This window comes from Opisthocomus hoazin, chromosome 4 (genome assembly GCF_030867145.1).
Source record: "Opisthocomus hoazin isolate bOpiHoa1 chromosome 4, bOpiHoa1.hap1, whole genome shotgun sequence".
NCBI lineage: Eukaryota > Metazoa > Chordata > Aves > Opisthocomiformes > Opisthocomidae > Opisthocomus > Opisthocomus hoazin.
In genome coordinates, this window is record NC_134417.1 from 51,699,113 (window position 1) to 51,822,192 (window position 123,080).

Here is a 123,080-nt window from a genome sequence, read left to right on the forward strand (position 1 = left end):
AGCACACAGCTGCCTCGCGCCTTCAGAGACAGCGCAAGGAAACAATTGCACTCGCTGCCGATTCGCAAGTCGGCGCTTTTCAGCTTCGCTAGCGTTGCCAAGTAATGAGCACTCCTGGTAGCTGCGTGGAGGGGAGTTTACTACTCGCTTATTCAAAGAACATGCGAGATCACACAATTTGTTTCTACACATCCCGGCCCCCGGGAGGACGGAATTAGTTCCCAGCGGGCTGAATTACTCGCCAGGCCCTCACCTTCTACCGAAGAATAAATGATTAATCTAGGCGGCTTACACAAAAGTGAGATCCAGCCTCATAAAAGCTTACAGTCAACTGTCCGCAACAGCACCTGACCCAGGCTGAAACAGGCCGGCACCGTACAGCCCCGTTTCTCTGCAGTTTAACTGAGGCACTCATTTAGCCTTGCCTAGAAACCAGACAGCTCTTTTAATTGCATCTAAAATACGCCTGTTCAGGCTGAGAAATAAGCAGTTCTGCAAGCAGCACCAAGTACATGGTTTGAAAACGAATTATTAGATTCCTCCATGTCTTAATAAATTTCACCAGTGAAAATCCGGATGCTTCCCCTTCCCCCCTTCAGCACCCGTGCTTCAGGCAGGCTCTGGCTGCGTACGGAGGGCTGAACTCCAGTAACAGCCTCCCACCAGCACCCCTGTCTTGGGGACTGATCTTCACCAAACTCGTACAGAACACTGACCTGCAATCTCTGTTGAATTTGCACAACAGGTTCAGAAATCATCAGGTGGGAAAGGCAGAGATCACAGAACCTGTCTCCAAGCCCGGTTTCCCAATCTACAACCCCAAACAACAAACTTTTTCCTCAGTGTTTTCGCCTTTTTTAAATACAGATTTTAATAACGTGCCTTTCCTTGTCGCATAAATACTGAGCTGCAATTTCCCCTCCTTCCAACCTGAAACACTGCTGAACAGAGCGGAAGACCCTTCCAGTGTGAGCAGATGCTACAGCGACCTGGCTTCCTGAAGACTTGGGATGAGTCGCTCGCACCCAGAGCTCCCACTGAAGACAGCACCATCTGTTTCAAATCCCTTCGTTGGTCTGATGAATACCATGTCCTTACACCCACAGTCAGCGGTGCTTTCAGCAGACTTTGGAGGGTGTAGTATTTCCCCCCTATTTTAAAGGGCCATGAGGGGACACCTCAGGCAAGCCTCACTGAAGCTTGAACAAGTTCTAGCACAGGATCGTCAGACTCTCGTCTGCTCCTAGGAACTTCGACCACAGGAGCAGCTTTCAAGAATCCTCTCCTTCCCAATGCTAGTTCCTCCCTCACAGGAAAGGTTAAAAAAACCCCCACCCAAACTCCCTTCTTTAGAGGAGCAGACAGCACTTTTTAGCATAGCTACAAAAGAAGCCCTTTTGCATTTTTTTCTTGTGCTGTTCGTCCTGGCTTTAAAAACATGATGCCAGAAAGTCTCTCTTCAGACTACTGTCCTCCTCCAAGAACTTAAAGAGCAAAGGAAGTTAATTTCTCAGTCGTAGGGCAAATCTGGGACATTTTGGTGCCAGCATTAGTTGTTGTTTTTTTGTTTAAAAAACCTTTCCGCATCCCTAACTGAAGGTCCAGGAAGACACTGCTACTTCTTCAATCCCTTTTCCTATCGCTACCCAAAGGATGCGGTACAAGATCTGTGGCAGCTCCTTTACCACAAGCTGCAGTTCTTTACTCTGCATTTACACGAGTTGACTTCATGCTGAAAGGTCACACTGTAATTTCACAAAATGTAGCCTAAAATACATTCATCTATGATTAGAACTGTCATCCAAACGCTGTTACTCCTACCACCTAACCAGGCAGCGTAAATCAGAATGCAGCGCTCTCACACCAGAGAAATGTTCTCTGCTCTGGTATCAAAAGGCAGATCTAAGGAACACTGTCTCCACTGTGAAATGTGACATGAACAGCCTGGAATCTTGCACAAATTAAGTACCATCTATTTTACTGTCCATATTTTATTATTCAACCTAAACCACTGTGTAGTCCTCTGTGAAGTGTCCCTATCTAAAATGCACTTAAACAGAGCAAGCCTCACCTTTCTGTTCTGTGCTCGGTGGACTCAGCATACGTTTGAGTATACACAGGCTCGAGCTGGTTTACCACTGAAGACATAGAAAAAAACCAGAACTTGGAAAATAAAATTGTCATTAAAATTTAATCACCTATAAAAAAACCCTAGCACTTTCAGTTTACATCTCATTGCACAAGATCAAAGCTGGCCTCCGGCCTAAGCACAGGACACAGAGACCTTGACCCACAGGCAGCAAAGAAGCAGGCTCAGACCAATGGAAAAAAGAACACGGACTAGGCATCAGGCTTTCCAGTCACACTTCAGGTGTCTTTTCAAAAGTCTTATCAGAAGTGAAACACATCACAGAATTCTATGCTCGGGGCCTATAATCTTCACAAATACCAAATTACATTTTCAAAAGCCTTTCAAAGCATGGAAACAACTGAACTCCTGGAGAACTCTACACTTCTCCACATCAACCAAGAAGCAGCAGAAGCACTTGTTAAATTCAACAACCCGCATCAGCTTTATTAGATCGTTACATTTACAAGGATCAGCGGTAACGGTGCAGCTGCAGGGTGTTGCGTCTTCTCCAGGCAGCACGGCGTGAGCCACCAATGGTGTGGTGGAACTTGTGGCCCTTCCCAAGCCCACGACTCTTCCGCCCAGCTGACGTCAGCCCACGCATCTCTCTGTGCTTGTGGACAGGCTTGGTGATCCACTGGGTATCAGGGTTGCGCCTGATGGTCTTATGGAAGGGATCAATCAGGATCACCTCGAAAAACTTGTAAGTGGAATCTTCACCCACCCAATACGAGTTCAAGACTCTCAGCGCCCCACAGTGACGGCCAGCACGTTCCTAAAGGAAAAAAAAATAAATGCAAAAAGCTGTAAAATTATGGATGCAGGGCACTCTTCATGTACAGAAATACGAGTAACTCAAACCTAAAATTTTGTAGGTGCTAGAAATTTCAATTTCCCCCGAGAGACCCTCTCTTCCTAAAAGAACTGCTCCCCTTCCAGCTGCAAAGATGCAAGGTAACAGGTGAAAGGAATGCTGTATTCAAAAAAGAAAAAAAAAAGGCTGCTTGGATTCCTACACGCAATGGGTTTTAAAGAATGAAAGAATGTAAGGAGGAAGGTGCTTGGTGACAAAAGAAATAACCCTTTTGTACACAGAAGCACCCAGTAAGTAAACACACAGAGTTAAAACCAACTTTAACCTGAAGATGAAGAGCACAAGCTGCACTTGGGGCCACAGAACAATCGTTTGTCGGAAGTTATGAAAGACTGACCAATTTGCACATCCAAAGCTACAGGGGAGAAAGACATTTCTGCAGAGAACAAGCCCGTGTGGACAGAAGAAAAGAAACAGCTGATGTAACAAGTCTTTGTTCCACTGCTGGTATATTAGTGCTTGCTATTCCCATCCTCAACTTGTGGTTGGAGAGAAGCAGTCTTGGTTTAGAAAACCAAACAAAGCAGAAAACATCAATTATGCAAACCCATCTGCCTCTCCTGTCAAGAATGCTCCTTATTTAAAACACTAAAAGTGTGTTTAATCCTAGCGCTTTATCATCACCATGGGAAAGTACGAACCGATGGAACCAGCCCATCTTCTGTCCTGATGTGACCTCAAGCTGTTACTACAGTCTTCCACTGAACAGCTCCTCACTATTTTCTGCATATGTAATATAATTCTTTCAAGTCCTCATTTTACTCTAGCACATCAGAGCAACACATACATTAAACATTAAAACACCAACCACCCTCAACCTGCTTCTATGTGGGGATGGTAGCTACAAACAAGGTTTTATATTTCTATCTGAAAAATCTAAGTCTTCCAGGAAAGAGTGTGTCGGGTTCAGAAAATTTCAAACCAAAAATGAGGGCTAATAACCTCTTCCATGAGCTGTCACCACAAGTGAGCATGTGATTAGCCATCAGATATCTGGGAATAGCATATGTGAAGAGCATGCCATCAGCACTGAAAACAAAAAATGGCATTTTTAATTTAAACTCATCATCTGTGTTTCTTTTAAATTAGCATGTCCTATTTACATTTTTTTTCCCTTTTTTATAAAAACCACCATATTCAACTTGCTCAAGTCACTTAGGAGTTATTTTTGAAGTCCTGGGAGCAGAAAAGTCTTATGCTTCGAGACGGAAAGGCAAGGAGTAGTCTCTACTCCTCCACAATGTCTCTTCTTTGAGAGTGCAGACTCGTATTAACTCTAACCCACTGCAAGATTTTTCCTAAAGGCGAGAACTACATCTCTTCAACGCTGCTACTGTGGCATTACGAAACTTAAAGATCTCAAAATGGGAGCTTTCATTTGACGAGTATTTCAGCAAGTAACCACATCTCACCTAAAAACAAATTAGCCACCAGTCTTTGTGGTTTCAAGATACCAAAGTTTTTTATAAAGAACCAGAAAGCCTACGGCACGCTGTTTTCAGCTCCTGTGACACAGCCAAGCACGCTGTGCAGCACTCCCACGGCACCAACAGGTGCTACAGCCTTTAAGCCAGGAACTCCTCTGTACTTTGTGGAAGGACTGTTACCTAAAGCCAGTAATGCGTACAACACGGCAGGGAATACAGAGATGGGATTTAGAGATGAGTGAAGTCAGACGCCTTAGCATATTTGAACTTTTATTTCTCATGCCTAATCCTTTCTTTTACCAGGGTCCATACTAGTCATATGTCTATTTTTCATTACAAATATTGGGGATACTTCAAAAATAAGCACACACTATGAACTTCAATAACCACTGAAGCAGTACTTTCCCCAGACCCCACCTGTAAAGTCTGAATAGATTTTCCACTTGCCTCAATACAGCTTTGCAAGACATTCCAGTTCTTTCCTGCCACCAGTATTCAAGATCTTTTACCCAACACATTAGCAAAACAGTTGTTTGAGGGGCTTTTGTCTCCAAATATTTTCAAAGACTAAGTAAGACCTTCCCACTGTCAAGCTTCTGAGCAATAACCAAAATAGTCACCTCTGCTACAGACTGAAGACTCCGGGCAAACTTCAGCTGGTTAACACCATGATGCACAGGTTTACCATAGGTTGCACCTTTCGAGACTGGGCGTTTACGACCACCACGGCGAACACGGACACGGTAGATAACGTAACCTAAAAGAAATGGTGACTTAGGAACTAGAACAATTCTGTAGCGTAGCAAGTGCAAACCACAGCAAGGCAATTTTGATGCCTATATAGCATCCACAACCCCAAAAGCTTCATGTAAAAATTAGGTCACTATACCAGCCTTCACCAAAACCTACAACTGGAGGTGGCTAGCACAAGATGTTTTTGTTATTTCCAGAGCTTATGGCACCTTTCCACTAGGCAGTTCCAAATACCCTAGGAACAGGTACAGCTGGTTGTAACACAAAAGACTCCCACTCTGAAACACCCAACAAGACAAACAGCCAAAAACTGAAGACCTCTGTTCTGATAGCAGCAATCATGAAGCACAAACCATCCACAGACCCTGCTGAAATCTGATCACTGAAAATGAGGAAACTAAACCAAATTTCACAAACGGTAACAGAAACATAGACTCTTAGTTTTATATTTTCATAGCAAACAAACCTATTGTTTCAAGGATTTGCTCCAGTTACTGATGGATGGCCACTTTCCCCAGGTTTCTTTCACTGGTCAGTAACTGTTTTCTAATGGCAGTACAAACTCTGTCATCTTGGCTTACTAAAGCACGTACAGCAGCAATACAGTCGAAGTACTGCATGATAAAATCTGGGCAGAGAAGAGACAGCCCCCAAACCTAGGACGCTAAAAGGATTCGTCAACTGCACCGTAGTAACACAGCCCAAGAATTAAAGCCAAAGCCCACTTGATGTGCATCTGCCAAAATGGCCACAGAAGGCGTGGATTCAAAATTACATGAAGCACGGGTTTGGGCTGTGAGCATCATTACCCATGTAACACATTTATAATAATCAGTTCACATCATACAGAACACTTCAGTACCTCAGCGACTGTTTAAGTTTCAAATTTTATTATTCTACTACCACGTAAGGAAGAAAGGAAGCTGACATAAGACCTGGTCACTCCATCAGGAAGCAGGTGGACTCCAGCTCTGTGTTTCATTACCTTGCTTGGCCTTATACCCCAGCCTGCGAGCTTTGTCTGGTCTGGTGGGCCGGGGAGCTCGGTGCAAGGCAGACAGCTGGCGATACTGCCAACAGCGGACACGGAGGAGGAATCGCATCACGTCCGATTGCTTCTTCCTCCATAGCTCCTGGATGTACTTGTAGGCACCCATGTCTGTCTACCTGCTGAATCGAGAGATCAATGAAAAAAGTGCAGCAAATCCAATTCCAAATTTGAACAGCCTCCAACAGAAGCAGTGCATGAAACCATACATGTAACCCCGCTGGCACACAGGATGTGCTCAGGCTTCTTCACCCCACTGGCACATCTGGTAACACGGCTGACACCTGGCAGCCTCCAACAGGACATGCAGTAGAGACCACCCTCAGCAATTTTATTCCTATTCATGTGTTCTGAAGTTTCAAACTCCTCAGCTGAGAATTTTTCAGGTGTGTATGTCAGACACCACCAAAATCGACAGTTAACATCTGAACCAATTTGTAAATATTGATCTATAAAGAGGTACATGACTGCAAGTGATGTGGTCTTTATTTTTAATGTGGCTTAACTACCCCTGAAAACCTCAGAGCTCTCACACACCTGCAGCACTTAGCAGATGTAAGTGAACTCCATCAACACCCTCCCCCACCCAAATCGCCATCAGGTAAACGCTTTTCATTTTATTTGCACAAAAAAGCCCTGGTTACGTGTGATTTTCCGCGCCCCGCTCCGCCCAGCCACGGCACAGTTTTGGTCACCCCCAGCTACCCTCTCTTTACGACTCCACGATGTCACAGAACCCCCCAGCCCGACTGCAAACCCAGAGCCGAACCAGGACCTGCGGCCTGCAACCAACCCGCACCCGCAACACTGTGGTGCGCGGCGTCCCGCCCGGACCAGGCCAGCCTCGGGCCGGCCGAGGGTCCCTCTCCCCTCCCCGCCCCGCAGCCCGAGCGCCCAGCCCGCCCCGACGAGGCGCAGCCCGCAGGGCCTCCGCCGGCCTCTCCCAGGCCCCGCGGGCCGCAGAGCCCCCGCGCCGCGGGAGCGAGCCCGGCGCACCCCGGCGGGCTGGCGGCGGGCGGGGCGGCAGCGGAGCGAGCGGATGGCCGCCTCAGGCCTGGGATGGAACCGGATTGCGGGAAAGGCCCAGTTTGGCCAAGCCCTCACCTGATGGCGCCCAGCACCGGAAAGGAAAGGCCCTACTTCCCACAACCCCTTGCGGCGGCATCACTTTTCCGGCGGCTGCCGCGGCGCCTCATGGGTAATGTAGTCCCGTGGAGGGGGGAAAGGAAGAGCCGAGCCGCCTTCCTTGCCCCGCCCCGGCCCGGCCCGGTCCCCGCGCCCGCCAATGGGCTGCAGGGGGCGGGGCTCGGCCCGCCAGGCCGGCGCTGCTCAATGGGGCGCTGCGGGGAGCTCGGGCCAGGTGCGCGCTCGCGCTGGGGCGGGGGGCGGCCCCGAGGGGTGCGCGCGGGGCCGGGGGCGCACCCCCGTGGAGCTGGGGGGGGGCTGGCCTGGAGGCAGGGGCTCGGCGAACCGGTGCGTCCTCTGCAGCACCCCCACGGGAGCGTAGCGAGGGGCTGGGGCGGGCGCGGCTTTGACCTCCGAAAGTCCGCAAAATCCTGAAAAGAACACGAAAAAAATCCTAAAACGTAGTAATAATAATTTTTAAATTAAAAATTAATTTAATTTTTAAAAATCGTAAAATTAAAGCATGCCCCCCTGCCTCCCCACGGGGCGGCCCCTCTGTTTCTCGGTGCGTGCTCTGCAGGGCACCCCAGCTTGCGACGCGTCGCCCCGCCAGCTGCGCCCTGGCGGCTGGGGGCCTCCTGCGAAAACTGACCCTCGCCCGCCCAGAACGATTCAAAACGGGCCAAAAAAAGCTGCTTTTGCCTTTGCTGTCCTGCGCTTCTGCCTCCAGTGCTCCTATTTTCTAGCTCCTGATCTGTGAAACCTTCCGGGCGTGAAGCGCGAGGGGAGGACGCGCTGTCCCGTCGCGTTTCCAGAAGCCGCCGTGACACCACCAGACACCATCGGGCCCGCAGCAGAGCTCACGACGCCCTGATCGCACGTGCACGCACGCCGACACGCACAGCCCCTGCCCCGGAGCGAGCGTCGGCACTGATGGCAGCAGCCTGAATCCTTAAAACACGGCGTGGGAGGAAACTCTGGTCCTAAAAATACCCGTTGCTGGCGAGCACTGGGGAGGGAGCCGTGCCTCCGAGCCAGCCGCAGCTTCGCGTTCTGCCTCTTCGCCTTTCAGGGGGCTTCGCCTGTGCCCGCTGCTGAGCTCTGCCGCCGCGCCGGGCTGACGGACTCCCGCGTCCTCACGGGGCTCACCGGCTGACCCTGCTCGCCCGGGAGAGATGGGCAAGGGCTACAAGGTAGTGGTTTGTGGAATGGCCTCGGTGGGAAAGACGGCGATTTTGGAGCAGCTTCTCTATGGAAAGCATACTGTTGGTGAGATGTTTTTACTTTTTTCTGGGGGGAGGGGGATTGTTTCCTTTTCCAGAAGCTCGTCCTGTGTGGGCCCCCAAAAAGCGGTAACCGAGGAGCGCAACCTGCACTGAGGTGAAAGGGCTACAAAGGCTACGAGGATGATGAGAGGACTGGAGCATCTCTCCTGCGAGGAAAGGCTGAGGGAGGCTTGTTCAGCCTGAAGAAGAGAAGGCTGAGAGGGGACCTTATAAATGCCTACAAATATCTCAAGGGTGGGTGTCAGGAGGATGGGGCCAGACTCTTTTCAGTGGTGCTCAGCGACAGGACAAGGGGCAACGGGCACAAACTGAAGCACAGGAAGTTCCGTCTGAACATGAGGAAGAACTTCTTCCCTCTGAGGGTGACGGAGCACTGGAACAGGCTGCCCAGGGAGGTTGTGGAGTCTCCTTCTCTGGAGATATTCAAGACCCGCCTGGACAAGGTCCTGTGCAGCCTGCTGTAGGTGACCCTGCTTTGGCAGGAGGGTTGGACTAGATGACCCACAGAGGTCCCTTCCAACCCTGAACATTCTGTAATTCTGCGAAGGAGGAAACGCGTGTGGTTTTGTTGCATCTCTGGGCAGTTCTTGGAATTTGTAGTCCCTTACTTACTGATTTTTAAAAGAGGCTTGGAAAAGAACTCTTTCCACGATGTTCCCAGTGACAAAATACGTAATTAACAAGAAACAAACACAGAAAGCAGGTGATGTGCTTGCTGCCTATTTACATAAGAAATATCTCATTCCCTGAAAGATGCTGTAGATGCCTGAAAAATAATTAGGTGTCGTGTTGAGCGGAGAGACTGTTCAGACTTTTGTTCCATCTTCTTAAAACTTTATTTTGCTTGGGTTTGGCTAATATTTAATCAAAGCACTGGAAGAAAAACCAGTCCTGCTTTAGATCCCGTTTTCTGTGCTGAACTTCAGGGGCTGAGGTTCCTGGCTCTCAGAGAAAACGACTTGAGACAGGAGCATGGGATGTCCGAGACTTGCAGTGCACAAAAGAGAGGGAACGAAGGCAAAGCTGGCTGCTTTCCCTCTCTTTCCACATGACCTGGCTTTGAGAGGAAGGGCAACGATCTTTAGGCTGATGAAGTATTCCTGCCTCACCCTGAAACAAGGGGTGACCCCAGGGGTCAACCTCAGGGCTTCGACAGAGGATGTCTGGTCCATTTGCGTCTCTTCTTTGGGCCGATAAATTAAATGTTGGGCTAAGTTGCTGGGTAAACACTAAGATCCCTAGAAAGGTGCTTTGCAGGCACTGTGCCTTTAAAATGTGTGGATGGGAGGAATCTGCTGGCAAAGCGTGATACAGAGCTGCATGCTAATACCCTTGTTTAAAAGGAGGATTTCCTCTAATGCTGCGGCAACATCTGCTTCCAGCATCCTACCGAGACCCACGCACGCAGCCCCGGGTAGCTTTCAGCGTGAAGGCTGCAAACCCCGCAGGCTGCAGGTTTCTCCCTTTGCGAGCGACCTGCCTCTCCTCTGCGCCGGGCTGGGCGGTTGTCGGAGGCACCGGAGCGGCGCGAGCGAGGCCACGTTGCATAAACCGTGCTGGCTTGCGCTCCTGCCAGCCCCCGGGCAGGAAGGATGTTCGGGTGTCGTGGATCGGAGGAGCTATTTACGGAGCCAGCCACGTACAGGATTATACAACGTCATGGGTAGCCGGAGGGAGGCCTCGTGCCCGGCGTTTCGCTGCGGGTGTCCCTCTGTCGCTCCCGAGCGCTCCGCTCCAGCTCAGCCGTCGCACGACGCGGACTGCTCCCCCTCCTCTCTCAGAAAGAGCAGTTTTCCTTTCCTGCAGCTCGGCTCTTACTTTTCGGAGTTCACAGTGAGGGGAGGGAGCAGCCGATAGCGGAGAGGGAGTGAAAGGGGAGAAGGAAGAAGGCAGCCTCCCATTTCTTAGGATTTTGGTCAAATCTTATTCCCAAGACATTCGGAGAAAGAGGGCAAGCAGCAGAGTCAACATCAGAGTAAGGAGAGGGCTCGTACGGGGCTGCTGCAGCCCCACGGGACGAGCGGCTGTGGCCCAGCACCTTCGGTACAGCGGTGTGTGCCATCAGGCGCGTGCTGGGGACGGACTGGTACGCTGGTGTTCCTGGCAGCGCCGCCGAGCAGTCACCGTCCTCCCCGTGCCTTCCTCAGCCCACGGGCAGTGCTGGCGGGGCGCGCCTGAAGCATGGGCTGGCGAAAATGGTGCTCAGAAGACCTTTAGCAACTGCTCCAGCCCGTGTGGATTTGGCCCTCGAACTGTGGAGGCAGGACGCCGCTGTGAGGGTCTCGCTGGGCAAGGGCAGAGTTTGAGGACTGGCAGGTCTTTGACTGCTCCGTAGCTGAGCTGCTTTCAACTGCACAGACCTTTTGCTGGTGTTGCCGTCGCCGGGGTGGCCCCTCTGCACTTAAAACTTGATTACTGAATCTTGATCCTCGTTTCCTAAAGCTTGCGAGCTCCAGAGAGCTGACACGTACAGCTTGGCTGCTGGCCCTCCTGGCAGCAGGCGAAAAGGACCAGTATGTGCGCTGAAAGCCCATCTGTTCAGTGCCAACCAGCACAGCAACGGGGGCACGGGCTGTTTCAAAACCTGCACTTCCCAGCTGATGCCAGGAGCAGCTCTGCGGCTGGCCCGAGGTCCGGGGAGCCGTGGGGAGCAGTGCCCAGCCAGCACATGGAGCCCCTCCGTTCCCGACAGCACCCGCGTCCTCCTCCCAGCAACGAGGGGCCTGCTCGAACTTGGTTCAGAGCAGAGCTCTGGTGCCGTCCCCCGAGGCGTCCCAGCCGCTGGCGTGGGGGTCTCCTCCTGGCTGTCAATCAGCCGTGAGTCTATCTCGGTGCTCACGTGCCTGCTGTTGACTTTCCTGTAACAAGGAGTAGCGGCAGAGCTGCTATCAGGGGAGGGATTAGTGTCCTTGGAGGTTTCACGCCGCTGTGTAAAGCCCTTGGCTTTGAGCCCACGCTCCCGGCTGCGTGCTTGGTGACGGTGCTGCAAACCCAGTTGCGCTGTGCTTCTTTTCCTAGAAAAACGCGCACCTTCAGCTCTCCCTGTCTTGTCATGGACGAAGTCCCTGAGTGCTGCCGTTGCTTCCATGCTCAGCAGTTAGCACTCTGGCGCAGGCACTACAATTGCTTGAGGTCAAAGAGGAGAAAGCACCCGGGACGGAGGAATACCCCCAGAGAGGAGTATCTGTATCCCTGGAGCATGTCAGAGCTGCGTAAAGCGACGCACGTGTTACACGGCAGCCTCTCTGGTGAAACTGATACAAGGAATCAGACAAAACCCGAAGGGGGATGTTTGAAACGGGTGCAGGTCTGAGTCACGCAGGGACTATATTGTCGTAGGTTGGGCCAAACAGTTGTTAAGGCTTGCACATATGTGTGTGGTCACCTGGTACCTGGGATCATCGCTCTTTTTGTGGCTTCAGTGTTGTGCTTGTCCAAATCCTCCGCCTTCTCTTGTACTCCTAAGAAAAAAGGGCCAGTCTTTTCTCCACAGTCGTGAAATGGGTCCTTGACTGGCAGCAGAAATTTGTCCTGCTAAATACCTGTGGGACCTGGCACTGCTCGGCCTGAGCTCTCTCCAGAGGGCTAACAGGAGAGCCACTGGCTTACCTTCGGCACGGGACACGTCTGTAGAGAGGGTAGGTGTTTTTCCGTAAACAGGGTTCCCATTCAGTGGTGGTGCAGACAGGAGTCTTCCTTCTGCCTTTGAAATATCTCTGGCCCCTCAGCCTGTGGTAAAGCTTATCAGCTCTACAGGAAGAGATGAGAACTCTTGCCGCAGAAAATATGATTTTCCTTATCTCTGCCTCCTGGCTGTGTAAATAGCTGGTATGGCCAGGTTGTTCATAAGCCACTACTTCAAATCATCTTACTACCTGGGAACGAAAACACCCCGTGTTACTGTGGTAGAACCCGTAACAAGAGAATTTGCCTTGCTTGGTCTCAGCTGGAGGGATTTGGGGTTTTGGCTTTTACAGCTCCAAAGACGTGGAGGCTAATGAACCAAATTATGCATTCTTTCATCCTTGTTTGTTAAATCAAAACTACCTCCTGACAGAGCTGCAGTCAGCTTTGCATTTTAGAAATAGGTGAAAGCGGAGCTGAATGTGTGCGACCGAGGGTCACTATGGTGGCTACTGGTTGGTGAGACCAGTACTTAACTAGCAGCTAAATCTAAGTAGACCAGCTCCTGCTGAGGCCTGTCCAGCTCATCTCCGAGTCAGGGATCCTCTGATACGCTGTCATTTGAGATCGAAGTAAGCAAAGCCTGTTGTCCTGCGGTTTGCAAACACAAGGAATAGCAGGCTTTAGGAGCTCTTGGCTAAATTCCTGCTAAAGAGGGAAGGAGAGATTACATAGATCTTCAAAAGTAGTCAAGAAGACAGAAAATATGCACTGCATTCATGTTTGAGAGTCACTTGGGGACTTCTGAAATTCCATCTGTCTTGAAATTTTGCTTTATTTTGGTATTTGCAATAGCTCTGCCTTGTCTAGCCTGAGAGTGCAGTACTCGTTAGTATATTGAGCCTTTTCTTTTCCTCATTGAGAAACCACCAGGGGTTGAAACACCACCAAATTTATGGCTGAGGCTTCCCCTTGCAGTTCCTCTGTGGCAGCAGCAGTGGGTAACATAGGCGAAGACCTTTCTGCCTCTCCCAAGACTTGCACCAGCTAGGTAGGCACTAGAGAACAGCGTCAGTCTCCTATCTGTTCCTCCTGTCCCTCCCTAACCCTTTTTCATCTTTAGTTTCCAAAGAAACCACGAGATTGTTCACTGTCTTGTTAGTTCCCCGTTCCCCCCAATAGCTTCTGAACCTGAAAGCTGGTTCCATCTACCCATTCACCTGTGTCACAGCAGTAGATATCTCAAGAAAGTTGCTGCCAATTTAGAAAAACTGGTAGCAGGAGAGAGAGAAAAGGCCCACAATGATGCTCTCCTCTGAGGAAAACCTACTGGAGCCGGCAGCAGCCTGCAGGGCAGTAACTCCCCGGCACGAGCTGCCCTTGGCCACCGAGGTAGCGAGGGTGGGAGGATGCCTGGGGATGCCAGAGAAGCAAAGGAGAACGGGGGGTCCTTGTGATGGGGAGGGTGGGATGATGCCAGATGCCTTCCTAGGACACCGGGCTCTCCTGGCTAGTTCTGCCGCTCCTACAACTTGCCCGGCCTGTGTTTGAATGGAGACTGGGAAAGTGCGTGAGTGGGACGGCACCGACAAGAAGTGTAAATGTCCTCATCAGCAAGACGTGGCTAGCACGCAGCCTGGCCCTTAGACACAGGGCCTAGAATAAGGTGGCACAGGTATGTCTAAAAATCGTCTGTGCTTGCTCAGGAATCTGCTTGCATATAGTCCCTCCCGCAATGTACGCAGGTGAAATTTAATCTCTGGAGTCTGATACTGATGCATAAATTCCAGCTCCCTCCAAAGTGCTCCCCCCCCCCAACATGAAAATTTGTTGCTCTGTTCTGCTGACTGTAGTCCCAGGTCTTAATTTTTCCTCTTAGTTTTCAAGTCGGATGTTAAAAGACATAATTCCCAGGGCTACTTTTAATGCCGTTAGGAAGAGACTGTCACGGGAGACTGTGGATATATTAAAGACTGTTGAATTACAGTGCAGCATTTAGATGGTAAAAACCTGTACAACATTATTCATTGCTTTCTAAAAAGAAAACTTAGGTACTTATGGTTCATTCCTTCTTGCCAAAGTAGTACTGGTGCTAGATATTTCCTTGATCTGTCTGTACAATGCAATGAAGCAGAGCAAGAAAAAAAAAATACAGTGCTGTGTCCAGAAAGGGCTCTCTTACCTACTTCAGTCTTTAAAAATGCCCTGGTAACACATTCCCCAACCGCACGGAATGCATTTGTGCTTCCTCTTTTTCTTAACCTTTGTTTTGTCCTTCTGCTCTTAGTTTTGCTTCTGCACGTGAGTGTGGCTATATTTGGAGGCGAGATAAATTAATTTGTTGCAAACCTAATAAGAGTTTGATCTATGAAGGCTGCACGGAGAGGGGCAAAAAGAACAGCCTGTGCCACTTTCCTGCACAGGAATGCTGCACACATCACGGGAAACCATCAGTGTGGGTGGAATGCTTTAGCTTGTTTGTCAACGTGAAGCATTTTGAATGGTGTCATTGAATATAGCAAAGTCCTTATTTTCACAGGCCAGCTAATCCCTCGTGTTTTCTTAAACAGTGCACTAATATGGTCCCTTTTTGGCAGACAAAGAGAATAACTTGGTGCTCATTCCTGTAGCCCTGCAGTGGCAAACAATTCACGTTATATAGCAGTACAGCGGAGGCAAAACCGTGGACTGCAGGGGGTTTATATGAATACTTAAAATCGACTCTGAAAGTGGCCCAGCTACACTATGCGTAGTTTGTTGGGACCCGTAACCTTATGCATCTGCATCTGGGGCACCACGAAGCTAAGGTGATCTATCTATGTGTTTTCAAGTTTGGCTTGGAAAAAAACCATTTTAATTAGTTCAAAGTAAGCTGCCTTGAATTACCTCAAATTTACCATGGGGAGAGGAAGGAAGGAAGGAGAGCCAGTGTGCAGATAGTTACCACGGAGCAGGCGATACGTGTATGAAAGTTTGTTACCTTGTGCATGCTCTTACCTTGCAGTAAACGAGCTTGCTCCCATTAGCAAATCTGAGTCATTTTAAATCCCTAAGGGATGGGAAAAGCTCATTGTGTATTTGAGTACATATAGCACGCAACTTTGCTTGCATGCAAACATCCCCTTCCCTTTCTGGCTTGATTTCACTTGCTGGTTAGTTGTACCACCAAAACACATTTATTTCCAGAATCATTCCTTTGGCTCCTGCTTCTGCCGTATGATGCAGCTCAGCATGAAGCGAAGAAGTAGGCTCAAGATGTTAGTACTTGACTATCTGGTGTTCCTTGGCAGTTCTTCCAAAAGGGTATGTTCGGGCAGGCCCGTTTGCAGCATGTTTGGCACAGAACTGGTCACACTGTGTGGCTGGAGTTTGGGAATCCTGGGGGAAGAGCCGTAGATCTTAGCCTACCCTGAATGTGCATGTTGTATACATTAATTTTATAGGCGTAATCATGTGCTCATATTTTAGATGGTTGTATTTACGCAGTGTCACTATTGTAAGTAGCTGGTGCGTCGATCTCTGAATACAGCCCTTCATGGGGATGTCAGGCAAGGTCGAGTCCAGGTCACGTCACCCTGGAAAACATGCACTGAAAGCTTTCGTGGGGTAAAATTCTGCTGTGCTGCAAATAATTCTTATAGTGGTGCTGTACATACACCAGCTGAACTTTTTTTGCATGTTTTAACACAGGCTTAGAAGAGGGTGCCACGATGGAAGATGTGTATTTGGCGTCGGTGGAGACCGACCGAGGCGTGAAGGAACAATTACGGCTTTATGACACCCGGGGTCTGCAGGAGGGCGTAGAATTGCCAAAACACTATTTCTCTGTCGCCGACGGCTTCGTTCTCGTGTACGCCGTGACCAGCCTCGAAGCTTTCCAAAGAGTTGAGCTGCTCAAAAAGGAGATTGACGTCTTTAGAGACAAAAAGGAGGTAAACGCACGGTGCCATAACTGCTTGGCTTACTGGTGTGTCAGTGGCGAGAAGTTGAGGTTGCAAAGCACAGAGTGTTCCTGTAAAACTTGCACACAAAGGAAAACAAGTACACCCACAGCCTTGGGCAATCCAGCAAAAGGAAGCTTTCTGGTGCTGGGGAAGCCTAATTCACATGCCATGCAGGTCACACAAAAGAATGCATTTTTTTGGTCTCCTTACTTCCTCGACTACAGCTAAAACTCAATTAGCTGAATGCACCAGCCAGTACACTTATGTCTAATAAAACACATGGTCTACTGCAGTACAGTTCACATGTTTTTTTAGATATTGTACACGGGAAGTCAAGTGCATAGAAAAATATAACGAAGGGCATTATCTGTGTTTGTTTTGTATTCATGTACTTGATGGCTTACAAACTAGGGTAACTGACAATGGGTCTCCCAGACATTAGTCAATTGGCAAAGCGGCTTTAATGTATTTTAACAACCATATTGAATCAATTCAATTGTGTGAAATGACTGCTCTATTTTCCCTTAGAAAGCAGCTAGTGTTTTCAGCTGACAGTGTTCCAGCTTAGCTAAACAAATACAACTTGCATGTGGCATTAGCATTATGGCTTTTCTTACAGTATCTTTATATTCTCAAGTAGTTTTCCCTGTTAAATGTCTTTAGCCTACAGCTTTCCAAGTGTCTGTTTTATGCTGTTAAAAAAAAAATAAAAAGCACATGAAGAATTAATTGGATAATGGTAGGGAGAGACTTTCCAAAAATGTAACTTGTTTAGTACCGACAGCACGTGGGGTGGTGGAGAAAGGCAGGCTCCAAGTTTGACAGCGGCCAAATGTGCAGTCAGAGGAGAGGCATGTTAGCTGGTAGGGCTGGTATGAGCTGCAGACTGTCACGTGTGTCAGGGGTACAGGTGTCAATCATAACTCCCCTGCAGGGCGAGGGAAGGCGGACGAGCAGGAAATTTTTCCCAGGCGCTGTGTGTTTTGTGAGGGCCCTGATTTGCTGTAACGTGGAGAGGGAGTCACAGCCCCACCAGGATCTATGACCCTCTCTCTGTTACCTGCCAGAACTTTTCTCTCTCCTTGCATGCTGGTATTTTAGAAAACAGCCAATTTGCTTATCCTCTGGGAGAGTTTGCAGTTGCAACCTTGACTGAGGACAACATAGTCAAAAGAGAGGTGCCCGCAATAAGCTGGATAAATTTAGTTTTATTCCTGTGATTTGTAGTTCGTATAGAATATGCTTTGAAGCAGGTAGAGGGTAAGATCAGGAGTCCTACCTTAAGACAGCATCAGGAGGCTTAAAGTTTGGGCTCTGCTAGAATGCATCCTGAACTGCATTAGGGATGTATCTCCAAACAGGGTGCTTCTGAGCTGGCAGGACTTCACCTTGCTGAGTGGCGCAGTCCCCTTTTTTGTGGCAGCTGACAGGAAGCACTGATGGCTGATTCCTTGCCTCTGCTGGCTGTGGGGCTCGCCGGCACGCACCTTCAAGCCTGGCCAAATTTTATACTAAATAGAGGTTGTGTTCTCTCACACTGGCAGAGCGTAACCGCAGGTAAAAATCAGTTGGAGCATGCAGTAAACACATATGAAGACTATAGCTTCTTTCAAAGCCTTCACAGAGGGGAAAAAAAAAAACCATTTTTTTTGAAATGCCATAGATGGGCTGCTGTAGAAAGGAGATGAAGCCTCAGACCTCACAGGAACAGGACAAATATCTCTAGCTGGAAAGAAACAGAAGATGTCCTGCAGCTGGGCTGATGAATGGGAAAGGGCAAGCAGGTGTGGCCACAGCAGAAGTCCCAAATCATCAGCAAGAGAGGACTTTATGACTTGATCTTTATCAAACCAGTGGTGTAGAGATGACACCAGAGTTTGACTAAGGACCTTGAACTGTAAATAAAGGCATGGTTTCCCCTAAGAGCTGATGCTGGTAAAACATTTTTAGAAAATGGTTAACTTAAAATAAGCAGGAGCAGTAACTTTAAGCAGCCAGCACTATCTTCAGCACTTCTTAGCACTGAAGCACCCGGCAGGCCACTGAGCTCAGCTCCACTGTACCGGCCCAGGGATACAGAAGTCACTGGACCGATCCTTACAGCTAAGGGTCCGACTTGGTGCAGCCGTGCTGCTCTGGCTGGCTGCCCGGCTGCTCCTGAAAGTGCTCTGGAGAGGATGGTGCTGGTGCTTACCTGGCCCTTCCAGCGACAGGAGACTGTCCGCTTCGGTCCCTGGAGTGGCTTACTGTGCATGTGGGAGTGGGCGGCCAGCTGGGCAGGGAGAGGGGCTTCAGCAGCTCAGCCTGCCCGGCAGCCACCCCTGCGGCAGCGCTGGCCTCACTGACATTGCTGGCTGCGGCCTGGGGAAAAACGAGCTGGCAAAGCCCGCAGCTGTGGGGTCCCGGCTTTCTCTGCTGCCATGCGTTTCTTCATCTCTCCAGCATCCGCTGCTCTGACCTGCTCAGCTGCCACGCTCTCAGCGTTTGTGCAGGGCCGCTCAATTGCCAAGTCAATGGAGAACAGGGCCGTTCAACTCTGGCTCTCTTGGCTATTGTTTCCCATTAAGCAGTCGGGGTGGGGGGGCAGAAGGGGAAGTCCTGCATTTCCTGTGATTAAAACCGGCTCCCAGCCCACAAGCAGATGAAGCTAATTCAAATCCCAGACCCTCATCTTCCAAACTACACGCTGCTTACTTGTGCCAGTGCTAAGTTAAAGAACACGTCTGAACTGTGTGGCTGCTTGCCTGCTGTTGAAAAGCATTGTGAGTGGTGGGTGCTTTCTGTATAAAGCTCACACTTTCGTTTTGTTTGTAGGTAACAGTTATTGTCTTGGGAAACAAAACTGACCTCCTGGACCAAAGGCAAGTGGAAGCAGAAGCAGCACAGCAATGGGCAAGGGCTGAGAAAGTGAGGCTGTGGGAAGTGACTGTGACAGATCGCAAAACACTGCTTGAGCCCTTCACCTTCTTAGCTAGCAAACTCTCCCAGTCCCAGAACAAATCAACATTTCCCTTGCCTGGAAGGAAGAGCAAAGGGAATAACTGTGATAACTAAGCTCCCTTAGCATTGGCTGCTGCTGCCAGGTCATGGCCTAAGCCCTTTCTGTGCCATTTGCTTCTCACAGTTTCACCCAAAGCAATAATCTCATTCAGCAATAAAATAAGCAAGCTTATGGCTAAGACGTCTCCTTCCTTCTCACGGACTTGGCATGAAAAAGTCACTGGTGGTAAAAGCCTTAAAAAGCACTTCATGAGAGGAGTTATCTTGCAACAAGGGTTATGGAGGAGGGAGGGACAGGTGGGCGCCTCTCTAGCAGGGGCTTTGACTGTGCCTGGATACAGACGTGTTGAGAGAGAAATCAACAAATGAAGCAACCCCCCTGCAGAACTATAGCCTCTAGCCACAAATAGCAATAGCATGGAGAAAGGATATCTTTGAAATAGCAACAGTCCTTTGACCTTGACCTTAACACAGGACCACAGGGCTTTTTGATGCTGCAGGAGGCTGAGGTCAGTGTGCTGTTGCAGAAGAAGGGTTTGGGACAGGAGGAACAACTACCAGCAGATTTAGCCGCTGAAGTTCTGTTAGCGTCTGGAAGAAAAAAACAAAAAGAGAAAAAAACCAAAATCTTGTGGGAGATACTAGATCAGATCTACCCTGACATGAAGCTTGTCCGTGAAGTCTGGCAAGTAGTGCTTTCAGCTCAGGAATTTATTTGTACAAACCAGAAAAAGCTCTCCTAGCACTCATTAATTTAACTGTGACCTGAAGGACAACATAGCTGTACGTGGTTTTGTTCCAGCATGTCCAGTACAAATCAGTCACATTCACATAGGTGATAATTTTGCTGCGAATTTGCGCAGAGCGGTTTTGTACGCAAGAGGTGCTGCCTGGGCTCTGCTCAGTGCGTTGCGTAACACTCGTACCCAGCCGTTCCGCCAAGCCGCCGTCACCCACCCTCAGTACGAAGCCAGGGGCCAGACAGCCACCGGTACAAAGAGCTTCGTGAGAGGGGGCTGCGGAGTGCAGGAGGCTGCCTTTGGGAACATCCGCATGGCAAATGCCCAGAAATGCCTGTACAAATTGGCCTTGGTCTTAATACGCCACACATTGCCCAGCAGCAGGAGCGCGACTGTATGTGCTGTTTTTGACTCTCCAGACCGGTAAACCTGTGCTGCAGGAACCGGCTGCCCTAGGTCAGCCTGTCAGTAAACTGAACAGAACTGGATACAGAGGGACAGAATGAGCAACCTTTCCCAGAGAGAGTGGTCAGCTTTTGGCCTGTAACCACCTGTTAGCGATAACTGATGCTAGCTTTTCTTTATATTTGATGACAAGAGCGGGGAGAGGGAATGAACTGAAGTACCCAGTTCCCTCATCTTCCACTGCATTAATGTTGTTTTGAACAAATATTGAGAATTTCACTGTGACTCAGCAAAACCACGAGCAATATTTGCACTGTCATATCATAACCGCTAAATAGTAAGTGTGCTTAATGATCGCGATTAAGCTGTGGGCTTATAGCCTTGCTCTTCCTGAACACTGACAAATAAAGTCTGTCAGCATTACTAATGTCAGAGCAGCGGTACGATCCACTAAAAAGCAGGTATTCCTACCTTTATAATGAAGGTGGACGAAACTGTTTATGTGCTTTGCTCAATATAGTTTGGATTGCTGTGACCAAGGAGTAAGATAAGAGAGCAATTATGAATGAGCAAGCTCTTGTAATGCCCTGCTAGAAACATACAATTGTTTCCATTGCAACACTGCAGCTGAGTAAGCACTATAGCACGACCTCCCCCAACCTGCCTAGTAATAGTCATCGTCCCCAGCGATGCTGCAGAGCAACACTCCCTCCTCACTCACTTCCTACCGAATGCACGTGTACTCAAGGCTTCTCCCTACCCGGCATCTCCCAGCGTGCTTGGGAAGTGGGGGTGACCAGAGCAACAGCAGTTCACCTTGCTGCAACCTCTCACCACGGAATTGATTATGTTCCTCCTCTTCAGCTCTGCAGAACCCTTCTTCTAGAAGGGGATGGATTCAGCTTTGGATCAATCAAAATATGTGAAGACCTCTGCTAACCACACATCGTCACTGAAGCGGATCCTTGAGCCAAGGGAGCACAGGTTGACAAGTCAGAGTTAACTTGAAATGTGCGGAGATGGAAGGAACAGAGATAGACTCATAGAATAGTTTGGGTTGGAAGGGACTTTTAAAGGTCATCTAGCCCAACCCCCCTGCAGTGAGCAGGGACATTTTAACCAGACCAGGTTGCTCAGAGCCCCATCCAACCCGGCCGTGAATGTTTCCAGGAAAGGGGCATCTACCACCTCTCTGGGCAACCTGTGTCAGTGTTTCACCACCCTCATGGCAAAAAATTGCTCCTTATATCTAGTCTAAATCTACCCTCTTTTAGTTTAAAACCAATACCCCTTGTCATATCGCAATAGGCCCTGCTAAAAAGTCTGTCACCGTCTTTCTCGTAAGCTCCCTTTCAGTACTGAAAGGCCGCAGTAAGGTCTCCCCGAAGCCTTCTCTTCTCCAGGCTGACAGGTTCCTGTCCAGCTCTGCACCCTGCAGAGTTGATGGCAATTCCACTGCCAAGACTGATGTCACCTGCAAGCTGCCAGAGCCATGTTGTGCAAGATCAGCTTGCTCACTCACTCCTCTGGACGCTCAGGACTTGACAATGTTTTAAGGCAAGAGGAAAGGGATTTTCTGAATCACTAAGGCCATTTTTTCCAAACAGGTTATGTAAAGGCAAACTTGTTATCTTTAATTTGGTTAAACTCATTTCTAGCATCATTTTGGGCATTGACATAAAAAAAACCACCACCCGCTGTTTTCTTTCATAAGCTTATTCTGATGCTTTTTAAGCACTCAAACCAATTGCTTTTTCTGAACACCACAGTATTTCATTGAGAAGTGATGGAAAATGTGGCGTCTCCTCTGTGAACAATCGACACACAGTGGCTGGTACCGAGTCAAAATGAAACTCGCTGTAGTACTTATTAACCCTACATAAAACTGTAAAGTACAGAGTGTCATATAGTAGACAAAGGGCAGAACGTGTATTTTGTTCTTAGTGTTCCACTGACTCAAAACCTGCCCTAGGTCACGGGGGTCACTTACTTACTACAAAGCTAAGGGAGTCCCTTCACAAGATAATGGAGAAAAACTATTATAAAAAGGAAAAACAAATTAGTAAATTGAACCATCTTTCTCTGTTCTTCTTACGCATCTATCCTGCTGAATGAACACTGTGCAGATCAGTCACCCCAAACCAGCTCCCCCCTCCCCGCCAGCTACAACAGTTAATTGGGCATGTCCTGGCAGCATGAAGCAAGGAGCCGACAGAAGCCTACCGAGATTAAGCCATTCACCTCCTCGCTCAGTAGAGGGAAGGAGGAAACGATTACCAGGGATGCTCCTGGTGTGATGCGGCTGCATACCAACAGTCTTCCTAGGCTGAGCCAAACGGCTGGGGGAGCTCATACACCAAAGCACGCGCTGTGTCCAGAGAAGGCAGCTCAGCCACTACCCACAGCCACCCAGCAAAGGAAGGGGACCTCTAATTAACACATCACTTTGGACCAAGTTAGATTTGATCTATATGTAGATAGGAAGAGAAGCACAGAAATAAAACATACGCAGACCTTATTTTGAAGTACCAAAACAAATCTGAGAGCGCAGATGACCACACAGCGCTCAGAAGAATGTCGCAAGGTGAAGTACTTGCCGTGTGAAAATGAATCTCTACTTCTGGCCTTTACCTCAAGGGAGTGGTCAAAAATGCCATCTCCACAACTAACTACCCTGTTGCTACACACCCCAACGTAAACACCGTGTCTCCAGGAGATAATCTTTGTAGGTAGTTAAAGGATCTACAGGTTGTCTCCTTTACTCTCCTTTAAGGTAGCTTACCAGGACACGATTCCTTCTCCCCTTCCAAGTGGGAATAGGCCCCTCCGTCAGAAAACCATGAAGATATTCTCTTCTTCCTGTTCCCTCCTGCCTGTTTCCCGTCCAGATCTCTTGCACTTTTCCAGTTGTACTTTCAAATAGTGTGCCTGTTCTGAAAAGACAATGCTGTGAAAACTTAAGCTAAAAAGCAGCTAGCACGGACTCTGCGGCAGGTTGCCTCCTCACGGGCCATGCCGGCCTGCGTAACACTTGCATGGTAAACGCTTCAAAGAGTCTTACGCTGTCGTTCATAGTACGCTTGTCTGGAAGCGTCTTCCCAAAGCAGCAGCAGTCAGCGCACTCACCTGCACAGCTCCCTTGTCCTTATCCAGACTGTAACCCTCAGAGCGTACTGGGAGACACTGTTCTGGCAAAACAACAAAGCAAGGCACTAAGCAGAAATCTTCTCTTCTCTTTTTTAAACATCTTTTTATTAGCACAGTAACAAATGCAGACTTAAGTAGCCCACAACATACAACCAATCCACTGAGTGACTCCTATTCCACGCCTTACAGTTAAACAGCTTAAGGTATTTCACTACAGGTTGCCGTAAGTCCTGATTAAACCCTTTATGCTTTTCACAAAGATAGATTGGCTTATAAAATAATACATTAACTACTTCTCATTTCATATATGAGGCCATATATCCACCTCTTCGTATCACAGATCATGAGATGACAATCTTTAAAAAGGATTTGTTAAATACCAATGTGCCCTCCATAGGGGAAAACAATCCCGACATCTTTTTACAAAAACAACTCCAAACAAAACGAAACAACTCCAAGAAACCCAACCCAGAACAAAATAATCCTCCCAAACCAAAACAAAAAGCAAAAACAGTGTGTAGAGTCTTGAAAGGACTTTTACATAAATGTCAACATATATACCTGTACAAAATTAAGCTGTTTTAATCTTTTACATATTGCAAGCAAACTGAAAACCAAAGAAGTCTAAGAAGTTTACATTCTTCCCGGTACTATATGTGAGCTAATATTGCTGAACTAATTACAGTCTTAAAATATGCTATTCCCAATCCTAGCTGTCTACTGTAGCAAGATACCTTAAGTTACAACAACAAAATCTTAGGAAATAAAAGACTGAATAAAATCTGTTATAGAAATACCCTACTCTTTACCAGCACCCTCCCTCCCCCCACCCCTCCAAAATCATAAGCAGCTCTTTCCATCACAGACGAATAATGTAAGAGTTGGACAAAAATCCAATTTATGTAGCGTATCTTTTGGTCCATTGTCTGGCCATTCTGTCATGCTCTGCTCTGTTAGTCATATACTGAGTGGCAATGCTTCCAACCAGGGGGTCAGCTGAAAAGAAAAGAAAGCAAACCACTCGTTTCAGCCAAGTTATTGAACAAAAACGTAAAAATAAAGCTGAAGTGTGAATGTAATATGAGGGAATCACACAGCTAAGGTACACTGCAACAATCTAAGCATACTGAATCGATGGTCTGTATCTTCATCGATCTGTGTGTATGTATGGTGACGTACTAATCTATTACTTAATAAAGAGTGAAATGCCAATTAAAGTTTTAAGGAGTTTAAAAGGCAACAATCCAACAGTCATGTTTTGCGTTATTGAGGACTTTCACCAGTTCAAGAGTTTCAGGTTTATTTTACCCCTTCTAAAAGTGCCTGGGACATACTCATTGCTAAGTGTACTTGTATCAACATAAATCTGCCTTCTAGGTAAGATCAGATCTCAATGAGAGGTTTTATTTTTCCAGAAAGGTTTATTTTTATTATATATAATACCGTGTAAACTCTGGTGTTTCTCTCACCTTTAGACACATCTAGAAACACAACCTGTAAAACTGACTTTGGAAACCAAGACATATTCCTCTTAACTGGTGTGGACAACGAACGGGTGGCTTGGAGAAGCAGCGAGGACTACTCGTGGCACAGCTGGTCACGGGTTTTAAAGGGATGGCGGAAAGGAAAAGGCTAACCCCTCGTGTTCAGAACTGCGCTTGCGGCTCTCGCAGCTCCGTTACTGCGTTACTGCAGCCCTACGGAGCGATGCAGAGCGTCCAGCCCTCGGCCAGCACCCGAGCGGGTGTGGAAGGGGCAGGAGGAGGGCCTGAGGGGCGGCGAAGGGCAGGGTCTGCCGCCTCCGACACCCCGGCCCCGCCGGCTGCCCTGCGGAGGGAAGCGCCGGAGGCCACAGCCCGCGGGGCGAGCAGGGCCGGGGCCGCGCAGGGGACTTACCCGGGTTGCAGTCTGTGAGGAGGGAGCAGATGGAGAGGAGGACTTTAGAAATGGTTAACGCCGGGCTCCAGTTGTCTTTTAGAATGTCCAGGCAGATGACGCCTTGGCTGTTGATGTTGCAGTGGTAGATTCTCGTCCGAAACGTTACCTGCGGGAAACGGCTGTCAGGCGGCCGAAAGCACGGCGGGCGACGGGAGCCCACCCGCGCCGGCGGGGAGCAGGCCACGACGGCCGGCCCGGCCAGCGGCCCGGGCCCCGGGCGACCGGCCGAGACGGGCCCGCTCCGCTCCGCTCCCCGGGCCGCTGCCGCCCTCTGGCGGCCCTTGGCGGGAGCGCGCCCGGGCCGGGCACCGGGCTGGTGGGGGGCGTCCCGGCATGGCGGCTCCCCGCACTCCCAGGCGCCGAGGAGCCGCCGGCCGGGTCAGACTCGGGCGGTGCGGAGGAGGCCCACGAACTTTACCGTCTGCTCACCGGCGGCGGGGGCATTCGCAAAGCGCGCTCGGAAGGCGCTCGCTGCGACGGGGCCTGGCTGCGGCCGCCTCTCCCGCTCCGACCAGCCCGCGCGCAGAGCTCGCCAGCCAACTCGCGTTTTCCCTGCCGTCTTTCTGCCCCGAAAAATCTTGCCTGCGACCCTCGCTCCCGCAGGCCGGGGGAGCAGGCACGGGGCGACGCAGCGACGGGGACCCCCGCGCCCGGCGTCCGCGCAGCGACCCCCAGGACGCTCCCGACGCACGGAGCGCGCGGGCCGCCGTCGGGCTCGGAGGGCCGTGACTTGTCGCGCGGGGGGACTTTCTGCTTTGCTCCTCATAAGCTGCCTGGATTTTAGATTAGAACGGGAAGCAAACGAACAAAGCAACACCCGAATCCCCACGCTTTTGCAGAGTGCGGGTGGGAACGGCAAAACGTCTGCAAGGGAGGGGAGACGCGTCCCCCTCCCACGGCTCCTGCAGCCAGCCGCAACTCCAAAACCACGGACCCCGGCTGCTTTCCACCTAGGGAGCCCTAGAGGCAGAGCAGGTAAGAAACCAACCCGACCTTCGTTTCCCAGCCCATCCGACCCTCGGAGGACCAGCGGCGATGACGCCCTCCAGCCGTGTGGAAGGCCCCGTACCTCAGCCCGAGCAGAGGGTGGACCTGACTCGGCGGGACCTGCCCCAGCCCCTCCAGTTTAGGGTGAAAAAGGAGTTTGTGGCATTCACAGCTGCCTCAGGTTCCCGAGGAGCCCTCTGCTTGCCCAGCCCCACTGCTTGCTCAGGATTTCTCCATTTGACCTGCAGCTTTGGTCTCCTTCCAAAAAGGCTTCCAAATGTAGGTGAGGTAATAATTTTAACAGATTAAACACTTCCAGCAGGGGAAGAGTGGAGTATTTTCAGGTTGATACAATAAGGACCAAATTAACAGAGAGGTCAAGAGTTCTAATTTGTAAAGACAGAAAGTTGTTAATCCTGATTCTGAGCACAAAAGCTAAATATTCTGTAGGCAGTCTCTCAGTCCAGTTGGCTGATAACTGATAACAAAGCGTGACTCCTGTTTGCTTTTAAGAACGAGACTTCTTTATTATTATTCGTGAAGGAAGGGAAAGAGAGAAAGAAAGAAGGCTCCAATATATTTTCAGAACAGCCTGGTTCCTTCAGGAGTGTTAAGATATAATCCTTATATCCGGGTTATATCCGTGGCACCAAAAGCATTTTTCCCCAGTTAGAGGAGCTCTACCTAACCAAAGCACTGTGGGAAAAATCTAAATTTGTTTTCACTTAAGGAGCAAGTCAGAACTGGGATGGTGTTAGACACGTGTAGTCCAGCTGTTTGCCATTTACAGTTTTTGCTGATGGTACAAAAGCCAGCCGTGCAGGGAACCTAAATGAAACTGGGAAAGGAGGAGGAACTGGATGACCACTTACCAACAAACAAAAATATTTAAAGTAACTGTTCATTACACCTTAAAGGGGAGGGGGGGGGGGGGGAAATTACATGAAGCTATCAGATTCAGACCAAAACCAAGATAAACTGAGTTATTTAGAAGGTAGTACAATGTATTCAGGGTCAAGAGAACAGCATGTGGAACGGCAGAAAAATATAGTGTAACTGAACAATTCTTTGGAAATGTCCCACCTGAGATTACATTAATGCAGTAACTACACAGAGTTAAGCACAGCTTTTGAAAAGACATAAAAGAAGCTAATCTCAACCTTACCCTGAAGTGATAGCAGAGGTTAATTTACACAAGCAGCAAAATGGGAGTGGGGGGGAAGGAAGTGGTTAGAGGTTATTAATACAAATGATCAAAGCACACACCAGGTCAACAAAAGCTACAGTTTTCACCTCAATAAATGAAATCTAACCCAACTATAATGCAACCCTGGGGAAAATGTCCATTGTAATAGTACAGAAGAACAGCAATGATCTTGAGGACTAAGTCCTGAACTCTTAAATTCTAACCATACTTGTTTACTGGATTTTCCTGAATCCAGGCCCACCCAGCACGTGCCTGACTCAATTGCTATCTGAAACAAAGGCAAACCAGAATGCCACACAAAATGAGGAAACATAAAAGCAGAGAACAGATCAACGCTAACTTCTTCAAAGCGTTGCCTGGAATGCTCAATAAACGCAAAAGAACTCCACAGGAGAGAGAGTGTCTGTCCCTGTATCACTTTTCTCTCGCTGAGGTTCTTTGTACTGTGCAATGCATTTCCAAGTCAAATTTTAAGGCCTGTAATTTCTCCAGTCTCAAGTGCAGTAGTGCAGCCCCTCTTCATGTTCTTCCAGGAATCCATCAACATCACTTCCAGCACAACCCGCTGGCTCTCCTCTAGCAACATCCTCCTCCCAAAACTTTGCTCCAACGTACTGAATCAAACCCTCGGCTGGAGCTAGACCTGGTCCTCAAAGGCTGCACCCGCATGTCCTTCATCACACGCCTCTAGGATGCTCGTCAACCACACAGCGTTTGTCAACAGCGGCTGTGCCTCACCACCTTCTCTCATGCATATTCCCAAGGGAAGCCTGCCAGGACGACCAGTTTCACTTCACTTTATTTAAGCAGTTAAATCCTTTAATGACATTTAATTTTCAAGTTATGAAATGTGTTCTACTATAGGCACTTCACCGCGGGACAGCCCACAGCAGGGACTCCTAAGAATTACCAAAGACTCAAAGAGGCAGTGGAGGTTTTCTTCCACCGGTCTTGCAAAGCTTACCAAGAAAGATTCAAGGGAAACTAGTCCTTTCACTCCAGACAGCTTAATCTTTTCAGAGGTCAAGGGTTTTGAAATGACCGTCAAACACTCTACTGCTCTACTAGTGCTAATCATCAAAATGATACACTGGGTTTTGTGTCAACTAGCTGTTTATTTATTTCTTGACCTAAAAGACAAATACAGGAATTAAATACTAATTACATTAGTCCTACCACTTCCATACTTCCTACTCACAAACCATATTTATCAGTCACTGCAAGCAATTGGGCAATCTGAAATCAACAAATTAGTGGGAATAAAGCAGGAGCAATACAATAATTATGTTTTCCACATTATCATTGATTAACACTCATGTAGGTGTTCACACAGGAGCTGCTATAAGCATCTTCGGTTTAAATGAAGAACCTTTCCTTTGCTGAGAACCAGAAGTACCCAAGCAGCACAAGTACGTTCTATTAGAGCTCTGCTACGCTTCCTCCTATATCCCATCTCCATGTGACCGAAGCTATATGTATTTTAATTCCACACATACATGTGATTTGTAAACCAACTTGGACTCTGCTATATGAAAGAGACTCCATTTAAATGCAACACTGCTACAATACAAAGGGAATCTCCACTAAACTAGTCTTATAAGGCCTCACTAAGCAGTGCCTGTTTTTTCTTAATCCCACCCTTCTTTTAATCTGGGTGAGGGTTTAGATCCAAAAATAAATGCAAAGAGAACCCTGTCAGAGGCGCAGAGCAGAAAGCAGGGCTGAGCTGGAATGACAAAGCTGTATCTCTGGTTCTGCATCAGGCACCTTGGCATGTGGGGCTGTCTCAGTACCACTGGTAGTTATAACATGGTCTTGTGAGGCATCAGCCTGGATAAGCCTGGGACAACAAATGCTTCTGACTTGTAGCATAGAAAGCAAAGATGTAGCAAAGCACACACGGGAAGGTAGAAGCTCCCTCTTTAAATGCTTACCGGGCTCATGATATAAGATACTGCATACAGTTGAGTGGACAATAAATTATCCAATGCAAACTAATTAAGCCAAAATAATTAAAAACTGTTCTGAACTGAATTAAACTCTAAGACAGGACACAAGAGAACCACCTGTGCTGCCAGAGAACCTCCAAAGAAGGATGGACAGGCGCCAGCAGGAAATCACCAGAGATGTCCCAGGGCAGACCATGCTGCTCATGAATCGGAGCCTTAGCTTAGGGGTAGAATTTCAGGTCCTGTTAATACTGCCAGAAACCCTGAAGTCATGCTAGCAAGAACAGTCAAACAGTTTCCTTAATTTGGGAAGCTTGCATTAATTTGTCTGGTGTGACTAATTAGCATTGTCTCTGCTGAAATGGACTGATGGCCTTAACTATGGCAAGTTCTTTCCACTGCAGACTCGACCACAGTCTGAAGATGGGGCAGTCACTGGCCGTTATCTCACCAATGCAACGACTTTTCAGTAGAAAGCTAAACATGCACATAAATGCTTTCAGATACAAGGCAAACATTAAGTGTGTACACAACCACCTCTTGTAACCCAACACACTTCCTCTGGCCAAGTACGTGAACCACAAGGTAACATTTACTTGCACCAGTATTTGCCTTGCAGCATTGGAACACAGCAACACTGGAATATGAGAGCTACACAAATATAACACACCTACAGAGAAAGTTTGTTACTGTGCAAGTAGGTGAACAACAGCAGTAGCCAACAGAACTGAAATACTACTTTGTGGCCAAAACACACATAACTGTTACACTTGTGGCAACTGAGTGGTTTGAGAAACAAGTATTTGTATCCTTTCTCCTCTCCCCAAGTTTATTTACTTTTCAGTTTCTCAGTCCTGTCCCAATGCTTGCACTAATTGCTTAGGACCTCTTAGAAGCAGGGAAAAAGAAAACAAGCTCTAGAACAGTGATCAAGAGGACTGGAAAAGCTGTTAACACGAGCTAATAGAAACCAGTGTAATGGATGAAATGAGCTTAAGCTTGTTCTTAAAGAGAGTGGCTTTCAGACGAGCTGCATTCCATTAATTCGCTACTTTACAGTCTCGTGTCAGCTACAGGTCTCTTACCTTTGGAGGCTTGAAAGGATATTCTGGTGTAAATGTGATGTCAAGGAAGAAAACACCTCCCTCATAGACTGAACCTGGAGGTCCCAGAATGGTTGATCTCCATTCGTAGATGTTATCACCTTTGGGGCCAGCGCTAAGAGATAAAAAAAAAAAAAATCAAACAGTTTAGGAATATTGCCACAGTTCAGATACATTTGACCTTTTACATTCTTCAAAGTACAATATGGAAGAAAGTTTTTAGTGTCGCACTTCATACACCACTTGAAGTAAAGACAGGGATAAAAAGTAGATGGAATGCTTCCAAAATCTCAGAAATCTTACTGGGACTTATCGGTGTTCCAGACTATTTAGCAAAGCTGAGGAACTAGAGGTGTGGTATGGTTTTCAGCTTCTCTCTCCTGACATTTGTAAGAGCAGCATTGCCCAGAACTACTTCTAAACATGCTACACAATCTCAATATAACACAAAAGTGAAGTTTCAAAGAACTGTTTCCTACTGTATTTCAAAAATGGATGCTCCAGCTCAGCCTTAACAGAACTGCACCACAAAGACCATACTAAATAAAATAAGGACTTATGTTGATTTTATTTATCTTGTGTGTTCTTTAAAATTAAAACATATTCCTGTAATATTGCTAAACCAAGGTTCATTGCACAATTGAATGAAGCCAAATACATGGTGATACTCCTAAAAGTCAAACTTTTCTACACCAGTTTCTGAAATGAGGCCACATGAACACATACCATTGATATTATTTGTATTGTAGAACTGCTTTTGTTAGGGGAATTAAAATCCCTGTGTCAAATTAAAACACTGCTTTCTCAAATCACCTTTGTCTAATTCTAGATTCTCCCCAACCTGCCAGCAGCTCGCAAGAGCAGTACAGACTAGAGGTGTTGCAGAACACACACGCCTGCTTGTTGAAAATTAGTTTTACTAAGATCCTCAGACACTTGTATTCTGTAGCGTGCCATATGTCACCGAGTATTTATAAGCACAGCTCAACCTATAAAGCCATTAACAGTTCAGCACTCCATTGCTATCTTTCCTTCTGTGCTGCTACAGTAGTATTTTATCTGTAAGATGCCAGAGCTGAAAACTTCCTTTGCATACAGGGAGGTGCTGACACAGATTTTCCCATCATAGATGTGCTATGACTTTGGAAATCTCTTTTACCCTTGTTCGGTAAGGGGCAGGATTTTAACATCCCTAATATAATGAAACACAGCCTTGCTCTTCTTTCCTCATTCTTTTAACAAGGCTAATATAAGACAGAAGGATAACAACAACAACAAAAAGGCTCTTCTCATATTATAATAATTATGGAGCAGTATTACTAGAGAGGGAAGGCAATCCAATAAATTCAATATATACATGACAATATGCATTTGATTAATGTGAAGGGAACCAGAGTAATTGCTAGGTGTTAGTAACAGTGTTACAAATGGAAACACAATTACAAAACCATAATTTCCCAGTGTAACAACAGGGATCAGACACATGCTTTTTTCCCCTGCACTTTGCAGTACTGGTGAACATGTTCTTCACAGCAGGTGAATCAGGGGAGAGAGAGGGAGTTAATTCTGTTATCAGACCTAAAATTTTATTTTCAGATTAAAGTAAAAGTTCACAATATGTTGGTGCTAAACAGTTGAACAATAGCAAAGCTACAACTAAAAGCATGCTTCCAAGGGAAGGAAAGCAGGTAAGAGAGCAGTAAAGGCAGACAGGTTCTCTGCAAAGCAAGGCACCAGCCACGAGGGAAAGATTTCTCTCCTCAGAACACAAAACCCCGCGCAGCTCAAGATTGGTACTAAATTAAAGTAAAAGCCGTTCCATCCTGAAGACTCCTGGCATCCCGCTCCACCTTAATGACTTGTCCCTGTCCTGTGCAGGTCTATATATCTGGGCACTCAGTACTCTCCAGCTACCACTTGTGTATTAGGCTGGAAGAGCGTTGTATTTCGATGGGAAGCTCTACCTCTTGAAAGACACCAGCTTAACCGTGCAAACTTACTGAAGACGACTCTCTGGGGCACCCTCAGCCACCACTCCAAGGAATCACCGCTTTATGTAGGTATTAGCAACCTACTGACACACAGCCATTACTGCAAGTTGCTCCGGTGATCATCCTCCCCTCCCTCCCCTAAAGATGGAGCTACTGAACCGAACAGGCACTTGAGCTTTGTTAGCGCCGATTTACTGTTGGAATTTATATCACGAGAACTGCCCGCTGGGAGCACTTCAGCACTCCAAAAATGTGATGTGCGATTAGCACTGAACACAGCCCTCTGAACCAACGAGAAATATCTCAACATTTTGCATTTTATTTCCAGCTTCAGCCCAAAGGACTGCCAATAAAAAAATCCCACAGACTCACAAAATAATATATTATTATTTGTAATAGCCTTAGAAATCTCTTGTATCCTATTAGGTTTCCAATTAGAGCTATCACTGCATACAAGTAATATACTGCTAGACCTCCGTATAAAAAGAGCGTAACATCTTTGTAAAACATCAGTAAGCTTTAACAGTGATGTACTAAGCTTACCCTTTAAGCGTTTCATAATTCAATTAACAGAGTGAAATAGCTGAAGACGTCCAATTCTTACATATTAACATTGATTTCTTATAAAGGAAAGACTGAAAGAGGAAGATGCAAGTCAGTTTCCGATTGCTGATTCAATACTACTTGCATTTAAATTAGCATTAGGTAATATCAAGCAGCTTAAGAAGACCTAGTGCTTAATAGAAAACTGACGATACTGGACCACAGCATAAGTGTGGCGGCATTAACTTTTGGTCGAGATATAAAAACTGCCAAAGGTTAAAGATTACATTCTTTGCTTAAAATTCTTGCAATTATCTGCTTCAAAAAGAAATTCACTGATGCATAGATACAGGGCTCAAAGGCACAGCTGCCACCTTGCCTGATGTGTGTCACCGCTGCTCAAATTAAGTGTCCAGATCTACTAATGCAACATTTTGAAGCTGTCCAACATATGAACACGGGGAAGACAATTTTAACCAATTAAATAGAAATTGTTTCCACTGGAAGACAAGAGTATGAGAGCAACAACTTTCTGTATTGAACTCAATAGCCTATAACCTCTTCAATTCCAAAGAAAGAAATCAGACAATGACCAGTAACACCAAGCGAAAGATGACATCTGAAAGAGAACTGAAAAAAATACCGTATCAGGCAGCATGTGTTACACAGCAGGGAAACTGATATCTCTTTCCCTGGAAAAACAGCGATATACTCAGTGAAGATGCGCTGCACCCACTGTAACAGCTGTTTCTGATCATCCCAAGTTGCTGCCAGCTTATCCTCTGGGCAGACGTTACGACAACAACGCCCAGTGCCAGGGTAGCTTTTGTTCAGAGACACTCTCCCTTCCCAAGTCTAGAAGCGGCACTCTGAATCCTGCTGGTAAAGGCCGGGCAGAGAGAAAGTCTCGGCAGAGATGAGACCAAGCTCAAAGCTCTGCCCACGCCCCGTCCCAACCAGCCTGGTGTCACTTTGGGAAAACCTCATCTTGCTCTGCCTCTCTTTGCTGGCAGGCGTCATGTTGCTTCTCGATATAAAAACCAAACAGGCAAATTAGAAACGCCTGCAGCAGAGGCTGGGGAGCAGAATGGTGCCTAGGTAAAGCAGCTGCATGGTCAGATGCCTTGCAGGACTGGGCAACTGAGAACACAGGACTGCCTCAGAGATGAGGTGTTCATGGAGAAGACATGCATGCACCTTTTCATGTATTGAAAAGGCTGAAACGACAGATACTCTGCAAGAACAGCCAGCCTGTGGCTTTTTCATGTTAAACCAGCCAGACACAACCTCCACCTCAGGCATACATTACGTGATATCACTCTGATATTTTTGGTGCACAAACTCAGCTCAGCTTCGAGGAAAGGCATGATATTTTGGTGTTCACCATACACAGCTAATGTATGAAAATCCCTGGGAACACACCGTTGGTACTTTCCAGGAGAATGACTCATAAAGCGTCCACTGTTTCTGTCAACTTGCCCCCACATTTGGAAACTACCTACTCCTATCTAGGAGTGGACCAAATGATGACATAAGCTTTTCCTCTAGTGAAAATATAGCCTGGTGAATACTTTAGCTCCTCTTCTTTGAGATAAATAACACACACAATAGCAGATCACTGTAGTGACGAATGAATCAAAATCTGTTGATGCTACGGACACTAGGTTAACACCCTGACATACCAAAGCTGCGCATATTCCTTTTAAAAGCCAACTAATTTAGCAGAGTAGTTTAAAAATGCCTGAGATTGCCATCCGTCAAGGTGATGAGAAGAAGGGCAATTTCACCGTGTGCTGAAGTAAGTAACAGCTAATGAAAAACTACAATAAGTTTCAGCTAAAACCGCAAGTAACAAAACCATGAACTGATACTCCAACTACTCCGCATCCCCAGATGCTCTTTTTGAGGCTATTTTGCCCTGAACAGGAAGAGTCTGATGCAAGAAGCTAAGCTGTTTTGAAGTTGCACACTTGTGGAAAATAAATATAATTTCCAAAACCACTGCAGACATGACCTTTTCTAAGGGACATAGCTCAAATCAGAAAGCAAACATCATACTAACGGCACATGGGAATTCCAAGGTGGCAGAGAATCTAATGATCTCCGGTGTAAAGCTGTGCCGTTACAAACTGATAGCAACATCAATTTTTTTGTTGTCGTTTTATTTTGTAGTACGAAACAGTGAATGACTGAACATGGAATTGCATCTTGGTCATATACACATCACCTTACTAGGCAACTTCAGCAAATACTTAGTTGACTGTTAGGAGGTCCCTTTTTTCCTTTAATTTTTTCACTTCTTTTTTCTTTTCATTTTCTTTGCTCTCTCTCTTTTTTTTTTTTTTTTTTTTTTTAAAAGATGCATGCCCAACATGCATTAGAAATGTTGACTGCCAGGGAGGCAGCACATCATACTCACATGAAGTTCTGGTGCACCTTGATTTTCCCTCCTAATTTGCCCCACTCCTGACCTGAGGGTAAATACACTTTCTTTTCTTTTCTGACAGCCCACACCGAGCTTGCTCACCTACATTGTTCAGCTGAATCTGGTGCAGAGATTGCAAAAGTACCCCAGAAATCCCAGATCACTGGGGGAGGCAGGTGCAGGGTCTACAAAGAAGCAGGACAGCTCAGCTAGCTCAGCCGTTGAAAAACACACGCGTATAAAATCCCTCATTCAAAGAAATCTTGCTCTACAGATCTTTAAGCAAGCTGTGTTAAAAATGAGAGTGTCAAAGAACAGAGTTAAAACCAACCAGACAAAAAACAGCTAATCCTTTGGCTACAATGTCACTTCAAAAACTTCATATTAATGCATAGCTCTAATTTTAGAAATAAATTGTCACATTCTGCACATGCTTTAGCTACCAAAATGTAATATTCTTATTACTATGGCACGGAGTCACCCCATTCACAGACAGGCCCCTACTATGGTAAGCATGCTACAATGCAATCCAAAGACTGGTGTACACAACTCACAGAGGTTTTTCAGTTGTAAAGTAAGCATGAAACCGTTACACAGTTACTAGGCAGAAATTCAACCAGACAAGACAGAAGTAGTCAAAAGGATACCCTGAGCCATCCATTTAATTGCCATTTTTCAGTCAAGTAGTTCAGAAGTGGGATATAATTTTTTTGCTTCCCTTTTTTAATCAAAGAGTAGAAATGAAAGGAAAACAAAGAAAAAAAAAAATCACAACAGAACAAAACCCCTCCTGAGCAACCATGGAAAGTTAAAGGTAACATACTGAATTATCATGTAACTATGTGAATCAGTGATATTTTTTGCCCATTGGCATTATACACAGCCAAGCTTCTCCTCTGTGTTAACATTAGCTAAAAACGATGGATTGACCATAGGTGAAATGCCTACAAGCTCAACGAGAGACAGAGGGAAAAGACAGCAAGAGAAAAAGTCGCAGCTGGCTTTAATTAAAACGTAAGCAGAGAGCAAAGGAGGGAAAGAAGAGGTAAGTGAGCAAATATGGAACATGTGATCATTGCTACAGCAATACAAACCATAAAATTGTGATAACAAAACTTAATTCTCCTTCTAATGCACATTCAGGGGCATGGTTTTCAAGTACAAAGCAGTAAATATTATTTTGCTTGTAACTCACTGAAGGTACTGTATTTTCTGTGTTAAATTTACAATGGCAGTCACAATATTATTGCAGAAGGGTAAGTACCTTACAAATCCCACCACATTTGTAACAGAGAAGATCATGCATAGAATTTCTGTTTTAGCATCTGGGAAAGCTTTTCCCTTAAGTACCAGACTATTGTAAAATTGTGGATGGGGGTTTGAAAATTTGCACAAAGCTTAAACTGGAGGATAAACGGTGCAGAGAATTACATTCTTATGAGGTTAAAAAAGGAACTAAACTAACTAGCTCTGATAATGGAGCAGATAAGGTGTTATGCAGGGATTTATGAGACTTCAAGGAAAACTGTTTCAGGGGGATTTCTTTGTGGGAAGAAGAAAAAAAAAGACAAGGTTTTCCAGTTTATATAAAAAATACTTGGCAATAGGATCACACAACAACTAAGAGCCTTATTGTTGCCAAGATCTCACTCTTCTCAGTTACAACAGGAAGAGAAATGCCCAGGAGTACTTGCAAATTTAGCACCTTCACCTGAAATATTTCAGTCTCTGCAAAATATTACGGTGGAGTTACTACTAAACTACTTGGTGAAAACGTCAGCCCTCTTGAATAATCTCACTGCAGGGTTTGATTTTTAAACGAGGCTTCAAAGATTTAAAATAAAATCTCAGTTAACAGGGGGGTCAGAAGGAGACTTGCGATATCCTCGGGAGTGTGCTGCAGCTCTATTTAGTTTAACAATAATCACTTCAATTTAGGAGCAAGTCCTCATAAAAAGGTTCAAGAGAAATTAATACATTTAGCATTGGTTCCAAAACTGAAAATAAATCCAGCCTGCTCAGCTGTCGAGGGCTTCCGTTTTCCTTTGCAGTGGCTTCTTCCTAGCCTTCTCCATATCAAAGCACTGGAAATTTGTCCCACTACAGGCAGGAACATTTTCAATGTCCAACAGGACTGCAGAGGCAGACTTTCTGCAAGTCTGTGGGTTTAGTATGTACAGTATACAAATACAGAAAATGCCAAACTAAGTAGTCAGTGAAATTATTTTCATTGTATGCAAACCTGTTTTCCTTTTCTCCTCTTAGTTACAGTTTGACACCATGACCAAAAATAAAATAAATTATACTGGCTTATATTTGACCTTGCATCTCCCATTAAATAATACACTGCAGAAGAAATAATAAAACACATGGGGAAAGAGTAGAAGAGCATCTGACTTGCCTAACAATTAGCAATGGCTTATTTAAAATGACAAGAAGATGTGATGGTAGAAACTGTGCTCTGCCAACTTAACCTTGTGTTATTTTCACATCAGATTCCTTCCTGCCATTTGTCAACTGGATTATTAGCTGCCAACACGGGGATAGAAATTCCTTCACATCATCAGACCTCATTTCCAAATTTAGTATTTATGGCACAGATGAGTAATTTAAATTTGGTAAGTAAAACTAGGTAGTTTCACAAAAGCAGCATTTTTGCAACTACACCATTTGCTTGGGGCCTCCTCACATTCCAACAGGTTTTTGGAAGCTAGTGTAGAAATACAACTAGTAAACCTACTTGTTTCTGTAATTTTAATGCTTTCCTAAGGCAAACATACTCTCAGAGTGGTTGCCTAGCATCAAATTGACAGTCCTGTATTTACAGACAATAAAAGACAATCAATACTATTAATAAATACGAAAGTTCTTGTGTCACTAATCTCAAATGCGGCGTATACCTCAAGAGAAAACAAAAGCTCTGCTTCCTCCTGGCACTTATTGGGACATAGCAGGCTCTTCATGCAAGCAAAAGATACTACCCCCTCCGACAACAAAACAGTTTCATAATGCCCCTTTCCCTGCCACATGCAGCCCTAACTGTGCTACATTAAATGATCAGGGGGCTCTCCCCTAAATACCATGCTTTATCCATTAGGGAAAATAGAAACCCACCACAATTAATTTGCCACTCCAGAATCAAGCTGGGACTTACATCTGTGTTTCTGTCCTCCATACCCATCTCTTGTCCTCTCCATATCAGTGTGGGAATATGAAAGATAGTCTCCACAAACACATAAAAAAGCACAGCACATCATAAATATTTAGGCGCCCTGTAGTGCATCAAGTAAAGCTGCCAAGTTTGGCCCCACGCGATCTGGAGGCTTCTGTCTCTTCAAAAGTTGCTTGCCCTGTTTGGGGGGTGGCGATGGTGGAAAAAGGATCCCACCTGTTTTGTAAGTTCATCTATCCAGCATTGAGATAACACAGTGGACTGGTTATCTTGGACTTTATCATCAGTTTGCCCCATTGATTTCATTTTAACTAGTAATTCTGCAGATCAAGAAATACATATGCTAAATAACTTAGGTCGAAAGGGCAAAGGCAGCTGCAAACCAGCTTGGGAAAACTGGCCCCAGAAAGTCGAAGATGATGTGTGACACTTGGCGAGAAGCCCCTGCTACGCTGAAAACTGAAGGCAGACAAGACTCTCATAACTTCCTCAAACTATTGAGCACATGGTTCTTGTGGCTTCAACCAACTGTCTCCTCAAGCTACCTTTCTTACTTCCATGGGGAGGAAAAGGCTTATTCTGAAGAGGACAGACAATGCATTGCCAGACCAGAGATACGCTACCATCTCTCTTGCAGCGAACTACAGGAACTCTGTTTAAAGTCTGTACCCAGAACAGATGATGCAGTATTTTAAGACTGCTCGTTTATATGCAACTTCAAGTTTTCCAAGAGAACATAACCTAAGGAAAAAAATCTGCTTATATATCACATGCTCCGAAACTGATCCGCCTGTTCTACCACCTACCAGCCGACTCACCCTAAAAGCAACTAAAACAACTCCGTCAGCCAATCAGCACCAACAGCGCCTCTCTCCCACTAGATCAAGGATAGGTAGAGTCAACATTATGTAACTACAGCACCAGGTCATCCTATTATCTTGGCTTTGCATCATTCTGTTGCTTCCCATCAGCATACCAATGCTGATACCGATAACATTATGCTGCTAATCAAAATCTATTAAGTTTTGAAGGACGTATCTTAATGATTCATGAAATCTAGAAAGAAAATGTCTAATCTGGCTGTCTTCCCCTTCTCCTTTACCTACGTTAAACTCCTTACATTAACGTCCTTTCCTTGCCATCCACTAAACAAATCAAGATCACTGCATTTGGATGAACCCGTTTCACTGCAGGTGATAACAGTAAAATTGAACAAACCACCCAGCACCAAAACAAAATTTGGTTACTCAAAACACCAAAAAAATGTTATCAGTCATGCTGCACTATCCAGAATATCACTTTACCGATTTTCACAATTCTAAACTATCAAAGTTGCCTACCAGAAAAGTCATTTGAAAATGCTGCCTTTGAGTTTTGAAACTTTAACATGCACAGACTAGAAATTTTATCTGAGATCTGAGCTGCGAGTTTACTATTTTTTAAGTAAAACAAGATTACCTACACTTTAATATAGCACAGCTGCTAGCCAACTATATAGCAGTCACTAAAATTGTTTCTATACCACTGCAAGTTGTTCTCATTAATAACAATTGCAAACACAAGCCAGTCACAATAGCTAATGTGGGTGTCAAGAGGATGGGGCCAGACTCTCTTCAGTGGTGCCCAGCGACAGGACAAGGGGCAATGGGCACAAACTGAGGCACAGGAAGTTCCGTCTGAACATGAGGAAGAACTTCTTCCCTCTGAGGGTGACGGAGCACTGGCACAGGCTGCCCAGGGAGGTTGTGGAGTCTCCTTCTCTGGACACATTCAAGACCCGCCTGGACAAGGTCCTGTGCAGCCTGCTGTAGGTGACCCTGCTTCGGAAGGAGGGTTGGACTAGATGACCCACAGAGGTCCCTTCCAACCCCTGCCATTCTGTGACTCTAATCAACATTTATTGTAGCAACTACATATGTAAATATTAGTCTGAAGCTGACATAAGGGCAAAATCTTGAAAAAAAAAAAAACCAAACCCAAACCAAAACCACAAAGCAAAGCAAAACCAACAACAATCTTTCAAGGGATTTAAAAACACAAATCGGCTTTTGACTTCTTGACACCTTTTTCACATGCATAAGGATAACCTGAACAGGAATGTGTGGTGGCCTTCTGAAGTTTTGGGTTTGTTTTATTTTAATTTGTTTTTAGAGTATTAGGAACATTAAATTTAATCCACATTAGGAGCCGCAAGAGTACTAAGCAGTGCTCTTAAATAATGTATACAGTTTTGAGGCCAACTTGCATGCCTTAACTTGAAAAGGCAGATATAGTCCTTCACAAATTATCTTTTTTCTCCAGAACCCTATTTGGCAATTGACCTTAAGTAACTTCCCCTCAAAGTGAAAAAAAAAAACCAAAACAAAACCTCACGTTGTTGACTGTCAAACTTCCCGATGCCTTCACTTCATGACATTTCTCTCTGAAAGTCTCTCCTGCATGTAAAGAAGCCTTAAAGACAACCAAGTGCCAGGCAATAAGAGTTTCAACTTACGGCATCGCATCACTTCTACCTTTTATAAAAAGCACGCCACTTTCACACACATAAAAGCCAGCACGGGTGTCTGCTCCTCCCTGATTTCCACCCAAGAGAGAAGACTTAGCAGCAATTTAATAAGCTGGAAAGACAACCACCATGGGTGGCAGTTAAGTCCTGCTGACAGAGGTCTGCAGCAGGTGGGTAAAAGGGAACTGCCAGGGAGCACAAGGAGTCCAGGCGTCCTCCTCAACATCACTCCTGGTCCCACACGGCTTGGAACCTTTGCTCCTTCAGCTGATCATTGACATTCTCAGATTAAACTAAGTTTCAGCCTTTTGCTGTCATGAAAAAAAAAAAATCATGCTAAGTTTACACTGTAATTAGCTGGAAACACTGATGTTAAATAATACTTCAGGTATGTTCCCATGATCTGAAGGCTTTTCTAGTCATTAAAAAAAAATATGTATTTTCCCCATAAGCTTCTTGTGCAACCGATGAAGTTCGCAGAGAAGGATCTTTTATAGCATTTAGTAAAAATTTGCATTTCTTTATTGGATGGTGTTAACAATTTAGTTTCTAGCAATGCTCGCATGAGATTTTCTATTACATTTCATAGAGACAAAAGGAGGAAAACACACCTCACAGACACATGCAATGTTTCAGAGACAGCAGTCTACATTTTCTAACCTTTTAACTTGAGTGGTGTTAAAAGTGACACCTTAAAGCAAGAGTGACAAGATTAGGAGAAAGTTCCTGGGTATGTTTTGAGAGCTGTGCATCAGTTTTGTTATGCTGTAACCATTTCTGTACAGACACCAACAGAAATTAACCGGCATGCCTACAAAACTTTAAAACTGACACAGATGTACCCTTTGCACCTAACTTTACACTATTATTTTCTGAAGAAAAACTGAATACGTTACTTACAATTAGGCACAAATATGAACCCAGCATAACAGCATACAGTAGTATGGCAAAACACCCAGAAGAACTGACAGCCTTAATACCTATGCTTGACCATCATGTTACACACACAGCAACATAAGAAGAGAAATAAATCTATCACTAGCTACAAATCACAGGGGTTTAGGGTATGAAAGTAGGGAGAAGCACTGCAAGAACAAAGAAAAATTATTTGTTCTCAGTCACTACAGCTTTATTCACTTTGATTTTCTCACTAAAAGGCATTTCAAATATTCCTCCTAGTGAAATAAAAATGTTCAAACAGCAATACGTTCACAATGTAAATATATTTACACTATTTACATTATGCTGGAATATTCCTCGGCCAGTCTAGGTAATCCCATCTGAACCGTCAGGATAAAATAATGAAGAGCTATTTATTCATTTAAGTTTCTATGCCAAGTTCTCAATACAGAATATCAGTAAATTAAACCCCTAGTGTGCTTCATAAATCAGTAAGAACAGATGAATTCCAAAGGCAGCTGACACTCCCATCATTAACACAAACGTTTAATAATTTTTTATTTTATATTGGGCTCTTAATAAAATGTAATTAAAAGTCATGATGAGACAACGCTTTTTCCAATTAAGGGAAACTGAAAATCGTTCTCTTCTGCTGAGCTTGTGCCTGTTACAGAAGAGTAAAACAGATCACACATAAAAAATCATCCCAATGGTAGTATCATTCACACAGTAGCAAACTAACCAATACTAAAATGATTTTTTAATTCACTCTGTACAAACATAAGTAAAACTACATGTCACACTTGTAACTTTCAAGCCATGAGTTAATGATACCACCCACGTGAAATTTGCTTATACAAAGTCATCCTTAAGTTTAAGTACTGGAGTAAGACACCAAAGCACGTATGCACTCCTTTTCAGCTTTACAACTCAATTCTCCGAGATGGGTATTAATTTGACAAAAACAATACAGGAAATACTTTTGGAAATTACTCTTAACAGTGCTTTTGTCACATATATATGTGTGGGTGTATTTCATAAGGCACAAAACCTTTTATAACATGACTTAGAAGGATTGCTTTCTAAACACAGTTTTCCCCTACAAAACAATGTTAAAACAAAGCTCAGTCCACGCATTATCATAACAGAATTAGTATTACTGCAAAGCCTTTGATCACAGGTCAAATGCGAATTTTGTCACAGAACTTTGTTCCTCTGCTAGCTTATCAAAAGAAATACAGGAAATCACCAGGCTGGATCAGTTCTGAAGTCCACCTGTTCCAATGTCTTGGCTCTGACTGGTTTACCAGTGTCAAGTGGGGCAGAGATGAGCATCAGAAGGCTCCTGTCAGGTCTTCTGCTTTCCCTTACCTTAGTAAGATCCTCAGCAGCAACTGATTGAGCCTCAAAAACAGGTATCTGTTTCCCTTCTGAAATCAGTATTGTGAATAAGCTGCAGTAATTCTGTCTGGTTTTGCCCTCCATAGAAGTCTGAGTCTTTTTGAAGCTTGCTAAATTCCTGACTTCAGCAATGTAATACAGCACGGAATCCCTATGCCTAATTTCATTCTGTAAAAATTAAATAGATTTCTCTATCTTTTAATTTCATTCCATACGCCTTTGTTCTTGTATTAGAAGACAGAGGAAAATAAGCTTCCTGTCTATTTTCACTAGAGAATACAAATAAGGAAAATAAATAGTCTATTTTCTAAAGGAAACAATCCTTGTCCCCTCACATGAGAAATCCTCCAGTTTCTTTTTCAATAATTTTCACCTCCGCTCTCCAAAATTCACATGCTCCTCCAATACTCTTTTTGAGATAGAGTGGACAGCATTACAACAACAGTTGATGGACAAGACATTACTTCGTATATATCTATGTTAAGCCTTTTTGTCATTCACCTGCCAGAAAACCCTACTGCCCTTCCTTTTTCAAAATGGGAAGATTTCTCTCCATAGGCATGCCCTTAATGAGCACTAGGCCAGTAAAGAATAAGTTTCTTCCCTACTGTCAAAGCAAGAATTTTGCAGCAGACCATGTGTTGTTAAAAGATCTGTCTTAGCAAACACATTTATCAAGTGCCTTTCTAGAAGCCAGTACTTCTGTACCAGTTTGGGGCAGTTGAAGTCAATGACAAAACTCCCGTCAAATTCAGCAGAACAAATTCAAATGCAATGCAGGGCAGAGAAATCTCTTTTGGGAATCTGGAAAAAACCAGCAGTTACTGCAAAAGCCAGATTGCTGCAAAGCCCTTTGATTGGGGGTTTGCTTCATCACACTTAGCCCAGTCAGTAATTATGGCATTCCTCATTCTCACACTTACTGTCAGCAATGAATGCTTTTGAAAGCATCCTTGCTGCTTCTGCATCCTGTAAAAAGACAAAATATTGTATTCTTTATGGAAGAATAAACTCTAACAGCTTGTTATCAACCAGTGATGCTGCTGAGCATCTTAGAAACAGGCAACAAGCTTTGCTTCTGTCATTAATCTGACTGTAGTTTTTAGATAATTACAGAAGAGCAGAACCTTACAAAGGAACACACACAGCTCTGCAGAGGGCTGAACTCCTCTGCAGGAGACATTTTCAGGTTCTTTCCTTTAAAGCCACATGATTTATTCAAGTTGCCTTTCCTAAACTCCCAATAAGAGAACCTGAAGACGACGAATATTTTGGCGAATGCCCAAGGATTTCTAATTGTTTCTCTTGTGCTTTTGCTCAACTACTTTTTTATTTTCTTTCTTATACTACAGATGTGGGTTTGTTGGTTTTTGTTCATTTGCTTGCTTTTTTTTTTAAAAAATAAGCTTTATCATATCAAGGTATTTCTCCTCATCAGCCTCAGTGTGTAGGAACTGTGTGGTTTAAAGCCCTGCCGAGATTTGCAGGCATAAATGTCAACTACAATAGTCAAACCTTTTAACATATTTATTACTTCACTCCTGATATTTTTCCACTCTGTGGAATTAATTCCATAACTTGAAGTGCCACTTATTAAAAAGCCAAGACATGGTAAAGAGCCTGCTACCATCATCACTTCCTTTACAGAAATATAGTGATTTCACTCATCACAGCATACTCAAGTTTAATCAACGTTGTGGCTCTTGCTCTGTGTAGGTATTAATCATTCATAAGCCCTTGGATTCTGTTGCTCACTTTGTAGGTCATTTCTGTAGGCATTCCCGTGCAACCTGATCAGACACGATGCATAATGGTCATTCCTGGGATAAGCTGACATAGAAAGCGATGTGGAAAAGGGGTATAGAAAGGGACAAAGAAAATATGTGAGGGGGATATCCAGTCCCAAAGAGATATACGACAGTAGCGTTTGTGCACAAGTGGACGGAAGGAGGGAGAAAAAGACTTGCATATGTACAAGCTGGGATTGGACAAAAGGATTTCCACGCAGCGCTCAGAATTCAAGTAAATTTTAGTGCACAGGTAAGTTTAATTTGAAGGAACACAAAAAAGCATAATCTTCTGATACAACATCTCAAGATAAACTTGCTTAAGCCTAGAATCATAGGTTTAATTTTGCTCCAGAATCACCATAATTAATAAGACTAACCTTGAACATTCATGATAGCCACATCCCTGCCCAATTCTGTTTCAACTCCTGTTATGTTCTTGGCCTCAATAATTTCCTGTGACAGTAACTCCCATAGCCTAATTATATGTGTGAAAGAAACATATAATGCCTTCCTTTTATTACTCTTATATTTGCCACCTTTGATTTCAATAGAACATATCTCTTTGTTCTTCTGTTATGAGAAAAAGAAAGCAGATGTTTCCAATTTATTTCTTTCTGCACTAGCATTCAGTGCATCATGAAGCTAACAGTTAAATAAATGACTGAAGTATTTCATCCTGTCTGTGTTCTTCCAGACAGAGCAAACTTGCCTGCCTACTAGAAGAATCAGAGAAAGATGAACAAGTAAAGGAAGTAAGGAAATTCAAGCTTAATGAACTCTGACCAAGAGGCTTATGAGAGAACACGAGAAAACAAATGCTACAAGAGTTTAAAAATGGTCCCCTATTCAATGCAGGTATGCCTATACACGAAGAACAAAAAAACTCAACAACAAACAAACCACAAACTCTAACCAAATGAAACACAGCACGGGTGGCTGAAGATGCTAGCGAGGGAGAGGGACAATAAAAAAAGCAAAAGAAGAGAACCTATCATGTAATGTCACCCGAACCTCTGATATCACACATATGCAGCACGCTATTTTAAGCCTCACTGTAGCAGCAGTTGCAGCCAACAGTTCCAACTTACTTTGTGAGCATAAGCAAGTTCCCAGGTGCCATCATCAGGGTCATGGATGAATGGCTTGAAAGTGATTGATGCCACAGTTTTGCAATGACATTTCTGGGCACTTGCAGAAAGGGTGTACCTTTTTATTTGTGTATAACTGCCATTACCTGGGTGAAAGCAGCACCAAACATAAGCATGACTTCAACCAGAACATCTCATAAAATAGGGATCTCTAGGTAAAGGCATTACATTTACAAAAGCAGTGGAAGTAGATTTCAGAGGGACTTCACTGGATTACAGACTGACGACATTGGTGTTTTAATTTCATCAGAAACCTTGCTTGATTTAGTTATTGCAGGACAGAAAAAGACAATTCAGAGAAACCAAAGAGCTTTTGTATTACCTCGGCTACAGGACTGATCCCTAAATACAAAGGTTACCTGCCCTCAGATCGAATACCAGCCTGCACTGTGGCCTACCAAGCACAATTCCAACTTCCCTCACCTCCCAGTGACTGAGCCACTGCTGCAGTTAGCGGCATCGAAACCAGTATCAAGTCATCCAAAGAAAACCACAGAATGCAGGAAAAAATCAACTTCTGAAGATTCTGTATGAAATCTTAGCCACCTGTCAAGTATGCATAGAGCATGCTTGAAAGATATTTGTGTGGTTTCGGCTGAACGTCTCTCCCAGGCTAGGTACTGAAAATCATGACAAGACAGTAATTCAGAAGGACAAATATAAAACCAACAGATCTGAGAAGTCCAAGACCACAGTCCTTTAGTTATGCTACTTAAATGAGGACTGCAGCCTTCTCATTTTGAATAATTCAGCACTCTCATGTTTAAGGAAAACGAGACTGTACTGGAGGAAAAATAAGCTTACATCGCAATGCTTCATCTTGCAGTGTCATGGGACTATTGATCTTTACATCAGCATCATTAATATACATTAGTTATGTGTGAAAAGGCATCAGCTATACGTGACCAGCTTTCAGGATTTTAAAACAAATTTCTGGAGCAGAGAAACGCTTGTTGACTATACACATTATCTGGATCAGGTTTGTTTTTTTAAATATATATTTTCAACAATGTAACAGTTTATGAGACAAATAAAGTGTTCCTAGTTAAGTTACTCATCTTTCCACATCAAAGCTCTGCAAAGGCTGGTGGAAAGCCACCAGTCCGCTGTGATTAGCCACGGGCGCAAGAACGCAATTAGTTCTTCCTTACTGACAGAAGCATTTGATAGCAAAAGGAAACCCAGGTGGGTGAAGTACAAAATGAGGTGTCCTAATTGAGCGTGATGACATTCAGATCAAGTTTTCTAAAAATGTCATACATCTAAGGTACAGTTATACCTAGTTCCGATCATATGCTCACTATTTCATATATAAAATCTGAGTATATATGCATGTGTGTGTAAACACGCAAATGCATACACACACACAAAATCTGTGCACCTCCATAGGTGCACTAACTCTGTCCAGTGGCAGTTAAAATGAACAGCTAGTGCTACCGCAGTAACACTGCAGAAGTGCAGAAAGACCACCTAAGATTGATAAAACAGAATTAGCCCACTCCAGCCCCTTTGCTTAGATATTTGTTCAGATCACACACACTCTTACACTGTCTTCCATAATGGCAGATCTAGAATTCTAATATCATTTTTGTAGCAAAAGTAATTTGCTACACAATGACAAGAATATACAATATTGCAGCACTGATCCCAGCTAACACCTTTTGCTCTCAGTCACGGCATGAAGAAGTTTGGCATTACCCTTTACACCACCGGGATTAACTGTGGCAAGTCAGCGTTAGCCTCAGAGTCTGTTTTGCCTGCACTTAAGAGACTTTCCCATGTGTGTTTCTCCCGAGTGATGCAATGTTCAGAGTTTGGGAAAATACGTATTCCGTCAACTTTTGCAAGTCAAGTTAAATTCTCAGGAAAAGGAAAGTCAATCTTACAATAATTATTTTCCATACAGCTATTTTTGCACATTTGGGGTAGGAAAAGTAAACAGAAAGTAACCCTTCACCTTCTCAGAAATACAACTGCACTCTGGTAAGTGAATGCAAAAGGGGTGTTTGCACACATCATGCATGCTCTAAACGCACCACTAACAAAAAGCAGATCTGAATGCAGCACTGTTCCCTTAGACCTGTTGCACAGATAATATCTAGTGGTTTTAAAATTTGTAAATTATTATTAATTACCTCATAATTTGCAAAATAAAAACCAAGCTAAAATCTACTTCATTTATTTCAAACTTGACGTCTGGCAGCTACATTATATTCTCATTCTTCTTGAACAATTCACCTACTGCAAAACACATATCGAGAGGTGCTGTTCAGGGCCTTCCTTACTGTAAAGGATTTAACTTAACTGCTGGCAAAATCCAAGTACACATTCGCCTCCTGAGCATCTTTTCCTCTTTATAGTTTGTTTCTGTTCCTTTAATCCAAGCAGAGCAGACCCCCAACAAGTACGTGTGCCTCCCCAGCACAGGCTAGAGAAGGCAGGCAGCTCTGGCTCAGTGGTCACTGAGTTCAGGTCATCTTTCTGAACATAGTGGAAAGCAGGAGCTATGCTACGTAAGCTCCAACTAAAGCAGAAAAACAGCTTAAACCGAGAAAAAAACCCAGTATCTGTCTATTAAAAATGTCTTAGCAGCTGCAACAAACATGGATGAAAAGTTGTGAGGGAGGCTGCCCAGTGGCTGTTGTGTTGTTTTTACACACTTTTCCCACTAGGGCAAAGAATGATCAAGAGACTCATCATCTCAACAAGTGCTCTTACTGTAAACAGCTACTGTTGAAAGTCAGACCCTTAATAAATATATACATTTCATAATTTTACTCCTGAGACATGCAGTTCTACTACATACCAAAAGAGGTACAGAAAGAATAAAAATATAGGACAATTTAAGCCCTTGTTTTCTTCAGTACTACTTGTAAAGAGAAACTTGCATACATAAAATAAATCACCTTTCATAATCCTGTAAGGGTCATAAGGATGCACATGTGATTGATTCCCTACAGGCATGTAAGCATTAAAAAACCAAACCACTTCAATAGACCTCCCCTCATCTAGACCGATGTCTCGCTGCACATGCACGTATCTTGTTCCTTTCTTTGCTATATGCTCACTTGCTGTACAGCTGTTCAAGTTTCTTAAAATCAGAGGACTGTAAAAGTCATACCAATGCACAGATAAGACAAAAAAAACCCCCCAATCCTCCCACCAACAAAACCCCAAACCAGCACAGCATGCCCTAGCCTTTCTTACACTGTGAAACAGGATAATAAATATGAATAAGGAAGCAACATGAATCTGTGCATGGCATTATTATTATTATTTTTAAACAAACAGTCTATATATTTGCTTTTCATTAGCTCCCTGTGGTGGCAAAACTATAAATGTTAGAGACCTAAAGGGAACAAATGAAGTAGCCAATAGCAAAGATTTCAAACACACACAACCACACTGTTTGTTTTACAGCTGCTTCACATAACAATAAAAATGTAATATACCGTGGGTTTTTGGCAGTGTGTAGAGAGACAGCATCAAATGGCAATAATGGAGTAAGCATAAATGATCTCTTTGGAACAATTCAGCAATTTTAGAAGCACCAGTATGTCCAACAGCTAATGGGTCCAAAGAGACAGAAAGGTCAAAAGTGTGAGTTTCTCCCAACTGACCAGAGATCACATGTAAGACACTTTGGAGGAGAGGATAACTTCATAATCATATTATATAATCCCTACTAGAGAATAACCCAGCACACTAAACAAAAAGAGAGATCTTTCCTTCAGAAGCCAAAAGCAAGATGCACTCTTCCATCCATCTGCCTCAGCATGATTAATAAATAAAAAAAGAAAAAAAAAAAAGGAAAAAAAATGCTTACCCTATTTGTGTATAATCAACTGAGAAAAAGAAAATAACTGGCTATACACAAAACACATAGCACAGTAAAGAGTTTGGCACTTTTTAAGAAAGGATGGGTAAATAATACATACTGTACATTTAAAAACACAGTTCTTCTAGTGACCTTGAGCTCTCGCGATATGAACAGGGACATACAAAACCATCTGTTTCTGGACACAGTTCATTCACTATCTTCAACAAGGACTGAAATTTAGCACTAGACCTAGTGTGTCATTAGAATATGACACATTATCTTCCAGGAAAGTCAATCTAAGCAAACATCACAGTTTTACCACTGTTTTAATATCCAGAAAACGAGATTCTGCCTCTGAAAAGAAACCGTTTGCTAAAACAGCAACCAGATGACTTTCCAGATGCGTCATTCAATGTGTATATGACAAAGATTAGTAAAAATACTGACCAAAGAATCTTGCATTTGTCTGGCGTACAGCTGTCTGCTGTGTAAACGCTCACACAGGCTCAACCTACTGCACATCAAATGTCCTCATAACCCAAAGTGAAGTTCAGATGCATCCTCTTGACTAGAAACCTTTCAAGATAATAAAATACACTTTTCCAATGACCAAAGTACCACATACAGAAAGACGATAAATGTCAGTTCTTACGTATACCTTGCACTCAGGATTACCCAATCGCCCATTTAAGTACTTTAAAAACACTTTCCTCTTTCCCTTTCATCAAGCTCCTCTGATTGCGGATCCAAATGCTTAAGCAACCAAAAAAAAAAAAAAACAAACTACATACACATTTAGTAGTTTAGCTGATCACTGCTACTTCATTTGCAGTAAGTTAATAAAAGAAGAACGGCTTTGTCTTTATTTTTTAATTCCTCATAAACATTTTCTTTCTGTCAACGGAGAACCTGGCCTCTTCAGCTCCCTGCAGGCAGGGGCTGCAGACTTTGACAGATGTAACGGCTTACTGCTGAAGGATCAGCGCAGCCACCAGCAAAGAGGAGGCCCCAGGTCCTGCCCAGCTCAGCTGAATAAGGAGGCAGAAGACACTAGCTCTGCTCCTTGCAAGCCCGTGACGGTTTAGCAGGATGAGACCCAGCTCCACGGGCCAGAACAGGCACACTAGCTCTCTTCTGCAGAACTGACACCACACCAGTGACTTGGGACACACTGGATTGTAATGAGGAGAGGGCCTAGGAAAGAAGTACAGAGAGAGCTGAGAATCTATGCAAGAGACTGCCAGGTTTACTACTGGAAAGGGATCTGACAAGACGCATTTCTTTTTTATCCCTGTTGTTCTCTGCTTTTAAGAGTCACATCTAACTCCACCCTGTATTTTCACTCTTTCCTAGTGTGTCATAGTTCAGCCACCAACTCCAGCTCCGTCCTTTTTTTCCCCCCAATGGCTCTGAATCGATGAAGATCGCTGCAAACGGAACAGAAGGTACCAGGCAAGTCTCCTTCCCAGATCCAGACCCCAATCAGCACTCCTTCCTTGTCTCTCTTTAAGCCAAGCTGTGAATCACTAACAAATCCCACCCAGCCAGGCAGCCAGCCACGAGAGAGGTCACAGCACATCCCCATTTACCCTCAGCCCTTTACTCTGCTGCTACAGCTTAGGGCTGGACCCTGCCAGTTCATTGCATCCCCGCTGCAAAATGTTACCATACAAAGCCTCCACTATCCGATCCCTATTTTTCAGCCTTTGCTGACAAAATCCAGTACTAGGTATTAAATATGTCCTAAATGGCTAGTTCTATGCTACTTAGCACTGCAGTGAAACATGGGCCTGAACAATCTCAGCGCTAAATTATTTGTCTGAACTTTACATCTCCTCATAAATAAGACTCTACTACAAAAAGCAAAGCAAAAACCCCTGTAAAGCAATGTATAGAGTACAGCTTGCACTATAACTTGCATTTTCTGTGGAAAAAGTAATGTACAAGACGTATCTCATACATTACAAAACCTCCTATGTAACATAATACTTACAGTCATTAGGAGTTAGATACACACATTGAATACTAAGTACTTTAAATTGGAATGTCTCAGCACATGTAATAGCTCTGCAATTTAACTAATATTTCCCTAACAAATAGCTACAGTTCTCCTAGTTATTGAGGTGGAAGGTGAAGTAGGAGCACAAAGACAGCAAAGATAGACATTAGCTGTTGGACACCTTTATTATTTCTCTGCCACTATCCAGGAAAAAAAAAACAAACAATCCAACACTAATACATCTCAAAACACATTATCCTATTACAATGTAGTAGCATCAAAAAGTAACAGCTGCGATAACCTTGATGTGCATAAAACCGGAAAATAACCAAATCACATATTCAAGATAATACAACAGCTGCTGAATAAAACAACTCGCTTATTTACCTCAATCAGATAAGGAAAAAAAAATACAATGTCATAACATAAGCAGAAATTCGTTTTTTTGGGAAGGGGGATAGGAAGACATCTACAAGCTAAAGGATTAAGCCTACTTTATTATTAAAGAACATTTAAACATAGCTCGAAATTTACATACCACTTTGCAAACACAGACAAAAATGCAAGAAGTCCTTTGCCCTGAAAATTTTACAGTCTAAATTCAGCAAGACAGACGCATGAAGGTTAACCCTTCACAAAAGCAAGAAGTGGCTGAGTGACAGAAAAGGAGGGCTTGCTTTAAATGGCAGAGCATAAAAAGCAGAGAGGCAGGAACTGTTCCATAAAGGGCACCAAGTTGAACATTTTATGTGGCTAAAAGCAATGTCAAGTGGAGCAAGGAAATAATCCATTTCCCTCATACTCCCGCAGCATCCACAGCCACTGGATTAAGGATGCCAAAGGGTACATCCCTGACTTTTCTCTACCGAGTCTGTTTATGGACCTGTTGCCCATTTCTGAGTGTGCTGACACTACCTGCCTCCACGACGTCCTGCAGGAACAGCTTCCAGAACTCCACTGCCTGCTGGGTAGAAGGATTTGATCTGTTCTAAAATGATCTCTTAAAAGTTACAATGAATATTGCTGTATCTAGTACTATGGAATTTACTGAATAACACTTCTCGTCGTGCTTCTCTTCCAGTTGCTACAAAAGCAAGGTGTGCTCCTTCGGGAGATATAGGTTCACAGGGCATTCAACAAATTAAATTTGCAACTTCCTAGCTGTAATACTAGTCTACTTGATGGGGATCAAATGAATTGCAAGTGAGTTGTGAACTCTCCTACCCTTTTTACCTTGCTTACTCATTTCTCTCTCCCGCTTCTGCCCCCTCCCTCTATTTCTACCTCTGCCTTTCTCTCCCTCTGCTCCTCCAATTTTCTTCTACTCCTCATGCCTCGCTCATGTACTTCTAAAGATATAGGAGGACAATCCATGGGTCAAGAGCCACATGCGGCTCACGCAGTGGTTCAAGGAGGACTGGAAAGACACGGTTGGACACCTGCTATACGTATTCTTCAAGGTGTAGTAGGCTGTGCCTTCTTGTAAACAGCATAAGACTGTATAAATGCATTGACTTTATTGCTATATGAATATTTTGCCTCCCAGGTGGGGTGTAATACAAGCAGCACAGGAAAAACTATTGTTGCAGCTTGCATGCCTGTCTGTTTTAAAAATTCATTCACGCCCAAGAAGGGGTTGGCCCACGGACGGCCCTCCCCGTTCACTCAAGAGCAGGATGTCCTGTCTCTTCTGCTCCTTAGAGAAGGCAAGAAGAAAGTGGAGCTACATTGCTGGAGCAGACAAAGAATCAGTCTGTCTTCGCTTCCACCTTCGCTGCAACCAGTACAAAATTGATGGGCCCCTTTCAGTCACCATTAATGCCTTGCACAACCTTGCTGTCCATAGGAACGTAACACCCTTCTGCCTCAAGTGGTTTTACGTCCTTTTCCATTCCTCTCCTGCAACTCATTCATTCTCTCCGTCTTACCAATGCCTGCAATCTAAGCAACCTCGTAAGGGGAGTGAGGGGATGGAAAAAAATGGAAAAATGCTATTCTAAAGAAAGTATTAAATTTTCACTGGAGAATTCAATCCTGGGATGCAACTACAAGACAAGCAATCGGACAGCTGAAGGCCTGACACTAGTTACACTCAAAACCTAGATCTCCTAGGTCACTCTTGTCTCCACTACACAGCTTCTTGCCCAGTTTCCTAGATCACGAGGGTGCTGCCGAAGTCCAATTTGAAGTAGGAAGGAAAGCATTGCCACAGCTTTAATGCAGTGGAGAACTCTAGTCAGATTCATGATATTTCAAGATTTTTATCTGGCACAGTTATTTAAAGCCCCCAGTCTTTCCCCTCTCTCCCACAGACCCCCAAGTGTAAGCAAGCATAAATAATTTTAGCAGAAGCTAGAGCACTACAAAGTATGATGAGATTCTCAATTTGAGAACTACCCCATCAAAAGCAAAACTAGACAATTCTTATTGATAAACTACTTATAAGGAAGTCATGGAGGACACCAGCTATAAGTGCTTACATGCATCACCTAATTTATCTCCTTTAAAAACGTTACCAAGACATACAGGAAATAACGTGCAAATACAGTATTACAACCATCAGTTTGATTGATCAGAAAATTCTGATGAAATGACCTTTTGTGGTATACTACAGTATTGATATAATTGCTTTAAAACTATGTTGCTACAACAGCGTGCATTTTAGCAATCTTTCAAAACCATCAGCAACAGTGAAACACTGCTTTAATTAAATACATTACACTTTCTCCACCATTTATAGACCACTTCTCAGAGCAGTCTACTATTGTTCAGAATACAAAATAACACATTGAAACTTAGAAGTTGTCCACTTGAAAAATTCAAACATATGACAGATCCATAACTGTCACCACCTAAATTAGCACCTTAAAATTTCAGTGAAGATATTCAAGCTGCATGTAAAACCTTTGAGACAGATACTCTGACAGGCTTCCTCGTGAAACAATAGCTACTGCCCTGAAGCTTCGCTGTTGTCTCCAAAAACTGACAATGTTTTGAGTCCAGACTAGAAGTATTTTTCTTCTTTTCATCAATTCCTCTATTGTGAAAAGACACCTTCGACTTCAGAATTAATTTTTAATGTTTGTGAGCCTTTCACTCCTGTGTGCAACTCTCTGTAGGATCCTAGGCATCGAGAGGGAGGGAGGGAGGGAGGGAGGGAAGGGAGGGAAGGGAGGGAGGAAGGAAGGCAGGAAGGAAGGCAGGAAGGAAGGCAGGAAGGAAGGCAGGAAGGAAGGCAGGAAGGAAGGCAGGAAGGACTCCCAAATCCCTCTCCTGATTTCTGCTTAATAGACACTGGAATTAGCTTCAATGGCAAAAATCTACTGCTCAGATACCGACAGTAGAAATAGCATTAAATATTAGCCATCCACTTGCCCCAGGAAGCACCTGCCCCTCTAGCCCACAGCATCTACTACTGCCTTTATAATTCTCAGTACCAGTTCAAGATTCTCTGTTTCCAGTGAGCCCAGCAGCTCCAGAGTGAAAGATGAGAAATGCAATTCTCTAATCTCTTAAATAATCATTTACACTGCTACAAACAAAGCGCAAAACACATCTGACTAACATGATGATTTAGTTTACACTCAGTTCTGACTCTAAAAGTTGAAGCCTCTGGAGTCAAGCCCCGAGTTCTGCACTGATTCACAGAAATACAGAAGCAAAGAAATTTAACAGGACTCTACATCATTAATTGTATGGTTTCTTTAATCCAATTACTTTGTATTTCCTCTTAAACAAATGAACTGCCAAAATTTGGCCTGGACCCAGTTGTCAAAACAGCTCAACTTCATCTTACTTGATCTATATTTTCAGTTGTGAAATCACGGAAGAGATTAGAGGGAGTGTGGGGAATCAAAGACCACATCTGCCCTGAGTTACAACCTGCACACCCTGGTCTCCTTTTCTCCCCCCACCTCCCATCCCAGGGAGTCCAGGTTAGTAAAGAAAAGAATACTGCATTTTGGCTGCTGCAGTTAAGCATTCAGATCTCTGATATACTCTCCTGGTAATGTCAATTATCCCCTCACGCACAGAAAATATGTATTAACTGCACTGTAGTAACCATTACACTCTCCACAAATGCCTTAGAAGACCAATTGCACATTGCTGAAATTTGCAAATTGGCAAGAGACACAAGAGAACCCCTCTGAATTCCAGAGCGTACAGTGTTTATTTTGACAGTTGCAGTTTATTTATAGCACTTGACAATACATGTTCTCTGGTTCTTCTTATAAAACAATGAAGTCAGTATTTAGACCTCCACCGTTAAGCCTCAGAGGGAAAAATAAGTATAAACTTATTTCATTCAAATAAATGTACAGATTGGCAAGATTCTACTACAATGACTAAATTACATCATTAATTTAACCTAGTTTAAACACTTTCTTTGGTGGAGAACGCATAGCCCTTGACTTTGTATATGGTGTGCAAGTCTGCAGAGATGTGCCGTAATCTCTTGCCCCATTCACATAAATTTCTATCTTCTTTTTGTTTAGTACACTAAATGCTTTTAGAGAGGTGCTGCACGGAAGGCTGGTCTGTCACCTACAATTATAGCAGAGTGCAGGCCGAGGCTGCAGAAGTTTCGCTACGCACTAACGCAGCCATAACCTCAATCCACCGGCGCAACTTGGACCGGTGCAGGTGAGCTCCGTCTCCATTCCCAGCACAACCCCCTCCACAGCGGGGTCAGAGTTAATGTCTTGTCAGGCGGCATCGTATCGGCTCCCAGGGCCGACCCATTCTTCGAAAACCACAAGGCTCTCGGTCACCAGCAACCTGCCCTTGCTGAAATCTTCAAACGCAAAACCGTCCCCTATCGCTTTCTCAATCCCCTAGACTAGTCTGTGGATAATTTTGTCTTCATATAAAAAGACAAGATAGATTCAAGCCCTTAAAGTATAATTACTCCACACACAGTGTTTCCCCTTTATGTCTATAAAGCGCCATACACATATCATGAATATTTCTTAAAACCAGACATATACCCTGCTACTATACACATATCCAGTATAAAAACCTAGACAAGCCAAGCTGGAATACAACTGAAACACAACCAAATTAAAGGCTGCATAACCAAGAGGAAATATTAGAATTTGTCAGATAAAACATCTACGCGGCATCATAAACACAGTCGCACAGTGCCCTCCAAGGGCAGCAAAGCTGAAAGTCAAATAATAAAATTAAGTAGTACACAAGACAGTGTGCACAGAAGGGATTTCTATCCTCTTTATTCTTAGCCACGATACAATTTCACAGCCGCTCTCAAGATTCATCGTTCCGATGTTTGGCATGCAAGAGCACAGAACGCCGTTCTTTCGGGAATTACTGAGCCAGGATGTGCCAAACAAAATCCACCCCAGCATCAGCCAGCTCGTGCCACAGCGTCCGAACAGCCTGGCCACCAAAACATTTCTCATTTTTAAAGGCAGCCAGTATATATAAACAGGAATATCTTCAGAAGGGTGAATTCCTGTAATATTAACTAATGAATCCACTGTAAAGAAGCTGCTCCCGTGCAGCTATTGTCTGAGTACGTCAGGCAGAGGACTTCGCCTGCAGGAGCTGCTACCTAATCAGACTTCAAATTCACCGAGTGTAGACATGGTATTCTTTTTATGGTTCGCAAGCTAGACCATACATACACCGCTGTGGAGGATCTCTAAATTAGTTAATACACCGTTTCAAAAGGAAGAGTTATTTCTCCAGGGATCATGTGCCAAACAAAGGGGGGAGGGAATGCTGAACCACGGGTAGTTTATATGACAAAAGATATTTTTCAACTACACACAGCACTAATTACGAAGGTCCTTCCTATCCTAGGGCTGGAAACTTCTCACAGAAAACGCTCCCATTTCAGAGAAACAACACGAGCTGGCAGGGGAGGGGGGGAGGGAAGAGAAAAAAGTGCTAAAAACACTTTTGCAAGCTGTTAATTTTCATTAAACATGATCTGCATTTTTTATTTCTACAAGGAAGTAAACCCCAGCATTTGTGTCATTCTTGTTCTAACAATCTGAGTGTGCACATTAAAAAAAAAACAAAACAGATCTTACTGAAATTAAGATTTTTGATTACAAAATCTAAGACTAGAAAGTTTATGCTAAAAAATGGCTATGTTCAGGAAGGACTGTTCCAAGCATGAAAATAATAAAAACTCCACCAATACTATAGTTTAACAGTGATAGTCCATCCTTAGATAATACACTAGAGTTAAAAGCAAAAGCACTTAAAGCATTATTGGAGTTGGAGGTATTGAGAAAAATACATATTCAAAATATTTCAAGCACTGTAAAAACAAATGTAATCAACACAAATGCCAGACTTTCATGTTATGTAGATGAAATATATTAATTACACTATGAAACTATTGAGTTCAAAACAGCCTTTGAGCCACACATTTTCTGCAGACTTCTCTCTAGCCAAGAAATCATAATTCCACATTGCAAAATTTTGAAAACTATGAATATTCGACACATTATAGCGGAGAGCACTTCTCCCCACCATCTACACTGAGACTTATATTTATTAAGTGCTGACAGTTAACTTTCACAAGACTATCAGGGAGATCTGGTCCTTATTCTGTGAATTTACAAAAACTGGCCAAAGGAGCCAGGAAACACAACTGTATTTTATTATTATTTAAATAGTGAATTTGTGATAGCATTTCACTCTGCAGCAATGGTAAACCTTGCAGGCAAATGTCTCATTCAGTAGAGATTTGAAAATTATTTTTGTTTAAGTAACAGCTGGTCTTGCCTATATGGACTTAAATGAGCCATGTGCAGACAAACTTGTTTCAGTTTGGGTAAGAAAGATTAAAAAACATTAATTCTAGTTAATATCCATTTTGGTCCCTCTACACAGATGGGAAAAATAACATTAAATGACCATGCTTATACAGAGTCAATACCAGACACCCAGTAAAGCACAAATTCAAAGTCCTGCTCATAATGCAACCGATGCGCACCGTTCCAGCAGAACAGCTCAGCTGCAAGTTAGCCTGAAACAAAGGAGATTTACATTCGTTTCTCCACTTTGCCACAGACTTCCTGTGTGACCTTGGACAAGTCACTTGGTTTTTGTGTGCTGCAACTCCCCATCCCTAAAAAGGGGAAAAAACATTTATTTCATAACCTCACAGCAATTAGCAGATTTACTATCAGGAGATGCTTAGGTACAGAGGTCAAATAATGACATAAAGAGAATAAACAGTATGTAAAGCTTTAATTGACTTCTGCTAAAGCTTTAGCAACCTTGTGACAGTGACAGAACGAAAGCTTTGGCACAATAAAAGTTTTATCTACAAACAAAGATCAGATCTGCCCAAGCAGCAAGATGGAACTAACAGTATTTTGACATCTGCAGACAGTCACGGACGCAGACTTCCATAACCCAATGCACAGACACGACATACTCCTCTATCACCTACATACAGAGAGGACCAAAACTCCGAAGTCTGTAGGTACCTTCTCTGGGTTCTAAAACAAGAGTTATAACTTTTTTATATAATACAAAGCAGGAGAAGAAATCACCAGGTACCCTCTTTAAAGATTTGAAATACTTCAGGTCCAAACAGTTACTCTCCAATTCATATTGACCACTAACCACTCTTTGAACTTGAAAGCCACATTTAACTTTCGTAACTCAGTATTAGTATCAGAAGTCACATCATCCCGCAGACAACAGAAAATTAAAGACCTCTAGAGCGCCAGCCTACTGAAGATGAAGAAGAGGGTAAGAACCACTCAGAAGTAGCCAAACGCTACATTTATACTGCACTAGGACACCTATGAGGACAGCATTGCCTCCACCACGAATGCACAAATTTGTCAAGTGTATTAAATCTTTTTATAAAATGTCTTTGAGTCCAAAAATCTGTTTTCTGAATGCAGGCCAAACATATACTGAGTTTCCATGCACATATTCTGAACCTCTGTACAAGTAACTGTACTAGCCTGTGTAAAATCAAAATCACAGCCTGGAGAGGGAGACATGAGGGGCAAACGGACTACAGGGGATGATGAAGCAGTCAATGAGATGAGCACAGGTAAGCATCTGGGGGATACAGGCAAGCTATGGAAAACCAGAAGCAAGGAAGCTACTGAGGGGAGAGGAAGTTCTGGGATAAACTTCCCCTCATATTACCCACATATGTGTAAAACCAACACAGCTGCTCAATCACAGGGTGTTGAGTGTGCTTGAGGTTGGGGGTTTTTTGTTGCTGTTGCGTCGGTTTTTTTTCAAACAGATGATCTGTGGGTTACGCACATGAATATATGGTCACTGCAAGCTACAAAAATAAAAATGAAACTCATTTATTTTTAAGCTATTTCATTTGAAATACAAAATGGTTTTCATTATTTGTAATTGCATCTTATATGTGGTGTTTTAGAAGAAGAAAAATAAAACACTTCTTACTAAAAATCATTTACAACCTAAAGCTTTTTCTTTCAATATGCAGAGCTGCTCTGGGACGTGTTAAATATCTTGAACTCCCACTACTGCAATAAGACTGGAAGAAGAACAGCACGTTGCAATGAGGCCAGAAATTAAAGCACGGCCAACAATGAACTGCTATCAAACACCAGGCATGGCACACAACAGGGGAAAATGCAAAGATGGTGGTGAGGAGTGTAAGAACAAATATCCAGCAGGAAAAAAGAATATGACATTTCCAGCGCAACACAGGATACGGTTTTGGGTGCACATATTCAAATGTGACTTCTGAGACTTTGGTACCCCTAAAGCTGACAGCAGAACAGGTACCAGGTACCTGGTATCGTATACAGCTCCCTGAATATGTAAGTTTTGAGATTAGTCTTGCAGGAGAGAGTGAGATGCCTACAAGGAAAGGACTGCCCCCACCCCAGTGACACCTGAAAAGAAGTCTGTAGAGGCACAAAGGCAGCAGAGAATTGAGGGGTCTGGAGGTCAGAGGAAAGGTGAGGATAAGCAAAGTCATGAAGGCAGGAAATTGAAACTAAGTTCTGAAACTATGTATTTAATACTTCCCTCGCAGCATGCTAATAACATTCATACGAAGGAAAAAAAAAATAAAGGAAAGCAGTGACACCATTAGCAGGCTTCCCCAGAGTAAATTTTGGCAACCTTAAACATCACGCAGCAAACAGAGTTTCTCACTTGCTTAATCTCCTCACGCTTTCAAATTGGCTATTTCTATTTCTTTTTCCACAAGAGGTGAACTTTCCCCGTAACTGCGATAGCTGGAACTCCTCTCACTGTTGTGGCAGTCAGCACCTGCCCACCCTTTTACAAACCAGCTGCTACCGAAGCAAATTCTCGGTGCTTGGCTGGGCAACTGGAACCTCGATAGCCATAAGCAGAGCCGTCCTCCGTCACTCTCAGTGCTGTCTTTACTGAAGTAGGATGACTTCACCCCAAGATGAGCAATACCAAAACTCCTCTGGTCACACACACATACAAACCCCTCCATTCACATTCTCCCTCCCATCAACACATTAAGAGACAGTAGCAATTACACCGGTTTCATGTATTATTCGCAAGAGTTGCCAGTCTTCACTGTCACTCGTTCGAAGGTCGGAAGGAACGCCGAATACTTGTCATTGCATTATGGGCAAAGATTAATCATCACTACTTGTACTATGAACTAATTCTTACAATTAGAAATATTTATAAAGGCTGAAACAACGCTAACTTATTACATGGGCCACAAAGTGCGTTTTTCTAAATGTTCTATATAATTAAAAAAACCCATCACAACCATATTCTATTTTGACAGGTAGTCTGCTAGCTTGTCTTTACCTGTGAATGATGTCAATTGAAACAAGGACAAATTAGGGTTCTAATATTTTTTACAGAAACCTTTGGAAGAAGCCTGCAATCTGATGCACTCACTTACTATCAGAACTTTTGGATAGATTTGCGAAGTTCAGACTGCAGCCCCAGCACCTTGATCATTCAGACTCAGTTATCTACACAGCAAGCCACAGCGCCTTTCTGAGCTGTGCTTCTGGGTTTCTCACCCATGAAAATCAGGATATGGTGGGAGGAGGAGGGGAAAGCATGTGGACTTCATCCTGACACACACCCAGGATGCAGACAGGACAGACACCTCCAGGCCGAGAGCGGGAAGCTCTTATAATCTTCAGGTAGTCGTTATTGTCACTAAAACAATATCATGGCTAAAGATTTCAGAGCTCATTGATTACCTTCCAAACAGCACAAACATCTTTGTATCAGCCTAGACCTCTACTCACACTCCTCATCCCACCCCTCCTTTCATTAATTATGATCCTTGTGACTGGTACTGAAAAAGCGGCTCTGGACCTGTCAGGCTAACTCTTGTGCTAATGCCTCTCTGCAGACTAACAGCAGCAAAAAGCTTCAATAAAAAGATTCACGCACATTTGTAGCTGACAGCTCAATACTAGCAGGACCAACTTAAGTAGTTATTTATAAACAGAATTCTGATTGCTGCTATTACCAATATCAAAAGGCCTCAAACCTCAGCCACAGAAAGAAGATAGGAACAGCTTTGTGCCTTGGCGACTGCAGCGAACACAGACCGGACTGAAAGCATCTTTCCTCTCGAAAGAGCACGCACAACCAAAGATGTTACATTACTACTGTCTCCCTTCCAAAGGCAAAGAGGCTCGGGCCACCATGCAATGAACCAAATCAACCTGCTAGATGTTCTAAACAAACAGTACAAGTTTCTAAAACATAAATAAAAACAAGCTGCTCTATAAAGGGCAACAGAATATCCCAGCTTGCTGTTTTGTCGGCTAACGTGTGGGCTCCTGTAGGGCACCCACCGAGTGACGCATTCGCTCTTCTCTTCCACTGTGAGTTACTGTTCACAACAGAACTCTGAGCTAAAAAGCTCATAGCATTTTACTATTCTCTGCTTCCTTGGCAGGTCTCTTATTTATATAAGATTAGTGCAGTCAGGCATTAGATTTATAAACCAGAAAAAAAAAACAAGGAGAAAGTTCTCACACTCTTCTTTACAGGCCAGTGTCAGAAACATATATACAAAGTAGTATAACAGATAGAATACAGTTGTTAAGAAACAAAAAACAACCACATAAACAAAACAACCCTCAAAACAAACAGAAAACTCGTACCACAACACATATACTCTTTGGAGGGCCACCTCCCCACCTGGAAACTACTTAATGTCATCCAAGCACTCACAAAAGTACTGTCAGCCACCTGAACAGCCATTCCTCTGTTCCATGCAGAGCCTCTGAGGACAGTTGCAACACACAGAGGCACACTTCAGCCCCTCACCTTCCCCCACCCTCCTCAGGGAAGGAATCGACACCAACCTGCAGTTGGGAGGTGGATCTAAGGTGATGTCAGCCAATTCCTTCTGAATCCTGTGGCAATAAAAGCGAGAAGGAACAAAGGTAAGTCGCTGTGTGGGATAGCAGTCAACACATATGCCTTCCAGACATACGACCACGGTGAGTTTGCAACACTACATAGGAGACATACACTCTCAGCTGCAGCGTCCTGCCAGTCCCAACACACCAAGCAGGACAGACACCCCGTTACAGAGATGGACAGAAAAGCAGACAGACACCGAGCACTGAACCCAGACAGGTGCACTGTTGTACGCTCCCAAAAAGATGTCAACCACACAGGGTCAGCGGAAAAGACTGTCCGCTTTACTCTGCCAACCAGCCTGGAGATGAGGGAAACCCTCTGCAAACGTGACGCACCGAGTGCTAGGAGGAAACTGCAGTCTGAGAAGGAATTTTGTCTTGCTGGATTGAGAGAAACAGCCATTGCCAAATTGGCTCCCCCCTCCCTCCCCCCCAGCTTCCCATCGTCATCCTGAGAAAAAACACCAGCCCCAAGGGAGTGAATAACTGCGCCATTCCCAAGGACACTTAAAGGAAGGTGAATATCTGCTTCCGAGGCTCCTGCACATTCCTGCTCCCTTCAATCCTCCCCTCTCTTCACCCTCAGGAACCACACAACATCCCCATGTCCCCTCCCTCAGGACTCCAGACGCTCCCTCTCTTCACCGCGTTCAGACAACACCCTGTCCTCCCTGCCCAGACTATTCTGGGCTCACACCGCTCTTGCCACCGAACGCCCAACCAGCTATCATCCCCTTCCCTGGAGTCCCATTACTGTCATGCAGGCTTCCCCTCCAGATTTCCCCACCCAGCACTGTCTGCCTCTCTGCTCCTTCAAACTCAGCCAGCATCTTCTGCCTCTCTCCCACTTGTCTCACATAAGAACCGCAGCCTTTTCATACTGGGCAGCTTGCAATCTTCTTTTTAAAATAGTTAAGGGGCATGACATGTAAACACTGCTTGCCACTATTAATGCCCGTTTGCCATGGAAACCTGCTGAGTGCAGATCTGGAACAGCCAAACTGCCCAAATTCTGCAAAGCCACAGAGAACTCAGTTGCCACGACAGGGCATGTGCATAAAACCCCAGTCAGTTTTGACACCTACAGATACAACCCCTCTGTGCTGCTTGGCAAAGCTGTTCAGTGAGAATAACAAACCATCTCAACAAAGTACTGCAAGTTTGCTTGAAAACTTCCATTTCTCAGCTTAGCTCCCTGAAACATGATGGTGCTGAATTCAAGTGAAACACAGAATAAAAAAAAGAAAGCGTAACAAGGGTAATAATATATTTTTTTAAATAACTGAGTGGCTCCAAGAGTCTGTCCAGGTGAAGAGGACTGACCGATGCAGCTGTTCTGGAATTACTACTCTATGCAGGCACCTCTCCCCCATGTAGACATTATGCTGGAATAAAAATGATTTCATCCTCAAAAATACCCAACCCACTCCGCGCCATAAGCAAAGACTATTTTAGAGCAGAATGTCCACAAGTGGACCTGCTGTGGATTATTTATTCTAGTCAACATCCAACCATACACAGAAAATTCAATGTAAGTGACAAACAGACAGAAAAAAAGTAATAGATTCGGTGGAAAAGATTTGGGGCTATATCACACCACTTGTGCTGGAGTGCATGCAAATTCAAAACTCTTCACAAACATTAATTAACCCACATAGCAGTCCTGGAAACAAAAAAACCTCACCACTCTAGCTAAATCCCCAGCCTACAGAAAGGGAAACTAACGTTGAAATTCAATGCCTTCCTCAGGACCATACAGCTTCCAGTAGCAGAGAAGGAATGAAGGTCCTACATACCAGCCCTACACCATCCCTACAACTGATGCTAATTAGGAAACAGGAAAAGACAAGGAAATAATTGAAGGACAGAACAACAACCTGGAGGAAGAGAAGACAGGAAAATATTTGGGATGGAACAGAGGAAGAAGCAGGACGAGAGACCAGAGAGCAGTGAAGTTGGGCAGACGCTGCAAGAAGTGAGACAATGGCAGCTTCACGCGGAAAGGTTGAACGCCAAGAGATGAGGAACGGGAGCAGCAAGGGAGCAGCGGGGAAACAGAGCGAAATAAAACAAGGAAGGAGCGAAGATGCAGCGAATCAGTGAGAAAACTGACTGCAGCCTCACCTCTTGGCACTGGTAGATAGCAGCTTAGAGTTTTTACTCATGCTGACTTTGCTTTCCTTCTTCTTAGGCGTGCTTGTCTCTTTCTCTGTCTGTTGGTTGGAGGATGAAGATGAGGAGGAGCTGGTGCTGGCCCTTGAATCGTCATCCGACATAGCGACCCCCCCACCACACACCCCAACCTGGAGAGGAGACACCATGGGCGTGGGGAACAGACAGTGAACACCAACACACACAGAGAAAGGCCGCTGACAATCTCGCTCTGTGTTTGGGTCGTGCTCCTTCTAACGGGGTCCTCGTGTCTCCCTCTCCTCTTCGGGCCCTACCGCTGAACTAGGAGGAGCAGCAGCCTCCCCTGCACCTGTAACGCTCAGGAGAGGCGGGAAAGGGACTTTCAAAGCACCCCCTCAGAAAGCATGCGTGGAACGAGAGAAGAGACTGGAAGGAGGACGAGTGCGAGGATCAGGGAAGCTCCAAGCAATTCCCTCCGATCTCCCCCAAACCGCACACACCAGAGAAGCCATCGCCACCCACCACCACCCAGCCCAGGGGTGCAGGAGATGAAAATGGAACAGCGCGGGTCCCTTGGGCTCCCGGGAGGCACGCGGGGGAGGCGGGAGGGGACGGGGACGAGGGGGTGACCGTCGCCAGCACCAAAATGGAAGCGGAGCATCGCTGGCAACAGCGGGGAGACCCCGAGGGGGGATCTGCGGCCTGCGGTGGGGAAACCCCTGCCTGTGGGACAGCCCTGCCTGCGGACAGGGGCTTGGGCACGAAGAGGGACAGCAGAGCGGGGAGCGGGGCGCACGGAGGGGACCCACCGAGGCCCACCACACCCAGGGGCACGGTGGCAAAGGGGGAAGGCAACGGGGGGTCTGTGCTGGGGGGGCTGCGGGGGGGGTGCAGAGGAAAAGGAGGGCCGGGGCCTACCCGGGGCGAGAGCAGCGGGCCTGGGGAGGCCGGGGGCAGCTGGGGGGGCAGCGGGGTGCTGGAGGGGGGGCGGCCCCGGTTCCTCCAGACACCTCGAGGGCACAGGGGAGCAGGGCCAGCACGGTGGGCTGCCGAGGGCAGGTCCGCAGCCGAGCCGGGCGCGAAGCCGTCGGGAAGGATGGGGGGGCAGGCAGGGCACCCCCGGGAGGGCTCAGGCGGGCCCGGGGCGAGCGGCGGCGGGGCAGCAACGGGCCGGGGCCCCGGCACGCCGCTCCCCTCCCTCCCAAGGCCACCGGCCCCCGGGGAGCTCCCCTGCCCCCGCCGCCGCCCCTCCGCCGGCCGAGAGCCAGGGGCGGGGGGGGCCGGCCGAGCTGCCCCGGCCGCGGGCCCGCAGGGCCGGGAGGCGAGGGGCCGGGGGGGGGGAGGGGGTACACAGCGGTACCTGACAGCCCCGGGCGCGATCCCCCCCTGCCCGCCGGCTCCGCCGCCTCCCGCCCCATCGCCGGGCCGCGGCCGGCCCTGCCCCTCGCCCCTGCCCCCGGGGCCGGCGGGGAGGGCGGCGGGGGGTGCCCCGTCCCCCTACCTCTCCCTTTGTGTCTGGCTGCTCCTCCGCGGCGCGGCTGGGCCTGGCCGCTCGTGTCTCTCTCGCTGGGAGAGAAGCGGAAGTGCTGCAGCAGCAACTATTAAACAGGCAATGGCTTCCCCGGCTGCCTCCCCCACCGCCCAGCGAGGCCGGGGGCGGTGGGCACGCCGCCTCGCCCGGAGCGGGGCCCGGCCGGCCGAGCCCCCCGCTCCGGGGCTGGAGGGAGGGGGGATCCCGGCAGCCGCGGTCCCCCGTGTCCCGTCTGCCCCCGGCACCCCCAGCCCCGGCGGTGCAGGGGCGCTCGGAGGGGGGACGGGAGTTTTTAACGGAGACCTCCTGCAAAGTAATCCGGGGGGTGTCCGGGGGGGATGAACGCCCCCCCCGGCTCCGCTTCTGCTCCCGTGCGAGAGCCCCGCGGGGACGCGACCGAGGCAGGTGGCTGGGAGCGGGGACGAGCTCCCGGGGCGGCTTTTTTCAGGCCGGGAAAGGGGTTACCAGGCTTGGCGGGGGGGGGGGGGGTGGGGGCTGCTTGCTTCCCTCCCTATTCTTACAACTGTTTCAGCCCCAAAGCTTCTCCCCTGCCTCACCTGCTTTGTCCCTCCGGCGACGGCAGCAACTTCTCACCTGTCTCAGTTAAAAACCAAGGGGGGGGGGGGGGGGAGGAGAGAAGAAGAAAAAAAGAAGAGCCCAGCCCCCAGGCCCCCACCACAAGCAAGCCAACAGGGATCCCCGTCGGCTTTCCCGTCTCTCACCTGTTTCAGCCCTAAAGCAGCAGCTGCGTCCTCCCTTCCCTCCCCCGGCTCAGCCCCGAACCAGCAGCAGCGGCAGCCGCTTCCCACTCGCCCTCGCCCGGAGTTCAGGATTCCATTGTCCCCCACACCGCACTTGGTGACATCACTGACACACAAAGAAGGGGCACTTCGTGATGTCATCAACGCATGCTGGGAGAGAAAACAAAATCCCGGGCTCGGGGCTTGGCAGCGACAGCACGAATATCCTCCCCCCCCCCCCCCCCCCCCATTTCATTTTGCCAAAGGTAAAAGTATTAGGGATTTTTTTTTTTTCTTTTCTCCCCCCCCCCCCCCCCCCCCAGCCCCCTGACGGGGAGCCCGCCTGCGGGAGAGGCGCAGCGGCGTCCAGCCCCTGGCGTACCGTATTTGCGGGGCGTTTTCGCTCCTCTCCCCGCAATCTTTGCCGTCGCTGCCTCTCCCTCCCTGCCCACCCAACGGAGAAGAGTACCGCGGCTGTCGCGACCCGCCGCCCCCCGCCCACGCGTGGGCTGCCGCGGCGCTCCCGGGGGGGCGGGGTGCCGGACCCACTCGTGAAGGGACAATAGGGACCGGCGCTCCCGCCGACCCCACCCGGCGCGACCGCAGCCTGTCGAGGGGTCGCCTGTCGCGCTGCTCGCTACCTTCGGCGGCCGAAGGCGCTACCGCGCATCACGATAACGAATCGGAAGTTCGCGTTTTCACCCGTCCTCCCGCGGGAGGACCCCGGGGCGACCCGCCGGCGCGCGCGGCCGCTGCCTCGACAGGGCGCTTGTCGCGACATGACGCCTCGACAGTCCGGTTGCAAAACTGAGGCGGCCGAAGCGGCGTGGGGACGGAGGGGTGACACGGCCCCGCGCCCCCGGGGAGGGGGACGGGGACGTCCCGGGGCTCCACAGCCACCGGGAGCGGGGACCGCGGGTCGGGCCCGAAGCTGCCCGTCCCCGGGAGCCGCCGCGGGGCCCGGGCACGCCAAGATGGCCCCGGCTAGCGGCTGGGCCGGCGGCGGGCCAACCCCGGGGGCTTTTTGGGGCCCGCCGAGGGGCTCGGCGGGCCCGGGTCCAGCCTTGCCGAGGCCCCGCAGGCAGCGGCCTTGGCTCCCGCGGGACCCGGCTCTCTGCCCAGCGGTGGAACCAGTGGGGCGAAGCTGGCCCCCGGGGCGAACCTCTCCGGGAGGACCCCATCTCTTAGCCAAGGCTTGGGTGGGGACAAAGATCGGAGGGTTGGGTCGGGTGGTGGGTGCCTGCGGGTTCTTTCGGGGTCTGGAGAAGAGGGGCGTTGGGGCCAGGTGGAAGCAGGGCTGCCTGGGGGTGCTGAGTGGAGCCTCTGCGGGACAGCGGCTTTGTGCTTCTCTGGCTCACTGCGAGGACCTGGTCACGGGGCCGAGCTTTCACCGTTTGCGTCCAGTAATCCCTAAGCCGGACGAACCCCTGGAGGGGACATCTGAGCGGGGACAGCCTTGCCTTTCGTCACCCTTCCCTCTGTTTCTCTCCCTCTCTACCCGCTGCTTCTCCCTCCTCATCCTCCCCCACTCCCCGGCCCCCCCCAGTTCTCTGCAGGCATCTCAGCAGCACCTCAGTTCACCTGGATTTGTTCCCAAACCACCCACGCTCCCCGCAGCCTTGCTGCCCAGTCCCTGTGTGGCTGAGTGGCGCAGCATGTTGAACAGGTACACCGGTGACATGGTGAGAGTCACCCTGGCGAAAGAAGGAATTCCACTGCACTGTCCGTCTTCCTGGGCTTTGGGTGGGGGTTTCTTTTGGTTTTGGGGTTTTTTTTTTGCTGACCCTCCTCTCCAGTTTTTATTACCCGTGGTATTAGGCCTTGGTGAATTGCCCTCCAAAAGCAGCTTGGTAACCTAGCCAAACGGTCTAGTTTGACCTATGGGAATGACACCTGAGAAGTCACATTCATCCTTCCCTCCAGTAACCGCGGATCTTTGGCATCTCCACCATTGACAACAGCCTCGAAGGCACGTAATAGATTTCATGGAAACTGGCATTTAGATCAAGGCGGGTGATCTGACCACTTAGTGCCCCTCATTGACGAAAGGGGGCCAGAATTCAGCTCCTATATACTTAACATCAACCCAGCTGCTCTGTCAGCGCTCTCCAAACCAACCCTGGGGGCTGTGGAGGACGGGGCTGGCAGGATGGTGCTGCGTGCCAGGTGACAAATACAGGAGATGGGAGGACACAAAGCAAGGTGACCAGGCTTCACAAATTTCGCTGCTTATGGAACAACTTCTTAAAAACAGAAAATCTTCACTTTCACCACAAACAAGCCTCCGGCCCTTTGCTGTCATCACAGGAAACCTGCACCAAAGTCAAATGAGATGACTGGTATTAATGATGAAAGCCCTCCACTTCTGTAATAGGGGGCAGGGAAAACGTAAAGATTGTTACAAAATCACGCATGCACTTTTCCTTTATTACTTAATAACCTTGGTAAGGGGGTATCTGTAGACTAACCTTTTCTGCAGCACACAATCCTTGGCAGCCCTGTTCAAAGTAATAACACGATAACCAGCAGCAGCGGTTATTTACTTTGAAGCCTACCCAAAAAGGCATTTGCTGAAAGCACCTACTAATGTCATCGCTTGAGCAGCTGTTACAGTGGCAACTCCCATTTGCTGATTCACCTCCTAGGTCATGGCTAGGATCAGGCAACGGGCTGCTCTCCTGTGCTAGCCATGCCATACCCATAGTCCTGGAGAGAGGGAGCCAAGGAGCCGACTTGTATGCCCAGAAACGTTTTTGCAGCTTGCCTTGCTCCCACCCATGGCTGTCCTCTCAGCATGGACACTGAAGAACTGGAAAAGACAGTAGGACATGATCCTTTCTCCTGCAAACAGGAGACCTAGCTCCTCTAATCCAATCTCTTCCTATCTTGCGAATTTTGACAAAACCTCACTGATCTGCTTCTATTTCTTTTCTATAAAGTATGTGCACTTTATCAGGCAAGCTTTCATTCTTATCAGTGCTTCCTCTCACTGTGTCCTTAGTTTTCTTTTTTGTTGTTGTTGTTTTGACCAAGTTGTGCAAAGAACTTGCAGAGGAAACTGACCCAGATTATTCATTTTCCCTGTGCCTCAAGCTTTTTTAATGGATGGCACTAGCTCAGTGTAGCAACTGAATAGGATTAGTCACTTTTCCCTCTGGATCAAGTCTGGAGGAGGCTGTGAAGCTAGATGACTAGAGTCTAGTTGCCTTTGGGGCTTTGAGCTTAATTCACAACAGAAGCTAGCCAATTCAAATCAATCTGAGCCTCCTGCTAAAGGAAGGTGACTGGGATTAGTCCCTTTGTACCATCTCAGCTCCAGATACATTTTCAGCATGATTCCTGGCTGGTCTGTTTGGGTCTGAGCCAAAGCCCCTTATATTTCCACCCATTCCAGCGAGTTTTGCGTCAGGCCTTTTGTTGGGAGCAGAAAAGAAATGATCATCTGTTTGTCTCTCCTAACGTCAGCTCGCTGCTAATGTCACACTTGCAAGTGACAGCGGCAAAGCCAGAAACACGCTGACACCTCGCACAGTCCTGTGACGACACACTTTGTCCTCTTTGTGTGGCCCTGTGGTACACAAGGTGAGGTAGCAAGGAAAAGCTATGATAAGCTCAGGACTTATGATACAGCTATTTGAATAAAGCTAGGCAGAAACTCTGAATTGGGCCAAAAGGGGAAGGAACTGCATTCAAATGAGAGAAAATGTAACAGAGAGAACACAAGTGACTCATTTACGTGACATAAGGGTAGTGAATTTCAGGCTCAGCCTTCGGTTTCCTGCTCACAACTACCTTGCCGTAACGTAAGGATGCAGTCCAACTTCCCTTGCTGTGATGTTCTCGCACAACACAGCGCTTCGTCCTCAGAGTTATATTTTTTCAGTTCCTTACAGAAGAATGAAAGGGTCCACAAGCAGAAAAAGACTTGTTTCCTCTCCTTTTATTCCAGTGCCAAGGAGGACTTCATCGTAGAAGGAAAAGTTTAGGTCTCAGAAAAGTTTAGGTCTTACTGTCAGACTGCTGCTATGTGCTGCTCGGTTTTGGTTTTGTTTGAGACTAGTCCTTGGAGCTCTCTGAAGGCCTTGCTGAGAGGCTGTCTTGTGAGCAGAAAGGCATGAGGCTGGTTGCATGTTTTGGCCTTATTAAAGCCCTGGCCAGACTCCCACAGACATGAAGAGTGGCTGGCAATTACTTCCAAAAGCTTAAGGAGAGGACTATAGCTGTGTGTAACTACACGTATCTTCTGCCTCTACTGTGCTTCTTTTATACCTCTCCTGGCATACGGTCTGGTTCATTTTGGTAACTGACAAACTGAAGATGCTGAGATCAATTCAGTTTCACTGCATCTTAAGAAGTTTCATGAGAGATATTTCCAGATGTTTCTGCCTTGCTTCCAGGTGATGAGATTGAGCCTTAAAATTGCCTAACCTCGAAGATACAATGATTCACTGCTTTCTCAGTTTGCTCGATCTATAGCTAGTACTTAGCGATCAGGACTGAGATATACATGATGTTTTCCCTCTCTATGTCTGTATCAGTGACTCCATATTTCTGATCCTCATTTTCCCTCCTGTGAAAGAAAATAACGATGTTAATCAGGAGTTAGACTGAAAACGTAAATAGAGGTGCTCGTACAGACTACATCCCTAGGCACTCATCAGACTTTTCTGTCACTTCCTTTCTGTGCCTGATGTATCTGCTTTTGTGCAGAGTGCTGCCTCTGCAGTGGTCTCTCTGCTCCCTTCAGGCTTTGCAGTAGCTGGCCCTGCTTTTCTGCTCTGTCTCTGCAGCACACAGGCTCCCTGGATTGCTGCATTACAGACTCCTTGACTTTTTCTCTTCTGCCACTGCATGCTCCCCTAGCTCAGATGTTTTTCCTGTTTCTGGCTCTTTTGCAATTTACAGAAACTGCTGCTTTATTGATCGTCATCAGCTCTCCATTTCCATGTACCGCTTTTCCTTGGCAGCAGTACTCACATCCTGGAGAAACTTAGAAAGTGGCGTGATTACAGTAGATCAAGCAGCAGATGGACTATCATCAATCAGCTCTGCTCTAGGAAAGCTCCCAGGGCAATGGCATTCCAGTTGGCAAGAGCCCTGGGAAAGGTGAAAGGTGTTGGCCAACATGACCCAGACAAGGGGGCTCCTGGAGGCGATGGGTCAAACAGCAGCAAATGCACTATTTTTGTCACTCTTCTCCTGCTAACTTGCAGGAAATTGCAACCTGGCATTTAAACTTTTGTTTGCTTTTTATTTGTCACCACTAAATGGCCAATGGTAATGGCCACTGCTGGACCAAATCCATACCTGATGCTTTCTGCTACAGTAATAAATGGTTAGGATGTGACATTCCTATGCTGGCATAATGCCAGGTATAGCCCAGGAGGAGACAGTCTAAAAGACTGTTTTGCCAGCACAAACGACACCTCCTGATGTTGCATTTTGCCTGTGCAACTGTCTTGCCTGCACAGCTATCCCAAGAGAATTTTTTTCCTGATGTAAGCTTAACCTTAGAGTGTCTCTGTCTTGCAACAGAACAGTCAGAGAGGAGAACCACTGAGGATGGCTTATTAACAGAGTATGCTCACATTTTATGCCTCTGCCTTTGTAGGGTGCTTTGATAAATTCAGATGAAAAGGACAGTAATTTTCATACGGTCACCAGAATGTTGACCATAGACTCCGAAGATGTACCCTGGAAAATCACTCATTGTGGAGATGCAGATCTGCAATAAGACATATAAAATGTCAGTCAGTTGCACTGAATGGGCTATTTAAGAACTCAGCTATAAACAGACAAAGTAATTTTCCTAGTATCCGAGACAAAGGGGTTTCTCACCATATAAATAATACTAACACCTACAGTCCTTTCTTTCTGCCCTTTCAAATATTTCTCAGTGTCACAGTATGTGTCACTGTCTCAGATGGGTTAGTACAAGAAAATCTCCTTTGCTTGCTCATACACTGAATCGATAATATTCTAGTTTATTCTTTCTACTAAAAAAATGAGTGATTCCCCGTCTGCTCCAATTCTGTGGATTTGTAAATCCACGTGGGGAAAAAATCCACACGTCCTAACTTCTCAGAAAATGCATTTAGTGAGGATTTCAATTGAGTCTTTCAACCTCTGCCTCCTCATCTAACAAAGGTTCTTCTCAACAGAGAAGGATCAGGAGAGGTGTTCAGGGCTCAGTAATTTCACTCTGTGGCTTGACTACAGTTCAAGACTTCAATGGTCTTCAACTGCAATTTTTCTCCCTAGGCCTCCTTATTATTAGAGCCCTTCAAAAGGAAGCAATAGAATCGCTCAGACTTTTTTAGATCCCTGATGCTGCATTCTTGAGAAACCAGTGTATAGCACTTCTTTTCTTCTTTTTTGTCTGACCAGCATATGCAAGCAAAGAATAGAACATGCATCTGATTGTTAACCATTACTTATATTTAACACCTGAATCATGCATTTTATGCATTTATTGAGGGATAAAGCATTCTTCATTTCCCATGTGAAGTCCATAGTTAAAACAAATAGGTGTATGGTATTAAAAACTCCAGCATTAGAGAACCCTTCATTTCAAGACTTCTTGAAGGGTATTGTCTATTTTTTTCTTCCTGATATAGGCCATGGTAACTCTCAGATTATGCCAAAGGTTACAGAAGTGTTCACAGCATGGATTAAAATTTCACACACAGTATTTTCTCATTATCCCTTCTCACATTCATGATCAGAAAACTTCTGTGTGACATCTTCAGCAATTGTGTACATAGAAGTAAAAGCTTAGGAAACCTAAAGGTTTCTGAATACTTGTGAAAGACTTTTTTTTTTTTTTTTTGTTAAATAACCTTGTGTTGTTCTGCTCTCTTCCCATACAATCATAAAAGATGCCTTTGACATGTGGCTTCTTGTGAAACTAAAGAATGTCATGTCTATGGACTGAAGGACAGCTAGATGTTTCAGGCTTTGTCCACACTGGGACATTTCACCCTTCACATCAATACAGCTATACAGATACAGTTAAACAAGCATAACCCTGTCTGTGAAATCCTGTCCCAACATAAAAGTACTTTCTCCAGTTCAACTAAAACCCTTTCCAGAGCAATATAAGTTAACACTGGAAAAAGACTCACTTCTAGAGTGTTCACACGAGGAACTGTACCAGTATAATTATATAACATTACATAATATAATAACCTCTCCTGTTGCACAGACATGCTTTGGGAAACTTTATCCATGGTGTAACAAAGTTGCTCTGCCAATCTTTCCATTCAACACTTCCGTTGAGTTAGAACTGAAACAGGAGGACCTTGCTTTGATGCTGGGTTTGCGATCCTTGCTCAAAGAATTCATTGCACCTTTTCTCCCTTTTTGGCTTTTTATTTTCTTTCCCTCTCCCCACAGCCTGAGGCCCTGTCTTTCTCTGTATTTTTCTGGCCATGATTATCTGCTTCTTTTTTACCCTTTCCACTTTTTCTTCCTTACAGCTTTCCCTGTTTCTGGCTTTTCTTACCCTGCAAGTGATCCCCTGAATTATGGCGGGTGTGTCCAGACAGACATTGTTTTTTTTCTCCCATCTTCTCCAAGCATACAAAATGGTCAATTAGTTCCTTCTTCCCCTTCCTTCCAGGTGGTATGGTGGCTACTTCTCTAGCAAATGCTGCGACATTAGTTCCTTCTCCTTGTTTCCTGCTGCTTCCAGGCTGCTTCTTAAAGTGCCTTGCAAATGGCCACAGAAGCAGGTTTCTCTCAATGGACCAGTAACAGCAGACGCTCTGCAGCCTCACTGGTCCACAGTGGGCTGTAGTTTGAGAGCCACTACCTGTGGCATCAGCTGACATGGCAAAAACCGGAGCCCTTCGGACATGACGTTTTCCCTCTCACAGCACAACTGGGCTTTAGGCATAACCACAATATGAACAGGACGCAAAAACCTAACAGCAGAAAGTTAATTCCTGTTTTGAGAGTTTTAACTTCTTTTTTTTTGAACAATATCCCAAGTCAAAAAACACTTTTGTAGAACCTGATTTAGTAAGACATCTATCAGCCTAGAGACACATGGCTGTTAAGAATCCAGTCACGTGTACATGCTCAAAGCAAATCGGAAGGACATGCCTTCTATACAGAATACAATGTTCAAGGTGTCAGTAAAATTGCACAGCTTTGTGGCACTTTGGGTGGCAATCGTACCACACCCTGGAAGCGTTTGTTTGCAAAACTGAGGTTAAAAAAAAAAGACACTGAACAACAGATGTCAAGAGTACTTCCTCTACCGAGTACAGTCAGGAGGACAGAGAAAAATCTTTTCAGTTGTTCTTTGAAGTGTTGCACACAAATTGCTGTGTCCTCAAAAATTAGATTTGCATTTCAGATCTCAGAATTAATGCATTGAAACTATGAACTACAGGCAGTCTTTACAGGGTGGCCTGATATGAAAGATGTATTCATATGATTTTCTAAAAACAGCTAATAATGAAATGGAATATTGCCATTTTTTCTAGGAGTTTGTTGGCAAGGAAATTGGAGATTTTTCAAATAGCAGAGACAGGACTAACACCTTTCCAGTGCCATTTCTAAATTCTGCTATTATTTTTGTTTTAAACATCTGCTAACCTCAAAATATGCCCATTCATTTTTTGTTGGTGTCATAGAAAGATGACACTCACCCTTCTAAATATACAGTGTCACACAGCACAAACCATGCAGTACAATCATCTGCAGTCTGGGAGACTGTGCGTTCATTTATCATGACAGTATTTCTCCAGTTTACCTTTTATTTAAACTCATCAGGCCTTGTGCAGCGGCTGATGAAGTCAATAAGATTCTTTTTACTAGTTTAATCTGTTTCAAATCGAGCCATTGGACGGGAGCAGATTTTCGGAAGGAACTCATTAGTGGAGATGTTGCTGCTTTCTGCAACTCCAAGATTGCCACTGGGAGAATCCTTTATGTGCCTTAATGTCTCTGCTGCAGCCATGTGCTGTGTTGTGGTTGTGTTACCCAGGTATTGTGGGTTTCTTGAATTTAGGTGCCTTGATCTCCATTCAGATATGTTTTTTCCCCTGCTGTGAAATATCATTTTCCCGTCTTCTAGATTTTGTGCTATTGGCAGCCCTTCCTCTCTGCTTATCAGAAAAGCAAGAGAGAGGACAGTGTCACACTTGAATGATTTTTTATAAGGTTGGGATGTACTGTAGGTTTCACAATAAGATAGCCTGGCCAATGGAGTTTGTATATATAGATTTTTCAGTTTTGTTGCGGCTGTGGGATTAGCTAGCACAGTAAAGGAAAAAAAGCAACGAGACCGATTCTGATTTTGCCTTGGCAAAACTATTGAGTTCAGCAGGCTTACTCCAGATTTACGCTGGAATAGACAAAGTTCAGAGTCAAGCCCAACGGATCCGTTTACAGTGCTTTTGGAGGCATCAATTTACTCAGTCACTTGGAAAATCTTACTCCCCTACTGCCAAAGATCTGGGACAATTCACATTTCTAATATATTTGGGAATCTGCTCTGTGTTGTGTAGATGTGTTTGCTTAATAGAATTAGGAATCTGTAAAGTAAACTTTATACAGCAAGCCCTGCCCTCTCTTGTGCTCAAGGGCAAAGTAGAGAATAAGATGCACAGGGAATTTCCTGCCACTGTACAAAGACAAAAAGCTCAGGTGTGCTGGCCTGTAGCAGACCTGGATACAGCCTTCCAGCCCACCATCACTTACCCAGCCCTCAGAAGCCAACTCGAGCTAGACACAGATCTGAGTGCTCTTGTTCATGGGGAAAAGGATGCCAACAGCCTGCTGGGAAGAGTCCCGACTGATAGGACTTCTCGTAGCAGAGCCCATGCCGAACAGCACCTTTGCTCCCCTTCATTGCGTGGAGAGGATTCTGGTCCCACTGTTCAATGGCTTCACGTAAGACCCTTGTTCACTAATGAGTCAGGCCTAAGCAAGCTTGTAGGTGTGGAGAAAAGAGCTGTTTTCTTCCTGTATCAGTGGCGATTACACGAAGTAAGCTTATCAACTTTGACCACACTCTACTACCATACTTTTTCTCTTACAAAAAAGGACTCTGTGGTAAGTAAAAATAGAGAAATGTTGCTGTTTGGACCTCTGTTGACAAGGTTTTTTTGTGCTCTCCAAGGTGTGAAATGACACTTAGCAAAAAGCATCTGAACACTAGAACGTGTCATTTAGTGCCCGAAGTGTTTACATCCAAACTGCTGCCACTGATGACGCCACATGCTGCAAGAACAAAAGTCTGTTGGCTGGAATCTGAACTGGTTTCCTAATTTGCACCTGTGCATTGGCAGACAAGCAGCCATCGATCACAGACTCCCGTGCATACCAGCTAGAGTGCTACAGGCAGGGATGAAAACATTTCTCAGAGTGCTGATGGAAGGGATAGGGTAGAAAAAATAATAAGCTGAGAATAAAAAACAAAAGGTAATAGAATTACAGGAAACAGGGCTGGACCCTGTCAGGAGGCTGGATTGACTATACTTGTGTAATTCCTGACAGATGCGATTAAAAAAAATCTCTTCGAAACACATTACGGCAACAGAGACACAGATATAATTTGTTAGAAGCAAATCACTCTCTACATCTGCAAATCTTAAAGCACTATTCCAGAGTAGCAGACAGCAGTCTGAATTGCTGTACAGAAGTTCCTACATCTTGTTTTATTTGAGTACGTATAAAGTATCTGTATAAAATATTTATCTACAGAATGGAAGAGTATAGGTAGGCACAATTTTTGTAACACTCCACCAGGAAATGGAATTTTGCTAGAGTAAGACTCATGTAACATGCTTGAAAATGAGCTCATAGCCAGCTTGTACAGCTTTCAGTTTAATGGGTGGATTTTGGGTTTAAGGAGTAGAAGTAAATAAAGGAAGAGGAAAAAAAAGAAAATTAACTCCTATGCAGCTAAATCATCTTTAGAAAGGTATCAAGGCCAGGTCTTCCCATTAGTTTTTTTCTTCATTAGCACTGGAAGAATAAAGAACAGCATTTACTTTATATTCTAAAGATTAATTGAAGTGGGGGATGAAACACTGAAATTGAATTAGTAAATTATTAACCAATTTCTAAGTAATAAGAAATAATCTATTACAAAGTCTATCCTTCCATCTAGAGATTTGTCTTAAGCATTTATATTTAGGAGGGAAGGTGGAAGGAATAAGGGGGGACAGACCAGAGACAATCCCTCAAGTCAGCTACTGGAACATTAATAACGAAGACCTTTGAACTTGGCAAATCTTCCAGGTATCTCTCTCTTAACTACGACTTACAAATTGTCCCAGGGTTACTGCTTAATCTAGTGGCCTCTTTCTAATTTTTGCCCCCCCTGTTATTAAAAATGCTCCTCTTATAATCTCAGCAGCTGACTGCAAAAGCAACAGTTAACAAAGCCCGAACCTGGCAGCGTGTCAGCTCAGGAACTCCCTCCAGCCTGCAAATACAACTCCACCCACTTGCATTTTTGAGAGAGGAGCCTGGTGCCAAGGCGGTGCTGGCGAAGGTGGTGACTGGGGAAGTGGAGACTCTGGCTTCTTCGACTTCTGAGGCTGCCTATGAACAACTGGGTTCTTTCTTCCCTTTCGAGTCAAACCTCGCTTTGACGGCTGGAAGGTTTCCCCATCACTTATTGCTAAGATTAAACCTCCGATTTACTTTTAGAAACCATAGGAAGTAACACGATCATCCGATTGAAACCAACCAACTTACCTCATTTAGAGTTCTGACTAAGAGGAAAGGTCTGGCTCTCGCTAAGAATACTTCTCAATGGTCTTGTGGCATAAAGGTGTTTTGAAGCAACTCGCAGGGGCGAGATTTTAATCTGTCACTCCATCCTGGCCCCTGGCATATGGGATGTGCTTGCAGCATGTCTGGAAAGATTGAAGAGGAGAAGGCATATGGGGTACTCACAAGCACCTTCACCCACAACAACTACCCGATGGAGGTTGTGGCTCTTCTAAACTGCGCCCGGTCCCCTGGTCTGAGAAGGATTAAAGCCTTTACACCAGGTTTAAAGCTCTGTTCCTCTCTGCCTGTATAGTGGTCTCCTTCTGCCCTGCTGCATATATGCCTCTCAGCTCACAGCTCTGGCCCACAATACTTTGCATCCAGACATGCATACACAGTCTCTGCTTAGAAGAAGAAATGTGGTTTGTGCTATGGTCTAACTGTGTTCCACAGTCTATAGGGCCCTATGAATGGCCTTGATGAGTTTTAGAGTTTGGATGGAAGTAGGATTTTTTGGAAAAATTCTATCCTGTGGTACCTGAGCTGTGCCAGATTTCCCCAGCTGGGCTGCGAACTGTGAAAACACAAACTGCTCTCTCTGTTGCTTAGGCTTTGGTGAAAGCCCACAAGTAATGTACTAAATTCTTTACTCCCACTTCCAGTCTTAAATGAATAGCTTCTTGACTCATTATACCCCGTGCTCAGCTTCTACAAATGATTTCAGCTTCAGGCTGAAATCTCCCCAGGCTCCTTCCCTGTGTGTCAACACCCCTGTCTCTTCCCCTCCCTAGCCCAATGGCTTAGACCATCCTCCAGGCACTTCCAAGACCTGCCAGGAGTGGGAAGTAGCAGAAAGACACAAGTGAAATTGTCCTGTGCATGGGTTCACTTTCACCCCAAACAATGCTTCTCTTGTTCGATTTTAGCTATAGCTCTCAGCTCATGTTCACGAGAGGCCTGAATCCACTTTCTCCCTTTTCCCATTCCCTTCAAATGAACATTGGCTCTGGTTTGTAAATAAGGAAACAGCTACACACCTCAAGCTGCTGGTTCACAATTGCTCCAGAGTACACTCTGCCTCTGAGAAAGAGTGAGAGGAAACTCCTGGACTTGTTTTGCTCAGCTTCACCATGTGATTGGGCTCTAAACCACGTCAGACCCAAGGGCAGACCTACGATGATTGCCTGTTGTCTGGCAACACTGGGTGGTGATGATTTCTCAGCAGAGCTTTCACTTGGAAAACCTCATTCCTTCTTAAAATGCTGTCAAGATGCTGTGTGTGAAGATGAGCTCCAGTAGCAGGCACAGCAAATGGGCTCCTGGATCTGGCTCTCCCATCCTGCATGCCTGGAGTATACTAGGCAAGCTCCTGCCCGTCCTCCTGCTGTATAAATACACATTGCAACTGTAAAAGATAGGTGGGGAGAGCTGGAACAAAATTGTTCTGACTACAACGCATGTGGTGCCCTCTCTCAACACTACTCTGTGTTCACTTTTCCTCTCTACCTCAGGGACAGGCTTTCTAGTGTCTGAAAAATTCTGTTTTCTCCTTCCTAGATCCCAAGCCCTTCGAGTTAAACCATTACAAGGGAAGATACAGAGACAGCAATGGAACAAGGGATTTTCTTTTAATTTTAGCATTTATTTCCGTCTTAAAGATGCAATTGTTTAAAATAAGTGGTGTCCTGGCAAAGGCTAGTGTTACACCATGACAGACAATTTTATCATCCCATCCCACGAAAACTCTAGTGTACAACATAAAGCTGCTTTTCTTTCCGACACACCAGTTTTTCAATGCCAGACCTCTCTTGGCAGTGCCCTACTCCTCTCCGGACTTTTCTTCTTTCAAAATTAACCCCCCTCCAGCATCCTTCTGTAGGTACCAGTGGTGCCGAGCCAGAGTCGAGCCGCGCCGAGCCGTACGTCTTGGCTCGGAGCGGCTCGACTCCGGCTCGGCAACAGGAGAGGGAGCTCGCAGTGCACCAGCTTTAATCAGAGACATAATTTAGCAACGCTGCAAAATCACCACTGCGGCTGAGGTGCCCATAGGGCCCTTCTCAAGTCCCCACTCAAAAGGAATAGGGGGGGGTTATTTTGGGGTTGAGGTTAGGGCGGAGAATTTAAGTAATTTAAAGGGGAGTTGAGAGGCGATGCAGCTGCTGGGAAGTGATGGAGTGGGTGGATCTTAATATGTATTTACGGCGCTAGCAGCGATGAATAAGATGCTTCCAGTGATAAATAACACCTTTGCTCTGATAGACTGGGGCAGGTTCACTGCTGGTGTAGGCTTTTCAATTCAGCTGAGGTATAAAGGGTTGTGCCCGCTTACTCTAGCACTGAATTTAGCTGTATATCTGCTAGGACACCCATGGAGGGAGCAATGCCCTGACAGAGGAAAAGTCTTGGTTTCCAAAAGTGAGGCAGAAAAGCGTCAAGTACCAGTCTCATCCTAAAATCACAAGACTAAAGGACGGATCTCCCTTCTTTGGTATAAATTCAGGAGAAGGATATTCAAGTCTGTGCTCTGACATGGAGGAGCAGGGGCAGAATATGGCCTTGTGCACAAATGTTCGGCCACACCTTTAGACCTGATGGAAGGCTCAGTCCAGGTTAACATCAACAATCACAATGCTAGGATGCTTCCCCGAAAAATTCCTCTTGAACTTGGAGGCACCATGCTTTCTTTCACTTTTGCTTTTTTGTCTCTTTTCTCTGAGAAGTCAGCTGAGGGCAGAATTAGCAAAAAATTCCCAACCCGTCAAAGCACCTTCCTGAAGTCATTTCTCCCTAAGGAAATCGCAGCTTTCAGATTGCATTTGTCAAGGCTAAACTAACATCAGCTTTTAAGGAGCTAAGCCGGAAGGAAAACTTGTATTGCTTTCACAGCAGTAGTGAGAGCAGGTTTTCATGACAGAATGATAAGACCAAGTCCTGTCTACCCTTGTGCGCAGCCCACCGGTGCGGTACTGCAGCCGTGCTAGTCTTTAAAATGGACATTATTTTTCCTAGTGCAGCAGCCCTGTAGAAAGCTAATCTCCTAATAGTGTCGCAATACATTTGAGAGAGATTCATTTTACAGTCCCCTAAGTGCTTGCATAATTCTCCTGTATCAATTGCATGGAAGTTCCCAAATTTGAAATCCAGCAATCTCGCACGAGATAGCTTTCTAAGACAAAATATCCTCTTCCTAGTGTGTAAGCTCGTGAGCCTTATTTTTAATGCAAGCTGGGCCTAGGATTAGAAGAAAAGAGCCTGCCACTTGAGCTGGAGGAGAAAGAATCTAGACTGGATTCAAAATATTTATTGCCAAATTAAAGAATTTCCAGAGGACCTCTCCCAGATACAGGGTTGTATCTTCCCTTGCCGTGGAATAGTAGCAGGCTTCTCTGCAGGCACAGAAAGCTTTCTACAGATACGGCCCTGTGATACATTTAAACAGAATGAACCTCATTCTTAAAGCTATCTAAAAATGTTAGTGGAATCATGAACACTGACCTTAAAATGAAAAATGATTTGCAACCTTTGCAGAGGTGTCTTTATCATAGTGCCATAATTTAAAGTATTTTATCCACTCAGCTACACAATCTTACCATTCATTTGCAGTTGTCATCCTACCCACAAAAGAGTTCACCTAATATCCCCCAAAGCAAAAGAAACCTACTGAGTATTACAAGAGGAAAATTATTACTAGTATATTATATAGAAGGGCTGTAAAGTTCAAACAGAGGGAGTTGTGTGTGCACACCACATTTCATGCGAATTAGGCTTAATAGTTTAACACTGCGTTGTATTTTGCTTCCTGAATAAAAATGCTTCTTTAGTTGTTTTTCTAATAATCTGTGCAACTTGGGGAACTCATTAAGGCAAACCGTTTCCAGTATGCCTGTTTAGCTGCCTAAATCGAGTGACCTGATTTTCAAAAGTGCTGAGTGCTGAAGCTGTGGTAGATATTTAGCATCTCTTACTACTTGGTCATTTGCATGTGGTCAGTATAAATTTAGGAGCCCTATGTGAGCTACCTATGTGATATTTTTTGTTTAGTTCTTTTAGATGTAAGTCCATAGCTTGCAGTAAGAAAATGAAATCTGAGAAACATTTTTAGTAAGTTTATTTCTCCTCTCCCTTCCTCCCACCTTTCCAACTTAGCTGTAGGAAAAGATGCCGACCTACAAGACTTTCAATGTAAAGGTGTTTCTGTAGCTGCAGGAAAATGATGACGTTACTTTTTGATTGCAAAAGGAGCATGTGATGCATAATTAATCCACATATGGATAAGAACACCTTCCAAGACTGGAAATGGAAAACTAATCAAGAGTGCATGTGACACACTGGATCCGATACACGTGCTTCAATAGGGCTTCTTGGCTGCCTCACGTCTGGCTGGCTTGGAGTGCAGGCAGAGCTGCACATGACTGTCTGCCCTCTGTCGTGGAGATGAACGCTGAACTGAAGCCTGGCTGTGCCTGCAAGGGTTCGGTTTCATCAGCTTAGTGAGTGCTAAAGTATGGTTTATCTTGCCTGGACTGGAGTTTTGAGTATATTAACTTGCTTCCAGTGAACTAACACCATCCAATAGGAATAGCTTGAATCTTAAATATTTGACTTGATCTATACACAGATTTTCTACTGACGTAACTAACAAAAGTGCTAGCATAATTAATTTATTTTTTTTTTTTATCCAGGGACATGTCCCACAGAAGCAAATCCCTGCTTTCAACTGACTTGAAAACCGCATACCGACACCTTATTTTGAAGGGCCGAACTGGCTGCAGATACAGGTGCCAAATTCTCATTGACGTTAGCAGAGGATCTGCCTTGGAAAGGGTGGAGGCATCATGTTTTATATCACTGTGTTGGCTACTGGAAGCAGCTGTGCTTTCCAGTCATATGTAGAATTGCAGGGTACTGAGGTTCCCATGGCTGACCACTTCTGGAAAGGTTTAGACCTGGTTCCCTAGGAACCTCTTTCTTTCCTCAAAATGTAGATGAGCAAGATGACAAACTAATTCTTCAATGCTGGATGCCATACCTTATAGAAAGATTTACTGAGCCGTTTGTAGAAGGTGCTTTGGCTGTGCTGTTTACTGCTTCAATGAGAGACCAAGTAAGATTTTTATATTCCTCTCCCATAATATTTAATGAGCAATATTTATGCTTATGTCGGAGGTATGCTTTGAGCCGTGATTATTGACTGCAATTTTGCAGCCTAATGCGATGTTCAACTTCAATACTCACCGTTATGAGGCACCATTAGGAGGCAGTGGTCCTTGTCATCTGATCTTACAAAACATAGAGAGCAGTTACGGTTTAGGAGGCTGGAAAGGTCTGTGAATGTTAATAGTGAATTATGAAACTCTTGATTTTTTGTGTCCTGAATCTGAAGAGCAGCCAACCAAAGCAATGTGCCTACAATATATGTACACGTATAAAAATACACACACGCACACACACATAAACAATACAGCTGTGGAGACAAATTTCAACTCTGCAAGTGTGCCCTGAATCAAATACACTAAAATGAATCTCAGCTACATTGTCTCAAAGGCACCCCTAAATAGAACAGTGCTCAGACACAATTGACCCTGCTAGCAAGGTACCACACATCAGCTGCTCTGTAATATGTTACCTGAAGTATCTGGCTCACCAGTCATGCTGCCTTTCTTTTACAATGGGCCAAGGGATGGGTGCAATCCCCCATTTCATGAGTGGCTATTTGGTGGGGCCCATAATGCAGGCAGGAGTCTGAGCCCTCTTTCTGAGGGAAAGTGCTGACATGAGGCTAATTCAAAGGAAACATAAAGGACAAGACCCTGGCAGGGCCAAATCACTCTAAGTATGCCAAAGTGGAAATTTGCATCAGCTCAAGATGAGGGCTGGTGTACTCTGAGAACCCAGAGCCTTAGTGAAACAGGAGGTCTTTTCTCTTTAAATATGTTACCTGTTACAGGTCAGATTCAACGAGCTCTTCAAAATGCAACTGAGGGACAAAGACTGCAAAAGTACTTCAGGCTTATTCTGAATGTTCGTCTTAGTAGGACCGTGTTTGAGGTATGAAATTTCCAGAGAAATCTTTTCACAGACAATTTTAATTCTTCCCATGGAAAGACAGTGAAAGGAAAGTAGACAGTGAGCAATAATCATGCATGGGTTTGTGAGAGGGTGAATGAGGGGGTCTCATGCCAAGGAAATTGTCAAATCTGGAAAAAAACTGTCAAACAGGGCTTTCACAGTAACTTTCTTTGGGAGAACTGTTCTTCAAGCAAGGTCTCTTGGGGCTATATCACACAATTCATTACAGTGAGTTGGTGGGTAAAGTAGTGGTGATGATCTTTGAGAAAAAAGACCAATTTCGACTTCCCATTTTGTCATAAGCTGTCAGGAAGTGTTACACAGTGCTATTAAACAGCTGTTGCCTTTCTTGTTAAAGACAGATAAAGTAATGCTGATAGAGAGCCTTGCTCTCAGTAGATCTGTGAAGTGTGATGGAAACGCCCCCAACCCCCACCTCACAATACCGTGAAATCTTAGTTGCCCTGGGTGGTTTTTCCTCCTCAATTCAAGAAATTCCAGTTTTGTTCCCTAGGCTGTTCCTGGACTGTTCCTGGGCTGGAGTATTTTTCTCACAGAGATGGGTGTTGTCACCAACAACTGTCACCTTGGATGGTTACAGGTCTGGGTGAGGAGGCAGTGGAGAAACAGGGAAGAGGATGGTGGGAGAGGAGATAGCCCTTGGACTAATGGAAGCAGGTTTCTAATAGCTGGCACTAGCAACAACTTCCAACATGGTTTTGTTTGGCTGCTGACAGGCAGCTGTTCTGCAGTGGCACCTACACTCTGTTAGGAGACTTGGAAAGGAGTTAAGGCTGTACTTTAAACCAGATCTCACTGGCTCTTGTTGACATCCTCCTGATTGACGCCAGCATAGATGAGAAGAGGATCTGACCTTAGGGCTTATAAAAAGTCTCCACATTTCTGAATGATTTTTTTCATGTAATTCAAGCTGGCAAAGCACTGGTGCTACCTCAGAGAGAACTGAATCGATACGTAGTCACTTGGCTCCACATTCCTGCTGCTCCTGAGGCAGCAAAATGACAGCGAGAAGGAGGAAAGGGAAGAACGAGTGGAGACCAATGTGTTGCAAAAGCACCAGAGCGCAAGATGAGGGATGAGGCAAGCAATTCTCTGCTTCAAAGCACTACCCAGAGAAGACTTCTAGGTCACACAAAGCGGTGCAGCCGAGGCTGTCAGCCCACATCTGAGGGAGATGGTTCAAGTGGCTGCGCTGAGTTGCTCAGTACTCACCCCACTACATGCGCACAGCTAATGCTGTGAAGCTTGCATACCTGAGGCATCATCAGTGCTGTCATCCCACTGACAAACGGTCCCAGCCAGCAGAACGGTCCTCCCACTCAGGTTGTCCTCCCTGCAGTAGCTGAAGGACGTCTTCTGTTGTAAAGCGAGTGTCTCTCACTGAACACGGCTCTTGTGGTGGGAAACCGCAGCGGACAGCTGCGTTCTTTAACAAACTCAGCATCTCCTGGGTTTGTGTACTGTGAGGACGTTTTAATGCCTGGATGCAAATATTATGTATAACTTTCCAAGAGTTCATATTTAAAAATCTCACGGTCATTAGTTTATATGGCCTACCAATGCTGCATTTCAGATGCTGCCTTCACCACATGGCAGCACAGGAGCAATTATTGGGGCACGTCTACTGCTGGTACATGACGAAGATGGTCCAGCACAGCAGCGGACCGGGCAAGCTGAGGCTCTGAAGAGGAAAGAGCCAGGCTCACTCACACTGCCACTGAAGACAACCTCTATTTGCACAAATGCCAGTGGGAAGAATCGAGTATTTTCAGGCTTCTCGGAGGAATATTCTAAACAAAGCAGAGTAAAACGAAAGGTGTATAAAATGTCTTGACAGTGCCTTTTAAGTGAGTTGCCATATGTTATTTTAGCCAAGTCTTTATTCACTTCTACTTAATGCTGTGTGCTAAAGGTCTCAAAGCTGCTGGCAATACTCAGTGGAATAATTTTAGAGCAACTGTAATAGAATGAGCAGAATAAAGGACTGTTCAAATACATTGTAGCAAGATAGCTTTTTAATAGAACAAGTTATCCAAAACAGTGATGGCTGGGGCCTGTGAATGGAAAAAATCTCCCCTGTGTTTAATTACCCCGGCCTGTCTTTATTTCCTTCTTATAATTCCAAACGCTCTTTGCTTGCGCTGGACACAGTCCAGCTGGAAAGTTGGTGTTTGAACAACGATGTGTCCTACTCACAGGCTGGAAGTCCAAACAGGATGACTACAACCAGCCATCCTGTCTGACCTCCTCCATAATGTAGGTTATGGCATTCTACCCTGCAAGGCCTGCAGTGGAAGGAATTACTCTTCACTGCTATTCCAGATTCAGGAAAGCATTTCTATTTAGAGTAGTACTTAAGCACACACTTAACTTTAATAATGTGCTTAATTCCCATTTAAACATGCCGTTAAATGCAACTTTGAGTTTGAACCTTTGTGAGAAAACACTATGGGGTCCAGTAACGTGGTCATACTGAAAAGTGTACTTTGTGACTTCCAGTGCAAAGTGAAATTTTAAGAGTTTATTCAAAAAAAGTCAGATGGCTTGCTAATGTATGTCCAGCCAGCAGGTGACCTCCAGAGAGGTTTGATTTGCTTGGGGAATTTTCAGGCCTATGGGGGTTCAATGGTGGTGCCAGTTGCAGTATGAAACTACTGCAGGAAGCGTAAGTGATATCCCCATCCATTTCACTTATTGGAAAGGATATATGAATCAATAGTCTTTCATTAATTCAGTAACAACCTCTGCTAAACCTCTCAAAAGACAAGAAAGAAAAGAAGCTGATTTTGTCTTCATTTCCAAGGTTTTTTTCACTTGCTCGGGGAACGGAGGAAATCTCTGCTGCACCATAATACCTTACCTAATTGAGCTCTTAGATTAATGTTTAAACTTCATTTGCAAGTCCATTACCAAATCTAATCAGTTACAAAGGTACCATTAAGGAAGGGATTTTTTTTTTTTCAAATCCACTTTTAGTTCACATTTCCCCCCACAACTGTCCAAGGCCCCAGCAGTGGCTGCAAGTACTGCCTTATAGATATTGTACTTATACCAGAAGGGAAAAAGAAACCACAGAATATTTTTGGTGGAGATAATAATATAAAAAATGACATGGAGTTCATATGCTGGTATGAGCCAAAAAGGGGTCAGTTGGATCTTGAATCTACTGAAACTTTCAGTTATCAAAGGAAAACAATACTAATGTTCAGCCTCTTTTAAAGTGATGATACCACCTTTGAGAAGCTGCTGAATTGACTGGATGGAAGGCTTTTCCCTAGATCCATTACCTGCAAGACATGTGCAGCATGGTCAGCATTATCCACAGCATTTTCCAGTGTACCAAAATCCTGAAGTTTCAGGTCTGCTTAATTTTCCACGCTTGTGTACTCCTCAGCCTAGTTGCTAACAAATCCTCTTCATGTTGCATGTAAAATGTTCCTTTTGAGCTACACATCAGAATAAGGCCACCAACTTCTCAGTATTTGGGATAGCGGACAAGATAAATGCTAACACACGGCTGACTTGACCACAGTTGAATGGGTGACTTCAAGCCAAAGACTGTCTCTCCCATTACCTAATCCCTGAGACATCCAGACTCCCATCCTCATCAGCACTTGAAAAAAAATAAATCTGGATTTTATTTTTATAACTGTTCTCAGAAGATAAAAAAAGCTAAAATTGAGATATAAAAATCAGCAGTGTGATATTACACAGACACCACTGCTTTCAGGGAAATCAAAATTTTGCTGCTGCGTCTGTAATCGGGGAAAGCTCTGCCTACCCAGGGTGATCAGACTCCGGCTCTGGGACGGAGGGGTGTTTAGAGGTAGTTACTAATAATCAGGGGTTTAGTCAACTCTTCTAAATCTCCTGATGCATAGATTAGTTGCCTGATCCCTATGCACCCTTTGCAGCCTGCCTACCCAGCCAGCCTGGTAATCTCTTTGGGAAGCAGTGGCTGGGCAGGAGTTTTGAAGAGTTCTGAGACAAAAGTAACTCTATTGCTATGGTGCAGCTAATACCACACTGCGCTGGCTTGTCCACTAAAACAGGCAGTGCTGCAGCTCTCAGAATTGCTGTTTAGAAGGATGCCTTCTGTTGTTCAAAATGTCTCTGAGTAAGGGCAAGAGAGGCCTTTCCACTAGGCTGCTTGGTTTAAGAAGCACACAGCATGAAACCCAACACGCTGTGTAAAAGCTGTGAGGTCTCTTCCACCCCGTGCCACTGGCCTGCTCCGTGCCTTTGGGCTTCTTTCTTAGCCTCCCTCCTCTAAATTGACAAACAGGGATGATAATTGTTATATTAGCACTTACCTTTGTAGAGCACTTGTAGATCTGTGGATAAAAATGTGCTGTGTAAGTACTTCTGTTATGATATGCTACTGCCTTTCCACCTCCCTGTACTGAAAATAATGAGAGTGAAGAACAAAAAGAGAAGCAGGTAAGAATGATTAATAAATATGCAGCCTACGACGGCCTCTCTCCCAAGATAAATGTAACAGCGACAATGAATGCAGAGGAGAAGAGGGGCCAGGGTACGGCAGAAATGAAAGTGTAGACAATGCCAGCATTATACCCACAGATCCTTGTCTCCCTGGTCTCCAGCCGCCACTGTGTGCTTGAAGCCGGTTGGAAGAATCCCCAGCAGAGGTATCTGACTGCACGCCCTCCATGTAGGATCACTCTGCCTGCTTTAAACATGAAGAAAAAGAAGGAGGGAGGAAGAGCCCCCGGGTTCAACGTCAACAACGTCTAAACTGCTTGACATTCTCGTTCTGAAATGCCAGCTCTTCAATTATCAAGGCCTCTTTTTGTTTTTCTTTTTTTTTCGCCCCCCCGAGTGCTCTGTATTTCCCCATGTAACAGTGTGCAAACACTTTATCAGCGAATACCGGGGGGGGGGTGGGGGGAAATCGGCTATCTAAAACTGATAAAGCAATTTGGCGTGGAGGCAGCAGCTATCACTTCTAAATGGGTATGAGCTTTCTGAGGTTTGACACGTTGCAGGGAGAAAATTCTGGCGATTGACTGCTCCAAAGGTGAACGGGAAGCTGTGCTCACTCGCCCCGTGACATTTCTACCTGCTCCACTGCCCGTGTCACTGGGACTGTGCCCTGGTGAAAGGAGTTATACTACTCGGCTGTGTAGCAACAGTCCGTGACACTGCGCTAACAGTATGTTTGGGGCCATTACTTAAGTTGTAATCTCACTGCTCCTTTGTTTTATGAGGCAATAATCTGATTCCCATGTGTATAAAATGAGGCCAAAGGGTAAATAGTTTGTTATAATGAGGGAACAACATTAAGACTGATGAAAACTAGAGGTCAGTGTTATTATTTCTGTTATGACACCCATTCATTTAATAATCCTTGCATTCGTATCCCAACGGCAGCGATCCATGTCCTGGCTTTTCAAGGCCTTATATGTCCCCTAATAAAGGCAGATATTATCCTGCCATCTCTCACATCTAACTCCGCTCACTCTTGATACGGTTCCTCCTTATAACCAGACCTGAGAGACTCACAACATGGCTGTGTGGTGAAGAACTACTGGAGAGGGACAAGAGACACTGGAGAGACATTCTCTGCATGGCCTCAAGGCACAGAGGTGTCAGTGGCAGGACAGGGAACTCATCACAGGTTTTCCAGTTCGTGATGATCTTACCACTTTGTGGACTCTCCTCCCTTTCTGCTGCATCTTTTTTTTTCTTTTTCCCCAAGCTATCTACTCTCTGATGACAGTTTGTAGCTCCCAGCTGAGAAAATGTCCCCAATAGGAGTTAGTGCATCGGTGATGCATTTCTGTAGGTCCTTTTTTTTTTTTTTTTTGAGAGAGAGAGAGATATAGAACTAAAGCATAGCTGGTCTACTTAGAATGAACCTGAACGTAGCAATACTACTGGATTTTCTTAAATGCAGAATAAAATAAGTAGTGTCAGGCATTCTGAATGGGCAAATTTTCCATGTGTATTAAATAAATATAGGTTTATATACTTTCATAAACAAGTTAAATAAAACATTGTTATCTAGAGACTTTATTATAATGTACATTTTCCAAGTACCCTGGATCACCTGTTCCTATCCTATCCTCTTGCCTTGTCACTTAGTTAACCTCCTGTTAGGCAAATCTCATTTTCGTCTTAATACACATATCACTGGCACATATCCTTCTGCCTGTGGAGTATATCAAGTATTATTAGTAATGTGATTATGTTTTCTAAAATTATTATTATTATTAATTATGATGCTGTACTGGCTAGGAAAGGTAAGTGTGGACCAGCACTCTGCTGGAGTAATTTACATAGAACAGTAGACTTGTCTTTTTACACATCGGCTGTAGGCAAGAATTTTATAATAAAACCAGTCAGGTAATATAGAACAAGTGCTGAAGAATAGGGCCCATATTATACATTTTCTAACCCATTTAATGTACTATATTCAGTATTGCTTTTACTCACATCAAACAAATTCTTGCTGATATTGATAGTGAGCAAATTTGACTTACAGTTCCCAGTGAAATCAGCGGAAGTAGAGCTGGCTCTAACATTCCACATCCAAGATCTTTGCTTTGCTTAAACACATTTTTTTCAAGTACACCTGAAGATCAAATTTGAAGGAGGTTTGATGAAGCAAGCAGGCAGATATGACACACAAAAATTAACATTTTAGAAAAGGGCATTTTTATCTCAAGAGCTAAATCAAAACTCTTGGGATGAATTCCCTTTGGGTCTCAAAACCCAAACTATTTGGTACAGATACTGTGAAAGTGAACCTTATGATGGAATAACCTGAATCGTGGCAAAATATACTTTACTCCAGAAAGGGGTAACAGAATCTTATATGTCATTTTAAGAAGCTTCTGGCTGATTGTTAAAAAAAACAAAAACCTACAGAGTGTAAAGTTTGAACCAACGCAGACGATGCCCCAGGTGTGCGTCCAGATCTACGCCAATGTAGCTGAAGTCTGTTTTACTGACGATGTGGATACCAGGAAACTGCATAATGACTGTCTGAATGTCAGTGAACCTCATAAAACTTCCGCTGGAAAAACTCTGTGGAGGCTCCCTTTAATGTCAGCAGTCTTTGGACTGGACTTAGTATTAACTCTTTATCATAGATAATAATAGGAACCTCCAGATTACTTGCTTCATTTACTTAGCGAATGAAATAATTCATTTGCTTAAATGAATATATTGAAGGCATAAATTCAGAGGGAAGGAAATAAAGAAATTTTGTTTTCCAGGCCTGCTGGTAGGAAAAATTTTAGCAACGGGTATTCCCACACTAATAGATTAATTTCTTGCCCTCTAACATAGTTGCTAAAGAGTAAAGTTTTAACTAGAGTAGCAAGCTTCTGGTTGCCAGAAGCACCTTCCACTCCTTTCTGGATGCCAAAAGCACCAGATCATCCTTTCCCAGTTCACAATATCTCTCTGCAGTACCAGAATTCATTCCTTTTTCTCGATGCACAGAGGTTAAGGTGCAAAGGGATCGTTAGATCACCCGCTATAGCCTGCCATGCATCACAGGCCATTAAATTCCTTGCAGTTGTGTCGGTAATGAAGCCAATAATTTGCATTTGGCTAAAGCACAGCCCAATTTGAAGGTGCCAAGAGATGGAGAATGACTGGTTCCTCTGGTCATGTGTTCCAGTGGCTGATCACCTTCACCAAAAAACAAAACAAAAAATCCTCTATTTTCTAATTTGAATTTGCCTGGCCTTTGTTCCCAGCCATTAGTCATTATTACAGTTTTCTCCACCAGGCTGGGGAACCCTTCTATTTTCTGTCTACAACAAAGGTGCTTCTGTGTGATAATTCAGTCCCTTCAATATGCTTTCAGACAATCTAAAGCACTAAGCGGTTGCATCTCTTGCTCTAGATATTTCTCTCCTTCTGGAGGCTCTTTCCTGTTTCAAATATGCTTTAAACACGTGGACACCAAAACCGGATGCTGTATTCCAGTATAACTTGCCCCAGTGCTCTACCCAGTAAAATCACTTCCTTAGTCCTACTCACTAATCATCAGTTTAGAAGTCCCAGGGTAAGACTCTTCATGTTTTATCACAGAATTGCCTTTGGAGTCCATGTTGAATTGCTTTTCTGCTATAATCTTTTTCAGATCCATTCTTCAGCAGGATGAAGTCTGAAAGTTTGGCTTGATTCCATGCTGTTAAATGAATTACTTTACATTTCACTGCATAAAAGCACATTTTGTTAGAACGATCCATGATTGCTAAGCTCCTGGTCAGTTTGTACAAGTGCTCTGTCCTCATCTTTATGTCATCTGCAAATTTTATTAGCAGTGATTTTATATTCATTTCCAGGGCATTCATTTGAGATGTTGAATGCCCTTGATCCTAATGTCCGTGCTTACGGAAACCAGAGAGGAGCCCCCCAGTACCATGTCATACAGTTACTACTACTTTTTGAAAGCTTAGTAGTGCGTTTCCCAGTCCATGGTAGGCATACTCTGTGGAAATTGTGTACTGCTAAATTTAAACAAAACAGCATGAAGTGCTATGTCAAACATATCAGCTGGCAAAAATAACTACATAGATGTGATACATTCAGTTTGTTTGACCTGTTTTCCACAACATCTGTTGACTGGTAATAATTGTATTTCGCTCCTCCAATTCATTATTAATTGAGCCGTGTGTCATCATTTTCTTTTTCTCTTTTCTCTTTTTCCCCTGGGACTGAAATCAGCCCAACTAGTCTGTACATCATCCTGTGACCCTGGAACCTTAGAGAGACATCTGCTGAAGACCAGCACAGCAGTTATGCAGTTTATTGTCTGATATATTTGCAAACATAACACAGGGTAAATCTCATTTTTAAAATGTATTCATAAAACTTCTGTAAAATTCAGCTCTGTAACAATCGAACTTACAGGTACTCCTGAAGTTTAGGCAGAGCTTATCATAAAATATCTGAAGACACAAGGTATCGGTACAAATGTTAGGGGGATCAGCCAGGATTTGCGGCTTATCTGCTCTTGGGATTCTTGCAGCAGCTAGCACAGGCCCATGCTGCAACTGAGATAGACTCTCCTATGTCACCCTAGGACCTTCTCCAGCATCCGAAGCAGGCGAGACCAGGGCAGCATTCAGGTAGCTCCTTCCTCCCATAGGCAAGAAGTCGTCTTCTGCTCTGTACTCCTCTCAGCACACCTTGGGTGGGTTTTTCTGCCTCTGTACTTCTTGACACAGGGATGTATTAAGTACTTGTTTTCAAGGCTGTCAGCCTGGCACTTCTCACAAGGACTAATATGATGTTTGCTCTCTCTCTCCTTCATCCCAAAAACATGTGACACAAAAACTTAGCATTAAAAATGACAAGGTACCCAAAGACATTTATGCCTTTATGTAACTTTGTACACATCGTAAGACACACGAGCAGTACTCATAGGCAACGAACAATATCTTTTGCCCTGTCCTATCTATAAGTGATTGCAATTTTATTTCGGAGTCTCGGTTGCCGCACTTTTGACATTCCCGATATACAGGCATTAGCATCTGGGGTATTTTTATTCTGCACTTGAGAAAAAAAAAAATTAGTGATAAAAATAGAAAATCCACACTAGGAAACAAACACTGATGTTACTTAGTGTATGGAATAAAAGCAGAACTCTTTGGAGCCCTGTGCAATATGCATAGCTCATGTACCAAGAGCACATTGTGAGTCCCCTTGCACCCAGTCAGGATTTCCCTAGTCTAACTGGGAAGAGCAAAGCTTCCTTTTTTCTTATTACTTATCTTTATTCTGAGAAGTATTCAATTAAAATTGCTTGGATCAGGGCTCTGGTTTGTTTGCGTGCCACTGGTGGAGCAGCTCTAATTTACAATTAGTTCTGAAGCCTGGTGGTGGGGAACGAGCTAAAAAGTGGGTGTCATACAACTTCTGAGAGCCTGTGTGGCAGCAGGAGTGCTGCAAAGTACTGTATGCAGCTTCACAGACAAAGCAAAAGAAAGCCCGGTGGTTCAGGCTTGTTTGTTAGAAAACTGCATGGCTAATGATGAAAGGCCATATTTTGCAGTCAAATGGCAGAGACAGTATGTGCTCCACGTGATGATGGACACAGCAGTAGGACAAGAGGAGACCTGAGGCTGAAAGGGGGTATCTTAGTCACCAGCCCTTCTAGTGGAGCTGCTGTAAGCTTGTGTCTCCACCACCAGTCTCATCTGCATTAGGGAACACAGATTTTTTGTACTTTTAAAGAAAATACAAGTAGTAATATGGTATCACAAGGTCAGCTGCAATCATGTATGATATCGGTGGTTATCTGGAAACCACATGAAACAACAATCTCTTTCCTCACACCAGCTCTGCACTGCCGTCTTGTGTAGCAACAACTTGCAGATGAGAAGGTGACAGTCGTTTTGTTTTACTGTGCAATTCTTTCACGACTTGCGCAGCCTTATGTCTTGAAAAGTAGCTGCAACTCTGGTCCCTTCCCATGAACACTTCTGAAGGATATGGAAGTGGAGGTGCCACTGTGGCAAGCTCAGCCATCTCTGCACCTTCTGGGGTTTTAAGGATATTGGACCAACGGTTATGTAGGGTGCAGAGAAAGGACTGGTGGTGGTTTTCCCCAGCTGTTTATTGACTTCTCCAAGACCCTAAGCAAGGACAACAGCAGGAGCACCCACCAGGCAAGACGTGGGCCAGATAATGTTTGTCCAAGGTTGTCTCAAAACAGCAGAAATACCCTCCTGCATCAGTTTCCCTGCTTCAGTGTAGAGACAAATAAATTCCCTCCAACAGATAAAAAAATAAAATATGCAATGCAGGCCAGCCGCCCTCCTTCAGCGGGGGGTACATGGAGGAGCCTCGCAGGTGTAGCATCTCCAGCTTCTGCTGACCTCGGCGGTGAGTCGGGTGGCGGGTGCTGGTGCTGCCGGCGTGGGCAACCCGTGGTTTCTGTAGGTGTGCAGTCTGTGCCGGGACCGCCGCAGCAAATTCTTTTCATGGGAGGGGCAGGAAACGGCGTCTCTGCAGCGCAGTGGAAAGCAAGCCGTTCACTGCCGCCAAGGTTTCATCTCCTCGCAAAGAAGTTCTTTGTTTATAAATGTGGCTTTGTAATTCTGTGAGAACAGGTAGAGTTCCACTGACAGGAAAATATTAATGATTTACCATGAAAAAGTAATGGAAGATGAGACCTTTGTGGTGTCTGCTGAGAGATAGCAGTATTTTGCCATAGCTGACAAAAACCCCAAACTCACAGCCTGTGGATGCTTACTCCAAACTTCCACTTACCCACAAACAGGGCACAGACCACATAGTTCCTCTCCAAACTTACCCAGAAAATTGCGTCTCCCCGCCAGTACATAATCTTGGGGATTCTTACCCCGGACCTTCCCTGTTCCCCCGGCAGAACAAGGGGTAAGGACTCAGAGATTTACCCACTTTCAGTAAAAATGTGCAGTAAACTTTACTTATATTTCCAGGCTAGGAATTAGTATCCGTTCTTCCTCCTTCTTCCTCCTCCATCAGCACCAGCTGCTACAATGCGTTTTGCCCTACAAAATACTTTCTGTTTGATTCTGGTGCCCTCAGGTGCCCTTCTCCTCCCCCCTCCTCCCAGATGAACACCTGTGAGAGGCAGATGGTACAGATAATCCAGAATATATTTCTTGAGTCCATGTAGAGAAGCTGCCAAGCTGCTGATTTTTTGGCATCGTGCCTTGTGGCATCCATGGCTGGTGAGAGACGCAGATGCCGCCTGAAAATAGCTGAAGAGGAGATTCTTCTAGCATCCCCTGAGGTCCGAGGCAGGCGGCTGCTGCCACGGGGTTCATGGGCAGGCATCCTGCCGGCACCCCTGCCAGGAAAGACTCTCACGCAGAGCTTCCTCTTTCATGTCTTAATCAGTCCTTCCTCCTGCTCCTCTTCAGTGGGCTCTGTGGGCACCACCTTGCCTTCTCGTGGTGGAGAAGAAGAGGCTGTTTTCCATCAGACATGGCCTGGCAAAGGGAGGAAACACATCTGCAGGGAGCTGCGGGCTGTCGTCTCTGCCTGCAGACTTCGTCTCCTTGCACACTCAGAGGCTGCAGCTACAGATATCTCTGCTCATTTGTTTTCACAAATGATAAGCACCAGCACATATATTTATGTCTGCCAGTGGTATAATATGCACCCTGTTAACCGATGAACTTTGTCAGGGTGGTAGCATGGGGAGGCCATGTGGGTGTCCAGCCATGCTGGTGAGAGAGGGGTCCCAGCACAATCCTGCACGGCGAAGGGGTCCCCGGAACAAACCACCACCGCTAGCGGCTCAGCTCCCTCCCGGTGAGGGAAGTGGGTTCCTAACCTGTGGTTGTGCCTCGGAAGTAGCCTGGCTCACACATGAAGAAATTAACTCTGGGGCAAGAGTCATGCCCAGGCACAGGTACAGCAGTCCTCCTGAAATTCAGGTATTCATCAGAGCCTATCACAACTGAAGCTGGATTATTCCAGAGCAGTCCTCAGGAAAAGGAGCTGAGAACAACCTACCAGCATGTAAGAACGACAATAACAAACACCGAAGAGTCAACACACTGTGCTCTTGCTATTTTGCGGGACTTCACGGCAGCATAAATCCTTGCCCTGGCTGGCTGGTTTTGAAAGGCACGTTCTTATTGTCCAGGGTCTGCTAAACACTTTCAGGACATGAAGGAGAGCACAGTCTTTGCCTGAAGGGGATGATGGGCAGTGGTAGACTGGCAGTCAGGAAAAGTAACAAGTGAGACAGAAGAAAAAGGCATCTGAGTGTTGAAAAGCGTATGGTTAGCCTCAGTATATTTTGAGAAGCTGGAAGAAATGTGGGTTCTTTTAAAGTTCAACACATAAGTTTTCTCTCTTTTATTTATTCTTTGTTAGTTCTGTAACCTTCAGATCTGTAATCCAGGGTCTAACATCCTTAATTTCCAGTATTCAGTCCCTTTACGTACATTTTGCAGAAGAATGCCTAGTGTTCCTTGCTCCCTCTTCCTCTGCCCCTTCCCCCCAAACCAGTACACTAAATGCAGCTCCTTAAAAACACTGGGGTACCTAACTCCACTGGGATCGAATAGGCTTAACCAGATTTAAGTGCCTAAATACCTTTGAGGATCTAGGCTTTAATCAGCTCATTTAATGAGCTCCTATAGTCAAAATGCACAAATAAGGTCTTAAAGCCAGTGGCTTTGCGATCCAGGGCAGAACGGGCCCTCCAAATGCAGGCACCAAGGCAAAGGGTCAGGGAAAGTCCCAGAGAACAGTGCTGAGATGGAGACAGGTATCATGCTCCCCAGGCAGCAATGCTGCGTCTGCATCGGGTGATGGAGTAGTGATCGAAAAAGAGACGTGCAGTATTTGCAGCAGATCTGCTTTCTGCATTTCCTCTAAGGCAGACCCTCCCACCTCTGTTTTCTGAAGGAACCTGATTTCTTCCCGAAGGCCAGGTTATCCAGAAGTAAGAAGGCACCATGGGGAATTTCAGCCATGCCAACCCAGATTCGGGTGAATACTTCTTCCCATTAAAGGACACAAGTAACAAATCAACTAACTTCAGTCACAAGCAACTTCACATAGAGACACGAAGGAACTCATAGCTGTGGCTGCTCTTACCACAGAATGAAAAACGATGCTGCCTCCAAAAAATAATAACGCTATTTGCATTACCACAGAGCTCACACGCCAGTCCCACTCTACTATAGAATACAATTCTGCTATGGTCATATATCTGAACAGAAAACAAAAGGGAAAAAAGAAGAAAAGAGTGTCTTTTGGCTGAAGAAGTTGAAAAGAAGAATAGATAGCAACAGAGGCAGCAAGGACCTGTATCAGTGCTGTAGCAGCTCAACCACAAACAAGTTTTGGCTGCAAATTTTTGGAAAGCATCACAAGAGACCTTTCAGGGAAAAAATTTAGGAGGAAAATAACAAGACTGCTTTTTTAGCAGTTTACAGGCAGCCTGTTGATAAGAAGATGTAGCTGACGAGGGCTGAGTAGTGCTATGCTACGCACTGTGGCAGTGGCAGCCCCAGGGTCTGATGAGGGCTCCGCTGTCCTGACCAGATGCCAGCTGGAGGTCACAGCCACGCATGACAGCACCCAGCCTCTCCTGGAAGTCACTTATCTGCTACCTTGCTCAAGAGGTCTGACACAACAGTACACACATGATTTGTGCTTGGGTTGCTGTGCTGAAATAAGAACAGGAGTTATAAAAAGTATGAGGTAGTCCTCTACGCCTTTCACAGAGGATGTGGGTTTTGATCATACAAGAAATGGAAAATTTTTATTATTTAGAATACTTCATCCCCTCTGATGGATTTCGGAAACCTTTTTTTAACAGAGATGTAGGGCCTGGAACCTGTGGGTCCATGGCTTAAAATAGTCCTGGATCATGATGACAGCTTTCATTATGAGGTTAGCTAGGAAAAGCCATTTCTTGATATTATTACATAGAAGGGATCACAGATAATAAGTTATGTGTGTGAGCTTGGAAAATAAAGTGACAGATTAACAATGTCTAATGCAGGAAAGGATTTCCACAACAATCGAGAAAGACAGTAGACACAGAGGCTCTAGCTCATAGTAAAAGTTGGTCATGGAGAGTCAAACTCACTCAGGGTTTGACTTTCCCAAAGCAATATTCAACAAGGTGGAGGTATGAATGTAGGCAAAGAGTCAGATCCAGAGCTGCCAGAGGTCTGGTGCTTCTCCATGCTTCTCAGGCAGGTCTGGACTGTAGAAATGGTTTGGATAAGGACTGCAGCATTACATGATGCAAGAGAGAGAGATTCCTTCTTCTAACCAAAGTACAACTGACACTTCAGCATTGCCTACTGCACCTGAACATGCTTCGCTTTAACTTACTACGGGCACAGTTTGCTTGTTTTGGTGTTTAGCTCATAGCAATGGGCCTTGATATCACAGCAGTGTCTGCAGTATAGATTAGAAAGGCGCAGAGGGAGCTGGGGTAGCGACTGCTCTATTAATGGTGGTTCTCAGAGGAGCTGCCAGTAATGTTTTATTCAAGTAGCAGTCCCTAGCCCTAGGGCTGTACTGGGTTTCGGCAGCAAGCTTCCTTCAAGGCAGCGGTTTCAGAAATCCTTGCAGATTTCTTAGTTTGCTCTCGATTCAAGTCAGCACCCCAGTACCCACTCCAGCTCTTCTCTTGATCTAAATGATGCAAAGATGCTGAGACCAACAGAGACAGAAAAGAGTAACTGGCAGTGAGCACCTTTTCCTGCACTCTGTGGAAGCACCACTACACTCGACAGTACTCCGGGCTACTGCTCTCTGTCAAGGACCCGCTCATTTCCATCCTTCTGGCTCAATGCTCAACCCTCCTGATGCAGCAGCTTTGACAAGAACCACCTATTCCTTAGGACGCAGCCAAATCCTTGCCAGACAGGCAGGATTTCTCAAGTCATGAAGGTACCTGAAGACCAGTTAGGCACTTCCATAAATTCTGCAAAGTATTCGTGCAGGAGCAGTGCTGAACTCCTGATGAAATCAAGGAGAGCTGAGGACTTAGCCTGAAGAGGTATTTTTAGATGGAGATACCTTAAAAATACGTCCTATCTGCATTTTCAGGAAACTAACCGCCTTTCAAGATCTGCTTCTGTGGTTTCTTTATTGTTCGAGCAGTGCTCAGGCTGTTGGGTAAATGTCGCAGCATTTCCAGTGAAAAGAGGCATTAGTGCAAACCATAATCAGACCTGAGGATTCAAAACCTCCCTCCATGTGCATCGGTGTGACCCTGGCTCCAGGGGGGCATTGCTCCGAACATAAAACGGGGAGTTCTCTGACCTGTCAGGGTCAAGATGGATTAGAAATTCAACTCAAGCCCTGCACAGCTGCACTGTAACCAGCAGAGGAATCCCTGCATACGTGTTCAGCTTTTAGGTTGGCTTTCACTGTTATTAATTTCCTTTTATAATCTCCATTTCATGTTTACTAACACAGCATCAGATTCTCAGCAGATGTAAATCAGCAGTGATCCATTGCTGTTACCTGAGCAGCATTATTTTACAGCAGTCGAGGGGATGGCCCTGAGCTATTAATTTTGCTTTGCTCCTCTCTCTTGACAAGAATAATCTCTTTTAGAATTTGAGACTAAATAAAAAATCACCCCTTGGATAGCTGAGTCCTGTAATTCCCTCCTGGCCGCTCTCCTTGCTGCCAATGGAAGTGAAGAGCACGGAGCACCTGGCAGGATCAGGCCCTCGGGTGGCTCTGTGGCTGTGCCAGCCCTTCAGTTCTGGGGTAATAATAATAATCAGGCTTACACCGAGTGTTGACACATATTTATTAATTGCAAGGTGCGGCTGGCTCTGCACTTTGCTAAGACAAACACTTGCAGAACAATGTGCGCAGAGGAGGCTGGAAACCGCCCAGCTGTGTGTCAGCAGCAGCTGAAAGGGGAGGAAATAGCGAGCTGTCCCATGCAAGGAGGCAGAGCACTGAAAATCCGGCTGGAGGAGGAAGGATCTCCTTTTCTTGGGTTCAGTTTTCCTCTTGGAAAAACCTTTCCTGTTTCACCAGAAAGTCCCCGACTTTGCTGCGGCCCCAGCAGCCCGTGACACAAGACCAAGATGACACAATCGGAGGCAGGCTTCGTGCCAGGGCTGACAGTGATTTAGTGACGTTCCTAGAGAGCAGGGGGAGGCAGGCCCTGGCCCACGAGCTGAAGGTTATTTGTGCAGAGTCATAGATTTAAGACAGAAATCATGCGAGTCCCAGCGTCATAGGAAAGGAAGGGGAGCCCCTGCCCGTCTGCAAGGTAGCTGGTCCTGCAGAGGTGAACTGCTGGATGCTCAAGGGAGAAACCAGCAACGAGTACGGGACAGAGAAGAGCTTTCAATTTTTACCTTTGTTACTAAAAATACAAGTAACAAGTGACTACACTGTATTTATTTACTGCACTGTAAATAGTGCCCAGCAACTCACTCCTTTTAGCAATTCTCTTTATCAGTGATGAAATTACTCTGTCTTGCGAGCAGCTCCTTTCCTTCCTTTTCCTTCAGCCTGAGGATTTACATACGGCGATACCAGATAAGCGAAGACAGTGCAAGACAGCTCACCGAATTCATACCTCAGCTTCGGTTGAGTTATACCTGGCAAAACTGCAGCTAGCTTGAATGTGTCTGTAGGCTCTTCTTCCCTCTGCCTCTGCTTGCTCTCTTGCACAGCTGAGAGCACTTCGAAGCTGCGCTCACTCACGTCACTTAGAGCGATTTGCAAAGCCCACTCAACTTCCCTGCCCTGTCATAGCTGTGACCAGCCTGGCACTAAGTGGGATATTCAAGAAACATCAGCCAGTTACGAACAGTCCTCTGAATCAGTGAAGAGGACAGACTTCCTTTCTCATTTTAAGTAGTTTCTATATGTCTAGAGATGTCTTACACAAACAGAAAATATACCTGATAAAGCGCCAGCATTAATCCGTTTGATGTATTTAAGTGCGGCTGTTTAATAGCAACATATCAAGTTAATGCAATACTGATGGAATAAGAAATGGCATCAGAGGGTTTCAAAAGATTTCTTATCACGAGCAAAAAAAAGAATTTTGACTTCCCATTTCATTTCTCTGTGAATGAGAACACCTTTGCTATTTACATTATTTACTGTTTACTGTAGTAGAGTCACTACTAAAAATCAAAGTGATTTGCAGAGCTCTGCCACTTCTTTTTATATCTCCTTTGCTGACTCAATAAACATCTGACACTCCAGTATTGTAACTAAGCACTGTGCTGATTCTGCCCTCATTGAAAACATTTTTCTAAGAGAAAGGAATTGTTCTGCTTCTGCTAAAAATGTGATTTGTCTGGTGAAGCATTTGTAAAAGCTTTTTTTTTCCCCCAATGTTACTGTGGCAATTGGAAGCAGTTAGGCATGTACAGAAACTCGAGAAGCTGTGTGAAATCTTCTGATATGCAAATAGACTGCTGTATACGTGGCAAAGCAGAGCTTTGGGCATGCTTACATGAAAGAGTGTTGCATTAACAAATAATTCACTTATATGCTATTTTGAAATAGAACTTCATCCTGAAAAATGATGTGAAGTAAATATTCCAAAAAGCTTGTGCTGGTAGGGGACTGGTTCTGACTTCAGACCAGTTGTGCCCCAGCCTAGTTCTGTTTCTCCCAATACAGTCACCTTTACATACAATAAAGCAGGACTGAAGCCAAGGAGCCTGAGCAAGGTGCAGCAAGGAGAGACACTCTGGTAGCAGCTGGCAAGGAGAGGGCATTTCACTTCTCAGCCATTACCTGGCACAACTGAACTGGATGGATATCCCTATGGGAAAGAGTGGCCTTCCATTCTGAAGAGTACACGTTGCATCTGGTCCATATCTGTTCTGGGATCCAGATTGAAGGTAGGGAAGAGACAATGGGAAACCAGGACACAACTCCCACTATGGTGTTCTCCTGGATGACAGCCACAGTTGAGTCTTCCAGGTAAGAACAGAACACAAAGGAATTTGTGAGCACATAAATCATAGGAGCTGAAGATGGGAAAGGCCACTGGAGGACTAGTCAACGCAGGCCTGTGTTCTACAGGGAATTTCCCAGCTGACAGTTTTAAGAATTTCAAACAATAGGGCTTTAACTTCCCTCTGGAAGCAGTTCAAGGTGGTTAGGCACCCACCTGAACTTTTCAGCATCTCAATGCATTTCACGGGACTGGTCCTGTGCAGATTCCTGGCAGCTCTTGCTGCAGGTCATTACATTCAGATTTCTTTTCGCTGTTTGTTCCAGGCTTATTCTATAATGAAGCAAATCCAGAAGTGGAGGTAGTCACTTCAGGCTTGCCTCCACTGCGGGTTTCCCCAGACCTCCTCCCAGGGAAACCGAGTCAACAGGAAGAGCAGCTGTGAAAAGCTCTCTGGGTGGACAGTCTGGGTCTGGGTTTCAGTAAACTGGGAAAATGCACTAAAATCGTAGGAGAAGGAAGCCTGCCTACAGTGTTGTTGTGGGACAGCTGCAGTGCATTGCAGTTACACTCTACTATACAGCAGAATGTCAGGTCCTTAAGATCTGAGCCGCTTCCACAAACTGCTCCTAGAAACTCGGCTGAGATTCAGCAACACAGATCACATCTTCAAATGGCTTTGCTGGTTTGCACTAGGGCAGGCTGTGCATCAGCAGCGACTCCTCAACAGATTCCCAAAGAAGATGTAAGAAAGAAAGGGCACACAGAAAGATCGAGGAAACCACCTCTGCCCCTAATATCTGAGAGTAAGGCTGCTAGAGCAAGAACAGAGACCTGCTTGTGCTTAAATTCCGCTTTATATTCTCTGTAGAGATGAACAGAGTCTGTTGGCATTTTGCAACGATTGTAAGGAACTTTCATGGTTAATTATATCCTCTACTTCTTGCCTCGCTGTCTCTGTACACATTCACATGAGTCCTAAAAGGACTTTACTGTTCAAACGCCTAGGCTCTGGGCCAGGAGCAGTGCCTAGCGGGAATACTGTGAAACATCTCCTCACGTGCCATGATAAAATGCTTGGGGACATGCTATGCAGAGCTATGAGTATGTCTGCAAAGTCATGAAACGTTATGTCACCAGCGCTACGAGCGCTGCAAGGTTGTAATCTCAGAGCAGTCTGTCGGCCGGAGAAGGAGAGTAACAAATCTAAAAGGCACCCAGCATTTGATGACTGTGTCACTATAAGACGGTGGTATTTTTCAACCCAGTGTACCAAGGACAGTAAGGAGGTGGTTGGCCAAAATGTGCAGGTTAGTGCAGTGGGAGAGGTTGGGGAGTAACCTAATGGGCACAGAGGAGGGAAAGGGTGAAAAGCAGGTGAGAGCAGTGGTGGCAGGCTGGTGGGAGGCCCACAGAAGGCTCCCAAGGCAGTGGTGGGCTTAACCATTTCCTCTTGCCCTGGGTTGCTTGCTCGCTTTCTGCATGTGAAAGGAGAAGACGGCGGTGTGCCGCTGCGGTGTGCCAGTGAGAGTCAGCAAGGGGGGAAGAGAGGGGGCTGGGGGTGGGTAATGGCTTTGCCACAGCAGGAGGAAGATGGTTTGTGTCAGTCTGTGGCTTGTTAGGATCGATCACTGTCCCTTTCACATTGGTCTCACCACCATTTCAATTAATATGCTAATAAAAACTAAAGAAGGACAGATACTTTCTGCTGAGGTCCCTTGCCCTGGACTGGCAGCCTGTGCGCCTGTGCTCAGGCACAGCTTGCCCTCTCCATGCGTCTCTCCCTCCTGTGTTATGCAGGGATCCATGCTTACAAGCAGAGCTGCTCCTGGGGCCCAGCCACCACGGCAGCTCCCTGGGACCCTGGCCAAGCGAGGGGATAAGGGCAATATGCTTAGCTGAGGTAGAAAGCAGTAAACATCCAGTGCTGAAATGGAAGAAGAAAGGGGCTTACAACCTAGCTTCTCCCTGGCATACTAGGAGTCTACGATTAGGTCTGCTTCCCAGCAAGGTGTCTTCCTTACCAGATACCCTGTCAGTCCTGGAGCATTCATCAGTCCTGACCAACCTCAGACAATCATAATAAAATGTAGTTTAGCAGGAATGACCCATGACAAAGCCCTCTCTCACCCATCAGAATTTGGCAGGTAGCACAAACCCTGCCAGAGCCTGACTTGTTTCCTTACAAAGCACTTCAGCTCCAAGCTCTTGATTGAGAGCTACAAGGTGCCCTGACATGTTCCTGCTCCAAAGATTCTTTAGCTGTGGCTTTTTGCAATGATTGCCATATTGCAGTATTTCTTCAGGGCTTCCCGGCTCTCCCCAGGAGACAAGGAGATGCAGGATCAGCAGCAGGGTGGTGCGTCAGGCAGTGCAGTCGTGTCCACAGCGGAGCTTTGCTGCTGATGCCAGCAGTCTGCTGTCGTGGGCGAACTGTGCTTGAGTTGCACTGAAGCACAGACTCGGCCATCTGGCCAACATGATTGCAAATGGGTTGAGGACGTGCAGGTACTGATCAGTTTTGGCACGACACAAAACAGAGCGGGAGGGCGGCTGGAGGCCAATCAAAGCAGCCGAGAAGTGTTAATCCTCGCTCACCGTGCGCTATTAGTGAGCAGAGCACAGATTGTCTCCAGCGTTCATACCCACCGGGAATTGCGCTATGTGGGAGCAGGGCGTTGCAGTGAGAATATAGCTGGGCTTGCTGGGACTCTTGTGCCAACAGGCTCTGAGAGTAATAGCAGGCGTGGGAGTAGGGAGGCATGGGTTTAATTCCTGTGGGGTTCCTGGGGCAAGGTCCTTCCCCTTGGCTATTTGCTCTCCTGCCTGGCACTGGGAAGTGGTGACTCCTGCAGAGCAGAGGCTGTCCCTTCAAACGGGGGCAGACACCGTGGGTTGAAGATCTGGTTTGGATACCTTCATCTGCACACAAGTAAAGTTCAAATAATCACAGTGAGGTCCTCCCTTGCTTAATTGTCTGCCTTTACTAAACCCTCTGCCTGTGTATCTGTGTCACAATGGCAGAGAAAAGTGTGACAGGACAGGGTTAATTTGTTGGGGGGCGGGGAGGTTTGCAGGCAGAAGGGAGGAGCAGGAGAGTATTTCTGTATTAACATGCAGCTGGTTAATGCAGTTGAATAGCCCTGGCTCAGCTGTTACCTTTCTCAAAGCCAATGGCAAATGATGAAAAACCGTGGTAATATCTATTAAAAGTTTGTGGAAGGGGCCTGCTCAGTGGGAGCTTTTCCATCTCACATACAAGTGATGATTTAGAACAGAGAAAGATCCCCTCGAGGGGATTTTGTGAACCATGCAATGCTAATTAACTCCATTGTTGTATTTTGTTTTGAACATAAGAGTCCCTCTGGGATTGCAGCACTCTTTCCTCCTGCAATAGATTTCCATTTTGCACCACTGTATGAAATCTCCTCCACATCCCATCAGCAAAAGGGATTAACAATGGGGAGAAGCATATGTGCATAGTTTTATGGGGTTCTAGGGAGGAATGTCTCTCCCTTCACCTCCCAGATGCATTCTCAATAGGGGCCATTCTGTACATCCTTGCTTTTGCTGTTTCTTTAACCTTGAATTAAAAACAAGTGTACATCAAACACTGGGCAGCATCTCCCTTTGATCTTCAGCACATTCAAACCACTTCCGAGCATGCTGTGCTAGAGTTTGTTTTAGTGGTCGGGTTGTTCGGGCACAAATGAACAACAAAAAAAGAAAACCAAAACCCAACATTCCAAAAAATCAACAAAAGCCATCAACACCAGGAGTAGAAGTGCTGGGGAAACACTGATATGCTCACCTACAGATCTACAGTTCCTCCCGAAGGGAAAGCAAGAGAATGAAAGCTCGCATCTGTTTGAAGCCCTTAGCGTCTGGAGCCAGTGATGCTGGAAAGAAACTTGACTCCCTCTGTGCTGGATCTGCTCTTCCTTTTCTGGACTTCTGGTGTTCCACTGTGGCTTGCCCAGACATCCTCGTCTCTGCTCACTCCTTTTGCGTTGAACAAAGTGGATCCTGATTCATCCTCGTGCTCTGGCTATTACAATGTAGCATCAACTTCAGCGAAGTCAGAATAAGGACAAGGGCAAGGAGCATCAGGTCTTTCAGGTGAATCGAATGGCTCCTTCTTAAGTCTTCAGCTTCAGTCTCTGGCCTCCATCAACTCTGAGAAAGCCCAGATCTCAACGTGCTGCCTTGGCTATTCTCTTTTCTCCGCTGCATTAAGTTTCAGCTCTGCACAGGCCAATATTTACTGAGTGTGGATGTCAGTCTTCCTGCTTCAGGCAATTTGGTTGTTTCATGGTATGAAATATTTAGCAAGCTGTCCCAAGGGAGTGGCTAGTGTACGGGCATCTGATTGATGACTTCTGGAAAAAACTGGAACTGCACTGGGAGCTACCTGCCACCAGCTGCAATGGGGATTCTGCATGAACTCGACCAACAGGAGCAGAGATTTGCAAATAAGAGGCTTTCTCGTGTACCTTATAACACAGTAAGTCTTGATTCTTAATCATGCGGGAATATGTTTAATTATAATCTGGGCAATTTTTGAGATCTCTGAATGAACAACAGGAAAGACAGCTAGTGATATCTTCAGGAGTGTAAATAATGAAAATCACAGAGGAGCCCAAGCCGTGAGAGCTTGTGAACCCAGGCCCCTGAGGGCACAACTGTGCCACCTCCAGACCCAGGCAGAGCTGCTGTCCATTTGGGACACTGCAGCCCATCAGAGACCCTACCCTGTCTTCAGTCAGCTAACCAGAATACTGGGTATATTAAACAGCTTTGGCACTGCTACTAGGCTGATGAAGTAAAATATGTCACGCAAAGCTTCCTGTTCTCCCCACAACATCCCTCGCTTACTGCGAACTGCTCCTTTCCAAAAGGAGGGGAATCAATTCCAAAATATTTATACTGCCTCTACCCCAAACCTTTCTGCACCACCATGGCTGGATGGATTTTCTCTTGGAGAAGTGCATTCAGTGATCCCAGCAGAAGGTCCTCCTGAGACCCCTCTTGTTCAGAAAGCTATGACATTATCTTATGCTGTAGGGTCTTGAGGTCTATTACTACAACAGTTGAAGCTGTAGTTACCTGTCGCAACAGTGGCCTGCAGAGCATGCTGGTGTATATAAAGCAACCCACAGAAAGGACGTTCAGAGCCATTCTTTCTGAAAAGGCTGTTAAATCTTTTCTGCTTGAGTGTTACAGGTCCATGTAAATACATTTCTTTTTTTACTTTTCTTTTCAGTCCCTTTATAGCAAATTACAGAAATCAAAGAGGTGAAACTCAAGGGGAGGGACTTCCCATTCTAAAATCCTTACTTTAACATACTTAGCAGTGTAGTGACCTCAACATCTTCCCACTCAGATCTGAACACAGTAACTAGAGTAACTCCATAGGCTTACCCCACTCAACAACCAGAGAGGGAAGGGTAAGAGCCAGCCTGTTTTTGAGAAGCACTTCTAGAGCAGTGTTCTCAGCAGGAGCATGCTTGCCAAATTCTGCTGCTTTCTTCATCCTTTAATATATATAGCTACATGGGAAGATTTCTGTGAACAGAACAAGCCCACAAGCCATTTTTTCCAGTCCTCTCTGTAAGCTCGTCTTCCCCTACCACTCGCTGACCACTGCAGGCGTAGCGAGTCAGTGAAGGTGCTACCAGCATGGTCCTTGTCACACCATCCAGGACCACCCTCTCCGCTCTCCTGTAGCTCGACACGCCAGTCCTTTACCGAGCTGGTGCAGATAGTCATCGCCCTGAGCAGCTCAGGCTCGTGTCCGAAAGCCAACGAATGGTTTCCTGATGAGCGTCCGACGAGGAGACCGGAAGCCATGTGAGAGAGTGAGTCCTTTTATGACTACTGAGATCACAGCGAGCCAAAATGCTGCAAAGGTTTTCCGCAGATACTGACAGCAGATTTTGCTTGAAGCTGCTCCTGCTCCTGGCAGCACAGAGGCATTTCTCCCCTCGCCCTGTCTCTCCCAGGCTAAGTGTTGAAGACACTTGGACTCCCAAAAGTTTTGTCCCCACTCCGAGTTTTGTAGCGCAGCTCTTGCTGAGCAATCTTTTTTGTGTGCTCTGCCCAGGGAGGTCCACGCCAACTCCTCTGGAGCTCTGCAAGGGGCTGCACGTCCGCCCTGTGCAACCCACTGCTGGGCCTGCCCATCTCTGGGTTCCTTGCTTCAGCAGCAACATGGAGATATTTTTGTCATTTCCATGATATAGATGCTTAATGCCAAAGTCCGTTCGTCCTCCATGACCTATGATTTTCCACACGCTGCTAGAATGAGTGAGGAGGAACTCTCTTGCCATTTGAGTGGCTTTCACGTACTGTTAGGAAGAGGCTGGATACGGGGGAAGAGGGGCACAAGGAAGGGTGGGGGTGGCTTTCACAGCCGCTGAGCTTTCTTCCAGTCAGTTGCTGAGCTTCTCATCACTGTGTGAACATTTTTCCCAGTCAGACAGAAATGAGTGGAAGGGTAGCTAGCCCTGCTCATCACAGAGAGCACACGCTACTTGCAAATATTTTTCTAGCGTGTCCCTGCTCTTCCTTGTCTTGGCCTAATATTTGCAGTGGATAATTTCTAAAGCCTAAATAACATAAGCTCGTGATTGAACATGCTTTTCCTGAGCTAAACTCCACCCTGTTCCAAAGCAATTGCTTCCTTTCAGTGCCCCTTGTTAAATCCTCAGGAGAACAGGACAGAGGTTCAACCTCCGAGCCTTGCAGCCAAACCACAGAGCCCAGCGGCCACCCCAGAGTGTCTGGGGGCTCCACAGGGTCCTGTATCGCACCCCAGTCCATCCCTCTGCCTTCCTCTGTCCCCTTCCACTCCACCGCCGTGAGTCAAGCCCAGCTCTTTTCCAGAAGGACGGCGATCCCCTGCCTGAAGCTGGCAGCCTCGCAGAGCTCCTCCAGTTCGGGTCCCCGAACTGCCCGAAATCTCCTGCTTGGCTGCCAGCTGCATGACAGGAGGCAGAGGCGGGTGTCACGCCGGGATGCATTTCAAAGCCAAAGAACTCTTGTTTTAAGTCTGTCGCAATAACCTTTCTCCAGGAAGATTTGCGATAAAGCTTTTAAAATTAATCTGCATAATTGGATCTTTAATTCTTTTTAAAGGGAAACCAAAATGGCACTGTTCTCAGTAAAACAGACTTTCACAAAAGCCAAAGGATTGGTTGCAAGGTGGAGATGTGTCACTGAGCTGAAACTAAGCCCAGATAAAAGATATTTAGGCAGACTGAACTAAATTCTGGTTGCGGATAGAGTGGGGAAAGTCTGAGGTAACAGCACAGACTTCAGTGAAATTACTTCACACTCCTGCCAGCATAACTAAGACTCAGTCTGCAGTAACTACTTTAACTTTTCAGCCGTGTGGTTAATGAGCACCCCTTTTAGTTTATGGCTCTTTTTTTATTAAAAAATTTATTAGATTAATAAACACTGCAGATATTTTTATAACAGTGGGGCAAATGTTCCGTTTGTGTAAAAGACCAAGACTCCATTTTAGTCAACCTGACTTCGATCATTTAATTCAGAGGAAATTTTTGGCCCACTGAGATACTATTAGGAGAGCTGTGCATAGAAAAGCAGTTCAGCTAGCGAAAAACCGTTCTCCTGTGCTTGTAAATGAAAAACAACATTTCTAATGAAGTGCAATATATTTTACCTCCCACCCCTCTCTGAATCACGTGTGGCTTTATACAACGTTTTTGCCTTAAAATAAAAAAGGAGCAATTTTAGTAGGTACAATCCACCACACTCATTTATAAAGAGCTGTTTTTACCATTAAAAATATCCAAATGGCAAGGTACGAACCTGTTCTACAAGAGAGCTCAGTTTTCTCCCCTTGTTTGCTTTAATCAAACACAAAGATACTGCATCAGCATCCTCTCCTCGCCAGCGCTGTTAGTTACCCAAAGCAGCCTGAATACCAGCTAGAGGCTTACGGCCGTAACCTCGTTTGCGTTTGCTTTAAAAAGGTAGTGAAATAGAAACACCGGAGCTGGGGCGAGCTGGCAGAATACGAATAGAGGATTTCTGTGACTTGTCAGTCCTCCTGGGTGCTCCATCGCTGCTTGTGCCATGGAAACGCAGCCCAGGTGGTCAGAGCACGCAAGAAGCCCACAGTTAAATTCTGCTCGTGGGTATCCCGTTGTAAATCCAGAACAACACCATGGAAGCCACAGGACTTAGGATTTTCACCTGGGAAACAAAAATGCCTGAAGAAGCGAGGCATAGCTGGGCTGCTGCAGACACTGCCAGTACTAAAGCTGAGCAGTCAAGGTTAGTGGCAAGTACTGTTGCTCAGATCAATTTTAGGCAGTTTACAGCTCTCTCAGATCTAAGTGTCGCCCATTTTTTTTTGTTTGTTTGGTTTTTTTTGTTGTACTTTTTCAAGAATCTTTGTAAGAATAAATGCTGTGTTGTTCTAAATTAAAAAAACTCTCATGAAATATGGTGAGAACAACACATACCACTCCATGGCACCAGGGATGTGATCTGTTTTAAGAAACACATGGCTTTATGTTTAATGAAGGGAGTCTGTTGAAGGACTGCAGACCAGGAGGGCACACTAGATTTGTTGTTTTATTAGGTTCTGGGTTATGTACTTCTCCTTTTGCTGAGTATCTGACAACACATGCCATACTTGCAGCTGACTGAGCTGGGGGGAGGAGGGAAGAAACAAAGCATTTATGAAATACTGGAGCATTTTATTTTCTACCTTTGAGAAAAGTGTTAAGGAAAAAAAATTGTGTCATTTTGTCTTAACTAGAAACAGAAACAGAGACAGAAAGAGAAATGGAATTTAAGTAGACGGAGGAGAATAATTATTCTCCACAAGCACATAGAAGAAATTATTAGAAATACATAAAATACACTCACCAACATCCAGTTCATTGAAATCATGCACTTAAGATGCAGCAAAACCCCTCCAATATGTCAGGGCCAGATCTTGAAAATACTTCACTGCCTACAAGATGAATTGAAGGCACTTTTCATCACACATGGGATAATTTGTGCTTTATGAGGTCAGGAACTACATGGCTATGATGAGGTCATTCTTGCAGGTACAGCCTTCCATGCTCCATCTTTGGAGCTGCTTGAAACTAGTGGGTAAAAGGCACTGCTGAGGCTGGGGTTTGCTGCCTGTCCTCATCCAGCATCACTGCAGGCCACTGCCCGAAGGGTCAGTCCCAAATTCCTCTCTAACCCTGGCTGTCTGCAGCGAGGTGTTCCCACCGCTTTATTTTGGGTTTTGTGACCCTGCAACCAGTGCTGCTCCATTTCAAGTCCAGCCAGGTTAATTTCTCAGAAAACTGCCCTTTCTACACACGCCTCAGAAACGCCTTGACATCAGGTTAGCAAGCTGTGCCAGTTTGCCTTACGGTTGTACAAGAGCGAGGTTTGAGGCAAAAAGAGATGAACTGGAATCCATGGCCGAGGTAGAGGGAAGGGTCGGATCACTTCTTCCAGCAGCAGCCTACATAGGCGTAACATGAGGCCGCATGTCTAAAACATGATCCAAAACACCCCTCAAGAAATCCAGGCCTGCTGCCAGTACATCACAGAGCTGCCAGAATGATCTCACAGAAAATATGAACAACAGAGGTGGTCTCCAAAAATCCTTCCCCGCTCCCGAACCTTAGCAGTGGACAAGAGCTGCAGGACAGTTCACAGCCCAGGTCAACTCCTGAAGAACACAGAAGCCCTCCTATAGCTTTTAATGTGGTAGCCTTCCATTTAAGACATTGCTTCAAGACACGTGGAGACTTGGCCTCAACTCCCTTCTAACTCAAAGTATTTAGTTCCTTGCCTCCTGGAAATTTAAGGAATAGGTGGGAATGAGGACAGGGAACCCTCTTCTTGATAGTCTAGCAGTGCGTGGTGACGGATGTAATATTCACAGGGCTGGAACTAAGCAGAATGGAGCATGAATACCCTTTCTCCTTTCCTAGGTCACTGCTTAGGGCCGTGAATGTAACTCTGCTCTTCAGCTCTTTTCCACAGCTGAGATCAACACCCAGGTCTGTTCACCTCTTCAGAATATCACAGATTTCATGCACTGGGCTCTTCGGTGCTAGCAAAGCACGTAACAATGGCACAGTTTCACCTCGTAATGGCTGCGTTAGAGTACCTTAAGCCTGTTGCACAACAAAACCATCATTACGATACTCTGGTTCCACACCACTACCCCCTCAGGTGGCAGCTCTGCGCACTTTCCACTCTCTCCTCAAGCCCCTTGGAGACCGCTTTTTGAACCATTTGCTGCAAGTATTTTGCATAAGCTCCAGGATATTAACAGATGGAATTTCGCACTCCCACACAATGCAAATCTCCTTTTATTAGATAATGGAGCTACTGGATACAACCGTGACAGTGTCTAATGAGGCTCCAGCGCTAGTTCAGTTAACAGACTCCATATCTACAGTCTTCAGTCTTGGATATATAATGATACATAGAAGATTTCCCCCTCCCTGTCGCTGCCAAAGAGAAGTCAGTGAAGAAGTTGGCCAGGCAGAAGCTCCGGGTGTGACGGTCCCCTCTGCTGGCACCCCGAGCTCCGCTCCAGCGGGGAGCGCGGGCACACCCCTGCTCAAGAGCCCCATGCAGCAGCTCTGCGGAGACGGGCGCCCGTCCCACAGGATGACCCCTGAGGGGAACAACCTTTGCTTTTAATCGTAGAGGGACATTCCTGCTGTAATTCCCTGGCCACTTTTTCCTCACGAGCTCAGCATAACGAGCTGCGACTCTTCAGCAAGAAAATGAACGCATTTTAACATTTCTCTGAAAACATTCGGAGAAAGTCCCAGACCCACAGGGGTTTGCTTATAATTGCTGCCAGGATGATAAATCCTGGAGACAGAGGCATCTATATAAACAGAAAGATTTCCAGTAGCACAGGAAAACTGTGCAATACCCAGGTATCATCACCTTCTGATAGACAAAACATTTATAGTTTATTGTCAGGAGGACTCTGGCTGAAAAGCACTTGCCTGAGCCAGAATGGACTGACCTTTTGCAAGTAGGCACAATAAGGCAGCGAACACCGCAGAGCTGTCAGAACTTCTGCAATAAACCCAAATCCCTTTTGATAAGGGGAATCAAAAGCACACAGCTCCCCCCCACCTCCTAATAACGCCCATGACCTCAACGGTGCCTTAACAAATCTGCCACATAGTTCGAAAACTAGATGCAACACCTGCTTCCTGGCAGCAGCCTTTTGTTTTCCTCTGAATAGGTGCTTAGCAATTTCAAATCGCGTTCCCCAAGCTCCGGCTTCAGAGCCGTAACAGAATTTTCATTTCCTACCACGCTATCCTAACGCGACCTGTCTAAGAAGCCTCACCAATGTCACAGAGGCAAATAGCTCATCGACCTCCTTGTAAATGACATGCTCCCACTCCGCTCTGTGCTCCGTGTTTAATACCGTAGGGGATATTTTAGAAATACTGGGAATCTAGTTGAAATTATGTAGTAACAAGATAAATGTTTTGCCCAGCAAGGGTCAAAGTGCAGGTTGCTTTCTCCTAGTGCCTTGTGAGTCACTGCTTAATAAAGAAACATCCCAGAGAAGGCTCTGAAGAAACCTGAAATGGGTACAATTGCTCTTCCCTTTGTATTGTCCGTATATATATATTTAAAAAAAACCCCAAACAAAACAAAAAACCCACTGTATACCATTCTGGATATACCTAGCCCACTGCAGCATGAAAGGCAGCAATCCATTCAAATCTCTTGCTTAATTTGCATTAAAAGGAAGCAATTATTTTTAGTTCATAAAGGTTCGTTAAAAGGGGAAGGATAAAAAAAAGAGAATGTAAGGGAAAAAATGAAACCAAGCCACATAATGCCAACCCAAGTGAGCAGTCACCAGCCTGGGGTGGTGGACTTCAAATGCAAGTCCTTATTCGGGACCAGGATCTCGGCCCCTAAGCCACAGCACACGTGTGCAGATGTCAGCTCTAGGGGAGTTTAAAATCAAAAGGAGCTTTATGTTTTTTGGGTTGAATGTGTATTTCAATTGCTTTTAACTGTTATTTAAACACTAGAGTTCCACGGGCCCCTAAAAGCCCCTCAGTGCTCACTCTGCCAGGTGGCTCAGTGTCTTCCTTACACCCAAATCCCTTCCCGTGCTTCAGTCGTTCCTCTACCTATGTGGGGGTCCTTTGCAAGGTCACCCTGAGCCCAAATCATGTCATTAAATAACTGGATATGACTCTTGTCTTGACAAAACAAACACAAACTCTGGATCCAAAGAGGAGGAGGGCTCTTCCACATGCCTTTGATTCAGGCAGTGAAATCCCAAGTAGAAGGCAGGCCTCCCTGTTTCACAGTTTGTGCTGGCAAAGTAGAAAATTCTGCACGCAGCATGCAGATTTGCTGCAGTTTGCTTAGACACCAAGCCTCCATCTGCTCCATCAGGGTTGTAAACCCCTTGCCTTGGGTCTGGGTTCTGCTAGTCCCTTGCCTCCCTTGCCTTCTTTCCGTATGCGAGGATAAGGAATGAGGTGAGGATAATAGCATTTTATTGCTGCACAGCAGGGCTGCGAAGGTAATTAAAAATTCTGAGGTTGGAGTAAAGGGAGATGTATGTTCCCCAGACAGATGCATTTATTTTCATTTAAAAACGTAAACCCCAAAGATGACTGTAATAGTACATCTCCCTCCTCCACCCCAAGCAACTGAATCCTTTTTCCTGGAGTTTGATCAAGTTACAGCACAGCAAATCCTGCTTAAAAACAGGCTCTCTCCCTTTTTACTCCCATCTTAACGCTTTACAAAGCAAAACTCCAGACACTTTGTGAGTCACATATCACTACCAAATAAGTAGCAGTCGCTGAATGGTGCCTCATAAAGAAGGCAGGAAGCAGGAAAAGCTCAAAATAAAGCTGTTGGTAAATTAAAGAACTGAGGGGAAGAATGGATAGGAAATGAGCCCCTTATTTTTTCTTCAAAATTATTCTGATTAATGAGGAGAAAGATCAATAGCCTATCTGCAGCTGCCATGGGGAAGACAGGGTGAAGAGTGAATCCAGACCCAAGTATCCCCGTGGTGCCAACACATCACATTCGGCACAATCTCAGCATAATGAGCTGCAGGGTGAGCTCTCGTGCGACTGCACTGCCTACCTGTCTGTCCACTCGGTTCCTTGTTATAGCTTCATGTGATCAGTTATAGGGTACTAAAAGGAGAAGTCTACGGCGTCTATTTGTGAGCAGTCAGAAAAAGGATTGCTTTTATTCCTGCAACACTGCTCTCCTGCTGTAACAAGAGCCCCAAATACTCCAAGTTTCTCCATGCGCTGCTGCTGCTGCAGGCAGCTCTGAAGTCACGTGCATCATTTCCACAGCGTCGGCTCACCTGGGCCCACGGCCTGATGCAAAGCACACTGAAAGCAGCAAAACGTTCTCACTGACGTTCTTGGATTTTGATTTTTAATCAGCCCCTAAATGAAGTGCCTCAGATACTGCTGCTTCCTTTATTAATGTTTAGTTTGGGAACTTCATAATTATGCTTAGCAGCTTTTGTGGGCCAGCAGATTCCTAGGCAAAATGACCCGGCAAGCTGCTGAGGCCATTTCCACTGGTTTTGGAGCGCTGTGTAAGGAGAGAATGGCTGTTATTTGGACGGAGACGCTGGATGAAACAAGACAAGGCATTATGTTCCCATCCTCTTTGGCTCGCCCCAGCGACAGGGAGAAAGTACCCAGCACTATTTCATTAAGGTCTTGGCATGTTCCTTAATGGCACTTGTGGCAGTTACAGGCACAAAGGAAGCACTTATCCCCGTGGCTTTTCCCATCTGCTGCCATTCATTTGCAGATCTGCCCAGAGATCAGTCCACACTGGCATGTGCGATAAGAGGGGACCCTGACGCTGGGCTTCAGAGATTGGAGCAGCCAGGCGAGCTCCGAGGGCCAGCGCAGAGCTGAAGAAGGGTGCTGGGTTTCTGAGCATCACCCGGCACACGCAGTCCAGAAACACTTTCACAGTGACCTGCTCCAGGCTCTGCAGAGAGCTGATGGACACCAGCGCTCAGATGAGGTCAGGGAGAGATTCCTCCCTTCTGCAGCAACGGGAACATACAAAGCAACACATAGTGCAAGGCTAGTGCCAAAAAATATTACCCGTACACATTTGTAAGAGAAAACTCTGCTTCCATTGCCAGCTTTCCAGAAGACATGGTCTTCTTTCTGGCATTACCCTGCTCCAAACAGGGAGTCAATCAAAAGGCTCTTAGGAGAAACCTCTTTTAGCAAGAGGCACCGCTCCCGTAGCTGCAGGTAATGAGCTATAGTTCCTGAAGAGCTGCCTCCTTGGCTATAAATACAAACAACATTTAAAAATTTTTCACACGAGTATTTGTCAAATCTAGAAAAACAGCTACACAATGCTCATATTTAGACTTGCTGAGGAAAATGCTTTTGTTCAGTAGAGTCTTTAACTGTACCCTTACACTTGGGCTTAAGCCGCACCTAAAATTGGCTCAGGCTGCCACAAAACAACAGCTTAAACCAATTTAACTGCTGTCTGCTGTAATCCCACCCTCCTTCCCACCCCTGGTTGCACATTCCCTTGCTCCTTCCTTACGCCAGCTCTCCTGCTTATCTAACCCTGCTCTGAGCCATTTGGGGATGCAAGCTGGACACACACCCTCGACACCCCAAAACCCATCCTTTTTCTACCAATTTAGCATGCTGGAGTGACTCATCACCAGGTCAGATGCACACTAGAGCCTGTGTAAAGAAAGGGGTGGAATTGCTCTGTCAAGGCAGGGTGGGACCGTGAGGTTCAGACACGAGTTCAGAAATCTGGCAGCTCATCACTGTGGTCCTGCCATTTAATCCCATCCTTTGCTGAGTTATCCAAAGCCTGATCCTCCTCCACACGCACACACACACACACACACAGAGTCTTGATTTCTGCAAGGTCAGTAAACTGAATCAGCTCAGCAAGAGTCCTTGCCAGCATGGAAATGCATGACTGGAGGTGAGAAGGGCTGCTCCCTTTCAACACCAGAGAGCCATTAGATCAGCTAAGCAGTCTTGTCAAACCTCACCCTCAGGCTTCTGCATGCATTTGAGTCCCTGTTACCCTAAGGCCCAGGCTACAGAATAGGAGATAAAGGTTTACACTGAAGAGAGCAAGGCACCAGCTGCAGCAAGGAGCTGAGCAGTAACCACGCTTCCCTGCCCAGGCTCCAGCAACCTTGGCTATTCCTTGTAGCAGGTGTCCTATCTGGTCATTCTAATAGACCTGTTTTAAGACAAGGACACCAAGGATTACGCCAGACCTTTCAAGAAGAGATACTGGTCAATTTAAAGGAAATTCAAAGACACCAAAGTAGCCAGAACCTAATAAAAATAAATGGAAGGAGGAAAAAAAAAAAGAAAAAAGCAGCAAAGCCCTACAGCAGGAAGACAACTTAGATTTCCAGTAGAATACTCTTCCCCCAGTGTTGATTTACCAGTGTTTTGTGACATAGACAGATTCTTAAATATAAGTGCTCATCTGTAATGAAGTTTTCTGCATACATAATGTAGCACTGTATCTTTCACACTTCATATATAGCTGTCTGTACCTATAAATAGAAATGATAGCTCAAGTGCATTATCATATATTACAACCTCTGACGATGTGGTAAAGGAGAGGAAATGAGCAAAGGAAGCGGTGTGCTCCGCCAGAGCATACAAACTTTGCAGGGCCTTGGTGAGTCTGCTTCGGGCAAACCTATGCTGTGAAACAGTCCAAAAACACGTGGAAAAGCAAAATGATGATCGAAGAGACAGTAACCCGATGGGTTTGTTGCATGACAGAACAACAGACCAAGTAATCTTGAGGAGAGGCTGAAAGATCAGAAAGGATCCTTGCATGCTTGAAACTAGAGGACTGCACAAAGTGGCATGGCAAAAGAAGGGAGAAGGAGAATAAAGAGACCAGAGCAGGTCTGCTGGGCAGTGCTGGGAGGAAGAATACAGACAGGGGATTCCTGCAATGCTGCGGCCAAAGCCAGAATCAAGCCCTGACTCTTTGCAAGAGAGGGGAGGTTGGGCCTAGAACTGCGGACCTTTCCTTTTTCAGAATTTATCACCTTTGCATTGTTGGTTTTTTTTCCTTTTTCTTCAGAAAAGAAGAAAACTCTTCTTCATTCTCACACATTTTATGAACTGATGAAATATCTTCACTACTTGTTCTCATCAGTTTTTTTGTTTAGTATTTCAGCCTGACCACCGTGCCTGTGGGGCTAATGAGCTGTGACTGGCAATACAATTAAAGCCAGATTCGATGCATCCTAGCAGACAAAAATGTTTTAATTAAACTGAAAGAAAATTGTTGTTTAGCATAGAGTAAGCCAGGAGCCAATACTGAAGAGACAAAAGTAAGCCTTTTGATAGGAAAAATCACTGCCATGGTTAAGGGACAGGGAAATTGAGGTTTAATTCTTGGCTCTAGCAGATTTCCAACAGAACCCATTACTTTGGGCCAAGAGCATATTTTGACTTGCCTTTTGGAAGACATGGACTATTTGGTCTCAGCTTTCTGGGAATTTCCTGGCTATTTATACCAGGGAGGGTCGAGCAGAGCCCGAAGGAAGCTCCATGCTGCTTAGCATCGGGGCCACTTCCTACTTCTCCCTACAACTTCATTTAATAGAACCTCATGAAAAGGTCAAGCTAGATCTGAGCTAGCTGGGGTTACACTGAAAACCACAAAATTTATAAAAATCAGTTCCTTCTCTCACAGTAAAGTTAAAGCCTGCACATTTGCTATTTTAATCAACTTCAGTTAATTCTTATCAGCTTTGAAAGTAGTATAGTTTTGAGCAATGCCTGATTCTTTGTGGAACCAGCACAGGTATAGAGAAAGAATGGTGATGAATCAGTTCTTCCAAGACAGAAATATCACATAAAGGCCTTTCAAGGCCAGGTAGGCAGCATCCCCTATTGAAGCTGTGCAACACTTTTCATTTTAATATTCTATCATCACTTTCTTTACTTTCTCAGCTCTTACCGCTTGGTCTGAAAGCTCTCACTGAATGCCACAAGTTCATTGAGAAGATGCTTTTTCTGGTTTTATGCAAAGCGTTAAGCGTTTCATTTTTTTTAGACTTGTCAAAAAAAAAAAAAAGGAAAAAAAAAAGAAGGAAAAAAAAGAGAAAAACATCTTTAACATTAACAATGTATATACCTCCACAGCTGTGATGGTATACTTTATTTTTGGAGCCCATTCAAACAATCAAGTATGACCTATATGAATGAGATCAGAAAAGTGAAGTTGTTACACAACTGACAGGGTAGTCCAGCTGTTAAGGGGTTCACCATAATTGAGTAGGAAGTGTCAAGGCAGAGGATTCTTTACACAAGAACCAAACTTGATTCAAGGCCATCTTTATCTCTCATTGGTCATCTCTCTTTTAATTTAGATTTAAATGCTGTGGTGCTTTACAGGTCTCGAACTTTCTTGGGGTGTCCTTTAAGCTGCCTGTAAATCCCTCCCATTTACCATCAGCTTTCACCTGAAACAGAAAATACATCCTACGGATTTATCAACTGTCATCGAAGAACTGAGGCACCCCCTGAGGCTTCAGTTCCTGGAACAAAAGAGCTTTTTATTTTTGCAAAAATGCTCATACACAGAAATATTCATAATCCTTATTCTTTTTTTTCCTCCACAACATGGGAGGTCAGAAGCATTGGTACCCACAGTAAGTCACCCCCCAGACAAGCGTAGGAGGAAGCCAGGAGTGGGGCAAAGCTGGCTGCCCCTCCTGCAGCCCCCTCTCAGCTGGAAGACCTCCCCCAACAGCTGGGCAGCTGCAGCACCTCTGGAGTGGTGAAATGCATCCCTTCTTTCAGCACCATGCCCTCTGAGGCCGCCGGAGGTGCTCAAGTCCAGATCTGTGGCTTAAATGCACATCTAAGCTCAGAGAGCCAGTCAAAAAGAAAGGAAAGAAAGAAAGAAAGAAAGAAAGAAAGAAAGAAAGAAAGAAAGAAAGAAAGAAAGAAAGAAAGAAAGAAAGAAAGAAAGAAAGAAAGAAAGAAAGAAAGAAAGAAAGAAAGAAAGAAAGAAAGAAAGAAAGAAAGAAAGAAAGAAAGAAAGAAAGAAAGAAAGAAAGAAAGAAAGAAAGAAAGAAAGAAAGAAAGAAAGAAAGAAAGAAAGAAAGAAAGAAAGAGAAAAAGAAAAAAAAGAAAAAGAAAAAGAAAAAGAAAAAGAAAAAGAAAAAGAAAAAGAAAAAGAAAAAGAAAAAGAAAAAGAAAAAGAAAAAGAAAAAGAAAAAGAAAAAGAAAAAGAAAAAGAAAAAGAAAAAGAAAAGCTTCTTACAGCCAAATTTCCATAAACAGAAAGGGAATCATGCCATTAGGCAGCTCTCCTTAACCTCGAGTAAACCCGGCTCTAACTGTTGTGCCAGCACCCAACTTCTTAGGTAGTCTCCTATGCCTGACCCAGTCAGCTCACGATGCCTTCAACCCCAACCTGCTCCCCCTCCAGCTCCCACCTTGGGGGCTGCCCGTGGTGGCCATCAGCCCTTGAGGACGGGCCACTGAAAACCTCTGCGGCTCTCTTCTCCACTGCCAGGTTGGTTCCTCCTGGCAGAGCGGAGCTGCGCAGAGCACCAGAGCCAGGCTGAACACAACTCATAGTAAATCAAAGCCTCTCTTTGCTTA

General features: G+C 45.2%; 3 protein-coding genes across 11 annotated transcripts; 1 reads left to right on the top strand and 2 right to left on the bottom strand.

Annotated features, from left to right (window-relative positions):
• Positions 1-2,546: 2,546 nt before the first annotated feature.
• On the bottom strand, positions 2,547-7,423 carry RPL15 (ribosomal protein L15). 2 transcript variants are annotated; one of them, XM_075419021.1, is made up of 4 exons: positions 7,338-7,423; positions 6,171-6,352; positions 5,053-5,189; positions 2,547-2,906 (listed from the first exon to the last, which is right to left on the bottom strand). In XM_075419021.1, the coding sequence occupies exons 2-4, from the start codon at positions 6,340-6,342 to the stop codon at positions 2,601-2,603; spliced, it is 615 nt and encodes a 204-aa protein (XP_075275136.1). In that variant the 5' UTR covers positions 6,343-6,352; positions 7,338-7,423; the 3' UTR covers positions 2,547-2,600. The 2 variants fall into 2 exon arrangements, with proteins under 2 accessions (XP_075275136.1, XP_075275135.1); XM_075419020.1 differs by having other exon boundaries at positions 6,171-6,355.
• Positions 7,424-7,506: 83 nt separating this feature from the next.
• NKIRAS1 (NFKB inhibitor interacting Ras like 1) lies at positions 7,507-19,484 on the top strand. Of its 3 annotated transcripts, none has more exons than XM_075419029.1 (4): positions 7,507-7,593; positions 8,105-8,627; positions 15,959-16,200; positions 19,027-19,484. In XM_075419029.1, exons 2-4 carry the CDS (start codon positions 8,534-8,536, stop codon positions 19,264-19,266), a joined length of 576 nt encoding a protein of 191 aa, XP_075275144.1. In that variant the 5' UTR covers positions 7,507-7,593; positions 8,105-8,533; the 3' UTR covers positions 19,267-19,484. The 3 variants fall into 3 exon arrangements, with proteins under 3 accessions (XP_075275144.1, XP_075275146.1, XP_075275145.1); XM_075419031.1 differs by having other exon boundaries at positions 7,518-7,593; positions 8,431-8,627; XM_075419030.1 differs by lacking the exon at positions 7,507-7,593 and having other exon boundaries at positions 7,685-8,338; positions 8,431-8,627.
• Positions 19,485-24,022: 4,538 nt separating this feature from the next.
• UBE2E1 (ubiquitin conjugating enzyme E2 E1) lies at positions 24,023-68,324 on the bottom strand. 6 transcript variants are annotated; one of them, XM_075419028.1, is made up of 8 exons: positions 68,145-68,324; positions 67,980-68,016; positions 67,393-67,457; positions 65,883-66,061; positions 63,699-63,749; positions 30,671-30,803; positions 25,401-25,548; positions 24,023-24,500 (listed from the first exon to the last, which is right to left on the bottom strand). In XM_075419028.1, the coding sequence occupies exons 1-8, from the start codon at positions 68,322-68,324 to the stop codon at positions 24,403-24,405; spliced, it is 891 nt and encodes a 296-aa protein (XP_075275143.1). In that variant the 3' UTR covers positions 24,023-24,402. The 6 variants fall into 6 exon arrangements, with proteins under 6 accessions (XP_075275143.1, XP_075275138.1, XP_075275142.1 ...); XM_075419023.1 differs by lacking the exons at positions 67,393-67,457; positions 67,980-68,016 and having other exon boundaries at positions 65,883-65,971; XM_075419027.1 differs by lacking the exons at positions 67,393-67,457; positions 68,145-68,324 and having other exon boundaries at positions 65,883-65,971; positions 67,980-68,011.
• Positions 68,325-123,080: the final 54,756 nt, after the last annotated feature.

Coding starts and splice junctions, on each gene's coding strand:
- RPL15 (XM_075419021.1), bottom strand. CDS start 6,342: ATGGGTGCCTACAAGTACATCCAGGAGCTATGGAGGAAGAAGCAATCG. Junction 5,190..6,170: donor GGGGTATAAGGCCAAGCAAG/GTAATGAAACAC, acceptor CATTTCTTTTAG/GTTACGTTATCTACCGTGTC. Junction 2,907..5,052: donor GTCTTCAGTCTGTAGCAGAG/GTGACTATTTTG, acceptor TTTTTCCTTTAG/GAACGTGCTGGCCGTCACTG.
- NKIRAS1 (XM_075419029.1), top strand. CDS start 8,534: ATGGGCAAGGGCTACAAGGTAGTGGTTTGTGGAATGGCCTCGGTGGGA. Junction 8,628..15,958: donor CTATGGAAAGCATACTGTTG/GTGAGATGTTTT, acceptor GTTTTAACACAG/GCTTAGAAGAGGGTGCCACG. Junction 16,201..19,026: donor TCTTTAGAGACAAAAAGGAG/GTAAACGCACGG, acceptor TTTTGTTTGTAG/GTAACAGTTATTGTCTTGGG.
- UBE2E1 (XM_075419028.1), bottom strand. CDS start 68,324: ATGACATCACGAAGTGCCCCTTCTTTGTGTGTCAGTGATGTCACCAAG. Junction 66,062..67,392: donor AGCCAGACACAAAGGGAGAG/GTAGGGGGACGG, acceptor TCTCCTCTCCAG/GTTGGGGTGTGTGGTGGGGG. Junction 63,750..65,882: donor CTATCTACCAGTGCCAAGAG/GTGAGGCTGCAG, acceptor TTATTGCCACAG/GATTCAGAAGGAATTGGCTG.